Source organism: Nicotiana tabacum, chromosome 21, assembly GCF_000715075.1.
Source record: "Nicotiana tabacum cultivar K326 chromosome 21, ASM71507v2, whole genome shotgun sequence".
In the NCBI taxonomy this organism is placed as follows: Eukaryota; Viridiplantae; Streptophyta; class Magnoliopsida; order Solanales; family Solanaceae; genus Nicotiana; species Nicotiana tabacum.
This window is the reverse complement of record NC_134100.1, coordinates 56,123,300-56,267,478: the sequence shown is the minus strand read 5'-3', so window position 1 is coordinate 56,267,478 and position 144,179 is coordinate 56,123,300. Positions and strand designations below refer to the sequence as shown.

Here is a 144,179-nt window from a genome sequence, read left to right as displayed (position 1 = left end):
ATCTACTTTCTCACATGACTCTAGAACACTCCTCTCAACATTGGCATCCTCAAGAAAAATATGGTCTAATGCTTGGTATTCTCGTTTTATCTCCTCAATTTGGTCTAGAAGATTTTTTTCAGTTTCACACAACTCATCATTAAATTGTTGGGCGTTGAACGCATCAACCTTTGCACTCAAATCTGCATCCAAGTTGTGCAAAGTCAAGCCAAACTTGTCAATTTCTTGTGCAAGATCAACTCTCTCCTTCGACTAGTCATTCACCAACTTTGTTAGAAGATAACATCGTTTCTCATATTCCCTTAATTGTGAATATTCGTTCCAATACCAACTCTTACTCCCATATTCAAATTCAGACCTCCCAGAGTTCAGGTCATGACAAGCCCAAAAAGACGGGCCATAAAAGTCTTTCGTCAACCAAGCGTCTTCATCAATAGCCTTACCTCCGGATATTTCATCCCCTGATGTTATGTTAAGAGAACTATGAACACATTAAGAGAAAAATCAAATTGTTATAAAAATAAAAAAAATTACAAAAAGAAAAAAAGATAAACAAAACCTATAAAGATAAAAGTAAAAGTCTAATCTAAGAGCCGCCTCTCTGTTTTTGCTCTGTTCTCTCTCCTCTCTAGGGCGATATGGCGACTTAGTTGCTGCCATGGACGTGCAGCCCTCTCCCCAGCTTCAGGCTGTGGGAGAGATGAACCCTACCCATAAAACCAGTACTTATGCTTCATTAATCACGTCAAAATCACGACTAGTAACCAAAACTGTCCTAAAACCAATCCAGTACATTCATGGTGAACTTGCGATACAGTTTACGTTTAAAGAACTGGAGGAGTATGCTATTGAAGAAGGTCTTCATCAAGCTATGGTGATGAAGCTTTCATATGAAGCGCCAGATGTGCAAGAACTGCGGAATATGATTCCAGCACAGATTGGAATCAAAGGTCGCTGTTTAATTGGTGTGCTCGCCTTTAGACAGCTTCTGGTTCGTTGTGACGCGTATGAGGATTTTGTTACTGTCCTCTCAAAGCAGGTTGGATATTTGAAGTACAAAGGGCAACAACATCAATATCGTACATTCCCATGGACTCAAGATTACAACCCTAAGGTGGAAACGTCAAAAACAGTGGCATGGGTATCGTTTCCAGATTTGCCGACGAACCTGTTCGCCAAGAAACCTTTACTGTCAATCGCTTCAGCTGTTGGGAAACCTATTGCTATAGACAAAGCCACACAGGCTAGGACAAGACCTAGCACAGCTAGGGTTAAGGTAATACTTGATCTTCTTGACAAGCAGCCCAATAATATGAAGTTACAATTTATAGATGAACGATCTGGAAAAGTTATTGAACATGTACAAGAGTTTGTCTTTGATAATCTTCCATTATACTGCAAAATTTGCAAAAGACAAGGACATGCTGATGATGAGTGTCGTTCATTGATCAAAAGAACTAGAGGGAACGGCAATATGCAGCAGGAAGAAGAACTGGATGATGGCCAAACAATTGAGAAGTATCAAGGTGATTTGAGGAAGTTGTTGGATGAAAAGAAAAAGGCTGTTGATGTGTCATCTTCTTCTAATGGAGGTGATCGTGTGACTGAGCAACAAGGTGCAGGTGGAATGGGCTTGGACTTATCAGAAAATAATGGTGGAAAATCTCATGTTGATTGTCCACGATCAGATGCTGTTAAGGTCCAACTTACAGCAGGTGTTACTGGTGTTGTTGATGTTCCAGTTGCAGCAGCTAGGGTTGATCAGGAGCTAAAGGTTGCTAATCCTGTGGGTGATCGAGTTTCAGATGGAGATCCTAAAGGTTCAGATGTTAGGCAAACTAATGAAGCTGCCAATCTTCAGTATAGGGTGGATGACAGTTCAATAATTGGGATTGAACGAGCAACAACAGTTAAGAACCATGCAGCAGTAGCAGTGTTTGAAAAACCTGTTATACCGATTGCTGTAGGTTCGGAGTTGGAGCCTAATATTGCATAGACTGCAGCTGGTGATCGACCTACTGCTATGGTTGTCGAACCTACTGCTGTACCAATTAATTTAGGTGACAAACCAGCAATGAAAGATACTTATGATGTACCTGCAACAACAGCTTTGGGGAGGTTGTGTAAAGCTTTGAATTCACCTATACAAACTAATGTTGTGCAGCAACAAACTATGGATAATACAGGTGGTACAGATGCTAATCAATAAAGGGTGGCAGATGTAGGATTAGCTCATCAAGCAGGTGTACAATCTGATGCAATTGGTAAGATTGAAGCAGGCGCGCAAACAGATCGTTTGGATTCTCTTGGGGGTAATGAATCACGTTCTAAAGGAGTGAAAAATAATAAAGATGGGGACTGGACAGTAGTTAATCTTGCACAGCAGTCAACTAGCAACAAGAAGGCTCCAGTTAACAAAAATCAGAATAGTGAATCAAGAACTTTAGAGTTTCTAATTCCTTTGATGCATTGATGAATGAATATGAGGAGGATTCTGGGAAGAAGTGGCAGCAGGGTAGTCTTGAGGCAGAACAAAAATCTGGGCAATTACCAAGTGACGGAAAATAACAGCAATTACCCAAACACACAGGAGTTTCCGCATACGTCTCAAAGGACATTGTTCTTATGGATGATCAAAATGCAGCGCCAGCTACTGAAGCCACACCAACACTACATATCTCCAATCCGGAATTATCTAAAATGGTAAAGGATGCCCAGGCAGCCATGTTGATGAATACAACTCCAAAGATTAAGGCACCTCTTGTCACGCTGAATACTTTAGTCTTTGAGGTCCCCTCCCAATTGATGGCGTCTTTTGGTGAGCATGCAGATGATTTTGGACAGCAGCTACTGTCAACGGGCAACAACCAACAAGCAAACACAACTGTGCAAGCAGCTCGTTTAGATACTGCTGTTGTTATTGGATCAGGTGTTGAAGGTGTTGGCCAAACTTCTAATGGCCAAGGAAAAGCTAAATATCAACAGGTTACTCAAGTAGCTTCTAAACCTACTGCTGCTAACAGGGTAGGACAAGAAATTATCAAGGATGCCCATCTGATGCCAAAAACTAAAAGTACTTCGACTGAAAAACTAAAGAGCAAGCTTAATTTGGATGCTCCAGAGTTCATTCCTAGAAGTAAACGATAGGTGACTCCCAATGAGAGTTGCCAAACAAAAACAGGCAACCCCAACTACATCTACAAGGTCCAAACGTTCAATAAAAAAGTCATGAATTTTGAAGACATTCTGAAGAGGTTTGATGAAGATGATCAAGAACTACAAATTGAAGAAGTTACAAGTTTGGGCAACAAGAGACAAGAAACAAATTCCTACTACATCTTATTTTACCATTTTATTAGTATAGTCATTTGTAATATCATCACGGAGTATGTTATAAACTCTGTGATGATCATAGAATATTTAGTGCTATCTAGCTCTTTCTTTTTACATGCTTGTTAGTAGGCGGGGATATTTATGCCTCAATAGGATTAGTAAGGTAAGGTTAGGCCCAGTATGTGGTTGCTCATGTCCTATGCCTTTGGAAAGACATCCAATTGGCTATGAGATTATATGCCCTCGTGAGACTTTGTCGGCAGATCCATGATCCTCTACATGAGGCTGCCATCATAAGGTAATGTGAGGCGCAGATGAGTGATTATATAGCCAAAGCATACAGGCAACACTACTGGTGCTATTGTCCCCCTTATTTGTACTTTTCCTATGTGTTGCGCTTTTCTTTTCTATTATTAATAAAATAATTACTGGGCACGCCTAGTAGTATAATTTGCCAAAAAAAAGTCTAATCTAGAAAAATAACTAAATAGGAAAATTAAAAACTTGAACAGAAATTAATTAAAAGCTTAACTTAGATAAACAATCAATAACTAAGTCCCCGGCAACAATGCCAAAAACTTGTTGGTTCCCCAAGTATACGCAAGTATACGTGGTCGTCAAGTAATAAAGTGACTCAAAAGTCAGATGCCGAACCCACAGAGACTTAGATCAATTGTCAGCTAAGCAAACTAAAATCAACTTACTGTCCAAGATGATCAAAAGTTTAACTTTTCTATTATAACTACTATTGCGAAATTCAAACACGTAACCAAGGGAGATATAGATTCCAAGGTTGTGGTCGGTTTATCAATCCTATTGAGTTCGTAATTACACCTATTAATCCAAATTATCTATGATTGCTAGTTGACCAGATCGTTTATATAAATAGCATGTTCCCACAATACTATCTGTTTATCCATAATATATCAACCATATATTCCTATGGTCTTTAATCTATCATGAATAAATATAATACGGTATTCAACTAAGCAAGACTATTAGGTATATTCTTATCCTAACCGCGAAATCTTTTCCCGAGCCACGAGTTCAGAAACAAGCTCTCTCTAATTCTACTCTAATCTAAGCACGACTTTCCCAAGCATAGCATAGATAGTAAATAGAACTCAACTGCTGACCAAACAATTAAGCAATTATGCACAGAATTAGAGAAACAATCAAAGATGATAACTCGAATTAACGGTAATATAATTAATAAGCTTCAATATTCATGACAACCACAACCCTAAAACATGAAGTTTAGCTCCACATAGACATGGTAGCAAAATAACAAAACATCGAGAAAAAGTAAAGACTGCTCAGTTTGATGGAAGAAAGATGGAATCTGATGGATTTCAGCCTCCATGGTGGCTCCGTGCTCTCCCTAGGTCTAATCTCGGTCTCAAAGTCTATCTCCCTTAAAAATGATGTTTAATGACTATTTATATGTGTAGGGAAAAAGCCTAGACGAAATAACCAAGTCCAAAACCAAAAAGGAGACAAAATAGTCTTTAAAACTCGGAACACCCTCGCTACAGACCGTGCGGCGTGAGCTCTGTCGCGAGCAAAATCCCTTGCTTCGCCTGCTCTAACGCGAGCTTGTTAGCTCGCTTCGCCTGATGCTTCTCTGCTTCAATTCAATTTTGAGGTCTTTTGTTAGTGCTAGTTGCCTAACACTCTCATTTCTTTCCTTTGCTTTCCAATTTCATCTCACGTCAATTTGCACACATTATCCTTTAAAATTTTGTCTTCAATCATTATATAATCATGATATCATAATATTTTCCATCATCAAATAATCACAAGTCATTCTTATAGTGCATAAAATACACATAATATTTCTACTTTGCTCTCAATTTCGTCTTCAACGTACCTACACATAAAATAAACTCAATTAAGCATAAATATAGTATAGTTTAGTATTAAAGCCCCAAAATGTAAGGTAAGTAATGCACTAAAAATACATAATTATATCCAAATATCAATATCCCACAGGGGCCGATGTTGAAACGCATCAAAGTATCCATCACTATGGAGAAACGAATTCAGGACTATATACCGGAAGGAACTTTATCTTTCAACGATGAAGATGCGGAAGGGATCGTGCAACCCCACAATGATACACTGGTAATATCTGTACTCATAAATAAAATTCGAGTTAAACGTGTGTTAATTGATCCAGGTAGCTCGGCCAACATCATTCGATCAAGGGTCGTGGAACAGCTAGGTTTGCAAGACCAAGTCATGTCTGCAGTTCCAGTTCTAAACGGATTCAACATGGCTTGTGAGACCACTAAAGGCGAAATAACATTACCAGTAAACACCGCCAGGACCATCCAGGAGACCAAATTTTATGTGCGAAGGGGACATGAGATACCACGCTCTATTGGGAAGGCCATGGATCCACAACATGAGGGCGGTGCCTTCGACGCTGCACCAAGAATTAAAATTCCCAACACCTGACAGAGTTAAAACAGTCTACGGGGAACAACCGGCTGCAAAAGAAATGTTCGCGGTTGAAAAAGTGACACCGACATCTACAGTTTCAACATCGAAGGGCCCAAACCAAGTGGTCCAAAACGGGGAAAAATAGCAATCACAGATACCATCTTCAGCAGATTCGGACAAACAAGAGGAAGTCGAGGATGATGATTATGGGATTCCCAGATCTTTTATAGCCCCCGATGATTTCGACGCCACTAAATCTACGGTCGAGGAACTGCAACAAGTTATATTGCGAGAACACTTTCCCGATTGAAAGGTATACCTGGGCACGGAGCTAAGCTCCGTGCTCAGGGAAAAGCTCATTCAATTTTTATAACTAACGAAGACTATTTCGCTTGGTCCCACCTCGATATGAAAGGTATCCCACCGGAGATAACCACTCACAAGCTGAGCCTGGACCCGAAGTTTCATCCGGTCAAACAAAAGAGGAGACCTCAGTCAGAGATCAAACATGTTTTCATCAAGGATAAGGTATCTAAACTTCTTCAAAATAGGGTCTATTCGGGAGGTCAAATACCTGGATTGGTTAGTAAACGTAGTGGTAGTCCCTAGAAAGGGAATAAATTAAGAATGTGTAGACTATAAATTTTGAATAAAGCATGCCCCAAAGACTCTTTTCCTTTGCCCAACATCGACCGTATGATCGATGCCACAGCTGGCCACGAGACCCTTAGTTTTCTCGATGCCTATTCCGGGTACAACCAAATACGGATGAACCCGGGTGATCAGGAAAAAAACTTCCTTCATCACTAAGTATGGCACGTACTGTTATAACGTAATGCCGTTTGGATTAAAATATTCTGGTGCCACATACCAACGCTTAGTAAATTGGATGTTCAAGAAACAAATAGGAAAATCAATGGAGGTTTACATTGATGACATGTTAGTTAAGTCCCTACGAGCAGAGGACCATTTAAGACATTTGCAGGAAACATTCAGTATACTGAAGCAGTACAACATGAAGCTGAACCCAGAAAAATGTGCGTTTGGAGTAGGGTCGGGTAAGTTCCTCGGATTTATGGTATCCAATCGGGGAATCGAGATCAATCCTGATAAGATCAAGCCATCGAAGATATCACGGTCTTGGACAATGTAAAGTCCGTGCAAAGGTTAACCGGGCGAATAGCCGCCCTCGGGCGATTTATTTTGAGGACATCCGACAAAAGCCACCGATTCTTTGCACTGTTGAAAAAGAAGAACGACTTTTCGTGGACCCCAGAATGCCAGCAAACTTTGGAGGAACTCAAAAGGTATTTATCCAGCCCTCCCCAACTTCACACACCGAAGGCAGACGAACAATTGTACTTGTACTTGGCGGTCTCGGAGATAGCGGTAAGTGGAGTCCTAGTTCGGGAAGATCAAGGTACGCAATTTCTAATTTACTATGTTAGTAGAACCTTAGGTGAGGCCGAAACTAGATACCCTCACCTGAAAAAATTGGCGCTCGCTTTGTTAAGCGCCTCTAGGAAGCTAAAACCGTACTTCCAATGTCATCCCATATGTGTCGTAACTACTTACCCATTGAGGAACGTTATGCATAAGCCCGAACTCTCGGGCCGACTGGCCTAATTAGCCATAGAAATAAGTGGATACGATATTGAGTATCGACCTCAGACCGCAATTAAGTCTCAAATTTTGGCAGACTTTGTGGCCAACTTTACACCGGCCCTAATACCCGAGGTCGAAAGAGAGTTGTTGATTAACTCAGGAAATTCCTCGGGAATCTGGACCCTCTTCATGGATGGCGCCTCAAACACAAAAGGGTCCGGACTTGGCATCGTATTAAAGCCACCAACGGGTAATACAACTAGACAATCTATTAAAACTGTGAAATTGACTAACAACTAGGCCGAATATGAGGCCATGATTGCAGGCCTTGAACTAGCCAAGAGCTTGGGGGCAGAAGTGATTGAAGCCAAGTGCGACTCCCTCCTTGTGGTAAACCAAGTCAATGGAACATTCGAGGTCAGAGAAGAACTAATGCAAAGATACTTGGACAAATTACAGGTGACATTACATCGGTTCAAAGAATGGACTTTGCAACACGTACCTCGGGATCAAAATAGCGAGGTCGATTCCCTCGCTAACTTGGGGTCATCGGTCGAAGATGACGAGTTTAACTCGGGAGAAATCATACAACTTATGAGATCAGTAGTGGAAGAATCCCATGTCGAGTTCAATTCGACGAGCCTAACTTGGGACTGGAGGAATAAATACGTGGAATATCTCAGGATCTGGTAAACTGCCCTCGGAACCAAAAGAGTCGAGGGCCCTGCGTACAAAGGCGGCCGATTTAGCCTGTCCGAAGACGGAACCTTGTTCAGAAGAACATTTGATGGCCCACTTGCAATATGTATAGGGGCGGGCGATAATGAGTATGTTTTGAGGGAAATCCATGAAGGTACCTATGGAAATCATTCGGGCGCCGAATTGCTGGTTCGAAAAATAATCAGAGCCGGTTATTATTGGATCGACATGGAAAAAGACGCAAAGAAGTTTGTTCGAAAATTTGATAAATGCCAAAGACACGCTCCGATGATCCATCAACCCGGGGAGCTGCTCCACTCGGTTTTATCACCATGGTCGTTCATGAAGTGGGGAATGGACATTGTTGGCCCTCTTCCATGGGCACCCGGTAAGGCTCAATTTATACTATTTATGACTTACTATTTTTCTAAGTGGGTTGAAGCACAGGCGTACGAGAAGGTCAGGAAGAAAGAAGTCATCGACTTCATTTGGGACCACATCATATGTCGATTCGGAATGCCATTCGAAATCATATGTGACAACTGAAAACAATATTTCGGCAGCAAAGTGACCAAGTTTCTTGGGGATCACAAGATCAAATGGATCATGTCAACACCTTATCACCCTAGTGGTAACGGACAAGCTGAATCGACCAACAAAACCATACTCCAAAACCTCAAAAAGAGGTTAACCGACGCCAAAGGAAAGTGGAAGGAAATCCTACCCGAAGTCCTATGGGCATATCGTACGACCTCAAAGTCCAGTACCAGGGCCACCCCGTTCTCATTGATTTACAGCGCCGAAGCTCTAATACCGGTCAAAGTCGAAGAGCCAAGTATCAGATTCCGATATGCAACAAAGGAATCAAATGACGAGGCAATGAATATGAGCTTGGAACTGTTGGATGAAAGGCGCGAAGCCACCCTTGTTCGGTTGGTTACCCAAAAGCAACGGATCGAGAGATATTACAACAGAAGGGCCAACCTTCGATACTTCAACGTCGGGGACTTAGTGCTAAGAAAGGTCACACTGAACACCTGAAACCCGAGCGAGGGAAAGTTGGGACTGAACTGGAAAGGACCGTATCATATCATCGAAATCACCGGAAAAGGATCCTCCAAGCTAGGAACGATGAACGGTGAACAACTACCGAGCAATTGGAATATAACTCACCTAAAATGATATTACTGCTAAGGTACGACCCCATTCATTTTCTTTTATTTATATTTCGGACTAACACTTGCAGGTGACCGACAAGGAGTAGTACAAAGTTTTAGGTCTGAAAGCACGAGTTGCACTCTTTTTCCCTTAAACCGGTTTTGTCACAAATGGGTTTTCCGGCAAGGTTTTTAACGAGGCAACAGTGGATCATGCTAACTTAGAATCAAAGACCGATCACGAATCAGTGTCGAAAATCACATTAATAGTATCTGAAGCTTCTCTCTATGATCAACTTTGAATATTGGGGGGCATTACCCTCAGATATCGACTTTAGCAAGGAAATTACTTCGTGATGGAAGGGTCTCGATAGGTAGGATTTATTGTAAGGTCCAAACGGCCAAACGAACCATGCCCGCATAGATTGCTCGAGCCCTAGAATAAAGCATATACGCATGTATGACTGTTTTACACAAGAATAAAGAGAAGTTTCTTCCTTGCAATCATCTTGTCTTTTAAAAAATTTCTTATTTACATTTCTTAAGGAATTCCCTACTTCCGATCCCCTAAAGGTAACGAGCCCAAGGTCCATTTTAACCTGAGATCGAACAATCACTCTCTCATTCAGGGACCGCCGTCCAAAAACAAACTCGAACAGTCCAAGCTACTAGACCTCGAGGGCATAAGACCTATTAGGCAACCCCCAAATTTTAAAGGCCACGGCCATCCCCACTCGGGGACTGTTATATTAGGCAAGACCAGATAACTCGGGAAGTCAAGCCCACTGGGCGACACCCGAACTAAAAGGCTACGGTCATATTAACACGGCTCGGAGACGTCCGAGACCCATAATAAAAACAAGGCCTTCGAAAAGAAAATTTTTATAACCGGTTCTAAAGGCTACCCTCGGCAAACTATAATCTCAACTACTTACTTTGGGAGGAAGTTTCCTGTAACACCAAACCCCCAAAATGCCTTAAAATAGAATAATGTAAAGGCAAGGCTTGTTTGAATCTTCGAACATAACCAAATTATTTCGTGCTAAGGCATTTCGATCTTTGTGAATATAAATAATAAAGCAAAGGGAAAAATTCGAAAGCCGTGAAACGGAAAGAAAGCCTTATATATTTATACAAAATTATTTTTACAAGGACCATACAGCCCGATGAAAAAATTAACAAAGGCCGAACGGCCTCAACAAAAATGCAAAAAACAAAAAACAAAAACATCTAAAGGCCTAAGTGGCCTGGTCCTCATCGAGGGCAGCGTCTTTACCCTCGGGATCTTCCCCGCCTTTGGACTTGCTTAAACCCTCGGAGTCATTATCATCCTCAGGATAAGCCAACCTTTTAGCCTCAGCTTAGAGATCCTTGGCATTCTCGATCTCAGCTGATAGGTCGAAACCCCGAGCATGGATTTCCTCGAGGGCGTACCTTTGAGATTGCCATTTAGCATGCTCTGTGATTTTTTTTTATCGAACTTGAGCATCCTCGGCATCGGCCTTATAAATAGCCACCATCTCATCGGCATTGGTCTTAACTACTTTGGCCTCCGACTTGGCCATTTCGAGCTCCGTGGCTAGATTTTCTCGATCAGAGATAGCTGAATTCAACTAGGACTGGAGCTCCTCGATATTCTTGGCCTGCACCAAGGACTTCTCCTTTATACCTCGGAGCTGGACTTCAACCAAAGCCAGTTGGGCCCGGGCATTCTCCTTTTCTGAGGCCAGGTGGTCCACGTTCTTTTTCCATTCTTCAGCCTCAACCTTTACCGCATCTACCTCTTCTCGAAGCTTTCCGATCTTATCGATCTTCTGCTGGACCTGCGGGTTCAGACCGTTAGTCACCGTGACCGATTCGTCGTTACTATCTTCAAAATTCTTCTTACCTGCTCAGCCAGGTCGGAATGCTCTTTCCGAGCCACCTCTAACTCAGCCTGTTAGTCACCGTAACTGATTCATCGTCACTAACTTCAAAATTCTTCTTACATACTCAGCCAGGTCGGAATGCTCTTTCCGAGCCACCTCTAACTCAGCCCAGAGGCCCTCAACCCTTTTCTTTGCTCTCAGAGAAGTTTGTAAGCATATCGTTTCTCAGTAAGCCCTCGGATATCGACCCGTACTGGTTTAGTTCTTCCCGGTATCAGAGGAACGTTTCATGGTGGAGTACCGAAGCCTACAAACACAGAAGGAGGAGTTATGATCATCTACAAAATAACCTAAGTACACACTAGAAATTATTAGGAGGTATCTGAGGTTACCCGATTTAATGCATGTTGGGATTTGTTGAATAAACAAGGCACTTCCACCTCGTTTATCTTGGCCTGATCGTCCTCGGTCACCAAGCACCGAAGGTAACTAGCCACCCCCACGGGGGCAGAAAGAACTCGAGCATCCACCGGAATGGACATAATAATTGACCTCTTCCGGTCAGGATTCAAACTCGAGACTAGGAACCGGTTGACGAGTTTCGGGCTCGAGGCAGGTCCACTTGTCCCCGATGATGGACTCTTCTTCGGCACCGGTATATCACCCAACATGGTGATGTCCTCCATAGAAGTAGAGTCTACACCATCAAAGAAGTTTTGAAAGGAGTCTACCGCCCCCTGTGGCTCTTCGTTAGGTCATTCTTTCAGCGCCTGAGCATCGGCGATCATTGACTTGGTAAATAATGGCGAACCAACGAGGTCTATCACTCCAGGTATGCCCTTTAGAGCACTATCCGATGTCCGGGAAGAAGCTACTACGATCTCATTATCGGCCTCCCTATCTCGAGGCAAAGCAGCCTCGCCTCCTTCTGGGTCAGAAGCTTCGGATAAAGCTCCCTCATCGACCTCCCCGACTCGAGGTAATTCAGTTTCAGCTCTCATCGGTTCTGGGCGCCCCCGTACCCCTAGCCCTGACCACACATGGGCCACTAGTTTGGAGTTCTCTTATTCTTCTTTTGACTCATCCCAGAGCCGATGGAGTGAGTCCGAAGAGGGCGCCCGAGCACTGGTGCTACCTTTAGGTTTACGAACCAGACTTCTTTTTATTTTCTTCTTTTCCGAGCTCGGAGAACTCGAGGCCCTCTTCCTTTTCTTCTCATCACCCTGCCTCGGAGTAGGGGACTCGAGAGGCACATCCTCGTCAACAGATGGAGAACTCATAGCAACATCCTTGGGAAAACCTGCAAACGAAAATGGAACTAATAAGAACTCAACGGCACGAGGAAAAAATCAAATATTATTAAATGGGAAAAGGAAACTTACCATGGGAACGGGCCCCCCACCGACCCTTTGACAGTTTGCACCACGCACGCTAGGAATAGGGTTTCTGTGACACGAGGTCCTCGACCCACTCCTTAGGTCGAGGAACTGCATTCGGTATTTGAACAACAGCTGCACCACAAAACGTCGATAAGAAGGGAGGAAAAATAAAAAACAATAAATTAAATCTTTAAGGCAAAGTTATACTTATGTTTGATGTTCCATTTCTCGGTAAATGGCATGTCCTCGGCTGAGATTAAATTCGAGGTCTTCACCCGAACGAATCGGCCCAACCAACCTCGATCCTGATCCTCTTCTATACTCGAGAATGGAGCCTTACTGGCCCGGCGGGCAAGCTTTATTAATCCCCCTCGATAGAGTCGGGAACTGTACAGGCGCATGAGATGATCGAGAGTGAAGGGACACCCCTCGATTTTGTTTACGAAAAAATAGAGGAGAATTACTATCCTCTAGAAAGAGGGATGGATTTGACCAAGGGTCACCTCGTACCTCTTATAGAAGGCGATGATGATCGGGTCCAAGGGGCCCAACGTGAAGGGATAAGTGTAAGCACTTAAAAAACAATCCACATGGGTAGTAATCGCTTCCTCAGGCGTGGGCACCACCACGTGTTTATCAACCCAGTTGCAATCCTCTTTGACCTTGGAGAGGAGACCGTTGGCGATCGAGCATATATATCTCGAGATCGTCTCGCATCGACCCGGTACCTAGGAAGTCTTTTCAACATTGAAATCAGCATCGGTCGAGCACCCACCAGGAACAAACACTTCAGGGTGAGGTTCCGCTATTGTTTCCTCGCCGGCCAGCCGTGATGAAGAGGCGGTTTCTTTTTGTGGAACTGTCTTAGAAGTTTTCGCCATTTTTTCTGAATAGAGATGAAGAAGACAAAGTTAAAAGGTTACGCTAATGTTTTGGAATGAAGATAAGTGAAGATTCTTGCAAAAACCTCAAGAAATCCGGTACAAGTGTTAGAGAATGCAAAGATTTTTTAAGGAACAAAAGTAGAAGAGGTTTAACTGTAAAGTTTGAATGGATGAAGGATGGAGTATATATAGTATTCAAACGACGGTTCAAAGTCTGTAGAGGCCGACCAGTGACTGACGAACATTTAATGCCATTAAGATGTGACTGACGAGATGTTTTGTCTATTTTTGTCGTTTCTGAAGCGAAGTATCGAGATTAGGATCAGGGGCTCATACCGTTTCTCAGTGCTTACACTCCGAAAAATGAGGGGACTATCTGTATACAGTAGAAATCGAGCTCGCCTATTGCATGACAGACCGGGGGTGAAGCATAATGGGTTGAAGATCGACCCTGGATTCCATCGAACCTAGGTACGAGGTTAGAACATGCGCCTTCAAAGATTACCCAGTCCGTGACCCCTGAACTGACTCCGACTCCGACTCCGAATTAGCTCGAGAGAACATCATCGAACTAAAATAACGGAAGGTCGAAATATCCGTAACCGGTCGCGCATCACGGCAGGAATCTCGACACATATTAATGAAATCGCTTAACTAGCAAATCATGAGATTTTTTACCTTATATAGAGTTGCACCTAAAGTAGGACTCCCCTACTATATAAAAGGGGTCTGATTATTTGTAAAACACATGGTAACACGCATCCTAAAAGCATTATAATATTATTTTCTTTCTTCAAGTTACTGTTCTTCTGTATTTGACATTATTTAGATCATATTCAAATCGAGTGAGGTCTATTTCTCAAGGTTATAACTGTTCAAGTCACACGGTTTGAATTTAATTGTTTGCTTTACTTATAGTTCACTCTATCGCTTTGTGTCAAATTAATCCACGTATCCTTAAAACTACTTATAAATTCAATTGTTATCCGATTTTGAGGGTAAACAAATACATATAGGTATCCGACATGAATCCATAAACCTTCCTTATTTTTAGGACTTTGAAGGGTTTTTGTCTTTCTTCGTTAGGTAATTTAGGAAATTAAAAAGAAGTATATTATAAATTACAATTTCGTCCAACATGAAATGTATTTGTGAAGGCATATTTTAAGGCTATTTTAGGCTATTAATATTGTATTCCTGCTATTATAATAATATAAATTAGTGAAATAGTTGTTCATTTTGTATATATAGGATGAAAGTTGTTCGAACATGATGCTGTCTCCTGGGTGGAGGTAGTTCTTCCCCATTTCCCCCATAGTTCCCCAATGAATTTGTGAAACAAGATAATCAGTAAAATAAATTATTAAAAATAGCATAAATTTAGAAAAGGCAAATCAATCACAACATAATTTATTTTTATTAATGATAAGCACATTTAAATAATTATTACAAAAAATTAAAATGAGAGAAGCAAACGTAATATCGCAAACCGTAAGGTAGGTTAATTTTATGAAGCAAAGTTTATGTCACGACTAAAAATCTAATCAGTCGTGATGGCACCTAACCCAACCCGCTAGATAAACCATGTAACAGTCAACACAACTCAAATGAGAACAATAAGAGTAAATGAGTAAAATAACTGAATTTCTATACAAACTCCCAAGAATGGGTAGTACAAATCATAAGCTTCTAAGACTTAGAATTTACAAAGCTGGTACAAAATAAAAACATTGTTTGTTCAAAATATACATAAACAGATTTGCAAATCTAAAACTACCAAGGACAAATGTCAATTATATCCGGAAAGTAGGTACATCCTCAATGCCAGCTCACGCCATACACAACAACATCAGCATCAAGATCTGCATGCAAGGTGTAGAAGTATAATATGAATAAAACCGACCCCATGTACTCAATAAGTAGCAAATCTAACCTCAAGTTGAAAGCAGTGACGAGCTCGGAAGAAGGTCAGAGTATAATAATATAATGAAGATAGTAAAGGTAAATAACTTAAGAGATATATGCTCAACTCGTTCACAGTTACGGAAAAATTAGGCATGTTTTTCAAGTATAAAAGTCAAGTCCAAATCTTACCACTGAAAATCCACTAAAGATTAGTTTATCAAAAGAACTGTGTTTTCCAATTTTTCCAACATCAGATAAGAACTTTCGTTTACCAGTTTGCGTGAGGAAAGATATGTCTCTATGCTTACATGTCAATATACATGCCAAGTCATCAAATGTCATTTACTATCTAGCATGAGGAAAATACGTCTCAATGACTACATGTCAGATATACATGTCAAGTCATCAATTATCATTACCGTCTAGCATGAGGAATAAACATCTCAATTCCTATATGTCAAATATTCATGAGAAAAATGCATCTATGTGCCTACATGACAAATATCCATGTCAACTAAATATCATCTCAGTGAAACCATCAAGAATAACCACACTTAGCACGCTCACGATGTCTGGCACAAGGCCCGAACCAACACACAAATTAACACTTAGCATTGTACGGGTACCTAGCATAAATGCCCATCACAGAAGCATGTATATAAAACGTTGTGCCTACGCCCACTGCTGGCATGTCAGACCCCAGAGGGGCTGATCCTGCCCAAGCACTAATCGTAAGCCAATATGGCCTGGTGCATGCGTAGCCTCAAAATTAGTAATACTTAGCCCAATGTACAGTCTGGCGTACGTGTCGCCTCAATATCAATATAACCGTTACAGCGTGCAACCCGATCTAACATAACTCACAACACGGCTCTACAGCCCACAGTAGTCATCAATCCGCTCTAGTCTCCATATATCAATATAACATAGAAACACAATCTAATCATATAGCACGGAATACCACAATGTGCCTCAAATATAGCTCAGACTCGTGTCACGTACAAAGACACCAATAACATGTGAGATAGCATATCAAGAATGTACAGAGGCAGAGATATAACATGCGGAAATAACTATCGTGCCTGAAACAGTATTACTACGGCTAAAGCAATTAGCTCAACATGGAAAAATACTCTAACATGTCTCAAACAACTAAGCAGGTGGCCTAGATATGATTCATAGCATGAATAATAACCTATGTAGTCATATAAATAGAGAAAACATGATATTAAAGAAGAATGATAGCAAAACAAGAAACATAATATCCTAAGAACTATCCAAATCATGAATACCTCGGTGCACGCACACACGCCCGTCACCTAGCGTGTGCGTCACCCCCAACCCATCTTATATACCATAGTTCTTAGGTATAATTACCCTCAAATCCAAGTATAGATATGTTACTTATCTCGAATAAGCCAATTCAAATACCGAGCAAGACAAACAATACTCTAAAAATACCATCACATGCGAATCATCTTCTGAACGACTCGAAACTAGATAAAATCAACTCAAAAAAATCAAATAATGCCATAGGAAACAAACCCAAGCCATAAAGGTCGAATCTTTAATCAAATACTCAAAGTCAACCAAAACGTTAACACGGACCCGCACTTCGGAATTCTACAAAATCCACAAATTCTGACAACCCATTCAATTATGAGTCCAACCATACTAATTTCACTCAAATCCGACTCTGAATCGATGTTCAAAAGTCAATTAATCACTTTAGGAAAGTTTTAAAAAAAAACCCAAATTTCCTTTTTAAATTTATCAATCAAATGCCAAAATCGAAGATGGAATCATGTAATATAATCAAATCCGAGTAGAAAATACTTACCCCAATCCATGTGATGAAAATTCTCTCCAAAATCGAGCTCCAAATCTCATGTTGTTATAAAAATGAACCAAAACCTCGATATATAGCTTCTGTCTAGAGATTTCCGCATTTGCGGACGTCGCTTCTACGACAAATATCCTACTCCTGCAGAGACCACTAAAAACTCGACCTTTCACACCTGCGGACAAAGTTCCTCTTCTGTGACATTGCAGGTAAGAGGAATATCCGCTTCTGCGAAGTTCCTCCCCAGACTGCCTTCCCGCTCCTGCGCCAAAATACGCATATGTGATTTCGTATGTATGCTCTAGTTCTGCATTTGCGCCCATCGCACCAGTGCTAGATCTTCTGCATCTGCGGACAGACCTGACCTTCAACAATTGCGCTTCTGTGCTACCCTGCCTCTTTTACGGCTTGATAAGTTAGTATTTTACCAATCTCGTCTTGATACTTAGGCTTTTGTTTGATTTTATTGAGAAACTAAGGCATTTATTGAGGTTTATTGGCATATTTCAGGTATCAAGTGATTTAGAGAAGATACGAAATAAAACAAGTCAAAATGCGTTTAAAAGGGGAAACATTAACTGCTAGCAGTGAATGCTCTTTGCGATCGCGGAGAAATACATGCGATCGTGGAAGTTCAGAAAATCAAGCCTTCGTGAACGCAGTTGAAATCATCCAAACACGAAGAAGTAAGGTTGGTCAGCCATTGGTCAAACGTTCCACGCGAACGGGTCTCTTACTCGGCGATCGCGTAGCTTTGTAGAAATTGGTCGCCGCGATCACGCTTCATGGTTCGCAATCGCATAGAACATTATCTGGGCAGATTCTGGGCAGAAATGGAATTTAACATTTTGATCCCCAAGCCATTTAATAGACGACCTAGCTTATCTTTGGCAAATCTTTGGGCTTATTTTCAGTCTCCTTGACTAGAGAACACAATATTTTGAGCTAGGGTTCTTGCACACACACTTGGGTCTTGAAGATTTGAAGCTTTTGGTTGAGAATGTTTTACCCATTTATGTTCATTTCTTCATTTCCTTGCTTTGTTTTTAATATCTAAGTGTGAAGTTTTTTTTTCCAACACTTGAATCTTGTTTATGGAAATATTTATATTTAAAGTATGGATTAAATATCTTATTGTGCTTATGTATTGAATGATTTTTATTTATTATGAAGTGAGTTATTATTTCTTTAATTATTCTTGTTATTTAATATTTTCAAAGGGATTAGCTAACCCTAGGACTCGCCCATTAACTTTGAATTAATTTTGGAAAAGATAATTTGGGGTTGGGAAAGATTAATTAACAAGAACTTGAGGTGTTAACCCTCACTTTATAGAGTCTACCTAGGGATAGGATTGACCTACTTATAGCCATATTCGGGTGTCCTTAATCTCTTAATTATTTTAGAGATAATTCAATTAGGAAGTCTTGTTAGTCTTTGGAAGAAACTAATAAAGAATTATTACCCGAGGCTAATTAACATAAACTCGCTCATATTTGTAAAATCGTGAAATACATTGGATCGTTACTTGACTGTAATTCCCCATGTATACATGCTTGTAGCCATTGATCATTTTACTTGCTTTCTAGGTTAGTTTACATTTTCGCATTTAGACATAAATATTTTCTCAAAACCCTTTTCGTGTCCATTTACTTTTTAGTAGTGGACGTCACGAAAATTGGCGATGTTGCGAGGGAACAATTTAGCGTATTTAGGTTGTTTGAGAAATACGCGTACGTGATTTGGTCCAAACTTGTGAATATTTGTGTAATTATTTTTCTTATCTTTGGTTATTTTTCTTTTATGTTTCTTGTATATTTTCTTAGTTTTTGAAAAATGGCATCATGTAACGAAAATTGGTCGGATGGTAGTTGTTCATACTTTGATGACCCTTGTCCTTTTTGTGGAGGACCACACTCATGGCAAAATTGTTTAAATTCTCCCGGGGGCGGATTGTGCATACAATCTCAAAACCCTTTTAAGTGCTTGGCTTAGCATAATAAGTGATAATTCTCTTACACGCCTAATCGCCTATATATTTTTCTTTGTGGGTTTCGACACTGCATGTGCACACAATCTCAAACCCATGAGTGGAGTATATGTAATAAGTGTGGTGGTCAAAATGGCCATTAGGCTAATTGTGCTTATTTGTCCTTCCCTTTCTCGAACCCTCGCTATGATGATTCTACTTTTTGTGATGACAATTATAGGGATATGGAAGTGGAAGAAATTGAGCATGGTTAAAATGGAGAGTTCAAACTCATGATGGAATGCCTACTTGAAAGAGAAAACAAAGAGCAAAATGCTTTGGAGGAGCTTTTCCAAAATAGTCTCCAAAATAATTTGGCGCTTGAAAGGTTGAACTCACAAATAGGAGAAATGCTTAAAGCTTTAGAGGGGCAAAAAGCCTTGGAAGTGAATGATAGTCAAGAACCTTCCTTAGAGGTTGAAGCCAAAAATCCTTCTTTGGAACTTGATCAAAATCAAGAAGAACTCTCAAATGCTCAAAATGAGAGGATAATTCTCATGTTGGAGGCCATTCTTGAAAATGAGGAGAAGCAAAACTTGGCACTCGAGGACTTGAAACAAACACTAAATCGACATGATGAGATTATCTGCACTTTGGAATATCAAATGAAATCATTGCTTCAGGCTCATTATGCCCACCAACTTGAGAGTGTGGAAATAGTTCAAGAAAAGTCCAACTTCGAGGAACAAAGTGAGCTATATTTTGAGGACTCAAGAATTGAACATCCGCCAACCAACTCCATGCTTGTTGGTGATGCCAAGAAAAAAATGGAATTAGAGTCAATCGGTGTAGTTGAAAAGATGGTTGAATTTGACTCTAGTTCGGGGGACCAAGAGGATGTCAAAATCTAGAAAGAGTTGCAATTTGGAGGCTGGATGTCACATTCCAAGCATTTTTCAACATTGGAATTATGTGGTGATATGGGAATTAAACTACACGAGTCAATGAAGGATTGCGAAGAGGAGAGGCAAAGGTCATACATCTTACAATTTGAAGGTATAAGAAGGCAAAATAACATTCCTCACATGAAAGCTAAGAAATGCAAAATGAAGCAAATGGAATGTGGCTTGATCATCCACTTACTACCCCCTGTCGCTCGTGATCACAAACTTGATTTTAAGTTAGGTGCCCAATTCATATTTTTCAAGTGGCGAGAAAAGTGGTAAAGTTAATTCGTGTCGTGCCACGACGATAAATGCGGCGTTTGGTGGGGGGGCAACCCATCATTTTCAAATATTTTAGTCATTTTCCAAATTTTCCTTTTTAGAATAGTTGAGTATATTATTTTTGACTAATCTGTCAAGTTTCACAATATTTGGAGTTGATTTGAGCAGGTCGGGGTGACCGGACAGCCAAAAATAGTAGCTGAAGAAAACTGCAGAAAATTGTTGAACTTCACGATCGCATAAAATGCCCTGCATTCACGCAGATCAAAAAAATTTCCTGTTGCTACGCGATCGCGGAATGTAAAACACGGTCACGTCTGTTTGGTAAGTTTGTTCTACGCGATCACGGCTAACAGGTAAGTTTCTGAACTTTAAAACACTAAATATAAAAAAATATAAAAAAATAAAAAATAACCACTTCTGCCTACAATAGAAACGGCTCTTTCCTACTCCCCTAAACCTCAAATCATCTCAAAGCTTCCTCTCTCTTCAATTCTGTTTTTATATTCAAGGTTTAATCTCAAAGGTATGTGTCTCATTCACTCTTCTCCTTGAAATCATTTTTGCCTCTTCTTTGTGCTAGAATGGTGGAATGAAAAGCCATGGTTCTTCATGCTTAGGGCTGAAATTTTAGAGCTTTGATTTGAATATTGTGTGTGAATGTGTGCTTGCTTGCTGGGTGAGGTTCGTTGAGAGATTGAATGTTGTGTGTTGTGAAATATCTAGGCAAGATATTTGAGTCAATGTTGTGAAATTGCTATGAAAATCCACTTCCCTCTTTATGTATACTGAAATACCTGAGAGAACTGTTACTGGGAGAGGAATAAGACCCTCGCGGTCGCGATGTCCCATTCCGCGATCGCGTAGGTCTAATTCTGCTGAAGACTTAAATTGCCCTTCGCGATCGCATTGACTATTCCGCCATCCCAGTGCATTCAAACTGAAGAAAACAAAAATGCTCTTCGCGATCGCATGAATTATTCCGCAATCGCATTGGTTTAACCTCCAGGCAGCAAACTAGTAACTTTGCAGATTTGAATGCTGATGCTTTTTGGTCATTCTCTTTTGTCTAAATACATCATAATTCATTGTATTAAGTACCCACACAAGCATTCGAAATGTTGTCCACTTTTTTAGGCACTTTGTGTATAAAATGGCCTTGGGAGATGACGAAATTGTGCAATCTCATATTCCCCCAGTTGAAGAACAGGAATATTTTGATTGGGGCAGATTCATAGCTGTTGAATGTGAAAGAAACTATGACAAACTCATGTCAAAGAGCATCATCAAATAAAGGGGCATATATTTGGACAAACCTGAGGCTAAGATGCCGGATTATTTTCGAAGATTGAATGGCAGTAGATGGATTTGCACTCTATTCTCATGTACTTGTATTGTAAGCACGTGACTCGTAATTCGATAAGTTTCTTCCTTTCTTGTAGAGTGGGCCTAATGCCTCGGCATTATATTGAAATGCATCTCTGGTTCGTGCTGGTCGACCCTCGGCAGTGTACACACCACTCTGGATCGGGTTGTACGACCTCGGCATAATCGTGCGTTATACCGTTAGCAGTCCGAATATTCACGAGATTTTCCTTCCACTGAATGCCTGACATCTTATATGGTATTTCCTTATCTGTTTGATATTGTCACTTGATATATCTGAGTTGTTGAGATAGAATGTGAGATTGAGAAATTGATATCATTAAAAGAAGTTTTGGAAGATTGTTTTAATTACAGTTTTTCCCCATTATTATTGTTGTGCTTCGTATATGCTCATGATTTATCATACTGCTTTATTGGACCTCTAGTAAGTATCGATGTCCACCCCTCGTCACTACTTCTCTGGGGTTAGGCTATATAATTACTGGGTACGCGTTGAATTACTAGAATTACGTACCCATGCTACACTTCTGCACTAAATGTGCAGGATCTGACAGGTTCAATTGGTGGTCATCTTGGCGCGTAGGCGCAACTGCTGAGGAGACTTTATGGTGAGCTGCATTCCAGGCTACGTATCGCAGCCCACAGAGTCTCCATCATTATTGTACTCCTTAGTAAATTCTCATGCACTTGTGACACCGGGTTTTGGGATACTCTAGTGGTTGTTTATGGTTCGGCTTGATATTGTCATCTTTTATTTTATATCTTACTAATATTTTAAGTATTCATGATTTTAAATGCATTGAATCATTTACTTAATAAGACTTATGATTTTAAAAATAATAAAATAAATAATTGAATTGATAGTTCACTGTTGTCTTACCTAACAGCGACGTTGGGCGTCATCGCGGCCTATAGTGAGAAATTAAGTCGTGACATTATTGATCTATCTTTTTGCATCCTACCTCCCTAAGTACTTTGAAAGTGTAAACATAGGCTAAAGGCCTAAGTTTGGGAGTGAAGATTGAAAAAGTTGTGATGTGGAAGTTGCTTAAAAGGTGAAAGGTAATAAAAAGTATATATAAAAAAAATAGTGGAACCTTCCTTGAGTTCTGAAAAATAAAATGAGTAAGAAAAAAGAAAAAGGAAGAAAACATAAGAAGTTGTGAATAAAGGGAAGATTTGTTGCGGAATGAAAATTGAATAAAGGATGGAAAAGTTTTTGAAGGAAGGGTGCTTTAATTGTTGCAAATTGTAGTACTTAGGGAGGTTTTGAGTCACTCTTATCCAAATTATGTCATACCTTAACTAAAAATATACATTACAATCCTTTAAGTCCTACTTGATTTTGAACCAAGTGTGTCTACATTAGTGGAGAAATACATGAAGGGCAAGCCTATGGCACTACCTATGTTCATTTGAATATCTTTGTGAGAGAGAGAGAGAGAGAGAGAGAGAGAGAGAGAGAGAGAGAGAGAGAGAGAGAGAGAGTTAATTCTTCAAGCTGAATCAATGCCGCACGATAAGGAAAGAAAGATGGGAAGTTTATCCTAAATGCCCTGCAGCCTCTCGAAGATATATATGGACGTCATCATACCGATCCACAAGACTCTACTAGACACTTGCTCATGACTCGTAGAACCTATGAACCTAGAGCTCTCATACCAACTTGTCACGACCCAAAATTCAACTAGTCATGATGGCACCTAACCCAACCCGTCAGGTAAGCCAATTAACAACTATCCAATTTAATGAGATTTATTAAGAAAAGAAATGATAATACAACTGCTTTTATATAAGAATTTTCCAAGGACTCATAGTACAAATCATGAGCTTCTAAGATATAAAGTTTACAAAGCTGGTTTGAAATAAAATACACCGTATGTTTGAAATATACATGAACAGATCTAAACTACTAAAGCTACCAAGATCAAGAGGCAGCTATGACTGGAGCGCAGATACATCTTCAGATCCAGCTCCCGTCGTACGCAGCAACATCAGCATCCAACATCTGCACGTAAGGTGCAGAAGTGTAGTATGAGTACAACCGACCACATGTACTCAATAAGTAACAAATCTAACCTTAGGTTGAAAGTAGTGACGAGTTGGGACAAGGGTCAGAGTCCAACTCCAATAACCAACAATAGTTCATTATAGTATAATAAAGATGGTACAAGAAATAACTCAGCTCGTTCACAGTTACAGAAAAATAGACATGCTTTTAAAGTATAATACTAGATCCCAAATTTTTCACCGAAAAACCCCAAAGTAAGATGAGCAAATTTGAGAACTGTGATTTTTCCCAAAAACCTTTCAAAAATATTTCATTTTCAGATAGCATGAGGAAAATAAATCTTTATGCCTACATGTCGATATACATGTGAAATCATAAATGTCACCAAAAATCGGGTAGCAGAAGGAAATGCATCTTTATGCATGTATTTCAAGTACGCATGTCAAATGCAATGCATCTCAGTGATGAACTCATGTACTCACACTCTCAGAGTACTCAATCACTCAGTACTGTACGGGGCAGGTCCAGCCCAGGGAAGATCCATCCCTCAATATAAATAGCAACTGACAGTCAGTCACGCAGTACTGTATAGGGCCAATCCAGCCCAGGGAACTTCATCCCAAATATAAAAGTATAGGGAAACTCCATATCCAGGGAACTCCATCCCAAATATGAATATATAGGGCAACTCCATGCCCAGGGAACTCCATCCCAAATATAATATCCATTGCGCTCACTTTGCCTGTGCAGACTCCGGAGGGGCTCCTTCAGCCCAAGTTCTATAATAAGCCATATCCAGGCATAAATAAATAAAAACATGTTGCGGCGTGCAGCCCGATCCCTTAATTATCACTCACAATCAGGCCCTCGGCCTCACTCAGTCAATAATCTCTCCAGTCTCTCGGGCTCACAATGCTCATGCTACGCAACCCTAATACGGGATGTGACAATATATGATAATAGAGACTGAGACATGATATGAAATGATGAATGCGACTGAGTACATAATTGTAATTAAGCACATAACTCGACAGCAAAGATCGACCATTGTGGTTCCCAATCATACCAGCATATAGCCTAATCATGATTTATAGCATAAATTACAGCTCAAGTGCTCTAACACATAAAGAACAGTAAAAACGTTCAGATAAGATAGCTACAGAGTTCCACGAAATCGACTAAATCATAACTTACATGGTGCACCCCCACACGCCTGTTACCTAGCATGCGCGTCACCTCAACATCTATCACATAACCCATAATTCGGGATTTCATACCCTTAGCACCAAGTTTAGAAGTGTTACTTACCTGAACAAGCCAAATCCAATACAGAGCAGGCCAAGCGATGCTCCAAAAATGCCATCCCGCACGTACCGACCTCCGAACGGCTTGAAACTAGCCAAAAGCAACTCAAATACATCAAATAATGCCACGAAACAAACTCAATCGATAAAGGTCGAATATTTAATCAAAAGCCAAAAATCAACACAAAAGTCCAACCTGGGACCGCACCTCGGAACTCGACGAAACTTATAAAATCCGATAACACATTCAATTACGAGTCCAACCATACTAGTTCACCCAAATCCGACTCCGAATCGATGTTCAAAACTCAAAAACTCACCCCATAAAACTTTAGGCTAAAACCCCCAATTTCTTTTTAAAATTCATAGTCCAATTACCGAAAACGAAGATAGAATCACGAAATATAATCAAAACCAATTATAAAACACTTACCCCAATCCTTGTGATGAAATTCCTCTCCAAAGTCACCCAAAACCGAGCTCCAAGTCTCAAAATGAGAATAAAATGACCAACCCTCAAAAATATAGCTTCTGCCCAGCGATTTTCGCTTTTGCGAACAATGGGCCGCTTCTGCAGAAAATACTGGAGGTCTGCTCTTCCGCACCTGCGCAACAAGCACCTCTTCTATGCAAGCGCAGGTGCGAGACAAAACACGCTTTTGCGCACATGCCCGCTTCTGCAATCACAGCTTCCGCTTCTGCGTACACGCAGGTGCGTCTCTTCCTCCAAATTTGCAATGATCCCCAGCCAAGCCTTCCTTCGCTTCTGCAACCAACTGTCCGCATATGCGTCGAATTCTTCTGCAGATGCGGAAACACCAGAACCAACAGTCTTAGCCAAATGCAACATGCGACGAAATGGTCTAAACCTCGTCTGAAACTCACCCGAGCCCATCGGGACCCCATCCGAATATACCAACAAGTTCCATGACATAACACGCACCTACTCGAGGCCTCAAATTACGCATAACAACATCGAAAAGACGAATCGCACCTCAAATCAAAAGTAATGAAATTAGAATTTTCAACTTCCAAAACTCGCGCCGAAACATATCCAATCAACTCAGAATGAACTCAAATTTTGCACACAAGTCCCAAATGACATAACGAAGCTATTCCAATTCCAGGAACCACAATCTGAATCTGAAATCCATAAAGTCAACTCTCGGTCAAACCTATGAACTTTCAAATCCTTTAAATTTCCAATTAGTATCGAATCCTTCTAGAAATATCCAAATGCAAATCCAGGCATATGCCTGAGTCCAAAATCACCATCCGGACCTAACGGAACCATCAAAACTAAGTTCCGGGGTCAAATTCACAAAAGTCAAACTTAATAACATCTTCCAACTTAAAGCTTCAATCATGAAATTCATTTTTCCAAATAGATTCCGAAAAACCTAAAAACTAAAACCGACGATTCACACAAGTCATAATACATCATACGGAGGTACTCATGCCCTCACACTACCGAGCAAAGTTTAAATGCTCGAAACGACCAGTTGGGTCGTTACATCCTCCCCCACTTAAACATATGTTCGTCCTCGAACGTGCTAAGAGTCGTTCCAAAGCCATCAAATTACCGTGTAACCTTACCAAAGCACATACCCGGGGGTGATCCCACGTCACCCTATTCCATATAAGCCTGACAACGCAACTTAACTGAAGATCATTACTTCAACCTTAGCCTGTAAACCACAGAATCCAATTTCCAACATCCGAAATTTCCTATAAAATTTGAATCTCGCATCTACACACTATATAAGTCTAAACAAGCTGTATCAAGCCATAACCATAACCCAAGATGTAATCAACATGATTTACCGCATAACTCGCGTACTTGTATCAATAACTTCTGATCACAATAACTGCTCAAAATAAACCTGGTACCGGTAATAAACCTCATATCAAACAAAACCTCGTTCTAAAACCTTCGTATACTGCCAATGATGAAAGAAACACGCAGAAACTCATAACCATTTATCATATCAACAAATCATGGATCTCCTTCTCTTTCGACAAGAATTATAGCTAATTTCTAAGCCGATCAGTGACATTATCCTTCCAAATATACCGCAACAAATCTGATGGCACCCATTCTAGGTCCAATGACCTTGCTTTATCAATCCCAACTATCCTATTGACATGCCATACCAATACTACCTAGAATCATGACCTATGCAATCCGTGCACCAATAAGCAACAACTCAAATGTACCCAAAATGGAAAAAATGACTCAATTGAGAGAACCTCCCTGCAAACTCAACAAGTACCACTACAACCACAATGTTATGAGCCCATCATACATGGTAGAACCAAGACTCACGAATCTAACACAAAGGATCATACCCCAACTTAACTTCGCTGCAATGCGTGACCCCATCCAAACACTGGTCCACATGAAATACCTCAAGCCACAATGCTCAAAATCAACAACCACGCACAATCAACCATTCAACACCCTAATATCCATCTTGTTCGAATTTCGTTATAAGGCCCAAATAGGACCGCACCATGTGTGCCTATAACCAACGGATCCCAACCCCTCGTTGCATAGAAGGGTAACTCATAGAACATCTCAGAACACGAATAAGCTTAACTATAACCGAATAGAACATCCCTCAACAACAGCAGTACGGAGTCAACCAATCTGACCCGGTGTAGAATACACATCCTCATTGGGTCTGCCAATGGACCCCAAATCCATTTTGGTCACCCACAAATAGATACATAACCCTCCGAAAGTCCATAATGACTGAACCATAACACATACTATTATATGGCTAGCTTCGGCCACATCTTCACATTCCACAACCACGAAACAATCTATTTCTGAGAATTCCTGGTCTTCACATCCATAGAACACACAAATCACCATATCTGATCCCAACTCCACCGTCAGAATGTCTAACACATCTCTCATACATGATCATCCTACGAGAAATACTTCTAAAATTCTTTTGTTCCATATAGCAAAATCTGAATATCAGCAGTCAATCAACCAGGCGAGTACCGCAATGCCAATGAAGCATCCGTAAGTCAACACACAGTGCGCCTTCTGAAATGTGCACCCTTTTCAGGAATCACCAAGTAGTTATAACATCCATCTAAATATCTGAAATTGTCCATGCCGTCTAAGAATTTATGACCTTCCCTTCAGAACTAAACCATGACCTTGCACACGTAAATCTCAATCCCACACAACACACCGCATTTATCATGCCATTATTTGAAAAGTACGAGAATCTCATAATCAACTCTGAGTCCAGCAGAATACCTACCCGATCAGTCAGAAACCTTCCATTTGATACCATCCAGGAGAAAGTCATAATACACAACATGTTCCTCACGCCGCTAGGAAATATCCATCTCAAACCGTGGTAAAAACCATCGAGAACTCTTCGAAACCCATTTGCACATAACCAAGCCATCAGAACTGAATCCCTCTAACTCAGCCAAGCCACACAGGTAGCCAAAAACCTAAGATCATTGCCACAAAACACCTGTAGATACTCACCACATCATAAGTACCCCAAAGAACCAATCGTATCCATTGTCGTGCTGATCCAACCTACTACCAAGCTATCCCATTTCTCCGAGTTCCTTCCGAATTTCCCTCAAGCTGACACTTCTCCTTGTTAGAATACCACGATCATCACCCAAAGCTCACCACAAGAGATCCTAGCATAAAACCACACCGCCCTAAGGCCCATAAGTCGATGTATTCCCTCTTAAGCACCCCAAACGTACCGCAATCGAGATACCCACTCTGAAGAGACCTTCTATGAATCTGAAGTCGTTTCCTGCACCTATCTGATACCAAAATGTAAAATCCATAATGATATAGAAATACCGCGAGTCTCAACACCATCCAATGTAAATCTCAGATCCTAGCCATATACAAATCCGAAAAATTCACAATTGCTACATGAAAATCTTGAATCCATTAGAAATTTCTCAAGAGTCATCCACCCAGCTCAAATCTCAATTGCACCGACCAAACGGGCCAAACGCTTGTGCCCCATTAGCACAACAACACCCAAAGAAGTGACCACGTATTAGCACAATCGAGCAAATTTTTACGCCATGCGCACTACCTCTGTCACGAACAATAACTCAAATCATTCCATGATTTCCATATACCCATAAAGTGTAATATAACCCGTATTCAGAAAATTTCTTGCTAAAGTTATCCTCAAAACCATCCTCTGTAAGTCATAACTGATTCACAGTATACCTCAAACCGAAACCGACTCAACACATAACCATGTAAACCAAGCGTCGATAGTAGACTCCCCCACTTGGCTCGAAGCCATAGATCAAAACACTCGATAACTCACAATGCCCATACTCTATTACCGTCATAATCTCTCACCGAAATTCAACTCAATCCTTCATTAAATCATGTAACACAAACCATCTAATACCTCAAATCATCTACAAATCTCGCATCCATTTCGTGACGGTCAGGTCAACTATTACAACCAATCCAAACTCAAATCGCACGACTATAACCCATTGGTAGAAAAAAAAGCCTCCACACAACATCATAAGGATCACACATCCGTACATTACCCTGCAGGTTATAACCCACCTGCTTAGCCTAAAACTGACATCTCTCTATACCGTTTAACAGTCACAACTACTACACAATCACTTAATCTTCCTGAGTCTGAACTCATCAACAAGACATGAAAATCTACTTCGTTCCACAAATGAAATAACAGGAATGAATCCCTCAAAAACCTTCATAACTCAAGCCTGTATGAAACATCCACAAAAATCGAGCATCCAATAGTCCTTCTCACATCTCAAGCAAACTCTTCCCGTCACATTCAACCCATCTGAACACATCTCGCAGTCACATGATACACATCATATAGCCATCCAATCACTCATCGAGCTACAAATTCCACTCATAGGCACATTACCGGACATATGAGTCTAAAAACACGTGCTCACACAGCCGAAATCCCCGTGCTTAAGTTACAGTCAAAACCCAGCCTCAAGTCCTCCAGACTGGCCTATCATCAGCACACTGAAATCACAGCTCGTACCTCATCCATGGAATCACAAGCCATCGATACACATCTGATATCGAGCGCTCACATGTGCATGCGAAAGCGTGGAAGGAATTCAAAGAGTTACGCTTCAAGCTGAATCAATGTCGCACGATAAGGAAAGAAAGATGGGAAGTTTATCCTAAATGTCGTGTAGCCTCTCTAATGATGTTCAAATCCACTACAAAAAGTAAATGGACACGGTCGCATGCAATATAATATACCCAACTATGAGTCGGGGTCGAATCCTACAGAGAACAATATGTAGGCGATTAGGAATGTAAGAGAATTATCACTTGTTATGCAATGCCAAACACTTAAAAGGGTTTTGAGAAAATATTTATGTCTAAATGCGAAAATGTAGACTAACCTAGAAAGCAAGTAAAATGATCAATGGCTACAAGCATGGATGCATTGGGAATTACAATCAAGTAACGATCTAATGTGTTTCACAATTTTACAAATATGAGCGAGTTTATGTTAATTAACCTCGGGTAATAAATCTATAATAGCTTCTTTTGAAGACTAACAAGACTTTCTAATTGAATTATCCCTAAAACAATAAAGAGATTAAGCGCACCCGATTATGGCTACAAGTAGTTCAATCCTATCCCTAAGTAGAATCTATAAAATGAGGGTTAACGCCTCAAGTTCTTGTTAATTAATCTTTCCCAACCCCAAATTATCTTTTCCAAAATTAATTCAAAGTAAATGGGTGAGTCCTAGGGTTAGCTAATCCCTTTGGAAACATTAAAGAACAAGAATAATTAAAGAAATAATAACTCACTTCATAATAAATAAAAATCGTTCAATACAAAAGCACAACAAGATATTTAATCCATACTTTAAATATGAATATTCCCATAAACAAGATTCAAGTGTTGGAAAAAATACTACACACTTAGATATTCAATACAAAGCAAGGAAATGAAGAAATGAACATAAATGGGTAAGAAGTTCTCAACCAAAAGCTTCAAATCTTCAAGACCCAAGTGTGTGTGCAAGAACCCTAGCTCCAAACTTGTGTTCTCTAGTCAAGAGACTGAAAATAAGCCAAAAGATGTGTTTTCAATAAGCTAGGTCGTGTATTAAAGGGTTTGGGATGAAGAAAATGGGAAATGACAGAAGTGCCCAGAACTGAAGCGCAACATTCGCAATTGCGAATATTAGTTCGCAATTACGAACCTTGACATCACTGTTGAACATTGCATTTGCGATCTATATGTTCGCAATTGAGAACTAGGCACTGTGCACTTGGATTCGCATTTGCGTTGAAGGGATTCGCATTTGCGAAGGTTGATTGTCTGGTTTGACTTCGCATTTGCGACCCTCATTTCTCATTTGCAAACATTGCTTGACTTGGTTGACTTCGCTTTTGCCAAGTTGATGTCGCAATTGCGACATCTGAGGCTATTTTCCAGATTTCTTCTTTTTGTCTCGTTTTCACTTGGTTTCTTCATGATCATTTCTAAATCACATAGAACCTGTAAAATAGAAGTAAACGACATTAAACACATGATTTTATCAATCAAACATAGAAAAATCTAAGCTTAAAGATGAGATAAGTTGGTAAAATACCAACTTATCAAACCCCCAAACTTAAACTATTGCTTGTCCTCAAGCAATCAAAGCACAAAATCCCCTTCCAAGTATTTAACCCAATAGTGCATCAATATCATACCAAGTCAAAAGGTCTACATTAAGTACGAACACATGACTTTGATTGGTACCACCAATTAATCCAAAGCATATGAAACACTAAAAACTTCTCATAAATTTCATTACAATTCAAGTGATCAAACACTATGTTAATCAAAGTAGCAATCAAGTCATGACACTAAAGCTTCAAAATTTACCTCTTCATCATAAATAACTTTCCCTTGTTCATTCCTCCCAATTAAAAATGGGATTAAATTCACAACTCAAATCTCATGTGCCCTCACACTTGAGAGAGAATCCCACACTCATAAATTGAAATTCAAAACATATATGGGATATCAAATGGAAAGAATTAACTCTCTCTCACAAAGATGTTCAAATGCACACAAGTAGTATCATAGGCTTGCCCTTCATGTATTTCTCCACTAATGTAGACAAACTTGATTCAAAATCAATTAGGACTTAAAGGGTTGTAGTTTAGGCTTTTAGTTAAGGTAGGGCACAATTTTGGTTAGAGTGACTCAAAACCTCCCTAAGCACTACAAATTTTCAAATATCAAAGTATACTTTCTTCAAGAACTTTTCCACCCTTTCTTCATTTTTCATTTCATCACCTAGTCTTTCATTTATTCACAATTACTTATTTTTCCTTCCTTTCTCTTCTTTCTTACTCATTTTATTTTCAAAAATCAAGGAAGGTTCCACTATTTATTTTTAATTACCTTTCACCTTTTAAACAACTTTCACACCATAACTTTTCCAACCTTCACCCCCAAACTTAAGCTTTTAGCCTATGTTTACGCTTTCAAAGTACTTAGGGAGGTAGGATGCCAAAAGATAGATCAATAACGAACAAAGGGTTAAATCTTGTAACATGGTTGCCAAAGAAAAAGTTTAAAGGCTCAAAAGGGGTTGACTAGGGAAAATATGCAAGGATAGGAAATTTAAGGCATAATAACAGTCCAATGAAGGCTTAACATCATTTTTCAAACCAAGTTAGTCTAGAATTTTGCCTTAAAGCACATTTCAGGAAACTTCTAGACTATAAATAATGCAAAAGAACTCACAATAAATCTCACCACACATGGCACATGAAAACTCAAGCAGAATACAAATCCAAAATCCAATTGAAACCAATGAACTTAAAGAAGTCACATATAGCGTAAGAGACTATTTATGAATCAAAGAGCAAAAAATTGAGTCTAAAAGTCATGACAATAATCTTTACTTCAATCATTTTTCTTTTTCAAAGATAAAGAATTCATATGCCAAGATTTAAATCATGTTGGTACTAAGCAAGCCACAAATTGGTCAATGGGCACAAACCCCAACGCACTTATTCTTCCTAAATTAACAAAAATTATATCTAAACTACAAGACTAATTCCCTTAAGAAAGTCGCCTAGCTATCCATCATCGGGAAAAGTTGACACAATAATTTACCAAAATTTCCCGGTTCAAAAAGAAAATTGGCATCCTCGGAAAAAGAACCGTGGTACAAAGGAAACCAAGGATATTTCCAACAAAATAAAACATACTATTTATCAAACAAATATGTCAAGAAGCTAATAGAGTTCAAGTCAATAAAACATACTATATAAAAAACAAAAATTCAAGAAGCTAGTAAACATACTAATATAACACATCACATGAAAATAAAATATCAATCTACCATATCAACAGTTATACAAGAAGCCGCCCACAACTAGAATGTTGTAATGTCCTCAATGTAACTAAACAAAATAGAGTAAAATGGTGGAAAGTGCTCCCTGAATACTGCATCAAGTGCTCTCCTCGCTGTCGGACTCAGTCGCATCCTCCTCCTCTTCCTCAGACCAATGAACTAGAGCATCATCATCATCTTCTGGCTCGGTCGATGGCACTAACTCTTGAGGTTTTCGAACTTTCCATAGCCCCTTTATACCCTTCCACATGCGGGTGAAGAATTTATCTCTCTTTTTCTCCCTCTTCATTATCCTGGTGTGTGCATTTGCCAGCTTGGCATGAGAAGTACTCAAAGTACCGTGCGTCGTGGACAAATCAGTGTATGCTTTCTCCAGCTTCTTAAGGTGGTCCCTCTGCTTCTTCTTATGATCAAGATGCTTTTGAAATTCTTTCTTTAAAATGCATGCAGAGGGTCCCTCAGATGTTTCCCCAGGTCCCTGTGGAAGGCCAGCTAATAAGTCACGAATCTGTCGCATTTCTTTTGAAAGAATAGCAAATGGTCCTCCTGCAGAAGATGATGGTTGGCTACCCTGATCGGTCTAAGAAGAAGATCCCAACTTTCTCTTTTTACTTTTCACGGCGTCGCCCTCTCCTCTTTTCTTCAATGGCGCAATATGCTTTCCCAGATCTATCCAGTTGTCTTCCGGAGCCTCCTCAACCCCTGTAAGCTGGCACAACTCAATGATGAGAGATGGGAACATTAGTGATTGACCATCCAGCCTCTAATGATCCTTCAGCTCATTGATGAAAATCGCACCAACATTGAGCTGGATATCATCAAGAATGGAAGCGATCATTTGAGCTCTCATTATTGGTACATTCCATATATTCCTCACAGGGGAGATGCGACTACATATGATGGCCAGCCATATCTTTGCTTCGGTAGTGAATTCTTTGGATGTGATCCCTTTCTTTTCAGCTGCCCATGGAACATCCGCACCCGGGCACAATTTGGAGACCAACCACTCGCCTGAGGCACAATCTTTCTCACTGAATGGTGCCATGTCATGGTCCTGCAGGTGATAGATTCGATTTACAGCTTCAGCTCTGAAATTCACCATTTTGCCACGAATCTTAATGATTGGCTTTCTTAACTTGATGGCTGGAAGGTTAGCATAGAATTTCGTCACTCATTGCTCATTCGCTCTACAAGGTTGAAGGGCAAAACAGGTCCTTCCCATATCTACAAGCCTCTGACGGAACTCGGGAAGACGTTCTGGGAACTTTTCCAGCAATACACCACTTTCCAGGAGCAACTTCTTCATAATCAACTCGGCATAGTACCGTTCCTGGCATTCCAATGACAAGAACCAGTGTTGGTCATAGTTCTCCTCCACTTCCGAAGGGGTTGTCATTCGCGGATTCGTCGGAGTTAGAGCTCGTTTTCAGCTTATGGTACCTGTAAACAAAGTGTTGGAGTGAAAACGTGGTATGGCTATGAAATACATTCCAAATGAGTCAAATATGATAAAGAACTAACTGGACAGTCGAAATCCAGCCTTAGAATTTTTTTTCAGATTTTCAGTTCAGGAGGAGTCTGCTCTCTGATGTCGCAATTACGACATTTTCTTCGCAATTGCGAAGGCAACAGACTTTTCCAGTGTTCGCAATTGCGATCATATCTTCTACTAAAGCTAAGATATAGAGTTTACAAAGCTGGTCTGAAATAAAATACACCGTCTGTTTGAAATATACATGAAGAGATCTGAAATACTAAAGCTACCAAGATCAAGAGGAAGCTATGACTGGAGCGCAGGTACATCTTCAGATCTAACTCCCGTCGTACGCAGCAACATCAACATCCAACATCTACACGCAAGGTGCAGAAGTGTAGTATGAGTACAACCGACCCCATGTACTCAATAAGTAACAAACCTAACTTTAGGTTGAAAGTAGTGACGAGCTGGGACAAGGTTCATAGTCCAACTCCAATAACCAGCAACAGTTCATAACAATATAATAAAGATCGTACAAGAAATAACTCATCTCGTTCACAGTTACGGAAAAATAGACATGCTTTTCAAGTATAACACTAGATCCCAAATTTTTCACCGAAAAACCCTAAATATAGATAAGCAAATTTGAGAACTGTGATTTTTCCCAAAAACCTTTCAACAATAAATAAGATATTTCATTTTCAGATAGCATGAGTAAAATACATCTCTATACCTAGAAGTCAATATACAGGTGAAATCATAAATGTCACCAAAAATCGGGTAGCAGAAGGAAATGCATCCCTATGCATGTATTTCAAGTACGCATGTCAAATGTTATGCATCTCAATGATGAACTCATGTACTCACACTCTCAGAGTACTCAATCACTCAGTACTGTACGGGGCAGGTCCAGCCTAGGGAAGATCCATCCCTTAATATAAATAAAAACTGACCGTCAGTCACGCAGTACTGTATAGGGCCAATCCATCCTAGGGAACTCCATCTCAAATATAAAAGTATAGGGCAACTCCATGCCCATGGAACTCCATCCCAAATATGAATATATAGGGCAACTCCATGCCCAGGGAACTCCATCCCAAATATAATATCCATTGCACTCACTATGGGTGTGCAGACTCCGGAGGGGCTCCTTCAGCCCAAGCGCTATAATAAGCCAGATCCAGACATAAATAAATAAATAAATAAATAAAAACATGTTGCGGCGTGCAGCCCGATCCCTTAATTATCACTCACAATCAGGCCCTCGGCCTCACTCAGTCAATAATCTCTCCAGTCTCTCGGGCTCACAATGCTCATGCTATGCAGCCCTAATACGGGATGTGACAATATATGATAATAGAGACTGAGACATGATATGAAATGATAAATGTGACTGAGTACATAACTTCAATTAAGAAAAAAACTCAACAGCGAAGAACAACCACTGTGGGTCCCAATAGTGCCAGCATATAGCCTAAACATGATTTCTAGCATAAATTACAGCTCAAGTGCTCTAACACATAGAGTACAATAAAAATATTCAGATAAGATAGCTACACGATTCCACGGAATCGACTAAATCAAAACTCACACGGTGCACGCCCACATACCCGTCACCTAGCATAAACATCACCTCAACATCTAACAAATAACACGTAATTCGGGGTTTTACACCCTCAACACCAAGTTTATACGTGTTACTTACCTCGAACAAGCCAAATCCAATACCGAGCAGGCCAAGCGATGCTCCAAAAATGCCATCACGCACGTACCGACCTCTGAATGACTCGAAACTAGCCAAAAGCAACTCAAATACATCAAATAATACCACGAAACAAACTCAATCGATAAAGGTCGAATCTTTAATCAAAAGCCAAAAATCAACCCAAAAGTCCAACCCAGGCCTGCGCCTCGGAACTCGACGAAACTTATAAAATTCGATGACCCATTCAATTACAAGTCCAACCATACTAATTCACCCAAATCCGACTCCGAATCGATGTTCAAAAGTCAAAAACTCACCCCATAAAACTTTAGGCTAAACCCCCCAATTTCTCTTTAAAATTCATAGTCCAATTACCAAAACGGAGATAGAATCACGAAATATAATCAAAACTGAATATAAAACACTTACCCCAATCCTTGTGATGAAATTACTCCCCAAAGTCGCCCAAAACCGAGCTCCAAGTCTCAAAATGAGAATAAAACGACCAACCCTCGAAAATATAGCTTCTGCCCATCAATTTTAACTTTTGCGAACAATGGGCCGCTTCTGCGGCGTCACTTTTGCGACAACATTCCCGCTTCTGCAGAAAACACTGGAGGTCTGCTCTTCCACACTTGTGCAATAGGCACCGCTTCTGCACAAGCGCAGGTGTGAGACAAAACACGCTTCTGCGCACATACCCGCTTCTGCGATCACAGCTTCCGCTTCTGCGCACACGCAGGTGTGCCTCTTCCTTCGCATCTGCGATGATCCCCAGCCAAGCCTTCCTTCGCTTCTGCGACCACATGTTTGCATCTGCGGACTCGCATCTATGTCCCATTCCTCTGCAGAGGCGGAAACACCAGAACCAGCAGCCTTAGCCAAATGCAACATACGGTGAAATGGTCTAAACCTCGTCCGAAACTCACCCGAGCCCATCGGGATCCCGTCCGAATATACCAACAAGTTCCATGAAATAACACGCACCTATCGAGGCCTCAAATCATGCATAACAACATCAAAACAACGAATCGCACCTCAAATCAAAAGTAATGAATTAAGAACTTTCAACTTCCAAAACTCGCGCCGAAACATATCTAATCAACTCAGAATGAACTCAAATTTTGCACACAAGTCCCAAATGACATAACGAAGCTATTCTAATTCCCGAAACCACAATTTGAATCCGATATCCACAAAGTCAACTCTCGATCAAACTTATGAAATTTCCAATCCTTCAAATTTCTAAATTTCACCAATTAGTGTCGAATTCTTCTAGAAATATCCAAATGTAAATCCGGGCATACGCCTAAGTCCAAATCACCATCCGGACCTAACAGAACCATCAAAACTTCATTCCGGGGTCAAATTCACAAAAGTCAAACTTAATCACCTCTTCCAACTTAAAGCTTTAATCATAAAATTCATTCTTCCAAATCGATTCCGAATAACCTGAAAACCAAAACCGACGATTTACACAAGTCATAATACATCATACGGCCTCATGCCCTCAGACTACCGAGCGAAATGCAAATGCTCGAAATGACCGGTCGGGTCGTTACATTTAATGTTTCCAAAGGGATTATCTAACCCTAGAACTCACCCATTAACTTCGAATTAATTTTGAAAAAGATAATTTAGGGTTGGGAAAGATTAATTAACAAGAACTTGAGACGTTAACCCTCATTTTATAGATTCTACCTAGGTATAGGATTGAACTACTTGTAACCATATTCGGGTGTGCTTAATCTCTTAATTATTTTAGGGATAATGCAATTAGAAAGTCTTGTTAGTCTTTGGAAGAAGTTAATAAAGAATTATTACCCGAGGCTAATTAATATAAACTCGCTCATATTTGTAAAATCGTGAAATACATTGGATCATTAGTTGAGTGTAATCCCCATGTATCCTAGCTTGTAGCCATTGATCATTTTACTTGCTTTTTAGGTTAGTTTATATTTTCGCGTTTAGACATAAATATTTTATCAAAACCCTTTAAGTGCTTGGCTTAGTATAATAAGTGATAATTTTCTTACACGCCTAATCGCCTACATATTATTTTCTGTGGGATTCGACCCCGACTCATAGTTGGGTATATTATATTACATGCGACCGTGTCTATTTGCTTTTTAGTATTGGATTTGGACGTCACCACTTCTGCGCACCTGCGCCCACATAACCATTGGTGCGATCACACCAAACTTCTGCCAAACCAGCCTCAACTAACATGTTCCAAAAAGATCTGAACCACGTCCGAAACTCACCCGAGCCCCTCAAGACCCCGTCCGAACATACTAACAAGTCCCAAAATATAACACGAACCTACTCGATGCCTCAAATCACATATAACAACATCAAAACTATGAAACACTCCTCAAACCAAACTTAATGAACTTTTAAACTTTCGATTTCTAAAACTCGTGTCGAACTTTATCAAATCAACCCGGAATGACCTTAAATTTTGCACACAAATTTTAAATGACATCACGAACCTACTCCAACTCCTGGAGCAACAATCCAAACCCGATATTATCAAAGTCAACTCCTGGTCAAACTTATGAACTTTTCAAACTTTTAAATTGGCAACTTTCGCCAAATAGTGCCGAAATATTCTAGAAACATCTAAATGCAAATCCGGGCATACGCCCAAGTCCAAAATTACCATCCGGACCTATCGAAACCATCAGAAGTCCGATCCGAGGTAAAATACATAAAAGTCAAACTTGGTCAACTCTTCCAACTTAAAGCTTCTATAATGAAAATCATTCTTCCAAATAAATTCTGAATCATCTGAAAACCAAAACCGACGATATGCACAAGTCATAATACATCATACGAAGCTACTCATAAACTCAAACCACCGAATTGAGTGTAAATACTTAAAACGATCGATCGTGTCGTTACAATTTAATATTTAAAAATCAATCTCAGATATGCAAGCTAGAAAGCTGGATTGCTAATTCATATGTGTGCTAATTTTTATGTATCAAGTTTAGGTCGATGTTGAATTAAAGGTAGAAAATAGACGGTTTGGTTAAATTTTGTTGGGGGTAGGGGCAAAACGGGTCAAGTTATAAACTGGTCGTGACTTAGCTTTTGCTGGATGAAATGCAACATAGCCATTTTAGGATCCTATTTAAAGAGCAATAAAAATTTACATAATTTTTAAATTTTAGCCACCTTAGATTCAACTTCAAAAATATGAGTTTAAAGTTTAAAATAACACGTCTGAAGATATTCAAACAGTCGGATTTTAGAAGTTGTGGTATGCCAAAGCTTAACTTTAGACCCGAATGTTTGAAGTTTAAATATGCCAAAATTAGCTAAAATTTAAATAATTTTAGAAATTTAATATTTTTTATATAGAGGTGCCTCAAGCGGCTACCTTGTGTCAATCTTAACACTTTTGCTTAAGTAAAAAATAGGTAGGATAAAAATGAGTCATGCTATAACCAGCTCATTCTACATAATCTAACTTTTCCTTTTTTATTGAATTTTTTTTTGAAAGATAATGTATTTTGAAGTTATTAGCCTATGTTCTTCAATTTACATTATTTACTATAGACAAATTTAATATTGTATATTTAAATTTGAGCTGCATTTTGACTCGTTTTGTCATATTATTTAACTCAAAAGTTTGATGAGTCATTTTGGACTTAACCAATTAGGATAACTCAACCCTTTAACTTTAGATAGGTTCAATATATTACTGAAAAATGTCGAAATAACATCAAGTAGCCGCTTCTAGATATGCTATTTAAGTTATGATAAGTTTTTACAAACTATTTATAATTCAGCCAGAATTGTCAAACTCCATACCCTTCTTATCAAGTCTATTTCATTCATTTTTTAAAACTTCCCAAGCCTAACTTCATATTAAAGTTTGAACGTTAAAAATCAAGCTTCAGGTCTTCGTTATGAAGTTAGGCTCTACTAGAGCTCACTTCCACTTGAGATTTGAAGTGTGACTTTGATAATTTAATATTTTAAAGTTTTAAATTTAAAGTCCACGATTGAATTTTCAGACCCGAGATTTAAAACTTTTACTCCTAATCGGCTAAATTATTAATATTTATTAAATTTTACAAAAATTAGATGGGTTAGTCACTTTTTGACCAATTATTTGAGTTTAGTCAACTTTTTAAATGCATTGTGAAAGTAGCTATTAGTCAGACTAACTTGACATTTTTGCCTCAACAAAAAATATGAAATGCAACTCTAGCAATCGTTACAAGAGTTCAAAACTTTGGCAAGTGCAACCCCAGTAAACTGTGCTAAATTCAATAATTTACTGAATTTTTCAAACCCAATGAACAATTCCTGATTTTTGAATTCACGTTGTTGTTTAACCCAAAAATAGATTTTTTAAAAAAATTAAATTTATATTTTAAGGCCTCTAGCAATTAGATCGATCCAAAGCGTATACAATGAAATAATATTAGAAAATATAAACAAGATAAACTAGCAATAGAGGTAAAGAAGATCTTATTGAATGTAGGCCTCAAGGAGCTGCAATGATTGAACGAGATACAATCCTGAAGGTAATAAGGCAATGTTACTAATGAATAAAGAATCAACTCAATGAAAATACTAGAGAATATTAATTGCTTTCAGATGATCTTTACAAATAATATCAGTAGAGTATTTATTGTCGAAATAGAGCTTGGTTATTTTGTGCTTTAAGCCAGCACGTTAGGGATTCGGTAAGTGGGAGAACAAGATCACTGCTAATAACAACCGCTTTAGCGTAATGGTCAATGTCCATGATCCCTGGTAGGATCTAGGTGTTGTTGGTTACGCCTTCGAGTATATTTGACCTGCTTTGGGCGCTCGTTCCATCGGTTGCTTCTGCTTCGGAATAAAGGGGTCGCTTCGGCCATAGCTCCCCTACGGCCTTTTCCTGACTTCAGAACTTTACCCTCCAGGTGTCATCATTTTAATGTGCCATCTTGCCAATACAGATAGTCCCCCACTTGTCGAGTAATTCCCCTAAAAGTAACCAATAAGTGGTAATCTTTGACATGAATCATTCTCGCTCAAAACTGTTTCTTAACACGAAAAGAATTTCAGTAAGAGTGACAAGACTTGTATGCAGTCAGCATTTATTATTTGAGACACATGGCGACTATTTATTAGTTCTCTCATCTATTATAGTCCGCAAGGCCATGAGGAATTTTTATTATAGAAGTCTTTCCCGAGTTCGACGGTTATGAAAAGATGGACTTTTCACCTATATATAAGTAGACCCCCTCATTTGCCAAATGCTCATCTCGTAATTATTTCCCCTAGTTTTTCTCAACCTTTCTGCTAAACCCTTTTTCGTTCTTCTACTTCTCTTTGCGTTGTCCCTATGAATTCTCAAAATTTTAATCTCCCAACAGAAACCAAGCGTCCTCTATCATCCTTAACAGGTGATACTTTTAATCATTTGCCAAAAAAATTCCTTATTTTGTTCCTATGGAAAAAACTCGTTTTGCAAGGATTTTCTCTATTGCTCCTGCAGAGGAGAAGAAAAGAGCTCTGAAGCCTCACAAAGGTACGAAGGGAAATCAAAATCTGATCCCCTAGTATCTGACATTCTCCTTAAACACTTGGATTTTGAGGCGGATGATGAATCGTGGAACAAAGCATCAAAGCGATTTGTGGGCTCTAATATGAATATCATTGATTCTCTCATTCGTGAAGACCGTGTTCCCTTAATCCAGCGTGACTGTCATTGGAGTGTCATGTTTGTATTTATGTCCCCCATGAAAACGAGAGGATTACCTATCGTCGGACTGGCTTTTCCTTAGTATACACTTACCCATCCACTCTTGGATTTATACGTCCAATAGATCCCATAATTCTAAACTTTTGTCATCACTTTAACATCTTCCTGGCCAAGTTGGGCCTAGTGTTTGGAGGTTGGTGGCGTACTTTTGATTCCTGGTCAATTTGGCCAATGTAGATTTGTCTTTTTTGCATCTTCTTTATCTTTGTGAACTAAAGCCATTTAGAGGCAACATCGTCGCCGCCATTAGCCGTGGCACATGAGCTCTCGTGAACACGGAAGATGATCATGATAGAGGTGGTTTGGGCGATGCTTTGTAATCCCTACCCATGAACTGGTTTCTCCTGATGACGGGCCCCTCCTAGAAGAATAGAATGACAAATGTAAGAGTGTTGCTTCTAATTCCGATCGATGTTTAACGTTCATTTTCTGACTTTGTTATTTTATATCACAATGACTTTAGTGGCTCATGAAGTAGTGCCAGGCATCGAGGAATGGATTGTGAAGATCATATTTTCTGCTATGATATCTGAGATGTCCTGAAGACATATTTCGGAGGTCTCGGGATGGAAAACCAAGTACCATGGTAAACTTTTACTCCAATCCCCCCTACTTTAACACTTCATATTTTCACGCCCTTTTCTCTTTTCGTAGGCATTACTTTGAGGAAGTCTACCCCCAGGTGTTCATTAGTCTTCCTACTTCCCTCAACTCCATTCAAGAGAGGATAAGACAATTGTCTGCTTTGAAGAGGAAAGTGAATTCATCAGCCCCTGCTTCGGCAGGCTGCTCCTCAAACCTTTCGAGGAAAAGGACTCGGTCCAATTTCTAGATAGGGCCTGATGGTGTTGGGGCCAATCCCTTGAGTGAACCTCCAAACTGCATATCTTTAAGATAGCGTGCCCATAGTAATCGAGGATGAGGAGGCGGAGTCCCCGGGTGCAGAGCTTGTGAAAGGCGGAACTCCTTCGTTGGATCGGGGGAAATGAGTTGTTTGAGACGATCCTACTAGAGCATTTGCTCATGTGATTTCCCAGCTCATTTCAGCATTCCCCTCGAGACGCTCAACCATAGATCTTCCCTCTGTTGGTACTTCGTCGGGTGTTGGTGCTCGACAAGTTGTGATTAAGGTGCCAGAAGGGATGAATCTCTTGGACCATTGGAGGAGGATGCGATGTGGTTAAAGGTCTTCATTGTTTCCTTAGAGAAGAAAAGGATGGATAGTTAGAGCGACACTGACCTTGCGAATGATGTTCTTCACTGCACCCTCCGGGTAAGTTTCGGAGCATTTCACCTTCTCTAAAAAACTTTATCTTACCATAGCTTTGTGAACGAGAATATGTTGTGTCTTTGTCACATGCAAACTTGGTTTCGATCCAAATCAAGAAAAGATTTTCGCTTTAGGAGTAAATAGTGGCTGAGCTAAGGGGGAGCATCATGGCCTGGGAGACCCGGTTTGAGGAAGCGCTTGCGGATAAGAAAACTCACGGATCTTGGATAGATTGGCCAAGGATGAGCTAAAGGGAGTGAATGAGGAACTCAAGAATATAGGTGCGACGCACTCGGAGATGATCGAACATCTAGAAATGTCATTTGCTTAGAAGGATGCACATACAAATCAATTGGCTGATGAGAATGCAATGTTTACCTATGAGCTTGCTCTGTCCGAAGTACATGGAAAATTCCTTGAGCAGGCCCTCGAGAATTATAAAGAGTCTACTGGAGCACAGTAGGCCGAAGTAAATAAGTTGTGGAATGAAAGGGACAAGGCAATCCAAGAGCTCAACAACTTAAAGATACAATTGGAGCTAGCGCTTAATGTCATCTTCCTCGTGTCCAAGATGTCTACACTTGAAGGTATCCATGAAGGTATCCCTAACTTGGAAGGAGATTTTGTGAGATGAAGCAGGTGGTGGAAGAGGCTCGATAAGCTTTGAATTCATCCTCCCCCAAAGAAAGAGTCCCCAAGGGCGGACAAATTCTAGACTTCATGGAAAAGGATATCGAAGAGGGGCCTACTAAGTCGCATCCTGGCCCTTCGATCCCTCAGTTTGATCCATCTCCCTCCGACCTGGTATCCTAAGATCCACAATCTCCTTTTCTTTCATCGAAGGATCAGTGAAGACCTTGTAGTGACCAGAATCTGGTTTTTGTCAGAAGTTTTTATTCTTGCATCAACATATACTTTCTCTTTTTATATTTTTTTTGTGGGTAGTTGTGGGTGATCGAGGCTATTACTCGCTTTGTAACTTATAAGTTACAAGTCAAAATGAAATGAAATGCATTTTGTCTCTTACTTTTAGTTTTTCTTGTACACCTTGCGTAGATGTTTGCAAATTCTTGAATGTTTCTGATGCGTTGAAAGTACCATCGACTTGTTGAGAACACCCTATTTCGGAGAGTTCTACCACAGTCCCCGAAAAAGTTAATTTTGAATGACAAGCACTATGCTCAAATGCCCCGAGATCGCCTCTCTTCGGAACTATGACTTTATTTGGTACATTCACGTTGTGTATGGTCGGACCGTATTTTTCTTAAACGGTTCTGAAGTAACTTGGGAATGGTGAAGTCCTTTAAGCGGGAAAACATGCATCACTTCTATCATATGTACTTTCAAGTTCCTGACACTTGTTATCGCGTCTATTTAATGCGTACAACATGTGGATAGGGATCGATTGTGATCAGTGCTTTCAAACGTGGCTAAGGCAATGACGACTTCTCCTTATAAAAAGAAGAGTCCTCGTCTCTTTCCTTACTTTAATTCTTCTTAACTTCTCTATGTCGCAATAAAAGACTTCTCCCTCCTTAGTTTGCAAGAAAGTTCTATGTACTCCTTCTAAAAAACTTCTTCTCTTTTCTCTAATGGATCCCAAAGTCTACGTCCTTTAGAAAACAACTCTCCTTTGTTCCTTCTTCCAGCGCTTGGGAGAATGTTCCTATTACAGTTAATATAGAAAGGACGGTGGTTTGCACGGCTTCCCCTTTCAACGAAAAAGAGGAGGACCTCAAGAAGGTGGACCTAGCGGCCCAGCCTGAGCGGATGGTCTCTAACATTATGCCAAAAGAAACAAAGAAGGGCAACGACTTCAATGTCAAAGAAAATTCTAATAAGCAGTTGGGGGATCAAAATGCCCTTGTGTTTATTTATCCTTCCCCTATTGCCAGTAATTCTTCAACGATTTCGGAAGGAGTGTGGGTGGACTAATAGAACGGATCTCGTCCTCGGGCTTTCCCGAGAAGGCAAAAGGCTTTCCAACTACCACCGATTACTCTTTTATTCCTACACAACCTTTCACCATGGGATCCATACTCCTCTTGGATGATGTCATCAACGAGCTTTGCATCTGGTACAAATTGTGCCTCGCTCAAAATGATTCTCAAAGCAGGAGGTTAGTTTTGTGCCTTCGCCATCTAGCGGAGAAGGATGGTGTCCATTTGACTTTTAGACACCTTCTTCATCTTTATTCCTCCAAGGTTTACCGCGGGGTAATCAATATGATTAATTGGGTTTTGATGGACCTACTATGATATTATGGTGATGACTTCGATCCGAGGTGGTTCGATAGGTACTTGGTGGTGGAAACTAAGTTTCTTTATTCAAACGACAAGGTCCAGTTCCCCGAGAAGTGGGATCTCAATTGTAAGCACTTCTACCATTTCATCTTAAAGTATTTTGAGGGTCGCACCTAACTTCTTGTTTTTGCAGCTATTGCATTGGCTCTTGAGGGAGAATTTGACATTGAAGAGTGGGTGTCCAAGGTCCTACATATTTCCACGAATTGCTCGAGGACCTGGAAGGCTATCGCCGACGATTTGGGGGCATCCGAGCACTGTATCATGGTAATCTTTTCAATACCTCAAGTATTCCTCCCTTTATTTCATTTTTTTCATTTCTTCTAATAAGGATAAATCCTTAAAGGCGTGGGCCTTGACAAAAGACCTTTGTTTAGAGTTTAAGTTCATGCAAGCCTTCCGTTTGTGGTAAATGCTTCCTGGATAATCCGGGAACTTCTTGTCGAAGCACCACGGGAGGGTGCCGTCGAGTTCCCAATAGTACCACCTTCTTTAGGAGATCCCAAGAGATCGGACTTCCCGAAAGAAAACTGCGCACCCTAGGGATGATAGAAATTCTTCCCAAGGCAATCCCTAGGCTACTCAAGATGGTGCTATTGAGGGGTTGGTGTATCCTGACCCTATTACAGTTGACTCTGATGAAGAAAGTCCCAACCCAGTAGTTGTAATCGCGGAGGAAGTGATAGGAATGATCCCGAAAAAAAGATTGGTTCTTGGGTAGTGCACCCAGTCTAGGGGGAAGCTGTAATGCTTCTCCAAGATCCAGAGGTTCAAATATCTCGAGTTCGGCCATTTGCTGAAGAAAGAATCCCATCATGGGATATTGGCGGAGTAGCCGTTCAAGCTTTGGAAAGCTCTACTAGTCATGTTGTAAATGAACAACAGGTTGTTAGTTTCTAGATGCCTAGCGGGGTTGATGTTTTCAAGGATCTCATGCCTATATCTATCCAACTCCCCAAATTGGTGAATCCACAAGAATAGGCTCAAATGAAGCCTATGAGCGCATGAGTGTTGGTGACTCAAATAGCCCACACAACTATTAAATTAAGTTTCATTGATATATTTTTCTTTCATTTGCTTAGTTTATTGTCGTACCAATTCATCCTACCTTCTTGTTTTTGTTAGCTTGCTGCACTTTTCTCGGGGGCCTTGAAGAGAGTCTAATGGGACATGGCTTTGGCCAAGGAGGTAGTAAGGTATGATCGAGTGTTAAAGACTGAAAATGATAACCTTTAAAAGGAGATTAAGAGCCTCAATTCCAAGAAGGAATCGATCTTATTGCTGACTAAAGCAGTAAAAATGAGTGTTGAACAGAAGATGCATGAGTTTCTCACTAGTGAGACAACTCTTAGAGTTAACTGGAACAGATGGCTCTTCAAGAAGAGTTGGCCTCGAAAACAAGCATAGAGGTATGGTTGAAGGAAGATTTCTCTCAGTTAAAGGCCGAAATTCAGGGGGCTAAGATCCAAGTTGGGGTGACTGCTCAAGAGGCCTTTGAAGCTTTACAGAGGAGTATGGTGTTGGACCGAGCATGACAATTTTGGAAACCCGCCTCATTGTCTCCACAAAGCACATATTAGCGAATTGAACATACCCCGCAAAATTTTCCAACTTAAAGCAAAGGCAAGGGCACTTCGGGGCGGCTCTATCTTCCTTCTCCCGATAGGCAAGGACTCATCACCGACATAGATGAGGATTACCTCGAGAATGAGGACGAGGATGAAGAAGAGGTTGCTTCTCTCCCCGAATCTTTGGCTCCTCATACTACGATTGATGTTGACCTGGATGCTCCTTCAACTTCTGCCCCTCAAGGCCCGTCCTTAGACCTTAATCCTGGACCCAAATCACTCTTTAATATTTCCTAATTTCTTCCCCTTTCGATATGTGAATTAATTATTTTTTGTGAACCTCGTTATGTCTTTTATACTCTCATAGAAGTTTTTGATTTTGGTCTTTGTAGACTTAGAAATTCTAAGAGTTGTTGCTTTGGAAATAGTCATTTCCAGTCATAACATAGAATATTTTTCATAAAAGTTGCCACTATTTTATGTTTGTTAGCAGGTGAAGTTGACGTCTCACCTTCACTTAGGCGCAAAAGAGTGGGAGAGCTTGTCTTAAATTAAAGTGCTACAAATATGTTCATAAGTTAGGAATGAGATATAAGTTCCGGAAAGAAATGAAATTTTATTCATTCCAATGAGGTAAGGAACCTGAATACATTTGTCATATCAGATGAAATGAATATGTTTGTCATATCAGAGGAAATCTGAGTACATAGTTTGGATGGACTCTATAGGACTGAATGTACAATTATGTCTTTCTTTGGGGTGGCTTTATCTAAAGATCTTATGAGTTTTTCGAAATCTTTCGATCTTCCAATTTGCACTCTGACCTTCCAGTTACTTTTGTATTTTGTAGATCTAATTGGTGTCAGTCCCCTAGTATTCGAGTTTGAAGAATGAAGACTCGAGCACTAGTATTGAACCTTTTTAGCACATGGTCAAGCACTCAATCCTGTCATGACTTGCTCTCCAATGGTCATTTTTCCTGTAAGGAAAGTAAAGTGGCAGGGAAGGATTTTTAGATGAAGACTGTACCGGAGCTCTTTTAGTCAAACATTTCGACCTTGGCTATAAACTATAGTGGTTCTTGAATTTTGATAAGGGTTGGTGTAGTCATCACTCAAATCGAGTTAGCTTAATGCATATCATCTAAAAATGTTAGTAAAAATAAAATAAAATAAATTCATAATGCATGCATAGGGAAGGAAGTAGAATAATTTTTTTCCTCAGAAGTAGAAGCTTTTGAGGTGTGCCACATACCAGTTCGCCTTCGCGGTTTGCCATCCATTTCTTTAAGCTTATATGACCCCTTGCCTGTTATCTTGATAATCCAGTAGGGCCTTCTCCAATTAGGCCCCAGTTTTCCCATATTCGATTCTTGGGATGCTGAGAATACATTCTACAGCACATGGTCCCTGCTTTGAAACATCAAAGATTTGACTTCTTATTGTAGTACTTCTTGATTTTTTGCTTCTATGCCACCATTCGAATCATGGCTAATTCTCTTCGCCCTTCTAGTAGATACAAGGCGTCGACTACATTTTTGCTATTTGACTCTTCAGAGGCATGGAAAAACCTTAAGTTTGGTTCTCCTATTTCAACCGGATAAAGGCCTCGGACCCATACACTAGGGAGAAATGGGTTTCCCCTGTTCTCGAAATTATCGTTGTATCATAAGCCCACAAGACTCCAGGCAACTCTTCTGGCCATTTCTCATTGGTTGCTTCAAGCCTCTTCTTTAAGTTGTTGAGTAAGACCTTATTTGAGGATTCAACTTGTCCATTTTCCCTTGGGTGACATCGAATAGAAGTGATTCTTCTGATATGCCATTCTTCAAGGAATTTAGTTTTTTAGCCTCAATAAATTGTGGTCCATTATTGCATGCGGTTTCTCGTACGACATTGAATCTACATATGATGTTTCTCCAAATAAAATCTATGACTTCCTTTTCCCGAACTTGTGAGAATGCACCTGCTTCTACCCACTTGGAAAAGTAGTCAGTTAAAATAAGTAGGAACTTTACCTGTCCCAGGGCCTGTAGTAGTAAACCTACTATATCCATTTCCTATTTCATGAAGGGCACATGGTGAGCACTGGGTGAAGTGGTTCAGCTAGTTGATGCAATCAATGAGCAAATAGTTAACACTTGTCGCATCTCCTGATGAACCTAGTTGTGTCTATTTTCCATTCTAGGCCAATAGTACCCGACTCTTTTTAGTTTCTAGACAAGTGATCTATCTACAGAATGGTTGTCACAATGCGCTTCATGGAATTTCAACATTACATAGTCTGTGTCTGCAGGACCTAGGCACTTAGCCAGCGAAACACCGAACATCCTTCGGTACATGCTTCCATTGATTAGGCAATATCTCACTACTCAAATTCGGAGTTGTCGAGCAGCCTTCTTGTCTTCGGTTAAGGCTCTGTTCTGCAAGTAATTAATGAATTTATTATGCCAACCCAAATCATGTTGGTTGTGTTTACCTCATTTTTGACTTGATTGATGGAGGAATGGAATAAATATACGACAGAGTTGGTTTTGGACCCGATGATGTCGGCAGTAGATCCAAAGCATATACATGAATTAAATGTTAAATATGAATAAGATAAAATAACATAGAGGTAAAGAAGATCTTATTGATCGTAAGCCTCAAGGGGCTGCAATAATTGAATGAGATAAAATCCTGAAGATAATAAGGCCATATTGCTAATGAATACAAAAACAAATCAATGAAAATACTAGAAAATGTTAATTGCTTTCGGATGATCTTTACAAATGATATCAGTAGAGTATTTATAGTCGAATGGAGCATGGGTGTTCTGAGTTTTAAGCTAGCATGTTAGGGGTTCAATTAGTGGGAGAACAATATCTTTGCCAATTGGAACTGCTTTGGCGTAACGATCGGTAGCCACGATCTCTAGTGGGATCCGGGTGTGGTTGACTGTGCCTTTGAGTACGTTTGACCTACTTCGGGCGCTCGTTCCTTCGGTTACTTCTGCTTTAGAATAAAGGGTGACTTCGACCATAGCTCCCATGCGTCCTTATCCTAACTTCGGAACTTCATCCTCCATATGTCTTCATTTTAACGTGCCATATGGTGGGGCCGAATTTCACCAATACAACTGTAGTTCAACAATTGAGTGCTCTTACTTCAGGTGAGTGCTTCTGCCGTCATTTTCGTACCAAAAAAGTTTGATTGAGTGTGTGCATCTCACAATGTCAGAGATTCCCGTAGGTTAAAAAATGTACTAAAGTTCGAAAAGCAAATTAGAGAACACACTGGATTTCTTTGCAATGAAAGAAGAATAAGCAAGGAGTCATCGCTAACACAAGCAACAAGCAATGATGTCATAACTTCCTTCGTCAATGCTGGAGTTTTCTTCATGCTTTACTTGAAAATCTAGCTACTGTAAATTGTATTCATTCGTCAAAGAACTTTCCTGTTGTTCAATACAAGAAAGATCATCGGTCATACATTTAACATTATGAAGAAAGTCAATTCAGTTTTAAAGTCAAAACTCCAATATATTTTTTCACCTGTTAAGAGTCATGAGCTCCATTATAATATGCAACAATTTAACATGTAATTTTTTTTTGAATTCTAGTATAGTCTACCGGAGTTTCATTTGTCTAATAGTTATTCTATGTTTCTGTTGGGGCTAGTTTTGTTCAAAATTTTTTTCGTGGGAAAAAATGGCTAAATACTAATAGCTTTTTAAATAGTGACTATTTTTTAATTTATCGCCCAAATTCATACAAACGACACATTTGCAATTTGCGCCTAAAAAATAAATTAATTTTGACACGTCCGAGCTGAACGGCTGAACCTACAAATTGGTCCAGGCCTGTAAATAAAGATAAAGAGAGTAAAAAACACGGTAGTATCTGTTTTCACCTTTTTTTGTCATTTAAAACAGATCCGGAGCCGGAGGTGGTGGAACGATCTGCAGTCTGAACCCCCTTCCCAGTCTTTCTTCCATTTTCAGATCTCTCTGGGTTTTCCGACGAGATCTCAACAATTCCTCTTTTGCTGTCCTAAGGTTAAAAAAAGAAGAACACTTTCATCGTTGATATTCAGATCGAGTGCCACAGGATCGCATTGATGCTTTCAAATCGATCCAGTTGATTAAAGATCTCTGTAGGTCAGGCGAAAATCAATAAAAAAAAGAAGAGAAAATGGCTGGTGGAGCTGCGGGAGGTTTCATAACTCGAGCATTGGAATCAATGCTCAAGGAGTGTTCCAATAAGAAGTTTTCTGCTCTCCAAACAGCTATTCAATCCTATATTGGTATTGTATCTTCCTTTTCTTTTACTTGTTTTTATTCATGTTTGATTTTTTCAACCTATTGCATTTGAATTTGGAGGTAGCTTCACGCCTTTTCTGTTTTACTGCCCTTACTTATGAGTGATTAGATGGAAAATGGAAGCTAACCTTATGTGGCTTAATTGCAATTACATTTCGATGATGTTTAATTTGACTAAGTGGATTAATATTGTCATTATCGTACTCTTGATCCCGAGGTAAGTTAACTTAATTGCAATTTGACGTTATAAGTACTAATGCCCCATTTTGATAATATTTGATTGAAGTTGATAAAGCGAGTATTAGAAGTTAAGTTAAAAAAGAGTATTTTGAAGTTGAAATTGTGTTCAAGCATGAATTTTCACTTAAAGATAAGTGAAGTTCTGTGAGTGAAAACCATTACTCATCAAACTAGTTTTTTCAACTTCAAATTCTCTATTTTAAGTTGAAGATTAAATATTTAGCAAAATTGAAATATTATTTGCAAAATCCAAATGCCTATCATTTGTGTGGTGATTCTTGTATTATTGTTAAACTTATGTTTCACTTTAAACAAGTATGCACTTAACCTTTTCCTTATTCGCTTAAACCCAATAGGCCTTGTCGCTTTTTGCTCTTTTTGCTTTTACACCATTGTGAATGAATAACAATGAACAATTACATGGAAGGGACATTCCATAGCACCTGTTGGATGTAGTTCAGGGTCGGATCTGATCAGGTGCTTGCATCAGTAATAAGTGAAGAGTGGTGTGGAATTGATGTAGTAGAGGTTTTTTTAAAGAGTACTAGGAGTTATTTTATCTTTCTTAGGGATTATGTTTTAAAAGCATATGTTTCCATAAAAAAGGAGAAAGGAAATATGTAGGTAGATGCATAAATAAAATGGTTTGTAGAACCTAATGTTGGATGGTTGAGGAAGTCATGTGAATATGTGTTTCCTCTCAGCCACCTTAATTTTGAGGTGTACGGAAAAGATGTCTGATGGATCATGCCATGAGAGTTCGTAAATTGAGGAAGTTGAACAGAAATATTCTTATGCATTATGATCACGCCAAACTCTAATCTTAAAAAGGATAAGCGGTCTCTGCAAATATAATTCGGTCTAAGAGTCCAGAGTCGAATCCCACAGAGAACTAAGGCTTAGCTACAAATGCACCTGGAATAAAATAATTAGTGAAACTAACAACATAGTGAAAACTAAAATGGAATTAACTTGATTAAGATTCCAAACATCATAATGAACTGAAGAAATGAGACTTTGGCTACCATCGGATTGTGCGAGAAGTGGAATGAACATGTTAACCAAGTTGATAGAACACTTAATTTATGATAGAGAAGTTTGATAAAACAGACACTATATTCTGAAGATCGGATAAATTAGGATTCCCCTCCGTGAAGCAATATCTCCTGAAATTTGAGAATTGAACAACTTGGGGATGATTCTGAAAGATTTGAGGTTGTTATGTCTATGTGACTTGCGCTCATTTCTAATCACTCATCCTACATAGCGATGTAGTACCACAACAAAGTTATTAAAAAAGAATTTCGAGCAATTAAGTGTTTGAGACAAATGACTAACTAAAATGAGATTAAAAGAAAAATTAGGAACATGAAGGACAAGTATAAAATCAAGATTGGAAGATGGGAGCTCGATCTACTATTGTTATGTTATCATCACGATCTATTGGCAAATATGATTTTCGAAAGATATTGAGAATAAAAAATAATAGGACAAAGAGATTTATTATCGTTGATGTGATTAGAAGTTCCTGAGTCAATAACCTAAGGTCCGAGAGTGGAGTATTGATAAACACAAGGAACATGATTATGAGTTTGGTGAGCAACAGAAACTATTTATGAAATGACTACTTAAGTGCCTTTTACTAAGAGTACTCATCATCATCTATCTAGGATAGGAAGTCTTACAACCAATCAAATTGCAATTTTTTTTGTTTTTGGAACCAAATAATTGCCAAATTCAATCAACATGTTTACAAATATTTTTGTTCTTTGATGATGGGCTTGCAAGTGCTACCACTATCCAAACACTTGGAGAGGCTTTTTCTCAGTTCGACGAAATACTCGACTCGAAGATCAACAATGACTGGGATACAAATAGATCTAGAGGATTTGGCTTTGTTACCTTTAAGGGTGAGCACTCCATTAGGGATGCTATTCGAGGAATGAATAGAGTGCTCTTCCTTTCAAGCCTTCTGAGTTCTGCCTTACAGTCTATAGACCTTATCTCACTAATCTTTTATTTTCTCTCAGGATTTAGTTTGAGTTGCTTTCTTTGTATGTTTAGTTCCATCTCCTTGAATTTCAATTGGAAACAGAACCTCTACAGTCATAACGAAAGTGGTGGCGGCTGTTGATCAACACAACCTACCTCAAACGGAAAAGTACTTTCTCTTCAAACATGACAACTTCTATTCACACCTTTTCAATATATCAGCCCAAATTGCTGTGGCTTTTGCCTTCGCACCCACTGGAATGACCAAATATTTAACTGGAAAAGAGCCAATGTTGCAACCCAAGTTTCCAGTGCCTGAACTGTAGATTGGGGATATCATTCATGGGGTAAAGAACACTCTTTGCAAAAGTTTATATTGATCTAGACACTGCTTAAAGAAACAAGAATATTAGTAATTACTCTGAGATAAGGAGCTGTTCCCTATTAGGTTCACAAAAATTAAAGAGTCATATGCATAACGAAGATGAGTGAGGTGTAAATCCGCCTGGTTCCTCAAATTGGAATTGAAATCCTGAATTCACCCCTTAAGCCTTGCTGTAGTTAATATCTTGCTCAAACTTTCCTTAACCAATTTGATTAATACGAACTCTATTACATAACCACCTATTCTAACAGCTCCTTTGGTTGGATGAAGGAGGCTATTTGGAGTACTAGGGAAGCAATTGAACTTCTTTCTGCCTTAAAATGACACTTACAACTTGGATTTGGTTTTCTATGAAGAGAAACGATTGCAATTTTGTAAGACATGCTGCTTCTTTGGCTCGACAATGGTCAAAAGGGTATATATAGCTAGAAAGAACTCTAAAACTTCAAGACTAGTATATGCCGGTAGACTTGGCTTGTAGAAAGTAGTCTTCCTGTTTTTTTTTCTTTGTGGTTTGACAATAATGGTATTTTGGGAGTGTACCACTGTTAGATGTGCAATGAAACCGGAGGAAATTGTAGAACATAAATTGTTGCTAGTCTTATGTTTTTTGTATTACCATTGGAGGATATCTTCTCCTCCTCACCTATTTCTTCTGATATTCTTTTAGCATATATCTTCTTTTCTAGTTCAAACATAAGCTGAATATTTACACAGACACTTAAACTTGTCTGAATTTTTCATATAGCCATCTTAATTAAGCTTGTGGCAATTGAACACCTGATCTATGCATGATGAGTGCCTACATGGCACATAGTGTGGATATCACATTTATTGAGCGCATGAACATGGTAAAAATAAGCTGACATGGATTTTCTTCTTCCTCATCTAACTTTCCTTATCTCTCATCTCTCTCAACAAAAATAAGGCCCATCTTCCATTTTGTTCTTCATGATGATCATAACACGCGCAAAACACACATCTTCCTTCCTCTGATTGTCTTGTTCCTTTTTGGGGCTTTTGTATTAATGGAAAAAATTCTGCAGTAAAAGAAACAAAAAATCTCCAATCTCTGTCATTTCTTCCTTCTGCTACACGATTTCACTCGGTGGATTTGCAATTATGATTTCTGCTGGTTTTCTTGCTCTAACTAATGATTTTTATTCCTGCAATTATTTTGGTTTTTGGTATTGCTTAGATTACTCGATTTTTAGAGTTGGAGTTCAGTTCTCTTCTGATCGAGATCATTCTCGAAGAAGAGGAGAAATTACTCTGAACATGGTCTATAACTTCAACTCCATCAGAACTATTTAGCTTCACTTCTCAATCTTGACACGGATTGTGCAAAACCCTAAGACCTGATCACATCTTCTTCTTTATCATTTGGTCAGACTTCTGGTGTTTCTTTCCCTTACGTGGTGGTGGTATATCTTAGAGACCGAAAATTGAAAGTTCATAGATTGATATATTTTGAAGACGTTAAAGGCTGGTTATAGGCATTATCTCAATTGGTGAGTGTTTTTTTGTTAGCTTGTTGGTGGATCTTGTTTGAATGGTGAAAAAGACGAGCATACGTTGTTCTAGGGAAGATGAAGAATAATCTGGTAGGGGAGTTGAAAAAGATCATTTTCTCTTCTTCTTTTTTTTTGGCTCGAAAATAATGTTTCTTTTTTTCCTTTGGATAAAAGCCAAGTATCTTTCCTTCATTGGCTTTCTTGCCACGTTAGTGGCGAGTGAACTATACATATCATATTCTCTTATCAATTTCTATGTTTTGTGTCTAATAGACACAATTTAAGCATAAATCAGGTGTTCACTGCTAAATGAAAAATTTGGAGAAGTTTAAGTGTATGTCTATTTATTTGGCCGTAAAAATATACTCATCATCAAGTACTCCTGCTTTTCTTCTTTTATCTTGGATCATAAAGCTCCACAACCCTGCGTGAACGCGGGATGCTTCGTGCATCAGACTGTCCTTTTTCATAGAGCTCCACGACAAGATTGACCTAATAAGATTATTGAGTATTTTAGTGCCTTCATCAGCCTTCTCAAAGCTCTTGCATAAGCCGTACTGTTGTTGACCAATCCGGACCTTTAGGAATTGAATTGGGCCACCAAGCCGTACTTGGGTAATCTTGTCTCCTAGTGCTGGAGTGGTAACACTTGGAGCCCGTTTGGATTGGCTTAAAAAAGTGGCTTTTCTGCAGTAATAGCTTTTAAGCCAAAAAGCAATAAGTTGGAGTTGCCCAGCTTATTGCTTTTGGCTTGTTTTAAGCAGTTTTAAACTTATTTTACGCACCTTTTGACTTTGCCAAACACTGAAAACAGCTAAAAAGAGCTTAAAAGCTGATTTGGCCAACTTAAAAGCCAATCCAAACATCCTCTTGGTCCATTTCATTTAGAAGAGATTGTTTTGAATGGAAAATCTCCAGAATCTAAGTTACTCGGACTCGAGTACGGGTATCCGACACGGGTACGGATCCAAAGGTCGTATCCTTCATGATCTAAATTTTAGGATTCGAGCATATGGACCTAGGTACGGGTACAAGTGCGGGGATTCGGCGAAAAATAAATTAAAAATCTAGAAATATAGTTATAAATTGGATGAAGAAAAAAATTTGATTTTTTTTGGCTTTAGTCACAGAAAGTCGAGATGAAGCAGAGAGAGAGAAAGAATGGCTTCTTTGTCCATTTTCTTGGTCTTTTGGAGGGAAAGTAGGTAGAGAAAAGATAGGAAGGATGTATTTTGCTGTCAAGAAAGGTCACTCTGTACCCCACTTTTTAGACAAAAAAGTTCACTACCCCACTTTTTTGATAAGAAAGTTCACTCTGTTCTCCACTCTTTTGACAAGAAAGCCACTTTTCAAGGGATAGTACAATAAAAAATATAAAGAGATTTGTACCATTTCCTTTATTTACGGAAAGTTTCCTTAAAATTTTGGTCAACACACCCGATCTCGTCTGACCGGATCCGACACAGATCCTACACCCTTATCCATGTCAGTGTCATGTCGACACGGGTACGGTGCCCAAATTGCCGAGTCCGAGTAACTTAGTCCAGAATTGCTCTCCTATTGAAAGATTTAGAGATGGTATCCCTCAATGATCAAGTGGAGGGTTGTTTGGTATGGAATGGACAACAGAATGGCAGATTTACCGTGAAAGCATGCTACAAGACCCTCAATAGTGGGGGAGTTAGCTCTAGCAATTGGCCGTGTAAGCAACTCTAGAAATCTAAATACTAAAGCCCCATATGAAGTTAAATGTTTCATGTGGTTGGTGGCTCATGATGCATGCCTTACTCATAACAATCTATGGAGAAGAGGAGTGTTGTTATGCAACAAGTGTTTCATGTGTAATAGAGAAATGAAAAGTGGCAGCCATCTAGTTTTGCTTTGCTTAGTGGCTGGTCAGATTTGGACATTATTCTTCCATCTTTTCAAGATTACAACAGCTCTACCTTATACGGTCAAAGATTTAGTAAGCTGCTGGAATGCCAGGGGCATTAGTAAACCATTAAAGAAGATTTGGAACACAATCCCTGCATGTATATACTGGAGTATATGGAAGGAAAGAAATGTGAGATGCTTTGAAGGCAAGAAAGTTAGTGTACAGCTACTTAAATACAACTGTTTATGGCTTTTGGCTTATTGGTGTAATCTTTAGGATGTAAAGGATGAAAATAGTATGTTAGATTTCACAGACTCTTTACAAGATTAGGACCTTTTTGTGTGCAGATATCCTTCTTTTTTGCAATTGTACAGAAGGGTAACTGTCTCTTGTACTGTCTTAGCACCAACTTGGCACTAAGTTGTTGCATTTTCAATACACAATCCACTTACCTTCTCAAAAAATTTAAAAAGTTTGCCGAGATGGCTAATGAACATCGGACACAAGGCTGCTGTTAGTATCAACAATCATTTGCAACTACAACAACATTTGATTCTTGGCTTCTTCCACATCTATTACTATATTGTACCCCCTATGTCCATTTCTTCGTTGTACGATGCTGGCAGTAACAGGGGACTTTTGGGACTGGATGAGGTATCCATTGCCATGAAAGTATCGACACACTCGATGTGAAATGCGTGTTTCATAATAACTTGGGAATTTCACTGAGTTCATTTTTGTCCAGGCAAACGGGCGACTATGGAGGACCCCACTGGAGGATTTCTGCAAAATTTTTGTTTAGCCTTTTCTTGGGATTTGTTAGATTTAAAAGCCACATGGCTTTGTTTCATACACTATTTTGCCACGTTGGAGTGAAACTCACGTTCTTTATTTTTCACTAGTTAGAGTGAAGAGTTTAATTGGCACATTTTGGACATATGTTAGGTGTCTAATGGGAAACAACCTTAGTTTAGGTGTGTAAATGGAAAAAACGTTGCAACTGCTTTACAGTCTGTTTGGCCTATTAAAAATCAGCATTGTTGAATTATGTAGATTTTGTTGCATTTGTCTTCTGTATTCTTGTGCTTGTCTGTATCTGGTCATTTGCATGTCTTTATGCTAAATTTGTTATTCAACTGCTTGTTTTGGAACACTTTTCTGCTTCTGGCCCTTGTTAAAATGAAGTGATTCTTCTGATTTTAATGCGTATTGCAACTCCATCTGCTTTACAGACAATTCAAAAGCATTTAAGCAGCAAAGCTTACCCACTGAGGGTGATGCATCATCGTCAGCTGTAGATCAGAGGTGAGTGATATCACATCATTTCCTCTTATATACTTTATCTTCCAACTGTTAACTGCAAGTTCTTCAGTTTCCTTCTATTATTAGTTCAGCTCATATATTGTTTTCAATGTCATGCCATTGAAAAATTACCTTAGCTTATCAGATTTAATTGGCTAGTCTGTGAGCAATGGGTAATCTACTGTTCAGAATGCTACATGATTTTGTGTTTGGTAGAAATGAGATCACAGTGAAGTATTTCATTTTTGGATACTGTTTCTAATCCATTAGTTGACTGGGCCAAGCCTCTAGTTCTATTATTCTTTTCTTCAATTTTTCTAACTCCGTATGTCTTATTAATTAATGCTCGTGGAATCACCTGTCTTGCAGTTCTGCTACTGATACAGAAGCTCCGAAAAATGAATCAGTGTCAGTTAACTCAACTATTGCTTCACCTAGTGGTGAGGGTACAGAACAGGTCAGTAGGCCAGCAAGCGAAAGTGGTACGATAGTGACAGCTTTAGCTCAGGCTGGCAATACTTTAAGTGAAGCACAGGCAGAACTCGTGCTAAATCCACTCCGGCTTGCTTTTGAGACGAAGAATGGAAAAATCATGGAGCTTGCTTTGGATTGTCTTCATGTAGGTCCTTGATGCTATCGTTTAGTGTTCTTTTGGGCCCTGGCACTTGGAAATTTATTTTTCGTTATTATTTAGGCTAAGCATCTTTAATTTGCTAAGCATCTTTAATTTTTTTCATTTTGTTGAAATTTCTTGTCATCATCCAGATTACAAACTTGGGTAGATGCACTGGAGCTTAAAGAGGGGGAGGGGACTGATTACTATTGAACTGCAGCTATTTAATTTGATTTAAACATCTGTCAAGTACCTCATTTTGCTCTTTATTTGTTTCCCTCCTCATGGTTGAGTCATTTGTACCAGTCTTTCTAGTATCTCTCTTATATAAATGCCTGATTGAACATGAATAACTTAATCATATATTCCAATCATTGCATATTGAAACAACAGACGTCTTTGTATTTTCTTACGTTGAAGATTTAAGAACGTTGTTGCGGGTGCTCAAAGATCCTCATAAAGTTTATCCAAATTTCACGGAATAAATCTCTGTTGATATCTGCAGAAACTCATTGCATACGATCATTTAGAGGGAGATCTTGGTTTGGATGGTGGGAAAAATGTGACACTGTTTACAGACATCCTGAACAGGGTCTGCGGTTGTGTGGATAATGTATCACCCGATAGGTAGAAACCTCTTCTATTTAGATCTTTTCTTGAGTATATTTCCTTTATGTTAAGTTATGAGGAAACTGTATCCACCTGTTAGCTATATGCCTCTTTTATTTGATATATTTATTCGATGTATATGGAGTGATAAACTTTTGAGGAATTCTATGCAGTACGACTCTTCAGGTTTTGAAGGTACTTCTTACTGCTGTAGCATCCACCAAGTTTAGAGGTATGCAACTTTGAAAGAGAGATTCCTTTCTTCTCTTTTTTTTCTTAATTACTCTCCAGTCTAGTCCCAGCTTACTTGACCCCCATCCATCTTAAGTTCGTCCCCAATTTCCTTGACTGGTTTCCTAAATGTGAAAGTTTTATATCGGTAGAAATCCAACTCTGCATAAGTTACTACTTCGCTTGTCCCATCTATCTTTCAATTTTGCAATGTCCCAAAATTTTGACACCATTAATTTTCATGACCTTCGATAGTCAAATTTCTTTTTGTAGTTAAAATCTGAACTTTTATGTTACATCGCTATTCAATTATTAGTTTAAAATTTTCTTCTACTACTATTAACAAAATATATTAGTTAAATTAATATCTTAAACTCCATGTCAAATCAAAATCCATATAAAATGAGATAGAGTTGTCATATAAGAGGAGATGGAGTAGTATTCTTCTCAAAAAAAGATGAGATTGAGTAGTATTATATTACACTCCATTATCTCCTTTTATCTACCACTATTACCATCTTGATGAGTCATCTACTTTGGCCTAGGCTTCGATTTTTTATAATAAAAAGTTGTAACTTGTAGTCCTTTTTTGTTTCCAACAACAAAAATAACAACTATTCCTAAACTCCAACCTAGTTGGAGTCTGTTTTATGAATCCTCACTACCTATTCATTCCATGTGGACCTCTTTCAATATTCAATAATTTAGAGTTTCTATGTCTTTTTACAAAGATACAAACTTCTAAGCAAACTAAAAAGACTCCTGGCAAATATTGGGCCTAATGTAAGTGTGTCGACATGACCATGCCTTAATCTGGCATGACCATGCCTTGTAATAAATCTTTACTTCCGTTATGTTTTATTTTTCTTTAAGTCTGCATCGATTCCAAAGATTTTAGGTCTTTAAGACAACTTCCTTCCATGTATCAATCATCATGTTCTTGCACCTATCAACCAGTGCATTTGGAGGTATACATAGGACATGACAAAACAATCTCTAGCGAGCTTCTCTCATTTAATCCTCTATATGTGCTACTTGTAACTTCTGTTAGATGTGATAATTTCTCATCTTGTCTAATTGTTTATGATCGCACATCCATCTAAACATTCATTTCGAAGACACTCATCTTGTGGATATTATTGGGACTTGGGGGCCCAATATTCTATCACATATGACATTATTGATCTTACAATCGTTCTATAAAACTTGTCTTTCACTTTGGTAAGTATCCTCTTACCGTAGAACACTCTCGCAGCACTCCTCTACTTCAACTATCCTATTTTAGTTCTAAATGATACATCTGATCTATGCGAATTTCCAATCTTGTCTAATCTGCTATGATCACACATCTATCCTTTTCTACGATACTTGTCTTGTGGATATGTTGGACCTTGAAGATCCAACATTAACACTATTGAACTTACAATTGTTTTATAGAATTTGCCTTTCACTTTGGTAGATATTCTCTTATCACAAAATACTCTCATAAAACTGCTCCTTAACCATCCTATTTTAATTCTATATGATACATTTCATCTACTATACCATTTTCCTGGAACATTAAGACTAGGTATTGGAATTGTCAACAATTAGGCACCACAATTCTATCTAATCTCCCCTCACTTCACTTATCTTAAGTTAACTAAACTTGCAGGGAACATATGTCTTCTATTTATTCTAGAATTCTTATGCTCTAAACTTCAATTATCCATGCAAAATCTTTGCTAATATGAGCTAATACTACCTTTTTCCCCCATCTTTTTCTGATGTCTTTTAGAAATATACTCTATCTATGGTGTAAAAGATTGTTTTAGTTTTTTGGTTCTGTCATAAAATGGTGCCAATTTCCTTAAAATGAAAGCTCTATTACCTTTCATATCATACAAAAAGTTAATGCTTTTCTCAACTATGTTGCACAAATGTTCCCTGTTAACTTTTTTTAAATTTATATTTAAAATGATAAATTTTGACTTGCATGTACACACCTTTATCTAAATTTAATACAATTGGATATTGTTTGAACCTTAAAAATAAGTAATTAAATTAAGTAGTTGGATGTTTGATGTTTGCTTTCTTTCTAGATTTCTCAATAATTTTCTAATTATGAGATCTCATACTACATAGCATTCTCTGTTAACTGTTCTTAAATTTACATTTAAAATGATAAAGTTTTACTTGCATGTACGCACCTTTATCTAAATCTAATATAATTGGATATTGTTTGAACCGTAAAAGATAAATAATTAAATGAAGTTAGTTTGATGTTTGCTTTCTAGTAAAATTTTCTAATTATGAGATCTCATATTACATAGCATTCTTTTCTTTTTTTCTATTGGTATTTACGTTCTGAAGCAATTTCGAAAATGAGGTCTTATGTATCGAAGAGTAGTCAAACCACTGGTTGGCTGTTTTTTCTCTAATATATTTCCAAAATTAGGTGTTAAAAGCCTCAAATCTTCTTCTAACTAAACTAAAGATTTCAGCTGTTTTCTTATCCTCCGTGCTAGGTCAAACTGGGATTGTTATCTGGGACAAAGGCAGCATAATTTTTAAGTGTATTACTAACTTTTACTCAGATAATCCATTTACTGATAAATTTTTTATAGCATACATGGTCTGTTCAATGCAATATGCAAATAACATAGAAAAGCCTAAGGGGCCTGCTTGTACTTTAATCACAAAGCGTGACTGAAATGAACGCTTTACTGAACATAAGTGCATCCCAGAAAAATTAAGTACTATGTAATGCAACAAAAACATAACAATGTACACTAACAGCACTATTATAGACTAAAGAATTGAAGAAAACTATGAGAACAACAACAACAACAACCCAGTATAATCCCACTAGTGGGGTCTGGGGAGGGTAGTGTGTACGCAGACCTTACCCCTATCCTGGGATAGAGAGGCTGTTTCCGATAGACCCTCGGCTCCCTCCCTCCAAGAACTCCCCACCTTGCTCTTGGAGACTCAAATTCAGCCATTTTATGTTTCTCATTCAAATGTGAAAATGCTGTTTTAAGAGTGGTGATTAGTTTTCTTTTGGGAAAAGGGTCAAAACTGTCCTTGTACTATTCAATATAGAATAATTATATCCTCCATTAAAAGTTGGTATCAGACTGCCGTGACCAATTTGGCTTGCTTATACCCTTTTTGACTCACATACTTTTTTTGGATATTTTTTAAAATTTAAATGTTTTTTTACTCTAATAAAAATGCCACTCGTCCAAATTAACCCCTTTTTTTTTTTACCAGAGCCCCTTCCCCTCCCTCACTTTTACATATGAACCCAGGCCCCTTATTTTGTTTTACTTTTTTATTTTTTTCTTCTCTTTTATTGTCTTACTCTTTCCTTTTTATTTCTTTGCAACCTCCATCAGTGGCAAACTCCATTAACACCACCCCTCAACCACTATAGCACCATGCTCCACCACCCTTTTCTTTACTACTCCTCTCTCCCTACCTAATTTTCTGCTAAAATACTTCCTTTAATCCCAAACCACCATTGCCCGTCTTTCCTTTAGCTCTCTCTCCCTCTCTAGATTTTTACCCTCATCTTTATCTTCTTCAACTTCTCCAACTTTAGCCATAGACGTTGTTCCATCTTTTTCATCCCTCATTATTGTCGGAACACCGCCATATCTCCTCCAATACTGCCTCTCCACCGCCACCCTTTCTTCATTGTTCCACCACCCAAAAGCTCCCTCACCTCCAAAAAATCAACCGCCATAGTTCACTACCAATTGAGATCATTGGTCCGTAGTAGAAACTATTGAAATACTGTTATACTTCCAACCCACTACTTCCAAGGTTGAGATCCGACTGGAAAAAAATTTCCAAAGAGAACACCCAATCATTTGCCATTGATGAGATTGAAAAGAGAGGAAGAAGAAAGAAAAGAGAATGAAAGAGAAGAAAAAAAGAAATTAAAAAAAAACAATTTGGTTCAAAGATGCTGAACTATGTGAGGAAGAAGAAGAGAAGAAAAATAAAATTTAAATAGGGGCTAGGGGTTGGGTGTAACAACTAGGGAGGGGAGGGGATCTCTTAAAAAAGAGAGGGGGCAGGTTACTAATTGGGACATGTGGCATTTTTAAAATTTAAAATTACAAAAACTCAGTCTGTTAGTCGAAAAGGGTATAAGTGAGCCAAATTGGTCACGGCAGGGGTAGTTTTGATATCAACTTTTAATGGAGGGTATAATTGTTCTATATCAAATAGTACAAGGACAGTTTTCATCCTTTTCCAGTTTTTTCCCCCTCTGAAAGACAGTCTGAGCATTGAGTTGCACATGTAAGTGCCTTGGTGCTTGTACTAAAGTTTTGCCTACGCGAGCGAGACATAGCTCTCAACCTGCACTATGTTTTGTCTAAGCGAGCGACAGCTCTCAACCTGCACTATGCATAGTTTCATGACTTAAGTGTCCTCAAGCGGGCATTTAGCAACATTTATTCAATGTAACTGAGAGAGTACTACATTTCGGGATACCTTAGTTTGTCCCCCTTCGTAAAGCTATTGCCTAGAACATTGATCATTTATTGCTTTTATGCACTAAAAATTGGTAGGAGTAGGATCTTTCTGTAATTGGCAGGCAGGAGACTTTACACATGTTTTCTATGTATGCTTTGTCATAAATTGCAGTTCACGGGGAATCGTTGCTCGGAGTTATTAGGGTGTGTTACAATATTGCTCTTAACAGGTATTGGCTTAATACTTTATCTGAAGGTGATTAAGCTTTAATTTCAATTGAAGCTAATAAGTCTGGTTTGGCTGTTTAGCAAAAGTCCGATAAACCAAGCAACATCAAAAGCCATGCTAACTCAGATGCTTAGTATTGTATTCAGACGGATGGAAAATGATCTGGTATGTGAATGAATCGTGAACTGAGCCAGTTTTTTTGTTTCTTCTTTGAGATGCCTTTTTTTTGGGGGGGGGGGGAGGATGGGGAACCATGAATTTACTTTATAGACCCTTAATAACTTCTTGCAATTCAGGTTTCTAGTTCATCTGGATCTGTTGCTCACCAAGAAACTACCGACACTAATGGGTCAAACGTAAAGGTTGAGGAAGTGTCATGTAATGATCCGGAAAATGAAGAAATAACACAAGGGGAAGATGCACCTAACGTTATTCAGGCTAAAGATACATCTGTTGCATCAGTTGATGAACTTCAAAGTTTCGTTGGTGGTGCTGATATTAAGGTGTTTTGCATATTATCTGAAACTTCATTCTTACTAACGCCATTACAGTATTGTCATGTAAAAGCTTATGATAAGTAGGTTATAATTTCTCATTGGAATATAGGGTTTAGAGGCTGCTCTTGAGAAAGCCGTGCAGCTTGAAGATGGTGAAAAGGTCACAAGGTATGTATTCGGGGTTGAGGACATGATTCTTGTAAAGCAAACATATTTTGATGTGATGTTTAACTACATTTTACAAATTGTGTGACAATTTATAACTTAACCAGAGGAATTGAGCTCGAAAGCATGAGTCCTGGACAGCACGACGCCTTACTTCTTTTCCGAACCCTTTGCAAGGTTTGCACGACTGGTCATTGATGCAAGGTAATTAGGAAATCTGTGGACTTTGTATTGATAGAAACGAGTTTGCAGATGGGCATAAAGGAAGACAATGATGAAGTTACTGTTAAGACACGCATTTTGTCCTTGGAGCTACTTCAAGTAAGCATTCTTTTACGGCCTGTTTGATTGTTGTTTCCTATCGTTTCCCAATGTATCGCTTGATATTGTATTTTATTGTGGTGTTTGAAATGATGTTTGGATAAGTTGTATTGTTTATCGTTGTTAATAACATTTTTCTTGCTTGGATTGACTGTATTGCACTGCAAAACCAGGTGGTTGCTCCATATAAGTTTCTTCCTCAAGATCACCGTGGAGAAAAACATTCTTAATGTCTAACTGATAAAGAGGCGAATGATGAACAACCATGGACAAAAAGAAGTGAATAGATGCTACTTTAGCCACGGGAGAGAAAGTGTCACTATAATCAAGCCCAAATATCTGGGTGTATCCTTTTGGAACAAGACGAGCCTTAACCTGATCAACTTGGCCATCCGGGCCAACTTTGACTGCATAAACCCAGCGACAACCAACAATAGACTTACCTGAAAGAAGAGGAACAAGCTCCCAAGTGCCACTTGCATGTAAAACAGACATCTCGTCAACCATAGCATGTCGCCATCCTGGATGAGATAGTGCCTCACCTGTAGACTTAGGGATGGAAACAATGGACAAAGATGATATAAAAGCATAATAAGGTGATGACATGCGATGGTAACTTAAACTGACATAAAGAGGATTAGGATTAAGTATGGATCGTACACCTTTTCGGAGTGCAATTGGTGGACTAGGATAAGACAAGTCCGTAGTAGGTGTAGAATTTGATGCAGGACGTGAATCATCTGGGTCTGATGCTGGACGTGGACGACGATGATAAGTCAAGAGGGATGGCCTTGTGGCTAGGGATGTAGGAGGAGATTGTGAATACACAATATTCGACAAAAGTGATTTATTACCAGAGATATGATCAGAAGTTCCTGAGTCCATGACCCACGGTCCAAGAGTACTAGACTGAGAAACACAAGCAAAAGAATTACCAACAGTATCTCTGAGCAATCGAGGCTACTTGTGGATATGTCGGCTTACTTGCTCGATACTGAAGGAACTCATTATATTCCCCTTTAGATAAGGACTAGCCAAAATTTGGTCTCTCACCGAGTCAAGGTCATTAGGTAGTCCAGCAAGTGTAAGAACTAGAAACATTTCTGTGGTTGCTCTTGTTTTTCAACACTAGCAGTGACTGACATCAACTTCTCAAATTCCTCCATAACTGCTTGCATCTGTCCCAAGTAGGTAGACATATCCAATTTCTGTTTCTTTAAGTTTGTCATCTGAGATATCACATCATAAAAACGAGATATGTCATTCGTGTATAAAGTACGTGCCTTCTCCCAAACTGAATAACATGCCTGGAATGAACAAAACAAACGCATTATCTTGGAATTAATCGATCGCCAAACTACATAATTGAGCATCAACTTTCTCCCAGAGTGTTTTGGCCTTTTCATCCCCATCACTAGTCTTCTTGGCTAGGTGATCTTGAACACCTTGACCCTTGCACCACAACTCAACAGAATAAGCCCAGTCTAAGTAGTTTGAACATCCCATTAAGGGTTCGTAAGTAATCATCAAACTTGAATTTCCAGAACCCGTGCTTTTAGAACCAAAAACATCAAGTCCCAAAGACATTGTTGGACCAAATAGCACAGACAATCAAAAACAGTAAAAAGCTCACAGGAACAGTGAAGAAAAACACGGTCTCTCGCCGGAAACTGAACCGTCGCCGGAATCTACAAAGTCGCCGGACAATACAAAAAGTTGTCGGGATTTGGTGTAGCTTGGACTGGTAGGCTCGGGATCACCTCGCGAGCCAACTGTCCCAAAGGAGTTTCCCAAAATATTGGCCGGAAAAGGGTTCACGTGCCGGCGCGTGTGACATACGCGTTGCCAGCGCCAGAGGTTCAGGCCTCGCATGACGGCGCGTGACAGGTCTTTTGCCGGAATGGTTTCTTGGGCTTTGGTCACCGGAGCCTTCCGAGTATGTTGGTGGTGTTGGTTTTAGTACAACACTCACCAAAAAGGAAGTGACGCGATCAGATCTGGAAAAAGTCGCCGGAAGTTGATGCACAACGATTGTCCGACCTTTCCGGAGTTTCTCACGTGAAGAGTAACACTGAAAAGTTTTATTAATTACGTCTAAAGTGTTGTACAATGCCCTATTTATATACAATGATTACATAATAATAGGTATCTACTTCCCAATGTGGGACGCTATACATTACTAACTATTAAACACTTCCCTATAGCTCATTTCAGTCTCGATGGGCATATCATGATTTTCGATCACATTTCATGTGGGGTATACTAGCCGGCCGGCGTGGCCATGGAAGCTTTCACGCAAAAAATCGCCTCAGAATCGCCTATGCTGTCGCCAGAGCTTCTCTCTCCTCACGCGTGGATTTTGGCAGGTTTAGGGTTTGGAAAGTTATGTGTAATTATAATTACATATGGTAGTAAGTACACACCACAGTGATTATATAGTGTAGTAATTACAATAATTCGTTTGTTTGTCAGAACTTAATTACACTGATTACTAGGTTTAAGTTAACGTGCAATTTTCTTCTCAAAAAAAGTTAACGTGCAATTTTGTTATGAAAAATTGAGTTTGCAAACTCATTTTTTGAAATCGTCAGAACAGACATTGCCTAAAAACATGTAAAAACAGCGTTTGCAATCTAAAGCTCACTGGAGATAGACCAGAAATAACTAGTCAACTTACTGTAGTTATGTCACCACTAACACTAGAAACATTAAGAAAATATTAATTCTTTAACGCAACCGGTTGTTGGAATGTTAAAGTTGATTCAGTCTCTCTTTTGTGTTTCTATTATTAGCTACAGAAAACCAAAGCTAGAGTGATAGATTGGGTTTTCCATTTTCCATAACCAATTCAAGGCTAGCAAATCCAAGTCCGTAAAAGAAAATCAGAAAAGCTGCAGTTGCCCATTCTGAAGCGAACCAGAGCAGTAAGGCGATGAACTCCAAACTGCACAACATGAGAAGTGAAGGCTTGAAGCTGTAAAGTGAAAGTGGCTTAACACAATTGCTATCTTGTTTGAAGCTGGGAATATGTTAGTTCGTAGTCCAAAATATAAAAAGGAAACTAGGAGTTGGTGGTTGACTTATCTGAAAAAATTTCAGAGAATATAACTAGGATTTGCTGTAAATTCGCCAAAAGTATTTGCTTTTCCATTTTTAGAATCAAGTATCACTGGAAAGGCTGTCGAATTGGTTTAATTTGGTTCTGATGGTATTGGCGACCTTCAAAATGCTTTTCTAGCCCTAAGTACGTTTTTACTGGATATCTTTTTAAAGCGTTTTTATTGTATAAATGTTGGCATCTTCTGTTCCATCTTGTTGTCTATTTCCTCATCACCGGGATTTGTTCCAGTGTAAATCTTAACATCATACCCTTGACCTCTTAGGTGCAATTGACAGGAATCCTCGTCTTCTACTAAATATTTTTGCATAATCTAATTTGCAGGGTCTTTTGGAGGGAGTTAGTGACTCTTTCACAAAAAACTTTCAGTTTATGGACTCCGTCAAGGCTTATCTTTCATATGTTTTACTAAGAGCATCAGTTTCACAATCACCTACCATATTCCAGGTTAGCAATTTTGCTTTCTGAAACTATGCGCCCATGCTTTTGATGTCTTTTTTCTTTTGAAACTCTTCGATGTTTAAATCACTAATAGTTGTGCACATAATTTGACAGTATGCTACAGGAATTTTCTCGGTCCTTTTGTTGCGATTCAGGGAATGTCTCAAGGTATGCTGTGTATGCACTTCCTATTGAAGATTGAGGTATATATTTCAAAATTTTGAGAGGTTTGCAAATTATAAAATTTATTTTCAGGGTGAAATTGGTATTTTCTTTCCCTTAGTTGTCCTACGTCCACTGGATGGCACAGATCTGAATGCGAAAATGAGTGTTCCACGGTATGATTTTTGTTTAAAAGAGAATAGTTTCTATACATATACATATACCAGTGTAGATGAGCTGATATGTTTATATGGATAAACTGAATTCTGATTGTTTGGTAATAAATTAATTTCTGATTGTCTGATTATCATCTTTATCAGGGAATCTATTATCTTTTGCTATTGATAAGCTTATTAAAATATTATATGTCTACTAAGAAACATCACATGATCTAAAATCTTCAATTAAGCAGAAAATATGGAAATGATATCTTGTGGTGCAGTAGATAATGGAGAAGATTCTTAATGGCAAAGAAGGAAGGATAAATACCAAAAGCATTATATTTCCGAAGGAAGGATAAATAACAAAGCATTATATTTCCCATGTAAATCAACACAGCGTGGGGAACTGAATCTACAAAAGGTTGTCTCGTTTCGTCTGAGCCATGAGGCATAACGTAACTAGAGAAAACTCTTTAGAGACCTATACTTGCAAATATAATTGAACTTCCTCAAATATTTTGAGTTAAAAATATGGGAAAATTTCACATAAGAACAACTCGGTTCCCTACTTTTCAATTTTATAGCCCATATTTCAATTTACAATCAACTAGCCCAAAAATAATAGGCTAAGATTCAACATTCAACTCCAATAGGTTCTCGAAATTACTATTTAATTTTTAAAAAAGATTGCTCAAGCTTTTAAGTTATTTTTCAAATTAGTAATTGTGACTCAAATATTAGTTCAACAAACCAAATCCATTTGGGTGGTGAAAATTAGATTTTTAACAAGCTTAAATATGTGGGTTTAAATTTCGAATTTGATTTTGTGAGAAATTTGGAGTGGGTGTTATTTAGACTTGTTAGAAATAGTATAAGGAGGTTGTATATAAAATTTGAAGTCATTTAATGGAGATTTGGACTGGTTTTGAACAAGAATTGCAACTAAAAATCGTGGAAGAAGTTCGTCTACAGACGATTGTATAAAGGTGTATAAAAGTGTATAATAGTGTATAAGATGTGTTTATACACTATTATACAAGATTATACATAATTATACAAAAAACTGACTTTCGTCTTCTTCCTTTCGTTTTTTTTGAAATTTAACTCAAATCTTGCTCAAATCTACTCTAAATCACTTCAAATTTAAATTTTGAACTACCTTTTGATATTTTCAATCAATTGGAACAACACCCAATCCAAACAACTAACAAATTCAAAAAATCCTATTTTCGAAAGCAAAACTTTGAATGGCCTTCAATGTTGGACTTCTACTTTTCAATTTTCTTACATTGCAACCAGATGATACAGGGGGAGAAGCAGTAATGGCGGACGGCCCCTTAAAGCATATGTAGAAGATGTGAGAAGAAGATAGAATGAAACCAATGGTTGTGAGAACACAGATTTAACTCCATAGCTTTTAGAAGCAATGGTTGTAAGAATACAGATTTTGAATTTGCTAGTGCTTTCTAAATATGTACAATATGGGCTAGGTCGGGTAAAACTTAAAAACATGGGCCATTTTTTGTTATGGTGTGAAGTCAACTGTATTTTCTTGTAATTCTTTCTAAAAATATTGCTAAATTTACACTTTTGACTTGTCAATTTTTTTTAAAAAGAAAACTTAAGTGCTAACTCTAAACACTGTAGTATGACCTATAACTGCTTAATTGCTCACTTCAACTTATCAAAAAAGGGAAAAAACCTAATCCCTAACTCAAAACAATAATAAAACATATAAACGATAAAAAACAATATAAAACCTTGAAATCCCAACCTAAATATACAGGTTGAATCAGACCTCTGAATTTCTACTTCTATACCGCAAACCTAACGTAGCCCGCTTATATGATGTGTCTTTTTTTTTCTTTTACTTGTTTGAATGGAAAGTGTACACATTATCTTGGATAAGATATCTTTCACAGGCCAGTGTATTCACAAATCTCGAATATTAACTTTTTTGTACAAGTATGGCATTCGGGGTGTAATCATGATTATAAAAGTTATATATTTGATGGCACCACACTAGCATTAGATTGTTAAAAGCTATTCAAATTAATGTCTTTTGTTTAGCACCCAGGAAAAAAGTCTCGTGCTATTATTAAACAAAGTAGATAGATGTATTACCTTGTTCTTGTGATAATAACCACATGCATGCAAACTAGTACAACAACATTACAGTCTTTGTCGTAACTGTTTTTACAGGATGCTAGAGAAAGTTTGCAAGAATCCTCAGATGCTTGTTGACCTTTATGTGAACTATGATTGTGATCTCCAAGCACCTAATTTGTTTGAACGGATGGTCTCTCTCTCTCTCTCTCTCTCTGAAAGAGGTTGGCTTTTCTATATCTTGGTTTTGTAACAACTGTATGACCTAAATATCCTCCCTCTATGTGTTTCTGTTAAAGGTTACCACATTATCTAAAATTGCACAAGGGACACAAAATACTGAGCCAAGTTCAGTTGCTACATCCCAGATAGCATCAATCAAAGCATCTTCTCTTCAGGCATCTCTTTAGAATACCTTCTTCTTGAGTTATCGGTGAAATTTCAATATTATACTTCACCCTTACACTTTCGTTTCTGCTGATCTTGTCCTTTACAGTGTCTTGTAAATGTGCTAAAATCTCTTGTCGACTGGGAGAAGTGTTGGACAGAGTCAGAAAGGCTGCACAACAGGAATCAGTCTTCTGAAGAAGAAACTTCAAAAGGAGACCCTGATAAGATGAGAGACATGGATGATTTACCTAGTAACTTTGAGAAATTGAAGGCCCACAAATCTACTGTTGAAGCAGCTATATCTGAAGTATGTCTTTTTGGCCAATTCTCACAGAAAATTATCACCCTTTGAGGCTGCTGTTTTACTATCTATTTGGATAAAGTATCTATTTTGCTGCGTTTTGCATGCTGGTATGTGCTTGAGCTGGACTATTAGTGTTTGGTTTCTTCTAAATAATGCAGTTCAATCGAAAACCCACTAAGGGAATCGATCATCTAAAATCAAATGGGCTGGTTGAAAACTCACCTACTTCAGTTGCTCAATTTCTCAGAAGTACTCCTAGCTTGGACAAGGTAAAGTACCATCTATGTCCTTTGTGTTCCCGTTTTGCCTTTTAATTGACTTGAATAGAAATTCTAACTATACTGGAGTTTCAGGCTATGATTGGTGACTACTTGGGCCAGCATGAGGAGTTTCCTGTTGCTGTCATGCATGCTTATGTTGACTCAATGAATTTTTCTTGGAATGAAATTTGATTTGGCAATTCGTGAGTTTCTTAAAGGGTTTCGGCTTCCAGGGGAAGCTCAGAAGATAGATCGCATTATGGAAAAGTTTGCAGAGCGGTAAGGCATTTATTTGAAATTCCCAATATCATTGAGATGTTGTCCTTTTGTGAATACATTATGCACATGTTTGCCGAGCAGTGGGAATTTGTCCCTGTTTTTCACTGTGATATTGTCCTTCTGTGATATACTTTTGAAAGATGAGCAACCACTAATCAGATAGGACTGCAGAGGATAAACAAAAAAAAAAAACTAATTGAGCGTCTTTGAACACGATTGATCTCTTCGCCAGCTCATACTTTTTGTCTTGAGAAATAGTGGATCTCCTTCTGCATCATGTCTGAGTCCTCAAATAAACTGATTTATGGAGTTATACCTAGTGCAGTAAACAAGTAACAAAGCTTGTCATTTATCAAAAGAAAAAACTTTTCTAGAAACGTTGATGTTGAGGTTGTCCTTTGTGGCATAAGGGCTAGTGATTAGAACTATTTTTGTGGACAAACATGTATCTGAATTTATGTCATGTTGAGTAGCAAAAAATTGGAGAAAAATAAGTGCAAATGATCAAAGCAGTTCAATCTAGATGAGGATTTGAAACTGGTATATACTTAGCCACTTGGTTTCTGTAAGAGGTGTTTCTGAAACACGTGATGGTTAAGTTACTTGCTCTGGTAATCTATATCTATCACTCATGACGATGTCCATTGACAGTTACTGTGCAGACAATCCTGATCTATTCAAGAATGCAGACACGGCATATGTTCTAGCATATGCAGTTATAATGCTGAATACTGATGCTCACAACCCGATGGTCTGGCCAAAAATGTCAAAGGATGATTTTGTACGTATGAATGCCACTGATGAAGCAGAAGATTGTGCTCCAAAGGAACTTTTGGAGGAGATCTATGATTCAATTGTTAAAGAGGAGATAAAGATGAAAGATGATCCTACTGGCCTCGCGAAAAGTAGCAAGCAGAAGCCTGAATCTGAGGAGAGAGGACGCCTTGTCAATATTCTCAATCTTGCACTGCCTAGAAGCAGATCTTCAACTGACCCAAAATCCGAAAGCGAGGCTATCATCAAGCAAACACAGGCTATTTTCCGAAATCATGCAGGAAAAAGAGGAGTCTTTTATACTTCACATAATATCAAACTTGTACGTCCAATGATTGAAGCTCTAGGGTGGCCGCTGCTTGCCACTTTAGCTGTTCTTATGGAGGAAGGAGATAATAAAGCACGTGTTGGTGTTTGCATGGAAGGATTTAAAGCCGGAATACACATCACACATGTTCTTGGAATGGACACCATGCGATATGCATTTTTGACGACTCTTCTTAGGTAATCTTTGGCCGTGTCTGTTAATTTCACTCTTTCAGTGTAATAAAGAGTTATAATCAAGGCTGCTAGGACCAAGTTAGTATTTAATTCCCAAAGTTAGCTTTTTTGTCTTCTAGATTCTGGGCAGGGTCAGGTGGAGTGGATTTGGTGCTGGAGGAGGATAAAATTTATGCTTTCCAGATTAGATATTGAAACAGCTTTTGCACTTTCATTGCAGACTTAATCTTTTACATGTACCAAGGGATATGAAAAGTAAAAATGTGGAAGCACTACGAACTCTGTTGGCTATATGTGATTCGGATGCTGAAGCTTTGCAAGATACATGGATTGCGGTGCTTGAGTGCATTTCCCGGCTTGAGTTTATAGTAACTAATCCTTCAATGGCAGCAACAGTTATGCAAGGATCTAACCAAATTTCCAGAGATGCTCTGCTTCAATCTCTTAGAGAGTTGACTGGAAAACCTACTGAGCAAGTGTTTGTGAATAGTGTTAAACTGCCCAGTGAATCAGTGGTTGAATTTTTCAGTGGTTTGTGTAAAGTCTCAGCTGAGGAATTAAGACAATATCCTGCACGTGTTTTCAGCTTGCAAAAACTTGTTGAGATCAGCTATTACAACATGGCTCGCATACGAATGGTAATAGCTCCATCCATTTAAGTGCTACTAGTGTTGGGTAAATTTTTGACATTGATCTGACAGGTGATTTGGTTGTACTATTTATCCATCTCTTTACCTCTTGTTGCCTAGTGCTACACAACGCTAGTGACAAATAATGCTTAGTTCAGTTCTAGATTGTGGCTCAAGGGATGATTATATTAAAACTTAAATGTATTAGAAATATGTAATTTATTGTGCTTGTGGAATTATTCTCTTTGCCCTTGATTTACTTAGGGGACACTAACAAAATCAACAATTTATTATACTCATCAATGTAGAGTTCTAATATATTCTTTTCATGTCTTCTTATTTCAAATGAATATATATTTGAATTTTATGACGATTGTATGTGTCTTTGGTTGTTTTATTCTGCAGGAGTGTAATATATTTGTGTTACTTATCAGAAAAAGAGTGCAATATATTTATATTATTGCCAAAGTGGAGCTCACTCGAACGTAGGGCCATCAATGCATTTCAATCTTTTTTTAACATGTTAGAAAGTGAAAATTGGACCAATTTTACTCTTCTGCTATGCACTTCTTTATATATTTTGCAGAGACAACAGGAACTTGAAACCAACTAGGGATCCACTTGAAATGGAAGCAATTATTTTGATAAAAGGAATAATGTTGTAAACTAAAAATGATGGACGGAAACATTTTTTATAAGCATTAATTTTTTTGAATAGAAAGTTTATATCTTTTGATAGCAATGGTGTCCACACCGACTTGCTTGCACTTCGACTATTCCATATGGTACTTGCTACCTCCCACCAGCAAAGCTATTGGGTATACATTTGCTTTTCTCAATATTAGTTGATTTATTTGATTGCGTAAAGAACCTTATGAGTTATGAGCAAAAGTGGGTGTGTTTCCACCTCTAATAGCTAATTGGATGACTAGTATTAATAATTCTTTGAAGTTCATTTAGCTATGGAGCTGCATCTCTTGTGTGGCACAATAGGAATCAGCTTAAATCTTGATAAGTAGGTGGTGCATATTTTTGTAAATGCCAGCGAATTAATTCATTGATGATAACCGCCTCACATTTCCCTAATATGTTGTCTATAATGACTTTCCAGGTTTGGGCAAGAATATGGTCTGTTCTGGCTACTCATTTTATTTTTGCTGGGAGCCATCCTGAAGAAAAAGTTGCTATGTATGCCATAGATTCTCTTCGGCAACTTGGTATGAAGTATTTGGAGCGCGCTGAACTTGCCAATTTTACCTTCCAGAATGATATTTTAAAACCGTTTGTCGTTCTTATGAGAAGCAGTCGAAGTGAAACTATAAGGAGACTTATTGTGGATTGCATTGTGCAAGTATGTGTGCATCATTTCTTTTTCCTTAGTTTCTTGGCTTACTTTTGTTTAAAAATATACTAATTTCTACTTGGTAGCAGATGATAAAGTCAAAGGTAGGAAGTATTAAGTCTGGTTGGCGAAGTGTGTTCATGATATTCACAGCTTCTGCAGATGATGATCTAGAGCCAATTGTTGAAAGTGCTTTTGAGAATGTTGAGCAGGGTATGGATCGGTTCGTTCTATTTTAAAATTTCTTCTGTATGTTTCTCACTTTTCAGATTCCTTTATGGAAGATTTATTTGTAGTCTGAACATTGAAATAATCTTGCAGTTATATTGGAGCACTTTGATCAAGTAGTTGGAGATTGCTTCATGGACTGTGTCAATTGCTTGATCAGATTTGCAAATAACAAGACCTCTCACAGAATCAGCTTGAAAGCAATTGCACTACTTCGCATTTGCGAGGATCGTCTTGCAGAGGTTTGTCACCCGGACTTCCACCTACTTGTCAATTCCATTTTCTTCGTTATTTTGTCTTCAATTTATCGTTATAAGTATGTAAATATGGTTTATGACAACTGATTTTCCGCGTAACGGGACCCAAGATAATTGTGAAAATTAACCTTAAATTTGAAAATGTTGTAAGAATCACTATAATGGAGTATCTCAGAAAGACTAGCTATTTTAAAATCAATAAAATATATCTAATTATGATAAATGGATACATGCGATATTTTTGATAACTCTTTTCAGGTGTAATATGTAGATATCTTCTCTTATTTTAGATAACCATCCACATGCTTGCGATTTAACGCTCAGTTGAGTTTTCAACGCTCTGTTATTCCCTATAGAAGTTGCATAAGTTTATGCTGATCTTACTCGGTGTGGAAATGGATTTCAGGGCCTTATACCCGGTGGTGCTGTGAAGCCCGTTGACACCAGTGAAGATGTGACTTGTGATGTCACAGAGCATTTTTGGTTCCCAATGCTGGCTGGTCTATCTGATCTGACCTCTGATCCTAGACCAGAGGTTAGAAACTGTGCACTTGAGGTTCTATTCGATTTGCTTAACGAGAGAGGTGGCAAATTTTCATCCACGTTTTGGGAGAACATTTTCCACCGCGTGCTATTTCCCATTTTTGATCATGTAAGACAGGCTGGAAAAGAAAATCTGAGCTCTACTGTTGAATGGCCGCGTGAAAGTAGCATTCATTCACTCCAACTGCTGTGCAACCTGTTCAACACTTTTTACAAGGTATGATAATTGGTTGCTAAGGAATGGGTATATTACTATCATGTTTATTAGCTGCAACTTCTGAAGGCCTATGTTGCGCGGACTCTCCAAAATGCTGCCGCACGCTGCCGCACCCGTGTCTGATCCTCCAAAAATGCACTACTTTTGGAGTCTCCGTCACGCACCCGGCGACATTTTCGGAGAGTCCGAGAAACATAGCAGAAGGCTAGATTATCCTAAATTGTTACATACAAAGTGGTCACGTCCAATATCTGACCGTCTGAATGAGTAATTATTTGCGAAATGACTTGGGTATGTGTTACTGAAATGTATGATTGGCATCTTCTAACTCGTTTCTTATCTCCCAGATCGTACTATGCGGGGGTGTTTCCCCTGTTATGTCTGTGTTGTCTCTTCCAAGTATGTATGCTTTAGCATGATATCTAATACCTTTCGACTATTGTAACCATGCACTTGCATCATATCCTTTGTCCAGCATTCTCCTATTTAGATGTTTGCTTCATTGTGTAATCAAGTATTTGTATCACTTGATAAGCATGTTACCCGATTAACCAACATCTAGCTTAGTTACATTTGCAACTTTACTAGGCTTTACAGGTGTGCCAATTGATCTATAAAACAAAACTAATGTGTCAATCCAAGTACTTTGTACCCATTTGGTGGACCTCAACCTTTGCAAACATAGATTGCTTGTAAACTCGGCCTTCTTACGCCCCTTTCCCGAGGAAATGTTGTCTTTAATTTTGTGCGCCATATGTAGCTTACCTTTAGTTGCTTACTTATTGAAGTGTTGGTTGAAGATGCTTAAGTTTCTGATCAAAGGAAACAACATAATTTAATTTTGTACATCTGCGACAATTTCCTGCCATCCAAATAGAATATCATGGATTGCTTTGGAATAGTATTAGGAGAACTGTTGAAGATGAATTTGAACAAGAAAAGGTTAAGCTTTTCTCTTTTGTTGACCACGATAAATAGTGCCATGAGCTGTAACTTGGAAAGGAGTGCTGCTTGCGCAATGACTACTAATGAAATATTCATGCTACTACAGCCAAATTCACCTTCTCTCAAGATCAAGGTTGTGCTAGCAGCATGTTCCATTTGTGATGCTTTTGCTTAACTCCAAAAGCTACTAATTCGCTTTTAATCATTTTAGTTTCTTCAAGCTTACTTCGCTCTTGTTGTTACCTTCTCAAAAAAAAAAAACAAGGCTTACTTCTCTCTCGTAATTGCTTTAGAAAGTTAGAATGTCTAGGGACATACATGTTCCTATTTGACTTGGGCAAATTTGCGGTCTCACTTCTTACGGGAATTCACCTTCAATTATAAATGGCATGTGCATAGTTGGACTTTAATGGAGGAGGTTCCACTTCGCTGGTTTTTACGGTTTATAAAGAATCATTTGCTTTTTATCAAAAACAAGTTTCTATTGCACGTCCCGTCAAACTCAAGGTGGTCTAACAACTTCAGTTTGCAAATAAAAAATAGAAATTCAAGTTGAGTATGTTGGAAAAAATTACTGTTGAAGGAACAGTAATTTGGATAGTATTATTGAAATAGTATTGCCAGAACAAAATTGACTTGGTGTTGCCAGAAGACTAAGTCGTGGCGCTACCATAAAATCATGAGATATGACCAAACTTGAAGACATGTATGATGATATGACGCTAGCTTGGCCATGATAGTTTCTTTTCTGCACAAGGACATGACACTAATGGGGATGAAGTGGTTGTTGACTCAAAAGGTCAGCTGACGTGGGCTTCTAACTGGAACAATGTAGACTACTGACTTGACCTGTCAACTGACTTATATTGCTAATGTGATATGTTGGCTGACATAGTTTCATAACTAGACAAATGTGTAGTATTGACTTGTGGGTCAAATGAGGTGGGAGGGTAACATTAGCCCTTGACAATTCATGTTGCATGAGGCACGTAGAATAAACCACGGAAAAAGATGTTGGAAAACATGGTAGGAAATGGACCAGAATAGTAATGTTATATAAAGAGAGAAAAAACTTTGGTTGGGCGACGATGTAAAGCCTCCTCCAGTAAGCGAACGTTAATTGGGTCTCTACAAAGATCATTGAAACTTAGATACCATGTGAAAAGCAAAGAGAGGAGAGAAAATCTCTGCATGCAAGAGAGCTCCTTATACAGAAGTTGAGTTACATGAATAAGGAAAGTTTCCTAGTTTGTTGGAAATTTCACTTATTAGACATGATCATTAGGAACATTCGACAAAATATTGTAGTGGTTCTGTTGAATTCCAATAACACGCAAATTGGACCTCTTTGGGAAAAAAAGAAACACACAGAAATTAGCAGTAAAAACAACTCAGAATAAGTGATTTTTGAAAAGATTTTGTCTACAAATGTTTTCAAAGTACAGGTAAGTGGGATTTACTTTTCTAATGAACTGTAAGATGCTCTATCTTGAAGGCAAATGTAACATAACTTCAATATTTTCTCTAAAAGCATCACATCTCATATTCAACAACAATCCCAAGCAAGTTGGGGTCGGCTATAATCCTTACTACTGATGTTTCTCCATTTACATTCATCTAAGTCCTTAAAAAAATAAAAAAAAATGTACTAGAAGTTCTCTATAATTTTTACTAGCATATAAATGTCTGACGGGACTAGAACAGTGTTATCAAAAACAAAAAGCGCAAAAAAAATCTAAGGTCTGTTGGGGCTTTAAGCGCAAAGTGCAAATAAATTGTGGGCTTTAATGAAGAAAGGCGCAAATGGAGAGAAACTACAAATATGTATGTGTAGTCCAAGGCTAATATCTATAAGCATGAATACCAAATATATGGACAAAGAAATTGAAGAAATTTTACAATAAAGTGAAATATCAATTGTTTAGTATTGCCTCTTTAGGATTACGCTCATTGGCAAGGAAAAATATGCCTTAGAGCCTTGATGACAGTATTGAAGCGCCCGCTAAGCGAGATGAAGCGCTCAACATGTTTTGAGCCTCGCTTCAGGGCTTAAGCGCGCCTTTGATAACACTGGACTAGAAGGCTCCTTGAAAACATTGGACCTAGAGTGATGTACTCTAAAATTTAATCCAACTAATTGGTATCACCTATATGAATTTTTTCTCCCTTTGTGCTCCATTTTACGTCTGTATTTTTCAAGAGATTGTTGGTTTTTTGAGACAAATTTCCTTCCATGTATTTTTAGATCTATCTCGTCACCTTCAATAACCATAATTTGGCGGGACTGTATGGAGGTCAACTTAGGACATGATATATGTTATGGACTCATTTGTGGTACGTGTCTATGCTAGGCGCAATAAGTGAATTCAGTACTTCAATAGACTCAAGGTGGGACGTGTCTATGCTAGGCGCAATAAGTGAATTCAGTACTTCAATAGACTCAAGTCTCTTATTTTAGTTGTTATTTATTTTCTGTTTAATTATCTTCTAGAATAGGCTTCTCTACGTATTTCTGCTTTTAAGAAGCCTAAATTATAGGTTTCCTAATCTTGTACTAAGTCTAGTCCTATTTAACGGAAACAAAAAGAATAAAACCCTAAGCCACCTTTTATCAGAAAAACTACGAGGATTAGAGTTCCCCTAACGAGCTCTAAGGTTTCAAACTCCCTTCCACTAGTTTGATTGTTTATTCACAATAGGTAGATCAAGGAATCGAAATAAGGAAAAGGGAAAATCATTGAATTGAATTTTCCAGTTAATCGCCCTATGACATGATCTATACAGTTACAGCGGGACCTTAACAAATTGGTACCAGAACCAAACACGATGGGCGATTCTAGCAAGAACGAAGAATTGAAATCTTTACTACAAGAGGCACAAGTTGTGAATGACACTAGGGTTGCGGAAGTGGAGAGAAGGTTGGGTAGCCAGATGCAACAACTATCGCTTCAATTGGAGGAGTTGATTTCTGGACTGAATCGTAGCACTAATAAGGACGTTGATGGAACTGCTAGCAACCACAATTCATTGGGACAAACTCAACTGAAGCAAACTAATTTTCAGCCACTTACCAGAATGGGGTGGTTCCCAGATATACCAAACTGGATTTTCCTTCTTCTGATGGTTCTACAGATTCATTAATTTGGCTGCATCGATGCGAGAAGTTTTTCTCTAATAAGCATACACATGAGGAAGACAAGATGGCATTAGCTACATTCCATATGCTAGGTAAGGCACAATTATGGTACCATCAGCTAGAGATTGAGAATCCTTCCATGATTTTGGTATAATTGAAGGATTGTTGCACTCTCCGTTTCGGACCACCCGCCCGAAGCAATCCCCTGGGAGAGCTGGTCAACTTGAAACAAACAGACTCAGTTGATGAATACTGATGACTGTTCCAGGAACGCTTGGCACGAGCAAGCAAGGATGTTCGCATTGATCAACAAGTAAGCTTGTTCACTGTTGGGTTGGCTGATTACGTCCGGCAAGATGTGGAACTACAGGACCCACCAGATTTGCCTCATGCTATGAATTTAGCTAGGGCATTTGAAAAGAAACAAATAATGTTGAAGGAAGTAACGACACGAAAAGGGGCTTGGCAGAGCAATAAGAACAATTTTTCTCCCAACATGGCAACTTCTGCACCTCCACTTTCGACGGCAGCATTGCATTAGGGGGAAATAAAGAAGCAAAATCAGTAAGTTCATCAACCCCTTTCATAAAAAATTATCCAGAGCAAAATGACAGAACGAAGGGCAAAGGGCTTATGCTATAATTGTGACGACCCTTACACGGTTGGGCATCAATATAAGAAACTTTTTTGGCTGGAGTTGGCGGATTCCGGAAACTACCGCTGAAGTTAAGTCCGAACCTGCTATTTCTTTGCATGCCATTATAGGTAAAAAAAAGTGCAAACACCATACAGGTAAGGGCCGTTATACGAAAGCAATCACCGGTGGGTTTGGTAGATTCTGGAAGTGCACTTAACTTTATCAGTTTAACAACTACCCAACGCTTAAACATACATCCTCAATTTCAGTCAAGTGTTACTGTTTCAGTTGCTAATGATGATAAGGTTCAAAGCAAAGGAATGTGCCAAACAATATCATTTTCCATTAATAATACTGTTTTTATTGCTGACTTCACTATTATTCCTTTGCCTGACTTTGATATGGTGCTAGGTGTTAAATGGTTACGAACCTTGGGGCCAATCCTTTGGGACTTCGCTACACTCACCATGAGTTTTGTTTTAAATGACGATCAAATTGTCTTGCGAGGTCACCAACCTTGCACCATTTATCAACTCCATTTACTTCAAGATTCAGACGAGTTTTGCTGCAAATTGGAGGAATTGTTCGCTGAATTTGCTGATTTATTTCACGAACCTTCAGGGCTGCCCCCTTTATGAAATTGTGATCGCTGAATTTCTTTGGAACCTGGAACTGGACCAGTGGTTGTGCGACCCTATAGTTATCCACATTTCCAGAAGGATGAGATTGAAAGACAATGCAATAAACAACAAGGGATCGTTTGGCCTAGTAGATCACTGTTTTCATCACCAGTTTTACTGGTCAAGAAGCATGATGGTACTTGGCGATTTTGTGTCGATTATCAGGAGCTTAATGCCAAAACTATCAAGGACAAGTTCCCTATTCCTGTGGTGGAGGAACTATTAGAGGAATTGTATGGATCCAAGTACTTCGTAAAGCTGGATCTAAAATCTGGTTATCATCAAGTTCGTATGAATCCACCAGATATTGATAAATCAGCTTTTCGCACACATCATGAGCATTTTGAATTTCTTGTCTTGTCTCTTGGATTGTCCAATGCTCCTTCAAGGTTCCAAGCACTCATGAACTGTTGAACGATGTCTTCACCTATGCAAGTTTGTGTTGGTTTTCTTCGACGATATTTTAATCTATAGCAAGACATGAGAGGATCATTTGTATCATTTGCGTGTGGTTTTGACTTAATGCGTGCCCATCATCTCTATCTGAAACAATCAAAGTGCTCCTTTGGTGAAACCCAAGTAGCATATCTTGGTCATGTGATTTCTGCAACAGGTGTGTCAGTAGATGTAAGCAAAATACAAGCAATTACAGACTGGCCTCAACCACAATCAATTACTTCTTTGAGGGGATTTTGGGTTTAACTGGATACTACCGCCGATTTATAAGGGATTATGTGTTATTGGCAGCACAATTGACATGCATGCTTAAATGGAACTCTTTCCACCGGAGTGACGAGGCACTGACTCCTTGTACTGAATTAAAAAAAGCACTTGTTGCTACCCCTGTATTGCAATTGCCGAATTTTGAGGAAAACTTTATTGTGGAGTGCGATGCTTCTGGTGGGGGTATTGGGGTTGTTCTTCAACAAAACAACCATCCAATTGCTTTTTTCAACCGACAGTTGGTGGAGCGCCACCACAAATTTAGTGGCCTACGAGCGAGAATTGATTGGGTTAGCCACGACTGTACAACATTGGCATCCATACCTCTGGGGGAGAGCCTTTCTTATACATATTGACCACTATATTCTAAAGTATTTGCTTGAACAACAGATTAACACTTCCTCCCAACAACACTGGATTACGAAACTTATGGGATTTGATTTTGTGTGGAATACCGTGCTGGCCATTTGAACAAGGCTGTTGATGTCTTGTGTAGGCGCTCAGCTGAAAGGGAGGTTTTGTATGCCATCAGCCAACCTCGCTCCTTGTTATTAGATGTTATTTGCGAAGAAGTTCAAAAATAATGAATCATTACAAAGAGATGGACAATGTTTGGTTTGTTCATGATGCTCTCATTCTTTATTAAGGTCGACTTTATTTGCTACCTTCTTCTCCCTTAATTGCAATGATCTTGTCTGGTTATCATGATTGTGCACATGAAAGGGTTCAGAAGACTTCAGAACGAGTGCACAATGTTTTTTATTGGAAAGCTTTGAAGTCCAACATTGCTGAATATGTGGCAGCTTGTCCGATTTGGCAATGCCACAAGAGTGAAAATCTAAGTCTAACTGGGTTGCTTCAGCCCTTGACACTTCCTTCGCAGATTTGGGCTGATATCTCCATGGACTTCATTGATGGGCGACCTAAGGTTTGGGGGAAAACGATTTTGTTTGTGGTGGTGGATCGGTTTTCAAAATTTGCCCATTTCATCCCTATGGCACATCCTTGTAAGTGGCACATTCTTTTTAAAAAAAATATTGTGCATTTACATGGGTTGCCAGAATCTATTACTAGTGATAGGGATGTAGTTTTCACCCGTCACTTTTGGAGGAAACTTTTTCGTTTGTGCGGGACTAAGCTTGCATTCTCTTCATCCTATCATCCTCAATCGGATGGCCAAACGAAGGTTGTCAACCACACTATTGAAATGTACTTGCGGTGTCTTGTGGGTGATCGTCCTCAACATTGGGTTGATTGCAGTGTTATCAAAAGCGAAAGCGCAAAAAAGTTCTAAGGTTTGTTGGGCTTTAAGCACAAAGCGTAAATAAAGCATGGGCTTTAATGAAGAAAGGCGCAAATAGAGAAAAACTACAAATTTGTATGTGTAGCCCAAGACTAATATCTATAAGCATGAATACCAAATATATGGACAAAGAAATTGAAGAAAATTTATGATAAAGTGAAATATCAATTGTTTAGTGTCACCTCTTCAGGATTACGCTCATTGGCGAGGAAAAGTATGCCTTAGAGCCTTGATGACAACACTGAAGCGCCCACTAAGTGAAGCGAAGCGCTCAACATGTTTTGAGCCTCGCTTCAGGATTTAAGCACGCTTTAAGCGCGCCTTTGATAACACTCCTTGATTGGATTCTTTGGGCAGAATATTGCTGCAATACTTCTTTTCATACAACTCTTCAAATTTCGCCATTCAAGGTCATCTATGGCCTCGAACCGCCAAGATTATTGTCTTATGTACCTAGTAGCCTCAGTTGCATCCAAACCAGCCCACTGAACCGAAACTTCCCATGTTCCACGGTTAAGGCTAGCACGCAAAACAAAACCTGGGGTTGGCACAACCCGACCATCAGTTGTAGGAGGTAATGCTGGTGTAGACACATGTGCTGCATCTTTCAAAGGCTTAAAAAGAGAAACATGAAAAACATTATGAAGCTTAGAATCTGCGAGCAACTTTAACTCATAAGCAACAATCCCAATGCGTTTCAAAATTGGAAATGGCCCATAAAACTTTGGAGAAAGTTTGTGGTGAAGCTGACCAGCAAGAGAACGTTATCTATAAGGCTACAAACGAAGCCAAACCAATGCTCCCGGTGCATATTTCACCTCTCGGTGCCCTTTATCATAATACTCTTTCATTCGAGATTGAGCCTGCTGTAATCGGGTCTTAATTTCTGCCAAAACCACATCTCGGTCAAGCAAGGCTTGATCAAGTGCCTCTACTCAAGCAGACCTAGGGAATGTGTAGCCCGGTTTCGGCAAGTTTATCCTGAATTTGCGCTTGAGGACATGCTCTTTCTTCCACTGGAGGGTGATATTATGGACTCATTTGTGAGACGTGTCTATGCTAGACACAATAAGTAAATTCAATATTTCAATAGGCTTAGGTCTCTTATTTTAGTTATTTATTTTTTGTTTAATTATTTTCTAGAATAGGTATCTCTACGTACTTCTGTTTTTAAGAAGTATAAATTATAAGTTTCCTACTCTTGTAATAAGTTATAAGTCTAGTCCTATTTAACAGAAATGAAAGGAATAAAACCCTAAGCCACCTTTTGTCAAGAAACTACAAAGGATTGGAGTTCTCCCGAACGAGCTCTAAGGTTTCAAACTCCCTTCGACGAGTTTGATTGTTTATTCACAATAGGTAGATTAAGGAATCGAAATAAGGAAAAAAGGCCAGTTAATCTCCCTATGACACGATCTATATCGCGGGACCTTAACATTATACCAACTCAAGCAACATTTGTCATTATTTCCTCAATGTGTGCTACTTGCGCCTTCTGCCGAATGTGGTCATTTTTAATCTTGTCAAATCTTGTATGACCACACATCTACCTTAGCATTCGCATCTCCGACAGTTCATCTTGTGGATATGTTGGACTTTAGAGGCCCAACGTTCACTCCTGTATAACATTGCTGGTTTTATAACTTTTCTATAGAACTTGCCGTTCAGTTTAGTGGAGCTCTCAATTGTTGCCTTTGACTCTGCTGTATGTTGCAGTTCATACCAACTATTGGAATTTGATTGGGTGTCTCATGTTGAAAGTATACTGTGACGTGTATTGTGCATACAAATCCTCTGTTATTTATGTTGCAGTTCATTCCCTATAGTGAAATTTGTTTAGGAGTCTCACGTTTAGGTGTACTGCTGTGTGTTGTGTATACAGATCATCTGTAATTTATTTATATTCTGTGGTCTTATTTTAAGATATACAACAATGTAACTAACATTTCGATTTACTAGAAGCCTACAACAGCAGATTATGTTTCATGTTAGGCAGCAGACTGGTTTTTGGTTCTTTTTCCACAATTCAATGTATGATATAAATTTTTTAAGCCCTTTTCTTTTATGAGGAAGAGCTGTGGAATTGATCATGTGATTTTCTTTACTAAAGCATGCTATCTCTATTTTCTGACTTTTGAAATTTGAGCGTTTTCTTGTAGAATGTGTGTTTCATGCTTCCCCCACTGCTGGGTTTGCTGTTAGATTGTGCCCAAAAAAGTGATCAGTCTGTAGTTGCCATCTCTCTTGGTGCATTAGTGCATCTTATTGAAGTTGGTGGACACCAATTTAGTTACAATGATTGGGATACCTTGCTGGAAAGCATCAGGTGCAATTCCACTTTTATTAAGTTGTCTGATCTTTCTTTATTCTTTCTGGTTGGCTATTTTGTGCTTATGATATAGTTGGTCTATTGTATGTACCAGAAATGCTTCATATGCAACGCAACCCCTTGAACTTCTCAATGATTTGGGTTTTGAGAACTCAAAGCATCATACAGTGTTGGTAAGAAATCTATAGATCATAACTGCTGATAATGAATCCCCAACTTTTGCTAATATTGAGTCATTGGATAATATCAGCATAACATTGCTGAAAATGGAAATGGTGGTGGCCATTCATCAGACTTGCTGGACGACAATCATGGAACGGACTGCCCTGCTGATTTGAATGAAACAGGAGGTTGCCACTGAGAAAATTATCCATTTTTATTGTTTCCTAATGGAATTATATTGCAAATTAAAGAGAAATGTTTTTATAGGTATGCCCTCACCTTCTGGGAGATTAGAGAAACCTACTGTTCCAGAAGGTCTTGAGCGTAGTCAAACAATAGGACAGAAAATTATGGGAAATATGATGGACAACCGCTTCATCAGAAGTTTCACCTCTAAACCAAAGATTCAGGTGTCTGATAATTTACCACCTTCACCATCAAAGGTATTGCGTCATTTTGGGCTAATTTGCTGTCCTCACTGTTGTATGTAAATTGGAAATGTTTAAGAAAAAAGTTTATTTGTCAAAATCCAGTGAACAATGGAGCCCACGAGGTTTTTCTTAATAAAATTCTCAAATTAGAAATCCCTTTCTTATGAACTTAACAACATATTAAGTACATAATTCAGGTTTTCGTTGGTCACTATGTTAATGCACATGTATGCAGACCTGTCTCTGTTAACACGAAGCTCACATGCGATACCAATATGATGTGTTATGTGATGGTTAATAGTGAGATTTTCTGTAAATCTGCAAATAAGTTGTCATTTACTCACTAATATACTCTTATAATACAAAGGGCTATTGTTCCGTTTACTGCATTAATCAAGATTTTTTTCTCTAGTCAAACTACGATATTCAGTTAGGAGAGTTCTTAACAGTATATGTTATATTGATATCCTTTCTTATCAAAAAGAGGATGATTCTAATGTTTCAAGAAGTATCCTGCCAAAGGTGTTTTGTTTTTCTTTTCTCACATTTTCTAAAGGGAATACTTCCAATGGATGTCTTATTTGATATCCTTTCTTGTATCTTCAACATTCCAAGAAAGTATTGTAAAGGGTGAATATGTTTGTTACATTTGTTATTGCAATGCAATAGTAACTTTTTTGCTTACCTATTTTACACTTCGATTGGGTATATCATTTTCTGTTATTTTGATTTGTTTCTGCTGTTTGCTACTCTATCTGATGTATAGTTATTACCTGATGATACGGAGCCTGAGGCAAGAGATGAGGATGAAAGTTCAATGTTGGCTACTATTAGGAGCAAATGCATCACACAGTTGCTACTTCTCAGCGCTATTGATAGCATTCAGGTATTGCTCATGCTAGTATAGATTGTCTTTCCAGTGCTAGTATAGAAATCATTGGAGCTGTTGCAAATTGCAATATCTTCTGGTATTGATAAAATATATGTTTTGATGCTTAGTTGACAACAATCTGGTAAAACAATCCTCTCTTTACCAGTCATCGACTACCCTTATTTTGTTCCCTGTCAGATTACAATTATATGGCTCAGAGAACTTCAAGTGCCATTTCTGTATTATAGTCTTATAGAGGTGATAAAGGTCTTGCTTGATTCAAATTTGTAGTTTCCACGTTCGTTGTCAAACATTGCAGTTTCCATATTTAAATTTACCCTCAATGTGTAATGGTACCTCATTTGTAAGACAGCTCTTTCAGGTATTTTTATGAGCACATACATATTGATTTGCTGTTTTACTATTTTTTTGTTGGAAATCTCACCACTTTTGAGGATAAAATTTTCGGGAAATCAATAAAGCTAAGGGGTGGAATTTCTTTTTGAAGTATAATCATTCAATGTTTTCTAATTCCCCCCAAAATGAAAAAATGTGCCAAATATTGCATCGAATATGGTTTTTCTTCTTTCCCAATATATGGCACCATAGAGGGTTGTGTGCAATAGAAACTATTGAAGAAAATGAGAGAAGAAATCATCTCTGAATCGAATGATCCTTAAATCTTGATGAGTGAAAAATGGCAATACCTAAATGGAAATGATCTTATACTATTTACATGGACCCTTCACTTGGCTTGAAATGCCTTCATTGAATGGGTGCGGGCACTGATTCTTCAGAATTGGCTATTATTTAGCAAAAAGCTGCACCTGTAGATTTATAATACATAAATAAAACTTTTAGATTTCTATTTTTTCATTTAGAAAATAACCAAACTCGTATAGAACAGCTAAATTTCCGTCGTGTATTATATTCGGGGATTGACATTTGGAATGATGAAAGAGCATTGGTTCAACTTTAAATTATATTATAGATACAAAAGTTGTGCAATATTTCAGTCCGTCCAGCTGGCTTGTCCTAACCTTGCCCCATTTTGCATGGCAATAGCTGATTGTATATGGGATTTAAAGGCTTTCTAATTATATTAGTTTTTGGATTTTGCCCTTATTTTCCCCTGAAGAATGATTAAATTACAATTCCCTATTATTAGGGTGAAATTGGAATTAGTTATTTGTATATGAAAAGTTGTTATAGTTTGTTAATCACTCACTAGGACTTTGATTTATCTTCTGATTGCAATGTATCATTTAAGTCATTAACTGAATAAACTGATTCAGACAAGACATTTTATATTTAAAAAATCTGGTAAGTCATAATTTTTGAATTTTTAATTACAAGTTAGGTGCAACACGTCTTTTGGTAGCAATCAATTTAGATAATGGAAGGAACAAGAAACTTAAAAGCATTCACAACTTAAAAGAGTTTTGAACAGATTGACTACTTAAGAGTTTTGACAGACATGCATAGGAAGACCGCTTGTAAACCTGCTATGATCTTGCCTATTATATGATGTGAGAACTGTGTGAATATACTGCATTCTGAACATGATGGAGTGTCTTCTTGGCAGCTGTAGCTATTACCTATAGTTTGTTTTCGAGTGGCAGTCTTTTTTTTTCATCGGAGTGGGACTCTCTGGATTTCAGATTTCAGTTCCATGAGCCACTTTGACCATAAAGCAAACTTTGTAGTGCATTTGTGAAAATATTTTTGTGCTCTTATTTCTCCTATTTGATGTGTTTCAAACATGCAGAAGAAATACTGGAACAAGTTGAAGCCATTACACAAGATAGCTATAATGGACATTTTGTTCTCTGTGTTAGAGTTTGCTGCATCATATAATTCTTATTCCAATCTCAGATTGCGGATGCGCCAAATACCTGCTGAAAGGTTGGCATCAGTTCCTATGTTATTTCCACAAATTCTTGTTCTCCTCCCGTTAAACCTATATTTCTCAAATTGCTAGCATCTTGTGTGTTGATTTAGCTAATTGTTGGACAGGCCACCATTTAATCTTCTCCGGCAGGAATTAGCAGGGACTTCCATCTATCTTGATATCTTACAAAAGACAACAGATGGGATTAATTCTATAAGGGAAGAATCAACTGAGACCACAGTTGCTCAGAAGGGAAATAGTTTCATGAATAATGATGCAGCTCCTAACGATAAGTTTCAACAGTCGGGATCAATTGAAGAAGATAAGTTTCAACAAATTGCAGAAGAGAAACTGGTGTCATTTTGTGGACAGGTTCTGAGGGAGGCATCTGACTTCCAGTCCTGCACGGCGGAGAGTGCTAATATGGATGTTCATCGAGTTCTGGAATTGCGTTCTCCGATCATTGTTAAGGTAGGGAGTGCACGATTTCTTGAAGTTTCTAGTTTTGTCTTTATTGTCAATTAACTGCTTTCAATAAATTTTTGCAGTAATATTTAGTAGCTCACTTATAGTAAACCACTTTTTTTCCCTTTGTAAGTTGTAAAGATACATAACTATTGATACATAATTGAACAAATGGAAGTGTCCTTTATAGTATTTTAAGCTTTTAGATGAGGTGGTCACACAATTTAACGTGGTAGCAGAGCAGAGAGGTTTTAGGTTCAAGTCCTATTGCCACCACCATTAACAAAGAGTATTTCTGCACGCTTGGTCGAATAAAAAGAATTAGGCTTTCACATGAGGGCGTGTGTTAAGAAATAAGTGGAAGTGTCCCCGCTCTAATAGTTTACGCTTTTGGATGATGAAGTCAAGTCACACGATTCAACAAGAAACGCGTTTTATGATTTTGCAATATATGGTTACGTTGGTAGTGCCACAACCGAGATAGAGGTTTAGAATTATTTCTCAGCCAACACGCTCTAATTTATGATGTACAACTCTGAGATCCTTGCTAGGGTATCTACTCATCAATTAATCCAAACTTGGAAGATGCTGCTTCTCATACCAAAGTTGAATGTTTTGCTCACATTACCAATTATGTTAACCCAATTGACCATCAGTCTTTGTCAGCGTCATTTCCTTTATTGTTAAGATATTATAACCTTGAAATAATTGTGGTTTCTAATGGTACTTGTTTCCTTTTGGACATATTTCTCATTTTTTAACAGAAAAATGTTGTGTTGGAAAAATAGAGCCCTGTTCCTCACTTCCTATCAAAATCATTGAAACTCTCATTTTGAAGATTTTATTTCATTCTGAATTTCTTTTCTCCTTCTGACGTAATTATTGTTTTAAAATCATGAGGTACTGATGCATTGATGGTACTTCTTGGTTTGTGCTGGATTGTCACTCTTCTGAGTTCCGCCATACATTAAATTTATGTTTGCTTCTCTGGAGTTTTGGAATTCATACAATTGGATTCTGATTTCAGTAGTGGTTTCTTGATTTCTCATGCATCATCTTATTCTAATTGTCTTTCAGGTGCTGAAGGGTATGTGCTTTATGAACAGCCAAATATTCAGGAGTCACCTTAGAGAGTTCTATCCTTTGATTACTAAACTTGTATGCTGTGATCAGGTAATCTCATCCCTAAAATGTTAATATACAAAAGAAGTAAATTAATTTCTAAATATTAGCTCTGACTTAAGAAGTGCATTCTGCAATGGCACACATTGATTGTAATGTAACCCTTTGTGCTTTAGTTTATTGCAAAGGATCAACCTACTCCTGTTCAAGTTAAATTTTATCATATAGAAATAGAACTTGTAGCAATGAATTTATTACTCCCCATCGCAAGTAATGTGACTCTTTCTGTTTTGGTTTATTGGAGAAGATCCACCTCCTGCTTCTGAAGATAAATTGGATTATATAGAACTAAAACTTATAGCAATGAATTTCTTTGTTTTCAACCATGATTTCCATTGAACATCATACCTTTTTCTGTAACGCCTTAGACAAAAGACAAGAGAGATGCTGCGTATATAAGGAAGCAAAGCCTTAGACCCTAGTTTCACGTTTTAAAGCCATGCAAGCCTAGGCTATATATATATATCTATATATATGTCCTATTAACTCAAACATAATAGCCAGTTAGAGGTTTCTTTCTTGGCTCTGCATACTTCAACGTCTCACCTGCATTTATTTATTCAATCTTTAATTTAGGCTTGACAGGGTATGATCCTTTGTTTATTCAATCTCTAACTAAGGATTGACTAAGTAGGAACCTTAGTCTCTAGGATCATTTGCATCCTTCTTAAGGCTACCTATCAATGTTAGTTTTCATGATACACCGACTTCATGGTTTTGGCTGAAAAAGTAGGCTGTCAGAGGAACATTATTACATGTTTAAAAGTTTAATGATGTAAATGCAGCAAACTGTAGTTGTGGAGGGGGGGGGGGGAGGGGATGCTGTTTCTTTAACATTAAGGACTTGTTGCAGTTTATTTTATTTATTAATTCATCCTAGATAAGAATGCAAAAAAAGGGCTTCCAGCATGACTTTTCATGACTAGTACTACATGAATACTAGAAATTACTGCTAACTCAATGGTTGTGCCATCATAGAGTGCTATCATATTTCCTTTTTCTCCTTTCTTTTGGTGATGAAGTACATTACAGTACTACTGTAACTTTTATGAACATTACTCGTCAAACATGACAATATTAATTCATAGGCTTTAATTTTCTTTCTTTTGGGATCCTTTACCTCATTACAGTTCAACACTGACTTTTATAGGGTGCTTGTTAGAAGATATTTGGTTGGAGATCAAGCAAAAGTAAACTTACTGCTAATAAAATATTAATAAATGTATGGATTCTGATTCTCTAACTAAATTTAAATTAAAGGAAAAACAAACTGCTAACACAGATGATTTTTGTTGCCCTCTTTAAATATGTTATCATTCTTAGTAATTGAAGGAAGAAAGGGGGTCTTAGTAATTGACGAAGGGCAAAAAGTTAAAAGGTCTGGCACAAACTTCTATCCACTCTTCAGATTCTTCTTTTGGCCACAAGAAGAGTTAAATGTTGCCCTCTATTTTTTGCTTCTCCTAAGTGTGATTGGCTTACACTCACTCCCTCCCGTTCCATGCTTTAACCTTTAAGTTCAGTTTCCTGTTAATACTCACTTTCCTTTTTCTGCTTGCATGCTATTAAAGGTAATAGTTTATGTGGATGGTTGAGAGATCTAATAAATTGAATGGTTATGGCACAAGTATAATTTTCAAATTTTGATGTTAACCGTCGATTTCTGCAATTCCTATTGCTAACGGTCTTATTCTACTTCAGATGGATGTACGTGGATCCCTTGCAGATCTTTTTAACATGCAGTTGAACCCGCTGTTGGTTTAAGATGTATGGAGAGCCAAGTGAGACGGGATCTTCTTTGAAGAGCTTGGGAGGTTGGAGTAATAATTGGTGTACTGCTGTAATACTTTTCTCTACTGCTTTTCTCAGCATCTCATATTTTAGTAGTTTCTTCAGGTTAGATTTAAAGGCTTATAGAACAATCTCCCTCCTGTAACAGTTGGAATATGATCTCGTGCACACTTTATGGATGTACATCATTATTAAAATGACAATTTTGTAGGACTTGCAGAATTTAACTGCCTGGATTGCGCAAATTAGGCATGAATTTTATCAGGCTTAGTTGCTAGCGTGTGTCTGAGTTGCAGTCTTATGTATGTAAGAGGCCTAAGCATATTATAAAGTAACATTCCTATAGTGAGTCATTTATAGTGTATTATTTGAGTTCACTCTAATGTACAGGGTCTTGTCCCTATTCTTTTTTATCGGGTTAATAATGATATTGTGACTTTTTTGGATTCTTTCTCTCATCTTTCTATTGTTATATCTTAAAATATCTAAGGATGAGGTTACTTTTATCTTTTCCTTGTATCAAAAGACAGTTAAAGCTCTTCTAATTATTTTTGTAAGGTTTGGGACCCTTGCTCAACATAGAGTTCTAAAATCTGATGAACCCTCTTGCATCAGTAGGCGCTCTTTCAATATTTTTGGCCCTGAGTCATTGACCGTCATTTGACCTCACAGGGGAAGCCGGCACGATGATCTAGCCCCAAAAGCCCAAGAAATGGTGTGGTATAGCCACTTTTTAAAGTGGTATTTACTTTTTAGCCAGTGTTTTTAATATTGAGCAAAAATAGCCACTAATTTATTAAAATCGATACAAAGTCATTTTTACCTTTTCTTCATGAGTGATGTGTAAATATTAAGGACATGGTGTCCTTAATTTCATGAGTGTTGTGTAAATATTAAGGACAAACCATGTCTTAATATTTTACACATCACTCATGAAGTTAAGGACACTATGTCCTTAATATTTTACACATCACTCGTGAAGTTAAGGACACGTGTCCTTAATATTTACACAATACTCATAAAGTCAAGGACACTATGTCCTTAACATTTACAATGCACACATGAAGTTAAGGACACCATGTCCTTAACATTTATACTGCACATATGAAGTTAAGGACACGATGTCCTTAAGTTTAACAACAGAAGGTGCAAATGCAAGTTAAGGACATTATGTTTTTAACATTTACATTGCACACATGAAGTTAAGGACACTATGTCCTTAACATTTACGCTGCACATATGAAGTTAAGGACATGATGTCCTAAAGTTTAGTTGGAAATACAAGTTAAGGACATTAAGTCCTTGATATTTACATTGCACACATGAAGTTAAGGACACCACGTCCTTAACATTTATACTGTACATATGAAGTTAAGGACATGATGTCCTAAAGTTTAAATCCAAGTTAAGGACATTATGTCCTTAACATTTACATTGCACACATGAAGTTAAGGATACTATGTCCTTAACATTTACGCTGCACATATGAAGTTAAGGACATGATGTCCTAAAGTTTAAGAACAGAAGTTGCAAATACAAGTTAAGGACATTATGTCCTTAACATTTACATTGCACACATGAAGTTAAGGACACCACGTCCTTAATATTTACACTGCACATATGAAGTTAAGGACATGATGTCCTAAAGTTTAACAGCAGAAGGTGCAAGTACACGACACTTTGTCCTTAATATTTACACAACACTCATGAAGTTAAGGACACTATGTCCTTAATATTTACACAGCACCCATGGACACCACGTCCTTAACATTTACCTTGCACATATGAAGTTGAGGACATGATGTCCTAAAGTTTAACAGCAGAAGGTGCAAATACAAGACACTTTGTCCTTAATATTTACACAACACTCATGAAGTTAATGACATCATGTCCTTAATATTTTCACAATACCCATGTCTAGCACAAGGGTATTTTTGTCAGGGCGGGTAAAAATTTATTAAGTACTAGCTAAAGAGTAAATACATTTAAAATAATGGCTAAAAAGTAAAGACATCTCTAATTAGTGGCTATCTGTGCACTTCCCTCTACATGTGATGTTCATAAAATGTAAAAGGCTATTATCTCTTTTAGCCCTAGCCAGAAACTATTTACATTCGATAGCCGAAACAGTGTATAAAATTTATATAATTTTTTATATATAACATACAAAATGTATATATATATATATATATATATATATATATATATATATATATATATATATATATATATACATACATACATACATACATACATACATACATACATTATTATTTTGAGAGCACCTATATAATGTCATTTTCTCAAAATGATGGTAAACATGTAAGGGGTCGTTTGGTATGAGGTATAAGAAGGTATAGTGCTGATATAAAAATTTAATACCACCTTAATACTTTGTTTGGTTAGCAAACCTGGTATAAGTTATCCCGAGATTAAAATTAGTACCGGGATAACTTATACCTTGTAGAGGGTGGGGTAATTAGTACCAGGATAACTTATACTTCTTCTTAGAAATTATGCAGTTTTCATTTTTAATACAACATACCAAACAATGGATAAAAAATAATACCAGGATAACTAATCTCAGCATAACTAATCCCACCATAACTTATCCCGGCATAATTCAAACCAAACGACCCCTAATAGTAAATTAGAGCCCATTGTGGGGTGCAACCAATGTTATTATCTTTTTTATTGTATACAGCTTCGTGCAGCTTCCTTATTTGGCATCCCATAACTCAACTTGGATCCTCTGTTTTAGTGCATATTGGACCTGTAGCAGTTCTTGTATGTATTCAACAGTGGTAGTTTGAGCTATAAGTAGAATAACGGGTATGAAATGAATTTTAACCCGACCAAATAAAGCGAACCAATCACACTAAATCTTGTTTGAACCAATTATTAGTTTTTGGTAAAAACGTAAAGACTTTGTGGTAAGCCTATAGCCTTTTCGAATAATCAGGCAGGATTGTGTTTTTGATTTGTACAACATACTGAAATAATGTGGGATTCAACCTAATTGCATTATGTTTAAAAATTGTCACATTAAGTTTGTAAACATAAACAGTTTGCAGCTGCTCAAGAAGCCATTGGAGAAGGCACATGGTAGTGGACTTGTGGTAGCTGATTTGCTTTTGGCCTACTCCATGCTTGAGCCACAGTGGAAAACTCGATTTGAAAGAAAGTATGGGTTAAGCAATGATAATAGTTTATTAAAAAGATAAAACAAATTATACAAGCTTCCAAGCGATAGACAGTAATGTAATTAAACAGTTATTGAAGAAGTAAATAAATAAGCAATTGGCATTATTTTCATCTGTCTTGCTCTCAACCAACTATAGACTTTTCGGTTTTCAAGAGGGTAATGCTAAACATAATCATGAACAAAATTATACATCGCTTCTTCTATACTTAATTATGGTTATGTGACTTGTCAGGGAGGTTTCAGAGTGAATTGAGACACTTAGTCCCAAGGTTGAAGCCTTAAGTTGAAAGAGTTGACCAAAGTTTGACTTTTGTGTAGACGACTCTGGAACGAAATTTTGATGGTTCCAATAACTTCGTATGGCGATTTTGGACTTGGACGTATGTCCGAATATTGATTTGGAGGTCCATAGGTTATTTTGGCTTGAACTGACGAACAATGGAACATTGAAGGTTTGGAAGGTTGAGAGGTTTGACCGAGAGTTGACTTTGTTGTTATTAGATTCGGATTTCGGTTCCGGGAGTTGGAGTAGGTCCGTTGTGTCATTTATGACTTGTATGCAAAATTTGAGGTTAATCGGAGTTGGTTTGGTATGATTCGACATTAGTTTTAGAAGTTGGAAGTTCATTAGGCATGAATTGGGATGCGATTTGTGATTTCGATATTGTTTGATGTGATTTGAGGCTTCGACTAAGTCCGTATTGTATTTCAGGACTTGTTGGTATGTTCAGACGGGGTCCCGAGGACCTCAGGTGTGATTCAGATCAAGTTCGAGTTTTTTTTGGACTTTGTTGGACTGTTGATTTTCTGGTATCATGTTTTCTTATACGTGATCGCGAGGGAAGGGGCGCGATCGCTAAGAGTTATTGATGGCAGCTGGAATTTATTCACCGCGTTCGCGATACTGGGCACACGTTCGCGAAGCTTTGAGGTCTCAGGCCATCGCGGACGCGAGAAAGTTCACACGTTCGCGACTATGGCTTCGCGATCGCGACTATGGCTGGTAGCCATCGCGTTTGCGATCGTGTAGTGTATTTTGGAGGGCAGTGATTTTTGTTCTTCGCGATCGTGAAGGACTTTCCGCGATCGCGAAGGGTAATGCCAGTGCAAGAGATTTAAAAACCCAAATCGAGAGTTAGAGTTACTATTTCATATTTTGAGTTGTAGAGCTCCGTTTTGGATGATTTTAGAGGGAGTTATCACGTCTTGGATCGGGGATTTTTGACTTGGATTTATTATTATTTCATGATTCCATCTTCGTTTTTAGAATTTAATTAGTGAATTAAAGTGAAGAAATGGGAAATTTTGTGAAATCTTTTTAAAAATAAAAAATAGAGGTTTGAAAGTCGATTTGAGGTCGGAATTGGATAATTTTGATATGGTTGGACTCGTAATGAAATGGGTGTCTGAAATTTATGAATTTTTTCAGGTTCCGAGGTGCGGGCCCAGGGTTGACTTTTTGATTTTGATAAAGATCGAAACTTTATTATTTGAAGTTGTTTCCTATGACACTATTTGTTGATATTGAGTTGTTTATGACTAGATTCGAGTCGTTTGGAGGCCGATACGCGTGGAAAGGGCTTGTTGGAGTTGTGATTTGTGCGTTTTGAGGTAAGTAACACATCTAAACTTGGATTTGAGGGTATTCAACCTTGAGAATTACGTTGTATGAAAGATATTGGGATGATGTACGCGCTAGGTGATGGGCGTGTGTGCGTGCACCAATGTGTTCATGGTTGGGGAGGCCTTTAGGCTATTACCGGGATTGTTTTGCTATCATATCATCTTACTCCCACGTTCCCTCTACTTGTTTGATTATTTGAACTGTGAATCATGTTAGACATCATATCTAGGCTATGTGCTAACTGTTTGAGACTTGATAGGGCTATTGTTGTTGTTTCTGAGTTATATTCCTTATTTGCACATATGTTCTTAGTCGTGATACTATATCCGTGTATGATATCTCTGTCTCAGTACTTCTTATTTGATTCCTCATATGTTGTTGATACCGCTTAAGGGTAAAACTATTAAACTGAGTATTTGAGATGTGTTTTACTAAGACTTGAACAGTAAATGACTGAGTTGGGGCCTTAGAGCTGGTTTGGTACTGATTTTAAGGTGACATGTACGCCAAGACCATATTGGACTGAGTGTTATTGTATTGGGGCGCCGCGTGCACTAGGCCTTATTATTGGGCTAAATAATTATAATTAGCGCTTGGGCATGATCCGCCCCTCTCGATCTGACATGCCAGCAGTGGCACATACACAATATTCCACATATGTGCTTGATGATGGGCAGTTATGCCAGGAACCCGTACAAGGCTAAGTGTAAATATTCTTGATGGATCCACTGTGATACTGTTGATTGACATGTATAACTGACATGTAGGCATAGAGATATACTTTACTCATGCTCCCTGATAATTGATCTGCTTTATCTCTATTGGGCTGTAACTGTTATGCTTGAAAGCATGCCTAAATTACTAAAATGTGAACAAGCTGAACTTGATATTATTGAGCTACTGTTTCTACGATTTATCCTTTATATTATGAATTGTTATTAGTTATTGGTATTGACATTGGATTGTTGTTCTGAGCTCGTCACTACTTTCAACCTAAGGTTAGTGTTGTTACTTATTGAGTACATTGGGTCGATTATACTCATACTACACTCGGCACTTTTTGTGCAGATCCAGGTACATCTGGTCGAGGTGATTTTCAGGTTTGAGTTGTGCCAGTTTTGCGAGACTACGAGGTAGATGCCATATCGTCTGCAGTCCTTGAAGTTATCTTCCTGTTATCTTTATCTTTACTGTTCCTATATTCAAACAGTTGCATTAGAGGATTTTGCTTGTACCTTGTTATTCAATAGTGCTTGTGTGCTCGTTGACACTAGATTTCGGGGTTGTGTTTAGTAGTATTTTGACTTTATTCTCAGATATTTTTATGGTATTCTTCCGTTGTTGAGTTACTAGACCATGTTATTTCATTTTCATTGATGTCATGTGACTGTTAGCTTACCTAGTGGGTTGGGTTAGGTGCCATCACGACTTGTGAATTTGGGTCGTGACAAGTTGGTATAAGAGCACTAGGTTGCTTAGGTCTCACGAGTCACAAGCAAGTTTAGTAGAGTCTTGCGGATCAGTATGGAGACATCTGTACTTATATTTGAGAGGCTATGGAACTATTAGGAAACTTCACTTTCTTGCATTCTTATCGTGCGGATTTGTTAATTTCGAAGATGAAGCTTGACTCTTATATTCAATCACAGATAGTGAGGACGCGTGCGACCGAATCAGGCGGATGGCCACCAGTACCACCAACTAGAGCCGCGAGAGGCCGGGACCGCGGTAGAGGTCGAGGTACGGCTCGTACTACAGCTAGAGCAACACCTGTGAAGCCTCCAATTGCTCCAGCTGTGTGCACGAGCCTGACTCAGGCAGTTCAGTCCCAGCTGCACCAGCCACTTCACAAGCCGGGAGAGGTGCTCAGACTCCCGCCGCCCGTACTCTAGAGCAGGTAGCTCAGGGACTCCGGACATCGGGGGTACTACCAGCCCAACCGGTTACTGCTGCTGCTCGAGCCGAGGTTGGCCCACCTATAAGTGATAAGGAGCAGAAGAGATTGGAGTGGTTAGGGAGGCTTAAGCCTACAGAGTTCAGCGGGGAGGAGTCAGAGAATGCTCAGGATTTCCTAGACCGGTGTCAGCAGATTCTTCACACAATAGGTATATTGGAGACTGGTGGAGTTGTATTTACAACCTTTCAGCTGACTGGGGTAGCCTACAGATGGTGGCAAGCCTATAAGTTGAGCAGACCAGTTGGCACAATGCCACTTTCATTGCATGAGTTCTCTATTCTCTTTTTAGAGAAGTTTGTCCCATAGACTCGCAGAGAGGAGTTGAGTAGATATTTTGAGCACCTACGCCAGAGAGATATGACTGTGACCTAATATGAGATGAGATTCATAGATTTGGCCTATCATGCTCTATGGTTGGTGCCACACAGAGAGAGAAAGAGAGAGAGAGAGAGAGAGAGAGAGAGAGAGAGAGAGAGAGAGAGAGAGAGAGAGGATCAGGAGGTTCATTAATGGCCTCAACTATGGCCTATGTTAAAGTTTGGCCCGATTGGCCGAGTCGGACGCTAGGTTTGACCAGGTGATCGAGATTGCTAGGCGCTTGTAGTCAGTTCGCAGTCTTGAGCACGAGGAGCGGGAGGTCAAGAGGCCCCGTGGATTTGGTGGTTTTAGTGGTACCTTATCTGGAGGTAAGTCATATCACAACAAAGGTCATTCTTACCGGCCCGCTAAGATGGCTCGTCCGGCTCATGGGGTACATCAGCAAGTCATGGTTTATACAGTACTTTCCCAGGGCAGTCATCTTTCAATGCACTACCATCTTAGAGCTCGTATCGTGATCCATCAGTTCAGGGTTCATCAGCACCGGGTTCTTCTAGCAGCTATTCTAGTTCACGAGGTCCGACGCAGGCCCCACCGTCATTCCCAGCTCAAGGTTGTTATATTTGCGGAGAGTTGGGGCATGTGAGGAAGTATTGTCCCCATCACTACAGAGGTCCAATGCAGTAGGGAGGCCAATCTATGACCCCTGGACCAGTTGCTAAACCACCCGCTTATCTAGCTCGGGGTGGAGGTCGTACGGTTTGAGGTCTCCCTAGAGGGGGAGGTCAGATAGGTGGTGGTCTGGCTTGATGCTATGCTTTTCCCGCCAGGCCAGAGGCAGTTGCTTCTAACGCGGTGATCACATGTATTGTTTCAGTGTGCCACAGGGATGCTTCCATATTAGCTTAACCCAGTTCCACTTATTCATATATATCATCGTACTTTGCTCGTTATTTGAATATGCCCTGTGATTCCTTAGTTACACCTGTTCATGTATCCACACCGGTTGGTGATTCTATTATTGTGGACCATGTATATTGGTCGTGTGTGGTGACTATTGGGGGATTAGAGATGAGAGTTGATCTTTTACTACTTAGCATGGTTGATTTTGACGTGATTTTAGGCATGGATTGGTTGTCACCATGTCACCCTATTCCGGATTATCACGCTAAGACTGTGACGTTGGAAATGCCGGGATTGCCTAGGGTTGAGTGGATAGGTTATCTGGACTATGTTCCTAGTAGAGTGATTTCATATTTGAAGGCCCAACGGATGGTTGTGAAGGGATGTCTATCATATTTGGCCTTTGTGAGGGATGTTAGTGCTGATACTCCTACCATTGAGTCCGTTCCGGTAGTGAGAGACTTTCCGGATTTGTTTCTTGCAGACCTGCCAGGCATGCCACCCGACAAGGTCATTGACTTTGGTATTGACTTTGTGCCGGGCACTCAGCCCATCTCTATTTCTCCGTATCGTATCGCAACCGCAGAGTTGAAAGAATTGAAAGAACAACTTCAGGAGCTACTTGATAAGAGATTAATTAGGCCTAGTGTGTCGCCTTGGGGTGCACCGGTTCTGTTTGTGAAGAAGAAGGATGGTACTATGCAGATGTGCATTGATTAGAGGCAGTTTAACCAAGTTACAATTAAGAAAAAGTACACACTACCGCATATTCATGACTTATTTGACCAGCTTCAGGGTGCTAGAGTGTTCTCTAAGATTGAATTTAGGTCTTGGTATCACCAGTTGAAGATTGGGGATTCTGATATTCTGATGACAGCATTCAGGACCCGGTATGGTCACTACGAGTTCCTTGTAATGTCTTTTGGGCTGACCAATGTCCCAGCTACATTTATGCATATAATAAATAGTGTATTCCAGCCACATCTTGATTCTTTTGTCATAGTATTCATTAATGATATACTGGTGTACTCACGCAACCAGGTGGATCATGAGCAGCATATGAGGATTGTACTCCAGACATTGTTGGAGAAGAGGCTATATGCCAAATTCTCCAAGTGTGAGTTTTGTCTTGATTCTGTGGCGTTCTTGGGGAATGTGGTGTCCAGTGAGGGGATCAAGGTAGATCCGATAAAGATTGAAGCAGTTCAGAGTTGGCTCGGACCATCTTCAGCTACTGAGATTTAGAGTTTTCTTGGTTTGGCCAGGTTTTATCGCCGTTTTGTGGAGGGTTTCTCGTCCATTGCTTCACCTTTGACTAGATTGATCCAGAAGGGTGCCCCATTCAGGTGGTCTGATGAGTGTGAGGAGAGCTTATCAAAAGCTCAAGACTGCCTTGACCACAGTTCCGGTTCTAGTTTTTCTTTCAACATCGAGTTCATATATGGTCTATTATGATGCTTTTCAGATTGGTATTGGGTATGTTTTGATGTAGGAGGGTAGGGAGATTGCTTATGCTTCGCGCCAGTTGAATCCCCATAAGACAAACTACCCCGTTCATGATCTTGAGTTGGCAGCTATTGTCCACGCATTGAAGATTTGGAGGCACGATCTCTACGTCATGTATTGTGAGTTATTTACAGATCATTGGAGTCTACAACACTTGTTTAAACAAAAGGATCTAAATTTGAGTAAGCCCAGGTGGTTAGAGCTATTAAAAGACTATGATATCACCATTTTGTATCATCCCGGGAAGGCCAATATGGTGGCTAATGCCTTGAGTAGAAAGGCTGTGAGTATGGGTAGCTTTGCATATATCCTAGTTGGTGAGAGACCGCTAGCATCAGATGTTCAGGCTTTGGCTAATCAGTTCGTGAGATTAGATGTATCAGAGCCTAGTCGGGTTCTTGATTGCATGGTTTCTCAGTCTTCTTTGTATGAGCACATCAGAGAACGTACGTATGATGACCCTCATTTGCTCATCCTTAAGGACACGGTGTAGCACGATGATGCCAAGGAGGTTTCTATTAGAGATGATGGGGTGTTGCGGATGCAAGGTCGGATTTGTGTGCCCAATGTGGATGGGTTGCATGAGTTCATTCTTGAAGAAGCCCACAGTTTGCGACATTCCATTCATTCAGGTGTCGCCAAGATATATCACAACTTGAGGCAAGTAGAGAAGAATGAAGAAAGATATAGTGGGGTATGTGGCTCGATGTTTGAACTGTCAGCAGGTGAAGTACGAGCAACATAGGCTGGGCGATTTGCTTCAAAGACTTGATTCCCGAGTGGAAATGGGAGCGTGTTACCGTGGATTTCGTTGTTGGGCTCCCACAGACTTTGAAAAATTTTGATGCAGTTTGGGTGATTGTGGATTGGTTGACTAAGTCCGCACATTTCATTCCGGTTGTGAATAACTATTCTTCAAAGCGACTGGTAGAGATCCATATCCGCGAGATTATTTGTCTCACGGTGTGCCGGTGTCCATTAATTCTGACCGGGGCACGCAGTTCACATCGTTGTTTTGGTGATTAGTGCAGCGAGAGTTGGGTATGCGGGTTGAGTTGAGTACAACATTCCACCCCCACACAGATGTACAGTCCGAGCGTATCATTCAGATCTTGGAGGATATGCTACGTGCTTGTGTTATGAATTTTGGGGGTTCTTGGGATTAGTTTCTATCGCTTGTTGATTTTGCCTACAACAATAACTACCAATCGAGTATTCTGATGGTTCCTTATGAGGCCTTATATGGGAGGTGATGTCATTCTCTATTGGTTGGTTTGAGCCGGGAGAGGCTAGGTTGTTGGGCACTGATTTGGTTCAGGACTTCTTAGAGAAAGTCAAGTTGATTCAGGATCGACTTCGTACAACACAATCTAGGCAGAAAAGTTACGCTAATCGGAAGGTTCGTGATGTTGCATCTATGGTGGGAGAGAAGGTGTTGCTCAGAATTTCACCCATGAAGGGTGTGATGATGTTCAGGAAGAAGGGCAAGTTGAGCCCTCAATATATTGGTCCTTTTGAGGTTCTTGAGTGGATCGGAGAGGTGGACTACAAGCTTGCATTGCCACCTAGTTTATCGGGTGTTCATCCAGTGTTTAATGTTTCTATGATCCGGAAGTGTTATGGTGATTCGTCTCATGTTTTGGATTTTAGCACGGTTCAGTTAGATGGGGATTTGACTTATGATGTGGATCCAGTGGCCATTTTGTATCGGCAGGTTCGAAAGTACAGATCAAAGAATATAGTTTTGGTGAAGGTTCAGTGGAGAGTCCATCCAGACGATAAGGCTACTTGGGAGACCGAGCGGGAGATGTGGAGCATATATACTTGCCTATTTGAGACTCCAGGTATGATTCTAGACCTATTCGAGGACGAACGTTTGTTAAAGATAGGGAGAATGTTATGACCCAGCCAGTCATTTTGTGTATTCTAGACCCTTTCTCCCATTTATCGCCTCTTCTATGCTTAATTATGGCTATGCGACTTTTCGGTGTTGTTGGATTGGTTCCGGGGAGGTTTCAGAGTGAATTGGGACACTTAGTCTTAATGTTGAAGGCTTAAGTTGAAAGAGTTGACTTGAGTTTGAATTTTATGTAGACGACTCTGAAGTGGAGTTTTGATGGTTCCCATGGCTTCGTATGGTGATTTTGGACTTGGGAGTATGTCCAGATATTGATTTGGAGGTCCGTAGGTCATTTTGGCTTGAATTGGCGAAAATTGGAAGGTTGAAGGTTTGGAAGATTGAGAGGTTTGACTGAGAGTTGACTTTATTGTTATCGGGTTTGGATTTCGATTATGGGAGTTGGAGTAGGTGCGTTGTGTCATTTATGACTTGTGTGCAATATTTGAGGCCAATCACAGTTGGGTTGGTATGATTCAACATTAGTTTTTGATGTTGGAAGTTCAGTAGTTCATTAGGCTTGAATTAGGGTGCGATTCGTGATTTCAATGTTGTTTGATGTGATTTGAGGCTTCGACTAAGTTCGTATTGTATTTATGGACTTGTTAGTTTGTTCGGACGGGGTCCCGGGGGCCTCAGATGTAATTCAGATCAAGTTTGACTTCATTTTTGACTTTGTTGGACTGATAATTTTCTGGTATCTGGTTTCCTTGTACGCGATCGCGAGGGAAGGGGCGCGATCGCGAAGAGTTATTGTTGGCAGTTGAAATTTAATCACCGCATTCGAGATTCTGGGAACACATTCACAAAGCTTTGTGGTCAGGTCATCGCGGACGCGAGAAGGTTTACGCGTTCGAGAAGAGGAATGGTCAATTAGAGCATCAGGCTTCAAGTCTACGCTATCGCGGTATTTTTCACGCGTTCGCGAAGAGTTAGGTCTGGTAGGCATCGAGTTCGCGACTGTGGCTTCACGTTCGTGTAGTGTATTTTGGAGGGCAGAGATTTTTGTTCTTCGCAATCACTAGGGACTTTCCGCGACCGCGAAGAGTAATGCTTGGGCAGCAGATTTAAAAACCCAAATAGAGGGTTAGAGTTATTATTTAATATTTTGAATTAAAGAGCTCTGTTTTGGGCGATTTTGGAGGGGATTTTCAAGTCTTGGATCGGGATAAGTATTTTTGACTTGGATTTGTTATTATTTCATGATTCCATCTTCGTTTTTAGCATTTAATTATTGAATTAAAGTGAAAAAATGGGGAATTTTTTGGAAACTTTTCAAAAATGAAAAATGGAGGTTTGAAGGTCGATTTAAGGTCAGAATTGGATGATTTTGGTATGGTTGGACTCGTAATCAAATGGGTGTATGGAATTTATGAATTTTGTCGGGTTCCGAGGTTTGGGATCGGAGTTGAATTTTTGGGTTGACTTTTTGATTTTGATAAAGATCGAAACATTATTGTTTGAAGTTGTTTCCTACGACACTTATTATTGATATTGAGTTATTTCTGACTAGATTCGAGTCGTTTGGAGGCCGATACGCATGGGAAGGGCTTGTTGGAGTTGTTATTTGCGCGTTTTGTGGTAAGTAACACATCTAAACTTGGATTTGAGGGTATTCAACCTTGAAAGTTACGTTGTATGAAAGATATTGGGGTGACATATGCGCTAGGTGACTGGCGTGTGTGCGTTCACCGATGTGTTCATGGTTGTGGAGGCCTTTAGGCTATTACCGAGCTTGTTTTGCTATCACATCATGTTACTCCAACGTTCCCTCTACTTGTTTGATTATTTGAATTATGAATCATGTTAGACATCATGTCTAGGCTATGTGCTAACTGTTTGAGACTTGATAGGGCTATTCTTGTTCTTTTTGAGTTATATACCTTATTTGAACATATTCTCTCTGTCATGATACTATATCCGTGTATGATATCTCCATCTCAACACTTTTTATTTGATTCCTCATATGTTGTTGATACCGCATATGGGTAAAACTTCTAAACTGAGTATTTGAGTTGTGTTTATCTGTGACTTGAATGGTAAATGACTGAGTTTGGGCCTTAGAGCTGATTTGGTACTGATTTTGAGGTGACGCATACGCCAGGCCCATATTGGACTGACTGTTATTGTTTTGGGGCGCCGCGTGCACCAAGCCTCATTATTGGGCTAAATGGTTATAGTTAGTACTTTAACAGGTTGCAGTCTGACATGCTAGCAGTGGGCGCAGATACAAGTTTCCACATATGTGCTTGATGATGGGCACTTATGCCAGACACCCGTACAGTGCTAAGTGTAAATATTCTTGATGGATCCACTGTGATACTGTTGATTGACATGTATACCTAACATGTAGGCATAAAGATTTACTTTCCTCATGCTACCTTATAATTGATCTTCTTTATCTGTGTTGGGCTTTAACTGTTATACTAAATGTTAACAAGCTAAACTTGATATTAGTGAGCTACTGTTTCTATGGTTTATCCTTTATATTCTGAACTGTTATCAGTTATTGGTATTGGCATTGGATTGTTGTTCTGAGCTCGTCACTACTTTTGACCCAAGGTTAGTGTTTTGACTTATTGAGTACATTAGGTTAGTTGTACTCATACTACACTCTGCACTTCTTGTGCAGATCCAGGTACATCCGGTCGAGGTGATTTTCAGGCTAGAGTTGTGCCAGCTTTTGGGAGACTATGAGGTAGCTGCCATATCATTCGCCGTCCTTGAAGTTCTCTTCGTGTTATCTTTATCTTTACTGTTCCTATATTCAGATAGTTGTATTAGAGGATTTTGCTTGTACCTTGTTATTCACTATTGCTCGTGTACTCGTTGACACTAAATTTGGGGGTTCGTTGTAGTGGCATTTTGATTTTATTCTCAGATATTTTATGGTATTCTTTAGTCTTTGAGTTATTAGACCATGTTATTTCATTTATTGATATAATATGAGTATTGGATTACCAAGCGGGTTGGGTTAGGTGCCATCACGACTTGTGGATTTTGGGCCGTGATAAGTTGGTATCTGAGCACTAGGTTGCTTAGTTTTCACGAGTCATGAGCAAGTTTAGTAGAGTCTTGTAGATCGGTATGGAGATGTCTGTACTTATCTTCGAGAGACTACCGAACTATTAGGAAACTTCACTTTCTTGCATTCTTATCGTACGAATTTGTTAATTCCGAAGTAGAAACTTGACTCTTCTATTCTGTCACAAATGGTGAGGATACGTGTTTCGGGATCAGACGGACCCACCAGTACCACCAGCTAGGGCCACGAGAGACCGGGGCCGTGGTAGAGGCCGAGGTGCGGCTCGTACTACAGCTAGAGCAACACATAAGGAGCCCCCGGTTGCTCCAGCTGAGGGACAAATTCCAGATGTTATTGAGCCAGTGGGACCATCTAAGGCACCAGCAGTGGCCATTGTGATCCCAGGCCTTCCGGAGGCCTTAGCCCAGATTTTTACTGTGTGCACGAGCCTGGCTCAGGAAGTCTCAGTCCCAGCTGCACCAGCCACTTCACAGGCCAGGGGAGGTGCTCAGACTCCCGCCGCCCGTACTCCAGAGCAGGTAGCTCAGGGACTCGAGACACTTGGGGTACTACCAGCTATACCTGTTAATCGGGCCGGGCTGACCTATTTATAACCCGGTTCAGCCCGGGTCAGCTCGGTACTGTAGCATTGGGGGCATGCTGGGACGGGTTGGGCAGGGAGCGGGTTACAATCGAATAGTTTTTTCATACCGGTGCACTGAAATCCGCTAAGCCCGCTAACCCGTTAACGGGTTTTTAACGAGCTATAACCCGGTTCAACCCGGTATCAAGGAGATAATAGAAGTGCTAGATTAAATGCATTTAAAAATAAATGTGTACACTATGGACTAAAACCAAGACTCATCCTTGAAGAAATAGTTACTAGGTGGAATTATACTTATTTATTCTTAAAATATTGTTATAAATATAGAATGCCTATAACTGAAGTTGCTAAATCTCATTGTACCGATCCTAGCTGTTTGTTAACATCTAGAACTTGGGATGTCATTGAAGATGTTGTAAAGTTTTTACAAAAATTTTATGTGGCTACACTTGAGTTTTCTGGAGCTTATTATCCTACTATTGCAAATGGTTTAGTTCATATTGCTGAAATTTCTCTTTTACTACATAATTTGAAGAAGAAAGAAGGATATACTTCTGTTGTTGAATCTATGCTAGATAAGTTTAAAAAATATTTCTACCCAATTCTCCCTATTTACCTAATTGGTGCTATTTTAAACCCTTCTATCAAAATGGCCACTTGTCTCCAATTAATCAGTGCTTTATATTCTTATATGGATATTGGACCAACTGAAACTTCTCATATTGACACTTGTATTTCTGATCTACACAAACATTTAGAAATAATATATAATTATTATGCTAACATTGTTGATGCTTCTTCTGCTGTAGATGAAAATATTCCTTCAAGTTCAGTTTCTGATGTACTATTTCTTATTTTTTATAATTGTTGTAAACTTTTAATTTGCAAGTTCAAAAATAAAAAAATCAAAAAAGAACTTGCAACTTAATTTGAAGTATTATATATTATTCAATAAAAATATCAAATGAAAGCCTTCGGAGCTTGATCCTTACATATTGCCTATTGGTCTTATTAAATAATTTTTTGTAGCCACTTACTTTCAAATTTCAAATTTAAAATTTTAAAATTCAAATTTCAAATTTAAAACTTTAAACTTCAAAGTTTAATTCTAAGCCTTAAAAATTTGCAAACACTTAAGTATTAATAACATTGAATAAGAAAAACAAAATTTACTTTAAAAAAAAAAAATAGCCCGGCCCAGTCCAACCCGCTAAGCCGGAACCCGGACGGACCAAAAAAAACCCAAAAAAGTACAACCCGCTAATTCAGCCCACTAACAGCCCGAAACGTTAAACGGACGGGCTGGTTTTTTTTGTGTACAGCCCGTCCCAGCTCGCCCGTTAAACACCTCTACTACCAGCCCAGTGGGTTACTGCTACGGTTCGGGCCGAGGTTAGACCACCTATGAGTGATGAGGAGCATAAGAGATTGGAGCAGTTCGGGAGGCTTAAGCCTCCAGAGTTCAGCGGGGAGGAGTCAAAGAATGCTCAGGATTTCCTAGACCGGTGTCAACGGATTCTTCACACATTAGGTATATTGGAGACCAGTGGAGTTGCATTTACAACCTTTCAACTGACTAGGGCAGCCTATAAATAGTGGCAGGCCTATGAGTTGAGCAGGCCAGTTGGTGCAGCGCCACTTTCGTGGCATGAGTTCTCTATTCTCGTTTTAGAGAAGTTTGTTCCACAGACTCGTAGGGAGGAGCTATGTAGAGATTTTGAATAGCTACGCCAGGGAGATATGACTTTGAACCCGTATAAGATGAGATTCACATATTTGTCCCATCATGCTATGTGGTTGGTTCCATAGAGAGAGAGAGAGAGAGAGAGAGAGAGAGAGAGAGAGAGAGAGAGAGAGAGAGAGGTTCATTGATGGCCTCAACTATAGCCTACGTTACAGTTTGGCCCGAGAGTCCAAGACAGATGCTAGGTTTGACCAGGTGGTTGAGATTTCTTGGCGCTTGGAGTCAGTTCACAGTCTTGAGCATGAGGAGCGGGAGGGAAAGAGGCCCTGTGGATTTGACGGTTTCAGTGATACCTCATCTGGAGGTCAGTCACATCACATCAGAGGTCATCCTTCAGGCCCGCTTAGATGGCTCGTCCGACTCATCGGGGTGTATCAACTGTCATAATTCATACAGTACTCGCATAGGGCAGTCATCATTCAGTGCACTACCATCTCAGAGCTCATATCGTGCTCCATCAGTTCAGGGTTCATCAACACCAAGTTCTTCTAGTGGCTATTCTAGTTCCCGGGTCCGATGCAGGCCCTGCCATTATTCCCGGCTCGAGTTTGTTATGATTGTGGAGAGTTGGGGCATGTGAGGAAGTATTATCCCCGTCACTATAGAGGTCTAGTGAAGCAGAGAGGCCAGTTTATGACCTCTGCACAACTTACTACACCACCCGCTCAGCCAGCTCGGGGCGGAGGTTGTACGGGTTGAGGTCACCCCGGAGGGGATGGTCAGATAGGTGGTGGTCAAGCTCGATGCTATACTTTTCCTACTAGGCCAGAGGCATTTACTTCAGAAGCGGTGATCACAGGTATTGTTTCAGTATGCCACAGGGATGCTTCAGTATTATTTGATCCTGGTTCCACTTAATCATATGTATCATCGTACTTTGCTCATTATTTGGATATGCGCCGTGATTTTTTAGTTATGCATGTTCATGTATCTACACCAATAAGTGATTCTATTATTGTGGACCGTGTGTATATTCTTCGTCTGTGGTGATTATTGGGGGATTAGACATGAGAGTTGATCTTTTACTACTTAGCATGGTTGATTTTGACGTGATTTTAAGCATGGATTGGTTGTCACTATTTCACACAATTCTGGATTGTCACGTTAAGACCATGGCATTGACAATGCCGGGATTGTCTAGGGTTAAGTGGAGAGGTTCTCTGGACTATGTTCGCAGTAGGGTGATTTCATATTTGAAGACCCAACGGATAGTTGGGAAGGGATGTTTGGCATATTTGGCCTTTGTGAGGGATGCTAGTGCTGATACTCCTACCATTGAGTCCGTTCCGATAGTGAGAGACTTTTCAGATATGTTTCCTACAGACCTGCTGGGCATGACACCCGACAGGGACATTAACGTTGGCATTGACTTAGTGCCGGGCACTCAGCCCTTCTCTATTCCTCCGTATCATATGGCAACTATAAAGGTGAAAGAATTGAAAGAACAACTTCAGTAGCTACTTGATAAGAGATTCATTAGGCCTAGTGTGTCACCTTGGGGTTCACCGATTCTGTTTGTAAAGAAGAAGGATGGTACTATGTAGATGTGCATTGATTACAAGAAGTTGAACAAATTTACAATTAAGAACAAGTACCCACTACCGCGCATTATTGACTTATTTGACTAGATTCAGGGAGCTAGAGTGTTCTCTAAGATTGATTTGAGGTCTGGGTATCACCAATTAAATATTCGGGATTGTGATATCCTGATGACGACATTCAGGACCCGCTATGGCCACTACGAGTTCCTTGTGATGTCTTTTGGGCAGACCAATGTCCCATCAATATTTATGCATCTGATGAACAGTGTATTGCAGCAATATCTTGATTCTTTTGTCATAGTATTCATTGACGATATATTGGTGTACTCATACAGCCAGGCGGATCATAAGAAGCATCTGAGGATTGTACTCCAGACGTGGAGGGAGAAGAATCTATATGCTAAATTCTCCAAGTGTAAGTTTTGGCTTGACGTTCTTGGGGTGGTGTCCTGTGAGGGGATAAAGGTTGATCCGATGAATATTGAAGCAGCTCATAGTCATCCTAGACCGTTTTCAGCTACTGAGATTTGGAGGTTTCTTGGTTTGGCCGGGTATTATCGCCATTTTGTGGAGGGTTTCTCGTCCATTGCTGCACCTTTGGCTAGATTGACCCAGAAGTGTGCCCCATTCAGGTGAGCTTTCAGAATCTGAATACTGCCTTGACCACAACTCCAGTTCTAGTTTTGCCTTCAGCACCTTCAGCATCAGGTTGTACTATGATGCTTCTTGGATTGGTATTGGGTGTGTCTTGATGTAGGAGGGTAGGGTGATTGCTTATGCTTCACGTTAGTTGAAGCCTCATGAGAAGAATTACCTCGTTCATGGTATAAAGTTGGCAACCATCATTCATGCATTAAAGATTTAGAGGCACTATCTCTACGACGTGTCGTGTGAGGTATTTACAGATCATTGGAGTCTACAACACTTGTTTAAACAGAAGGATATAAATTTGAGGAAGCGGAGGTAGTTAGAGCTGTTGAAAGACTATGATATCACCATTTTGTATCATCCCGGGAAGGCCAATATGGTGGCCGATGCCTTGGGTAGAAAGTGTAAGGTCCCGTAAAACTTTACTTAAAAACCCGGGGTTTCGTGATGCTAAGATAGACTTATGTGTCGATGATTGTAGAGATTCTTGGGCTTAGCTTGATATTACAAGAAGTTTGTGGAGGGGTTCTCTACCCTTGCCTCTCCGTTGACTAAATTAACATAGAAGGCAGTTAAGTTCCAATAGTCAGATGCTTGTGAAAGGAGCTTTCAGGAGTTGAAATATAGATTGACTACAACACCAGTGTTGACTCTACCAGACAATACAAATGGGTTTGTGAAATATTGCAATGCTTCAAGAATCTGACTTGGGTGTGTATTAATGCAACATGTCAAGATGATAACTTATGCTTCTAGGCAACTCAAGAATCATGAAAAGAACTATCCAACACATGACTTAGAGTTTGCAGCGGTGGTCTTTGTGTTGAAGATTTGGCGTAATTATTTCTATAGGGTCCATGTGCATATTTTCACGGACCATAAGAGCCTTTAATATATTTTCAAACATAAGGAATTGAATCTGAGGCAAAGAAGATGGATTCAGTTACTCAAGAATTATGACATCGATATCCTATATCATTCGAGGAAGGCTAATGTTATGGAGGATGCTCTTAGCCGGAAATCTATGGGTAGTTTGGCTCACTTGGAGGCATATCAAAGGCCGTTGGCCAAGGAGGTTTATCGGTTGACTAGTTTGGGAGTTCATCTTGCGGACTTTAGTGAAGGATGGGTGATTGTGCAAAATAGGGCTGAGTCGTCGCTTGTGGTGGAAGTCAAGGAGAAGAAGTACAACGATCCATTGTTGGTACAATTGAAGGAGGGGATTCATAAACATAACACCATGGCCTTTTCTCTTGGCGTGGATGATGGTACACTAAGGTACCAAGGGCGACTATGTGTTCCAAATGTGGATGGTCTCCGGGAAAGAAACATGACCGAGGCTCACACTTCTAGGTATTCTGGGCTCCTGGGCTCTACAAAGATGTATCATGATCTTAGGGAAGTCTACTAGTGGAATGATATGAAGATGAATGTAGCGGACTTTGTGGAAAGATGTCCACATTGTCAGCAAGTGAAGGCCGAACACCAAAGGCCCAGTGGGTTGGCACATAACATAGAAATTCCAATGTGGAAGTGGGAGAGGATCAATATGGACTTTGTGGTGGGACTACCATGCACGCCTCACAAGTTTGACTCTATTTGGGTAATTATGGATCGACTCACAAAATCAGCACACTTCTTACCTGTTAAGGCTACCGACACAGCAGAACAGTATGCTCAGTTGTATATAAAGGAAATAGTCAAGTTGCATGGCACTCTAGTTTCTATTATCTCAGATTGAGGGGAACAATTCACAGCTAATTTTTGGAAGATAGTTCAGCAAGGTTTGGGCACCCAGGTGAATCTTAGTATAGCTTTTCACCCGCAGACTGATGGGCAAGCAGAGCGAACTATTCAGACACTTGAGGATATGTTGCACGCTTGTGTTCTTGACTTCAAGGGTAGTTGGGATGATCATTTGCTGCTGATAGAGTTTGCCTACAACAACATTTATCATGCTAGCATTCAGATGGCACCGTTTGAGGCTTTATATGGTAGGAGATGTAGATCTCCCATTGGGTGGTTTGAGATTAGGGAAGCAGATTTGATAGGGCCATACCTCGTGCATCAGGCTATAGAAAAGGTTAAGATCATTAAGGAGCAGTTGAAAACTACTTAGAGTTGTCAGAAGTCCTAATCAGATGTTTGTCATAGGGATTTGGAGTTCAAATAAGATGATTGGGTATTTTTGAAGGTTTCCCCTATGAAGGGTATAATGGGGTTCGGTAAGAAAGGAAAATTGAGTTCGAGGTATCTCGGACCGTGTAGAATCATTAAGAGGATTGGTCAGGTGGTTTAAAGGATATAACTACCTCCAGAAAAATCTTTAGTGCACCTGGTGTTTCATTTATCCATGTTGAATAAGGTGGTTGGAGATCCGTCGCTTATTGTTCCAGTTGAGACTATTGAGGTTAATGAAGAATTGACCTATGAAGTAATTCTAGTTGCCATTCTTGATAGGCAAGTTTGAAAGTTGAGGAACACAGAGATTGCCTCCATAAAAGTACTATGGAGGAACCAACAGGTTGAAGAGGCCACCTGGGAGGCCGAGGAAGAAATGAAGAAGAAATACCCTCATTTGGTTTCTAATGACGGATTTTGGCACACATTCGAGGACGAAGGATCTTAAGCGGGGGAGGATGTAAGGTCCCGTAAAATTATACTTAAAAACCAGGGGTTTCGTGATGCCAAGATAGACTTATGTGTCGATGATTGTAGAGATTCTTCGTGGCTCGCAAGCTCGCCGCTGTATGAACCTTTTGGATTAAACAACGCCTTAGGGAGTTGAAATTTCCTTTTGGCAGAGTGAGGCATTTTTACGATTAGTTCTGCGGTCGCAGAACTGATCTATGGACCACAGATCTGTCGCAGCGTGAAGCAGGGAACTGGGCAAATTTGGGATGATATTTTGCGGTCAATTATGCGGCCGCATAATCATTTCGCGGGCCGCACAATCCATCGCAGATCCAACACAAAACTTTTCAGAGGAAATTTCTGCGGTGCATTATGTGACCACAGAATAGGTCTGCGGACTGCAGACCGGTTGCACAGTGAGGCAGGAGTGCCTAATTCCGGAGGGCCATTATGCGGTCCATTTTCGGACTGCAGAAGTGTTATGCGGTCGCATATGCGGCCGCAGATCTGCATCGGGGCTTCATTTTTCTGGTTTTATAAAACCGACCCCATTCTTATAAAACAATCTTAGGAATTATTTTAAAAGGTTCAAACTTATATTTTAGAGAGAGGAAGGTGGTCTAGAGTGAGAAAAGGAATTTTTAAGTCATTTGTTCATCAATCTTTGCTCAAGCCTTGAAGATTTCAAAAGGGTAACTCACAAGGTCTTCATCCTAGAGGTAAGATTCTACTCCCTAGCCCTCAATTTCGTGATTTTACTGAAAATAGGTAATGAGAAAAGCAAATCTTAGGTGTGGGAGTTGTCCATTATGCATGTATGTACTATCAAGGGTTAAGGAAAAATATTGAGCTAAATTGGGTAGACTTTGGGTAGTGGGATGGAGGAATCCACCATAGGAGGACCTTGAAATCATAATACCCACCTAGTGTTTGATAAAGTGCTCAAATGATCTGGAACCATAAAATCTGTCCTAATTTATGTTTAATTTTGCTATATTTCTAAATGGATCGAAGTGGCTAAGAATTTCGAAACATTGTAGTAATTTAAAAGGCTCGAGGCGGGGTATGTTGGCTAAACTCATCTCTTAGAATTGAACCCCACAATATCCTTGTAAGTCCCGAGTTGTTCATTATGAATTGATTATTCTGAATAAGCCTTGTGTCGAAAGATATATGTTCAATATGTATTCCAATGTTCCTGTTATGTTATATTCTATTTGAAAATGTGCTCAAAACATGGATTGCATATTCAAATGCTATATCTTTAAGTTGTGATTCAAATGAAGGCTATTATGTCAAATTGTGTAAGAAATCTCAATGTGTTTAACATTCTTATTTGCTCAATATGTGGACTTAAAGTTTTGAATAGAAATGCTCTGTTGTTGATGATATAAATGTATCTTCTCTTTGTTCATGGGAGAGTGGGATAGAAGGTATTGTTAAGTCTTGCTTGACTGGGGTATCTCGGTTGAGCGCCGGTCGTGCTCCCCAAGGTCGGGACGTGACAAACTTTGTATCAGAGCCTAAGATTTTAAAGTGTCCTAGGATGTCTTGGAGCCGTGTTTAGTAGAGTCCTTCTTATTGGTGTGTTGTCGACCACATCTATAATTAGGAGGCTACTTAGGCATTTAGGAATAATACCCTTCTTTAATGTTCTAGATCGTGCGATAAAGCTGATTGTAAGATTGTTCCTCCTTTAACTCGTGCATTGCTCTAATTTTAAGTATATGGCGCCTAAGAATAAAGCAAGAATTGGCCAAGGAGCCAATGCCACCCAAGAAGTGGCAGTTGATCCTTTACTTGATGATGCGGGTGAGCACCCGAGGGGTGAGAATATTCCCCCGACTACTACACTTCCTGATTCTACTACACCTGATCAGACTCCGCCAGTTTCTGCACATACTGAGGGTGCAACGATCCCTCCAACTGATATTCCAGTTCCACCTCCAACACCCAGCTTACGATCCTGATGTTTCTGAGGGGGATCTTAGGGGAGCCATACAGATGTTGGCTCAGATAGTGACTTCTCAGGCCTAGAGATAAAATGTTGAGCCTACTTCTTCCAGTCATCCAGGGGAATCTGCTAGTTCCAGGGTGAACAAGTTTCTTCAGTTAGATCCTCCAGTGTTCACGGGTACTAATCCCGAGGAGGACCCCCAAGACTTTATTGATGAGATGCACAAGACTCTTTGAGTTATGCGTGCTACTAAGATAGAAGCAGTGGAGTTAGCTTCCTATCACCTGAAAGAGGTGGCATATTCTTGGTTTGAATTGTGGGAGGAGTCCCGTGAGGAGGGCAGCTCTTCGGCGAGGTGGAATGAGTTCACCGATGCTTTCATTGATCATTTCTTGCCTGCCGAGACTAAGGCAGCCCATGCTGTTGAGTTTGAAAGCTTAAGGCAAGGTAGCCTGATTGTGTGGGAGTACCATATGAGATTCGCGCGCCTGTCCAAGTATGCTGTATACATGCTGCCCACTATGGAGGCGAGAGTGCACCGGTTTGTTCAGGGCCTTAGACCCTTGGTTATTAATGAGGCCGCTATAGCTGCCTTGAATTCTGATATGAACTATGGGAAGATTATGGCATTTGCTCAAGCTACAGAGAGCCGTAAATTGAAGAACAGGATGGAGCGAGAGAGTAGCACCAAGGACCGATCCGCGGGCAATCTTGGAGGTTCTTTGGGTGGCGGTGATGGTAGGCCAACATTCAGGGGAGGGTCATTAGGGCCATCCAGTCTTTTGCTCAGTCTTCAGTCAGTGCACCGCTGTCAAGGCCTAGTCAGTAGCAACAGAGTCATTTTAGGCCCAATCAGGGCAACATGGGATCCTACTAGAAGGGTCGGCCTGGTGGGAGATTTCAGCGCGACCGGTGCTCAATTGAGATAACCCGGTTGAGCAAGCCTACTTGATGCCTTCTATCCAATCTTACCCATGAACAATATAAAATCAATATCAAGAGATATACATGAGGAGAGTGTAATGTTTCTCATTCTTTTCCCATTTCTCAAAAGAAATTCATTTACGATTTTCAAAATATTACAAGTTTATAGATAAAATGAAAAACATATTTTCCAAATACCAACACTTCTAGATAAATTCCCAACATCAAACACCACCCACAACCTGTCTACGGAGCCTCTAAGTAAGACAAAAGAGTAGTTAGGAAGTGCCAAAAATAAGGCCCCGACTATACCTCAAAACACAATGTACAACATCAAATGACATCAGGCCCGGAATAGAGTAGGGATCACCAAAACCTGGTGAAAAGGGAGTAGCTGCAAACGAGGACCAAAGCTACCCGTTGATGAACCACCTACATCCATTGAAGATGTAGCACCCCTGACAAAATGGACGTTAGTACATATGGAATAGTACTAGTATGTAAAGCTAACTGTCCTGTTTCAAAATAGAATGCCAATGTAAGAGAGGTAAAATCTTGGAAACAACAATCAACAATCAATGATATCCAAATTCCAAGTTAAAACATAATAATTTCCAAAATACAAAGATAATATTATTTTTGGTTGGGAGATCCCTTGTAACAACCTATACACAAAGCAGCCCCGCCGCCTTACCCCATTGTTTGCGGGTGGGGGTGTAATTTCAATACCACATTCTTTACACAAAGCAACCCTGCCGCCTCACCCCAATGTGTGCGAGTGGAGGTGTAATTTCAATACCACATTCTCTACACAAAGAGGCCCTGCTGCCTCACCCCAATGTGTGCGGGTGGAGGTGTATTCACAATCACAATCCTTACACAAAGCATCCCTACCGCCTCACCCCAATGTATGCGGGTGGAGGTGTATTCACAATCACAATCCCTACACAAAGCGGCCATGCTGCCTCACCCCAATATGTGCGGGTGGAGGTGTATTCACAATCACAATCTCTACACAAAGCGGCCCTGCCGCCTCATCCCAATGTATGCGGGTGGAGGTGTATTCACAATCACAATCTCTACACAAAGCGGCCCTGCCGCCTTACCCTCCAATGTATGTGGGTGGACATCACATTCCGCTAGCAATCATCTCATCCCAAATAAGGGGAATAATCTCATCACATCAATCTCATCCCAAATAAGAGGAATAATCACAATGCACTCCTACACCGGTACGTGTAGTTTCAGGGTTAGGTTATTTCAACCTACCCTTCCTCAGTGACTATCAATACTCCCAAAAACATTTTTTATTTTCATACAAGGGAAACAGAAATACAATTGCATTTACCTCATAACTTTCACACCATTTATAGCCTCATTGGTACTTTCAACTACTTACAACCTCATTATTTCATTGGCTCTCTTGGCCATACATATGATTCTTCATTCATGGAACAATGGCCGTATTTCATATTCCACAGTTTTATTTCTTTCCTTTCATGGATCATCATCATAAATATGAACAAATAGAATATTTCGAAAATCACAACTTTAGGTTCATTAGTAATGAAGACTTTAAACACAATGGATTTCTTTCCAAGATATGGAGTGAAATGATTGGCAATCGAAGCATAAGTTAAAATCATAAACGAGTAACACATCATTTATTTTTGAAATACTTTTCCCGAAAAGGGCAATACACAATTTCAACTCATGAATATATATGAGCTCAAAACACATTGGAAACACTTACAAAGCATAGCATTAGTTGAAACAACCACATTTGGGCATGACTTGAGTACATAAGCTTTTAGGTAAATCTATTTTCGAAGTCAATTTGGAACATTGAATCAAGGCTCATTTCATAACCTTTCTCACATCATTTCATTTCCTTGGCACTATTGGCCACAAGTATAACTTTCATTCTTGGCACGGTGGCCATGCTTTACATCCCCAACCCACTTCTTTCACTTTCAAGTATCCTTATATATTATCAGCAACAAGGCATTTAAAATCAAGACTTTAGGTACACATATGAGCAATAGGAGTTTTAGACGCATGGAGTATTCTTTCCAAGTTAAGCATAATGGACTCTCATTTGAAACACAACTCAAAGCCATGACATTTTAATACACATATCATTCTTGAACACATTCCCGAAGGATAACATAATGTGATAGGAACATTCAGAACACATCTTGAATACATAAATCTTAACACCTTGCTTACTCGGGACAATTGAATTTCTTGGGAATAACTCAGAACATAGGAATAAGGAACTTGAGCCAACCATACTTGAAACTTACGGGAACATCATGGAATTCAATTCTAAGAGAGTAGTTTAGCCAACATACCTGAAAGTTTTCCCTTAATAATACTACAATGGTCCACTACACTAAAAACTTCAATCTATAATAACAACATTCAATGGGACCAATATTAGTAGCAAATTTCATAATTTAGGCCACTTAGACACTTTATCAAACACTTAGTAGGCATAAATCTCTACATCTCTTAACCATAGAATTAGTTCATCCAACTACCACCATTTACCAACAATTTATCCCACCATCATTCTTAAACAATTTATAACTTCCAACATCACATCATGACCATCCATCCACACCCAACCAACAAAATTCCATAAAATAATCACCTTTCAATCTCTACAGTGGCTTAGTTTTTTAAATTGGGAAATTATGGCTTCCAATCACTATCCCATAAGTTCCAATACTTTATTATTACTCATATTCCCATAACAAACCCATGCATATAAGTCTAAGGGTGTAGGATTTCCTTTTGGAAGAAATTTAGCGAAACCCTCCTTTGAGTTCTTGGAGGAATTTCATGAAAATCTAAGGATTTCATAGTGGATTGAGTTAGTTCTAGTGTGGAAATGATGGGATTCACACCAAGATAAAGGGGTATTTCTTACCTTGAAGATGGGAAGATTTAGAGGTCTTGAGAGAGTGGAGGAAAGCTCCAAAATTCATCCAAATAAAATGGAGAAAATGAGCCGACGAAATGACTTTAAAGAACCTAAAGCTGGGGCACGCCCAGTCTGGCGAAGTGAGCCTCACTTCGCTGTCCACATCATATAACGGAAGACAGGATCCGCGCCCGGTCTGGCGAAGCGAGCCTTGCTACGCTGTCTGCCAAATAACTGGGTGATCTAACTTTGGTAATTTGATCATAATTGTTAGTAGGAATGTCCAAATGACGAACGACTTGATGCGTTAGAAACTAAACTCAAAGGGCTATACTCCAAGTCAAAATTCATTGGAAATATATTTTTATTACGAGATTTATACCCATTCAAAGTGAAGTGTTGTGCAAATTTGGACATCTATTCCACTTAACATTTCCAACTCGTTCCAAACAATTTCTTCCCACTTACAAACCTCCTTAATATGTTCCAAAACACTCTCCATATGTATTTTCAAGTCAAAATAATATGGTTCTATCCCATAGATCTCTTTTAATACTCGAATACGTTATTCACAAATACCGTTGGCGCACTTTAAATTTTTTAAATCATTAGAAAATTTTAATGGGGCCTTACATTCTCCCCCACTTAGGATCATTCATCCTCAAATAAGGGTTAGAGTCCGCCAGAGACACCTAATGTGACTTAAATCTTTATCCACACACCAAAAGCTCCAAAATTTGGCTAACTCCCCAAATTTCCAGAAATTTTGACAGAGTTTCTCCTGTATTTGGGCCTATCCAGCTATCAGAGAGTCCCAAAAACCACTCTTAACAACACATCCACAACTCAACAAAGCATCACAATATATTTCAATAACACCAATCTCAACATTAAAAGCATTGTATTAACAGAAGTGGTATTTTGACATGAATTATATATATTTAAATTATAACACATAGAAAGTACCCATCGAACCGCAACTATTTGGCTATACAAATAAGTGGGAATATTTTCTTTCCACAACATCCTCGGCCTTTGAGGTAACCTCCTCGACTCACAGACTTCGCTGTAGCACTTTAATGAAGGAAATCCCAACTTCCAGACTTATCTAACAAGGATGAAAATTAGATACCCCCTCATAAGCCAATTACCCATTAACTTCACCTTCCATAGTTTCCACCGGAGCGACTGACAAAGGATTTCCAACTACCTTCTTAGACATAGATACTTGAAACACCGGGTACATGGAGGACAATAATGGGGAAACATCATACTCTTAGTTTGATCTATTTCCTTCAAGATCCCATAAGGCCTAATGTGACTACACATACTTTAATCTCCTTCACAATTCACCTAATATCTTCATGGAGAAAATCTAGAGAATATCCCGTTTACTTCCTTCAACTCTAAATCTCTACGTCGAACACCCAAACTAAACCTTTGGTGACCTTCAACAAGTATTCTAAGATGTGCTAGCCTGAATATGATCAAAAGTTTCCTACCCAATATGTTTGATCATGGGATGATGCTTATTCTTTGACATGTTTCCAATCATAATAACTCTCAAACTGCAATACCAGGCCACATCATGGGCAATTATAATACTAGAAACAAAGTGGGTTACTCATTGAGGCATGATATTGGTGGACATGAAAGTTATACTGCATTGGACGAACAAAAGATCTTGGGACAAATTCGTGGAAACCTTAAATTTCCTAGAAATTTTATGCAGACAAGTGACCATTTCAATTGATATGTTCACATATGATAGGTGCTGAGATATGCTCTCATGTTACTAGATAGTGAAAAGGTTTCATGATAATATTCACAAAGGAGTAAAGTAACTGTTCCAACCATATGAGCCACATACACCGGTGAGGGAAAGAGTGGCTCAAGAAGGATCTCAACACTAGGCTGCTTTAAATTAGATTTCATACCACATAGGTAAATATTATGATGGTGCGTGCATAGGCACAAGTGAAAAAATGTTATCCATTCGAATCAAAAGGTTCTGTAAGCAATTCATCATGTATAATCCCTTATTGAGAATTTAGGGAAGCAAGTGGGAAGTATTAGCCTAGGGTTATAACTCAATTAAAGGAAATACTTATAGAGCTCAATTCTACAGGATGTTGTAAATAAAAGAATTTGTGATAGAGTGGCTTTACGAATAATGCGTCTCGTTCAGAAAGTAAGTACATGCAATATTTTGTGATTCAGCGTCTTGTTAAGACCATATTTATGTAGGCCCCTTCAATATGGATGCACATATACAACAAGGAAAATAATGCGGTGTTCATAATGATATACTAAGGAATGACTCACTTGGTGATTTTAGATTGACAAGGCAGTACCTTAATTGATGCCCCTCGACTCAACATCCATAACATACATTGGTACCATAGTGACATACCCCCGAATGATATCTCCTACACTTTTCACAACGAGGATACCTGATATTTACCCTTTTTGAATACATAAAAAACATTCCCCCTATCCATCTTCCAAGACTTCATGGCGGGAGAAACAATCTCTATATCGGCTTGCTGTGTGGGCCTTTGGAATTTTCCAAGCCGGCCACCCCTAACACACTCCTGAGCATACTCACAACACGACGCAAAATGTTCCTGCCCGCATATCGGGCAGACTGGCTAGGTGTACCCAACCTAGGGCATTTTTTCTTATGCTCCCTCTTTCCATAACCATAACATATTTCAAGAGTCATCAAACACATCCCTAAGTGGCGCTTCATACAAATTAAACATTCTGGCTTATTGGTACAAACAACCCTCTTTCGTTTCTTAGGTGCTCTCACCACATGATCTGGTGGCGTGGTGATATTAATAGGAACAAGGAAACTTACCCTAGCAACTGGTTCTTTCATTCCCTCCTCGCTGCCTCGAACCGTGGGTTACTCATCTAGACAATGAGATATGACGAGGAAAGTAGCTCCCTCTCTTGAGTTCTATCGCCCGATCCGGAGTATCAAAGAAGGGTGACGTTCCTTGTTACATCCCGCATTTCATACGTTAAAGTTTCGTCATAAGTTAATCGACATAGACTCGGGAATGAGATTATTTTGAGATCATAAACATTTATGCTATTTGTAACAAATGATAAGTAAGTTAGAGGATTAACAAATCAAAGAAATTGAGTATCACCGAAGTTTGTTAATTTGGAATAAAATACGGTCCGAGCTATAATACACGATATTTATGGACTAATACCATACAAGGTACCATATGACCGTGATAATACGATGTATAAAGTGTATTAAGATAAGTAGAATTTTAAGTAATTTGAGATAATTCTTAATTATGTGGGTAATTGGTTAATTATCGGGTAACGAGATATTACCTAATTAATTAATTAGTTATAAGATAAGGTTAAACCCCCACCCCCACGTGGCAGCAAGCCACAACTAAGACATATGACTCTTAGTCATATTGGCTTAGGTGTCTATCTAAAGTAATAAGACATTAACGTGGAAGACATTCAAGTTTGGTTTCATTTATAAAAGTTTGGTTTCATTTGGACATAGAATAATAAAGTGAGGAATCATATACCTTTCTTCCTAATTCAAAGCAATTCAAAAACAATCACTAAAACTCAATCCAACAAGCTTCCAACAAAATTTCTTGCGACCTAATTAATTCCAACGAGAATTATTAGCACCTTAGCAACGTAAAATTTTGCGGTTCCAAAGGAGTACGGTGCAACCTTTTCCAATAATATCATACGGATTTTCCCTACTCCAGGTATGTTAAGGCTAATCCTTCTTTTTTTTTTTGGCGTGATCCAAGTAACGATACGTAAACGTAATGCTATTCCATAAGTGGTTCTACTCTTAGCAGTTAAGGATGTCTATGTTATTCATTCATGTAAAATGATATTCAAGCATGTCTAAGTATGTATCTAGTTCCCTATTGAGGTGTTTAATAAAAACGTTAATATCATAATGGTATTATATGTATTATACATCTACCACCGAGCTACAGCTGGTCGGTAGTTACCACCGGTTGGGCAGTTATGTATTATTATTATTTACCACCGATTGAGCAGTTATGCATTTACCACCAAGCTATGACCGGTCGGGCAGTTACCATTGACCTATTAGGCAGTTAACATCATGAAAATAAGGTAACTAGAACTATTATATTGTAGTTTTATTTATATATACGAGATGGGTTTTATTCTATATGTTACGGCCCTCATCGGCAAGTCAGAAGTTATAAGTTGACCCTTATCTCTCCCCGAGATAATATCTTATTATTATTACGTTTCATTGCTGCCTTACATATTCGGTACATTCTTCGTACTGACGCCCCTTTTTCTGGGGCACTGTGTTTCATGCCACGCAGGTGTAGATAGGCGAGGTGAGGACCATCCACTGTAGGCTGCCTCCAGATATCAGCTTTTGGTTGGTGAGCTCCACATCTTCCTAGAGTATTGCCGAGTCACGTTCTATATATGTTACTTTGTTTTAGGAGGATGTCGGGGACCCTGTCCCGACTTATATGTTATGGTCATGATTTCTTAGAGGTTTTGCAGACATTGTCCTGTGTATATCTTTAGGTATGACATGTTAACGGCCTTGTCGGCCCCTATGTATCTATATAAATATTTTTAAATTAGTTATGTGAGTTAAGTCTAATATTATTAATGTTTTTGGATTAGTTATGTGAGTTAAGTTCTAATATTGTCAATTATATATATAGATGTGGCCTATCATGGCCCGTGATGAGTCTTATAGAAAAAAGGTACATGGCGCTCGGTTGAGTAGGCACCGGTGTGCCAGTTGTGGCCCTCTGATTTGGGTCATGACAAAGTGGTATCAGAGTAGTTCTGTCCTAGGGTTGTCTGCAAGCCGTGTCTAGTATAGTCTTGTTTATAAATGTGTTGTGCACCACGTTGTATAAACAAGAAACTACAGGGCATTTAGGGACCGATTACTCTTCCTTCTTGATATTAGATCGTGCAATAGAGCAGAGTCATAGGGAATAAAGGCCTTGACCTTTGACTTATTTTATATATGCAGCAATGCCAATGACCAGGAAAGCTACGGCTAGTCAGAAGGGTAAAGTAGTGGCAGATGAGGGCATGCGTAGAGTACCAATGTCTAGTGAGGGCTAGAGTGAGGCCCCGAGGGGTAATACAACACCCTCGCATAGTTCTCCGATGAACCCAGTACCTCCACCTATTATTCAGGATGAGGATATGGTTATACGGAGTGCAATACGATTGTTGACTAGATTGGTAGCCGCTCAGGATCAGCGCCAGGTAGGTACAGGTGTTGGTCACGTTAACAGGGTTATTAGCGTGAGAGTTTGAGACTTTATCAACCTGGACCCTCCAGTGTTTACCGAATCCAACAAGGATGAGGACTCGCAAAACTTTATTGATAGGATGCAAAGGATTTTGAGGGTGATGCATGCATCAGACACTGAGTCAGTAAAGTTGGCCTCTTACCGATTGTGGGATGTTGTGGTTCAGTGGTATGAAACTTGGGAATTTTCTAGATGGACAAATGCATCTCCAGCGGTATGGGAAGAGTTCTCAGGGGCTTTCTTGCGTCATTACTTGTCGGCAGAGATTCGTCAGGCAAGGGTAGACAGGTTCTTGTCTCTTAAACAAGGGAATATGAGTGTGCGGATAGTATAGCCTCCAGTTTGATTCCTTGGCGAGGTATGCCCCCTCAATTGTGGCTGAAATAAGTGACCGAGTGCATCGATTTGTGGTAGGACTTGGGCCGCACCTGATTAATGAATGCTTCACGGCCGCTCTGCTCGATGGTATGGATATTTCCCGCATCCAGGCTTGTGCTCAGAATTTGGAGGATCGGAAATGATAGCAATACGAGAATCGTGATGAGGGTCAGTGTAAGAAGGCTAGGTCTTCTAGGCGACCTGAGGATTTTTCGGGGGATCCTATATCACCATACCCTGTTAAAAGTGTCCGACAGTTGCAGAAGCCGTATTATGAAGGATCTGTCTATTCTGAGTCAGGTCTGGGCTCAAGAATTTCGGGTTTTCAGAATCGGAGGGATTCAACGCAGATGAGGGCGCCCCCTCCGCGGTGCAGTCAATACGTTAGAGCTCATTCTGGACAATGTCATCAGGGATCTAATGTATGCTATAACTGTGGAGACCCTAGTCATTACATGAGGGATTGTCCTATAAATGACAGGAGCTGGATGGTTTAGCCCACCAGATCTATAACAGCCTCCTCCTCTTCAGTACGCTCTCAAGAGCGAGGTCCTCAGGCATTAGCTAGTAGAGGTAGAGGCAGGGGTGGAGCATCTAGCTCCAGCGGTAGTCAGAACCGCATATATGCTTTGGCAGGTCATTAGTACCCAGAGGCTACACCAGATGCTATGTGTCAGGTACTGTAACTATGGGTAATGTTCGATCTTATTAACTCAAATTGTACAATTAATATGATTAATATAAGATTGAGTTGGCATTACGTCTGAAGGGTTAAGGGAAAACAAGGCTAGCTTGAAAGCAAAGTATGAACCCGATTATTAAGATTACAACGAGTAGGTGTCGGCGCCTAGAAGATAGATTAACAGAATCGTAGGTGACGAATGGATTAGGAAGTAGTTTTAGGGAGGGACGACGTCCTGACCCCGTGAGAGCCTCGAACCGTGGATTACTCATCTAGACAATGAGACATGACGAGGAAAGTAGCTCCCTCTCTTGAGCTCTATCTCCCGATCCGGAGTATCAAAGAAGGGTGACGTTCCTTGTTACATCCCGCATTTCGTACGTTAAAGTTTCATCATAAGTTAATCGACGTAGACTCGGGAATGAGATTATTTTGAGATCATAAGCATTTATGCTATTTGTAACAAATGATAAGTAAGTCCGAGGATTAACAAATCAAAGAAATTGAGTATCACCGAAGTTTGTTAATTTGGAATAAAATACGGTCCGAGTTATAATATACGATATTTATGGACTAATACCATACAAGGTACCATATGACCATGATAATACGATTTATAAAGTGTATTAAGATAAGTAAAATTTTAAGTAATTTGAGATAATTCTTAATTATGTGGGTAATTGGTTAATTATCGGGTAGCGGGATATTACCTAATTAATTAATTGGTTATAAGATAAGGTTAAAACCCCCCACCCTCACGTGGCAGCAAGCCACAACTAAGACATATGACTCTTAGTCATATTGCCTTAGGTGGCTATCTAAAGTAATAAGACATTAACGTGGAAGACATTCAAGTTTGGTTTCATTTATGCAAGTTTGGTTTCATTTATACAAGTTTTGTTTTATTTGGACATAGAATAATAAAGTGAGGAATCATATACCTTTCTTCCTAATTCAAAGCATTTCAAAAATAGTCGCTAAAACGCAATCCAACAAGTTTCCAACAAAATTTCTTGCGACCAAATTAATTCCAGTGAGAATTATTAGCACCTTAGCAACATAAACTTTTGCGGTTCCAAAGGAGTATGGTGCAACCTTTTCAAAGAATATCATACGGATATTTTTCTACTCCAGGTATGTTAAGGCTAATCCTTCTTTCTTTTGTCATGATCCAGGTAACGATAAGTAAACGTAATGCTATTCCATAAGTGGTTCTACTCTTAGCAGTTAAGGATGTCTATGTTATTCATTCATGTAAAATGATATTCAAGCATGTCTAAGTAGTATCTAGTTCCCTATTGAGGTGTTTAATAAAAACGTTATTATCATAATGGTATGCATCTTCATGCATTTACCACTGTGCTATGGCCGGTCGGGCAGTTAGCACAGGTTGGGCAGTTATGTATTATTATTTACCACCGGTTGGGCAGTTATGCATTTACCACCAAGCTACGGTCGGTCGGGCAGTTACCACTTATCAGTTAGGCAGACATGCATCTTTATTTACCACCGAGCTACGGCCGGTCGGACAGTGTAGTTTTATTTATATATACGAGATGGGTTTTATTCTATATGTTACGGCCCTCATCGGCAAGTCAGAAGTTATAAGTTGACCCTTATCTCTCCCCGAGATAATATCTTATTATTATTACGTTTCATTGCTGCCTTACATATTCGGTACATTCTTCGTACTGACGCCCCTTTTTCTGGGGCACTGTGTTTCATGCCACGCAGGTGTAGATAGGCGAGGTGAGGACCATCCATTGTAGGCTACCTCCAGATATCAGTTTTTGGTTGGTGAGCTCTACATCTTCCTGGAGTATTGCCGAGTCACGTTCTATATATTTTACTTTGTTTTAGGAGGATGTCGGGGACCCTGTCTCGACTTATATGTTATGGTCATGATTTCTTAGAGGTTTTGCAGACATTGTCCTATGTATAGCTTTAGGTATGACATGTCAACGGCCTTGTCGGCCCCTATGTATCTATATAAATCTTTTTGAATTAGTTATGTGAGTTAAGTTCTAATATTGTTAATTATATATATATAGATGTGGCATATCCATGACGAATCTTATAGTAAAGAAGGACAACGTACATGGTGCTCGGTTGAGTAGGCATTGGGTGCCAGTCGTGGCCCTCCAATTTGGGTCGTAACACATACAACGCTTCATAAGGAGCCTCTTGATTATAGATGTGGTCGACAACACACCAATAAGAAGGACTCTACTAGACACGGCTCTGAGACATCCTAGGAAGCTTTGAAACCTTAGGTTCTGATACCAAGTTTGTCATGCCCCGACTTTGGGGAGCGCGACTGGCGCTCTACCGAGATAACCCGGTCGAGCAAGCCTACTTGATGCCTTCTATCCAATCTTACCCATGATCAATATAAAATCAATATCAAGAGATATACATGAGGAGAGTGTAATGTTCCCCATTTTTATCCCATTTCTTAAAAGAAATTCCTTTACGATTTCCAAAATATTACAAGTTTATAGATATAATGAAAAACATGTTTGCCAAATATCACCACTTCTAGATTAATTTCCAACATCAAAACCACCCACAACCTGTCTACGGAGCCTCTATGTTCAACAAAAAAGTAGTATGGAAGTGCCGGCAACAAGGCCCCGGCTATACCTCAAAACACAATGTACAACATCAAATGACGTCAGGCTCGAAATAGAGTAGGGCTCACCAAAACCTAGTGAAAAGGGAGTAGTTGCTAATGAGGACCAAAACTGCTCGCAGATGAACCACCTGCATCCATTGAAGATGCAACACCCCTGAAAAAAGGGACGTTAGTACATATAGAATAGTACAAGTATTTAAAGTTAACTATCCTCTTTCAAAATAGAATGCCAACGTAAGAAAGGAAAACCTTGGAAACAATAATAAAAAATAAATGATATCCAAATTCCAAGTTAAAACATAATAATTTTTAAAATACAAAGATAATATTATTTTAGGTTGGGAGATCCCTTGTAACAACCTATACACAAAGCGGCCCCTCCGCCTCATCCCAATGTGTGCGGGTGGAGGTGTAATTTCAATATCACATTCTTTACACAAAGTGGCCCTGCCGCCTTACCCTAATGTGTGTGGTGGAGGAGTAATTTCAATACCACAATCTCTACACAAAGCGGCCCTGTCGCCTTACTCCAATGTGTGCGGGTGGAGGTGTATTCACAATCACAATTCCTACATAAACCAGCCCTGCCGCCTCACCCCAATGTATCCGGGTGGAGGTGTATTCACAATCACAATCCCTCCACAAAGAGGCCATGCCGCCTCACCCCAATATATGTGGGTGGAGGTGTATTCACAATCAATATCTCTACACAAAGCGGCCCTGCCGCCTCACCCCAATGTATGCTGGTGGAGGTGTATTCACAATCACAATCTCTACATAAAGCGGGCCTGCCGCCTTACCCCCAATGTATGCAAGTGGACATCACATTCCGCTAGCAATCATCTCATACCAAATAAGGGGAATAATCTCATCACATCAATCTCATCCCAAATAAGGGAAATAATCACAATGCACTCCTACACCGACATTGTAGTTTCGGGGTTAGGTTATTTCAACCAACCCTTTCTCAGTGACTATCGATACTCCCAAAACATTTTTGATTTTCATACAAGGGAAACAGAAATACAATTGCATTTACCTCATAACTTTCACACCATTTATAGCCTCATTGGTACTTTCAACCACTTACAACCTCAATATTTCATTGGCTCTCTTGGCCATACATATGATTCTTCATCCATGGCACAATGGCCGTATTTCATATTCCACAGTTTCATTTTTTTCCTTACATGGATCATCATCATAAATATGAACAAATAGAATATTCCAAAAATCACAACTTTAGGTTCATTAGTAATGAAGACTTTAAACACAATGGATTTCTTTCTAAGATATGGAGTAAAATGATTAGCAATCGAAGCAGAAGTTAAAATCATAAACGAGTAACACATCATTTATTCTTGAAATACGTTTCCCGAAAAGGGCAATACACAATTTCAACTCATGAATATATAAGAGCTCAAAATACATTAGAAATACTTACAAAGCATAGCATTAGTTGAAACAACCACATTTGGGCATGACTTGAGTACATAAGCTTTTAGGTAAATCTATTTTCGAAGTCAATTTGGAACAGTTCAATCAAAGCTCATTTCATAACCTTTCTCACATCATATCATTTCCTTGGCAATATTGGCCACAAGTATAACTTTCATTATTGGCACAGTGGCCACACTTTACATCTTTAACCCACTTCTTCCACTTTCAAGTATCCTTATAGATTATCAACAACAAGGCATTTAAAATCAAGACTTTAGGTATACATATGAGCAATAAAAGTTTTAGACGCATGGAGTATTCTTTCCAAGTTAAGCATAATGGACTCTCATTTGAAACATAACTCAAAGCCATAACATTTTAATACACATATCGTTCTTGAACATATTCCCGAAGTATAACATAATGTGATAGAAACATTCGGAACACATCTTGAATACATAAATCTCAACACCTTGCTTACTCGGGACAATTGAATTTCTTGGAAATAACTCAGAACATGGGAATAAGGAACTTGAGCCAACCATACTAGAAACTTACGGGAACATCATGGAATTCAATTCTAAGATAGTAGTTTAGCCAACATACCTGAAAGTTTTCCCTTAATGATACTACAATGGTCCACTACACTAAGAAACTTCAATCTACAATAACAACATTCAATGGGACCAATATTAGTAACAAATTCCATAATTTAGGCCGTTTAGACACTTTATCAAACACCTAGTAGGCATAAATCTCTACATCTCTTTACCATAGAATTAGTTCATCCAACTACCACCACTTACCAATAATTTATCCCACCATCATTCTTAAACAATTTATAACTTCCAACATCACATCATGACCATCCATCCATACCCAACCAACAAAATTCCATAAAATAATCACCTTTCAATCTCTATAATGGCTTAGTTTTTTAAATTGGGAACTTATGGCTTCTAATCACCATCCCATAAGTTCCAATACTTAATTCTTACTCATATTACCATAATAAACCCATGCATGTAAGTCTAAGGGTGTAGGATTACCTTTTGGAAGAAATCTAGCAAAACCCTCCTTTGATTTTTTTGAAGGAATTTCATGAGAATCTAAGGATTTCATGGTGGATTGAGTTAGTTCTAGTGTGGAAACGATAGGATTCACGCCAAGATAAAGGGAGATTTCTTACCTTGATGATGGGAGGAGTTGGGGGTCTTGAGAGAGTGGAGGAAAGCTCCAAAATTCGTCCAAATGAATGGGGAAAATGAGCCTACGAAATGACTTAAAAGAACCTAAAGCTGGGGCGCGCCCAGTCTGGCGAAGTGAGCCTCATTTTGCTGTCTACAACATACAAGGGAAGATAGGATCCATGCCCGGTCTGGCGAAGCGAGCCTTGCTTCGCTGTCTGCCAAAATAACTGGGTGATCTAACTTTGGTAATTGGATCATAACCTTTAGTAGGAATGTCCAAATGACGAACGGCTTGATGCGTTAGAAACTAGACTCAAAGGGATACACTCCAGTGGCAAAATTCATTGAAAATATATTTATATTACGAGAGTTATACTCATTCAAAGTCAAATATTGTGCAAATTTGGACATCTATTCCACTTAACATTTCCAACTCGTTCCAAACAACTTCTTCCCACTTACAAACCTCCTTAATATGTTCCAAAACACTCTCCATATGTTTTTTCAAGTCAAAATAATATGGTTCTATCCCATAGGTCTCCTTTAATACTCCAATATGTTATTCCCAAATACCGTTGGCGCACTTTAAAAATCTTAAATTATTAGGAAATTTTAATGGGGACTTACAGTCTCGCTAGGGTGCGGGCAGGGGTGCGACATGTCACGTCAAGTCAGTTCTTCAGCTACTACCTTTGCAACACCTCCTCCAGCTCGAGGCTCTCCAACACTCGTAGGGCATGGTTCAGCTTGGGGTGGTACACAGAGTTCGGGAGGACCCAACCTTTCTATGCTATGCAGGGTCGCTAGAGTTCAGAGGCCTCTCCTGATATTGTCACAGGTATATTGACTGTCCAATCTCATGATGTGTATGCTCTTATTGATCCCGGTTCCACTTTATCCTATGTCACTCCTTATGTTGCTATGGAGTTTAGGATAGAACCAGAACAACTTCATGAGCCGTTCTCTGTATCTGCTCCGTTTGGTGAGTCTTTTGTGGCCGCGCGAGTTTATAGGGATTGTGTTGTCACAGTGCATGGTCGGGACACCATGGCCGATCTCATTCAATTGGGGATGGTTGATTTTTATGTAATAATGGGGATAGATTGGCTTTATTCATGTTTTGCGAAGCTTGACTGTCGAACCAGAACCGTTAGGTTTGAATTTCCAAATGAGTCAGCGATTGAATGGAAGGGGGATGATGTGGTGCCGAAGTGTAGGTTTATTTCTTACCTTAAGGCCACAAAGATGATTAACAAGGGGTGTATTTACCATTTGGTCCGAGTTACAGACACCAATGTTGGGGCACCTACACTTGAGTCCGTGCCGGTTGTGAATGAATTTCCAGATGTCTTTCCAGACAAGCTCCCTGGGATCCTACCAGACATGGAGATTAATTTTGGGATTGATTTGATGCCAGGCACACATCCTATATCTATTCCACCCTACAGAATGGCACCGACAGAATTGAAGGAGTTAAAGGAACAATTGAAGGATTTGTTAGAGAAAGGTTTCATTCGACCGAGTGTGTCGCCTTGGGGTGCACCGATCCTATTTGTAAGAAAGAAGGATGGGTCGCTAAGAATGTGTATTGACTATCGGCAGCTCAACAATATTACAATCAAAAATAAGTACCCACTGCCAAGGATAGATGACTTGTTTGATCAATTGCAGGGTGCTAAGTACTTCTCCAAGATTGATTTAAGATCCGGATATCACCAATTGAAGATCAGGGAGCAGGATATTCCGAAAACAGCTTTCAGGACCCGGTATGGGCACTTTGAATTTTTGGTAATATCTTTTGGGCTAACAAATGCCCCTGTATTTTTCATATGAATCGAGTCTTCAAGCCTTTTATTGACTCATTCGTGATAGTGTTTATTGACGATATCCTTGTATATTCACGAAGTCGAGAGGACCATGTCGATCATCTCAGGGCGGGTTTGCAGACCCTATATCAACACTAGTTACATGCGAAGTTTTCAAAATGTGAATTTTGGCTTGAATCTATCACGTTCTTAGGTCATGTTATCTCTAGAGAAGGAATTAAGGTTGATCCTTGGATGATTGCAGCTGTGAAGAATTGGACTAGACCTACTACCCCAACTGAGATTCGTAGTTTCTTGGGCTTAGCTGGATATTATAGAAAGTTTGTGGAGGGGTTCTCTACCCTTGCCTCGCCGTTGACTAAATTGACGCAGAAGGCAGTTAAGTTCCAATGGTCAGATGCTTGTGAAAGGAGCTTCCAGGAGTTGAAATCGAGATTGACTACGGCACCAGTCTTGACTCTACCAGATAGTACATATGGGTTTGTGGTATATTGCGATGCTTCAAGAATCGGACTTGGGTGTGTATTAATGCAACATGTCAAGGTGATAACTTATGCTTCTAGGCAACTCAAGAATTATGAAAAGAACTATCCAACACATGTCTTAGACCTTGCAGCGGCGGTCTTTGCATTAATGATTTGGCGTCATTATTTGTATGGGGTCCATGTGGATATATTTACGGACCATAAAAGCGTTCAATATATTTTCAAATAGAAGGAATTGAATATGAGGCAGATAAGATGGGTTGAGTTACTCAAGGATTATGACATCGACATCCTATATCATGAGGGGAAGGCTAATATTGTGGAGGATGCTCTTAGTCGGATATCTATTGGTAGTTTGGGTCACTTGGAGGAATATCAAAGGCCGTTGGTCAAGGAGGTTCATAGGTTGGCTAGTTTGGGAGTTCATCTTGCGGACTCTAGTGAAAGAGGGGTTATTGTGCAAAATAGGGCTGAATCATCGCTTGTGGTGGATGTCAAGGAGAAGCAGTACAACGACCCATTGTTAGTACAATTGAAAGAGGGGATTCATAAACATATGACCATAGACTTTACTCTTGGCATGGATGATGGTACACTAAGGTACCAAGGGCGACTATGTGTTCCAAATGTAGATGGTCTCCAGGAAAGAATCATGACCGAGTCTCACACTTCTAGGTATTCTGTGCACCCGGGCACTACAAAGATGTATCATGATCTTAGGGAAGTCTACTGGAGGAATGATATGAAGAGGAATGTAGCGGACTTTGTCGCAAGTGAAGGCCTAGTACCAAAGGCCCGATGGGTTGGCACAGAACATAGAAATTCCAATGTGGAAGTGGGAGAGGATCAATATGTACTTTGTGGTGGGACTACCTCGCACGCCTGGCAAGTTCGACTCGATTAAGGTAATTGTGGATCGACTCACAAAATCAGTACGCTTCTTACCTGTTAAGGTTACCGAGACAATAGAACATTATGCTTAGTTGTATATCAAGGAAATAGTGAGGTTTCATGGAACTCCAGTTTGTATTATCTCAGATCGATGGGCACAATTCACGGCTAAGTTTTGGAAGAAATTTCATCAAGGTTTGGGCACCCAGGTGAATCTTAGTGTAGCCATTCACCCGCAAACTGATGGGAAGGCAGAGCGGACTATTTAGACACTTGAGGATATGTTGCGCGCTTGTGTTCTTGACTTCAAGAGTAGTTGGGATGATAATTTGCCGCTTATAGAGTTTGCCTACAACAACAGTTATCATGATAGCATTCAGATGGAACAGTTCGAGGCTTTATATAGTAGGAGATAAGCGGAGTTGATAGGGCCATACCTCATGCATCAGGCTATGAAAAAGGTTAAGATCATTAAGAAGCGGTTGAAAACTGCTCAGAGTCATCAGAAGTCCTATTCAGACGTTCGTCGTAGGGATTTGGAGTTCAAAGCAGATGATTGAGCCTATGAAGGCTATAATGTGGTTTGGTAAGAAAAGGAAATTGAGTCCGAGGTATGTCGGACCGTGCAAAATCATTCAGAGGATTGGTCAGGTGGCTTACAGGATAGAACTACCTCCAGAGATGTCTTTAGTGCACCCGGTATTTCATGTATCCATGTTGAAGAGGGTGGTTGGAGATCCGTCGCTTATTGTTCCGGTTGAGACTATTGAGGTTAATGAAGAATTGACCTATGAAGAAATTCCAGTTGCCATTCTTAATAGGCAAGTTCTAAAGTTAAGGAACAAAGAGATTGCCTCCGTGAAAGTACTATGGCAGAAAAAGCAGGTTGAAGAGGCCACCTGGGAGGCCGAGGAAGAAATGAAGAAGAAATACCCTCATTTGTTTGAATAGCCATGTACTTATAAAGTGTTGTTCTATGAAAATGCTAAGAGCTTACCTTCTATGAATTATGTATCATTTGTACAGTTGATGTTAAGGGTGTTCCTTTTTGGTGATATACTGCTCGTGAAGCCACGGTTGGCGTTGTTTTTATGTTATGTCACGTTGTTGGTTCATGTATATGTTGTTAGGGTTGGTTTATGGGATTCTCTGACAGGTGGATAGGCCCAGTTACAGGGGAAACTCTGGCAAAAAATTTTAAAAATTTGGGGAGTTAGTCAAAAGTTTGGAACTGTTGGTGTGTGTTATAGCAGCTGAGTCACATTGGTTTCTAATGACGGATTTTGGCCCTCATTTGAGGACGAATGATCTTAAGCAGGGGAGGAGGTAAGGCCCCGTAAAATTTTACTTAAAAACCCGGGGTTTCGTGATGCCAAGATAGCTTTATGTGTCGATGATTGTAGAAATTCTTCGTGGCTCGCAAGCTTGTCGTGGTACGGACTTTTTGGATTGAACAACGCGTTGGGGAGTTGATTTTTTCTTTTTGGCAGTGTGGGGCATTTCTACGGTATGTTCTGCAGTCGCAGAACTGATCTGTGGACCGCAGATCCACCGCAGCGTGAAGCAGTGAACTGGGAAAATTTAGGACGATATTTTGCAATCAATTATGCGGCCGCATAATCATTTCGCGGGCCGCATAATCCATCGCAGATCCAACACAAAAAATTCCGGAGAGAAGTTCTGCGATGCATTATGCGATTGCAGATTAGGTATGCGGACCGCAGACCGGTCGCATAGTGAGGTAAGAGTGCCCAGTTCCGGAGGGCCATTATGCGGACCGCAGAAGCGTTATGCGGTCGGATATGCGACCGTAGATCTGCATCGGGGCTTCATTTCTGGTTTTATAAACCAGACCCCATTCTTATAAAATAATCTTAGGGATTATTTTAAAAGGTTCAAACTTATATTTTAGAGAGAGAAAGGTGGTCTAGAGTGAGAAAAGGAATTTCTAAGTCATTTGTTCATCAATCTTTGCTCAAGCCTTGAAGATTTCACAAGGGTAACTCACAAGGTCTTCATCCTAGAGGTAAGATTCTACTCCATAGCCCTCAATTTCATGATTTTACAGAAAATAGGTAATGAGAAAAGCAATTCTTGGGTGTGGGAGTTGTCAGTTATGCATGCATGTACTATCAAGGGTTGGGGAAAGAATGTTGAGCTAAATTGGGTAGACTTTGGGTAGTGGGATGGAGGAATCCACCATAGGAGGACCTTGAAATCATAATACCCGCTTAGTGTTTGATAAAATGCTCAAATGAGCTGGAACCATAAACTCTCTCCTAATTTATGTTCAATTTTGCTATATTTCTAAATAGATCGAAGTGGCTAAGAATTCCAGAACATTGTAGTAATTTAAAAGGCTCGAGGCGAGGTATGTTGGCTAAACTCATTTCTTAGAATTGAACCCCGCAATATCCTTGTAAGTCCTGAGTTATTCATTATGAATTGATTATTCCGAATAAGCCTTGTGTCAAAAGATATATGTTCAATATGTATTCCAATGTTCTTGTTATGTTATATTCTATTTGAAAATATGCTTGAAGCATGGGTTGCATATCCAAATGCTATATCTTTAAGTCGTGATTCAAATGAAGGCTATTATGTCAAATTGTGTAAGAAATTTCAATGTGTTTAACATCCTTATTTGCTTAATATATGGACTTAAAGTATTGAATAGAAATGCTCTGTTGTTGATGATCCGTGATAAGGTTTGAAAGTAAAAGAGATGAATATGAAGTATGAAATATGGCCAACGTGCCAAGAGTGACATTGTGTTATGGCCATTGGTGCCAATGAACTAAATGATATATAAAAGATAATGAAATGAGTTGTCAACCCTTTTAAATAAATAAACACCCTGGGAGTATCGTTGGTCACCGAGAAAGGGTAGGTTGAAATAACCTAACCCCAAAACAACACGTGCCGGTGTAGGAGTGAATTGTGATTGTACCCCTTTATTGGGATGGGATTGTTGTAAAGAGAATATTCCCCTTTATTGGGATGAGACGATTGCTAGAAAAGGGTGATGTTGATCCACATGGCATTGTGGTGAGACGGCTTAGCTGGTCGGGTCGTGATCGGATGCCATGCTGCACACATGGTGGTGATTGTGCTTGAAATTATTATTGAGATATTGATTGAAAACGTGATAATGATTGTGATTGTGGTCGATGTCTTTGGATGAGACGACCTAGCCGATCGGGCCGTGATCGTACTCCGTGCTAAAAATTACGGTGGTATATCGGTGCTAAGATCTCTCAACCTAAAATAAAGGAAGTTTACTTGACACTTATCTTGCTCCTAATTTGATGTTTTAGTATTGCCTGAGGCTTCCATTGATTTATGACTGTCCTTCCTTGTGCTATCATTCGTTATAACGAGAGGGTGTTTAGTCTTACATACTAGTACTATTCCATATGTACTAACGTCCCTTTTGCCGGGGGGCGCTGCATCTTTAATGGATGCAGGTGTTCCGCAGCAGGTGGCATTGATCATTGATAGCAGTACACCCTCCTCTTAGAAGATTTGGTGAGCCCCACTTCATTCGGGGTTGTGTATCTCTTGTCCCATGTGTATTATATTTTGAGGTATAGCCGGGGCCTTGTTGTCGGCGTTATTATAGTATTTTATATTAGTAGAGGCTCCGTAGACACAGTGTGGGCTGCATATGGGTGTTGGGAAAGTCAAACTAGCCTTGTTATATCTGAATCACTTCTTGCACTTTAACTATGATTGTGTATGTATTTTGAGACTATAAGATGAAGTGACTAATGTTAATGGAGTTGGCATTGTTCATGGAATCCACTCAATGTTTAATTAAAGATATAAATGTATCTTCTCTTTATTCATGGGCGAGTGGGTTAGAATGTATTGTAAAGGCTTGCTTGACTGGGGTATCTCGGTTGAGCGCCAGTCGCACTCCCCAAGGTTGGGGCATGACAGAAAGGCTGTGAGTATGGGTAGCCTTGCATATATCCCAGTTGGTTAAAGACTGCTAGCATAAGATGTTCAGGCTTTGGCCAATCAGTTCGTGAGGTTAGATGTGTCGGAGCCTAGCCGGGTTCTTGCTTGCGTGGTTTCTCAGTCTTCTTTGTATGAGCGCATCGGAGAGCGTCAATATGATGACCCCCATTTGCTCGTCCTTAAGGACATAGTGCAGCACGGTGATTCCAAGGAGGTTTCTATTGGAGATCTGGGGTGTTGCAGATGCAGGGTTAGATTTGTGTGCCCGATGTGGATGAGTTACGTGAATTGATTCTTGAAGAAGCCCACAATTTGCGGTATTCCATTTATCCAGGTGCTGACAAGATGCATCAGGATTTGAGTCAACACTATTGGTGGAGAAGTATGAAGAAAGATATAGTGGGGTATGTGGCTCAATGTTTGAACTGTCAGCAGATGAAGTACGCGCATCAGAGGTCGGGCAGTTCACTTTAGAGACTTGAGATTCCCGACTGGAAATGGGAGTGTTTTACTATGGACTTTGTTGTTGAGCTCCCACGGACTTTGAAGAAATTTGATGCAGTTTGGGTGATTATGGATCAGTTGACTAAGTCCGCACATTTCATTCCGGTTGTGACTACCTATTCTTTAAAGCGGATGGTTGAAATCTATATTCGCGAGATTGTTCATCTTCACGGTGTGCCGGTGTCCATTATTTCTAATCGGGGATCGCAATTCACATCACAGTGTTGGAGAGTAGTGCAACAAGAGTTAGGCACGCGGGTTGAGTTGAGTACAACATTCCACCCCCAGACGGACGAAAATTCTGAGCACACCATTAAGATCTTAGAGGATATGCTACGCATTTGTGTTATAGATTTCGGGGGTTCTTGGGATCAATTTCTACCACATGCTAAGTTTGCCTACAACAACAACTAGCAATCGAGTATTCAGATGGCTCCTTATGAGGCCTTATAAGGGAGGTAATATTGTTCTCCATTTGGTTTGTTTGAGTTTGGAGAGGCAAGACTGTTAGGCACTTATTTGATTTGGGATGCCTTGGATAAAGTCAAGTTGATTCAGGATCAAGGTCGTACAACACAGTCTAGGTAGAAGAGTTACACTGATCGAAAGGTTCGTGATGTTGCATATATAATAGGAGAGAAGGTGTTGCTCAGAGTTTCACCCATGAAGGGTGTGATGAGGTTCGGGAAGAAGGGCAAGTTTAGCCCTCGATATATTGGTCCTTGTGAGGTTCTTGAGAGGATTGGAGAGGTGGCCTACAAGCTTGAATTGCCACCTAGTTTATCGGGTGTTCACCTAGTATATCATGTTTTTATGCTCCAGAAGTATTATGGTGATCTGCCTCATGTTTTGGATTTTAGCACGGTTTAGTTAGATGGGGAGCTAGTGGACATTTTGGATAGGCAAGTTTGAAAGTTGATAGATCAAAGAATATAACTTCGGTGAAGGTTCAGCGGAGAGGCCAGCCAGTCGAGTAGGATACTTGGGAGACCATGCGGAGCAGATATCCACGCCTATTTGAGACTCCAAGTATGATTCTAGTCTCGTTCGAGGACGAACATTTGTTAAAGAGGGGGAGAATGTAATGACCCGGCCGGTCGTTTTGTGTATTGTAGCCCCGTTCCCCCATTTATCGCTTCTTCTATGCTTAATTACGGTTATGTAACTTTCCGAGGTTGTTGGATTGGTTACGCGGAGGTTTTATGTAACACTGGTATTGTGAACATTGGTATTGTGAACATTGGTATTGTGAACAATGGTATATCAGTGCTAATGATCTCCCAACCAAAAATTGTATATGAAGTTCGTATTTTGAAAATTATTATGTTTTAACTGGACATTTGGATATTGTGGATTTTGACTTGTTGTTTCTATGTGTTGCCTTTTCTTATATGGGAATTCTATTTTGAAAAAGGATTTTTAGCTATACATACTAGTGCTATTCGACAGTACTAACGTCCCTTTTACCGGGGGAGCTGCATCTTTAATGGATGTAGGTGGTTCTAGAGCAGGTGTCATTGATCAGTGATAGTAGTACACTCTTTTCAGCTGATTTGGTGAGCCCCACTTCATTTCGGGGTCATGTATTTGTTTCTCATGTACTTTGTTTTGAGGTATAGCCGGGGCCTTGTTGCTGGCATTTCCATATTACTCTTCTATTGTACTTAAAGGCTCCATAGACAGGTTGTGGGTTGTGGTTGATGTTGGGAACTGAACTAGATATGTTGGTATTTGGAAATTATATTTTTCATTAATTCTATAAAATCGTAATATTTTTGAAATTATGAAGGAAGCTGCTATTGGGAATGAAAAATGAAGTTGTTAATGAAATCTTTTCAGTGTTTGATTAATAGAGTACATCTCCTATTATTTTATGAATGAGTTTGGGTAGAATGAAATCTAACTGGCTTGCTCAGCCGGGTTTACTCGGTTGAGCGCCGGTTATGCTCCCCGAGTTTAGGGCATGACACATATGTTCTCAGTCATAATACAATATCCGTGTATGATATCTCTGTCTCAGTACTTCTTATTTGATTCCTCACATGTTGTTGATACCGCTTAAGGGTAAAACTGTTAAACTGAGTATTTGAGATGTGTTTATCTGAGACTTGAACTGTAAATGACTGAGTTTAGGCCTTAGAGCCGGTTTAGTACTGATTTTGAGATGACACGTACGCCAGCCCATATTGGGTTTAGTGTTATTATTTCGGAGCGCCGCGTGCATCAGGCCTCATTATTGGGCTAAATGATTATAATTAGCACTTGGGAACTATCCGCCCCCCGGAGTCTGACATGCCAGCAGTGGGCGCATGCACAATATTCCACATATGTGCTTGATGATGGGCAGTTATGCTAGGCACCCGTACAATGCTAAGTGTTAATATTCTTGATGGATCCACTGCGATACTGTTGATTGACATGTATACTTGACATGTAGGCATAAAGATGTACTTTCCTCATGCTATCTGATAATTGATCTGCTTTATATGTGTTGGGCTTCAACTGTTATACTTGAAAGCATTCATAAATTACTAAAATGTGAACAAGATGAACTTGATATTATTGAGATACTATTTCTACGGTTTATCCTTTATATTCTGAACAGTTATTAGTTATTAGTATTGGCGTTAGATTGTTGCTCTGCGCTCGTCATACTTTCAACCCAAGGTTAGTGTTGTTACTTATTGAGTACATTGGGTTGGTTGTACTCATACTACACTCTACACTTCGTGTGCAGATCCAAGTACATCCGGTCGAGGTGATTTTCAGGCTTGAGTTGTGCCATCTTTTGGGAGACTACGAGGTAGCTGCAATATCGTCTGCAATACTTGAAGTTATCTTCCTGTTATCTTTATCTTTACTGTTCCTACATTCAGATAGTTGTATTAGAGGATTTTGCTTGTACCTTGTTATTCAGTAGTGCTCATGTACTC

The 144,179-nt window shown here is 39.3% G+C and overlaps 1 protein-coding gene across 1 annotated transcript; it reads left to right on the top strand.

Annotated features, from left to right (window-relative positions):
- The first annotated feature begins 51,320 nt into the window (after positions 1-51,320).
- LOC107761455 (brefeldin A-inhibited guanine nucleotide-exchange protein 5) lies at positions 51,321-94,952 on the top strand. Its single transcript, XM_075242100.1, is given in 35 exon segments — positions 51,321-51,792; positions 59,048-59,120; positions 59,487-59,736; positions 60,236-60,357; positions 60,513-60,571; positions 65,212-65,269; positions 65,349-65,433; positions 65,565-65,771; positions 65,875-65,933; positions 66,038-66,107; positions 66,183-66,251; positions 69,694-69,816; positions 69,925-69,978; positions 70,066-70,148; positions 72,336-72,432; positions 72,539-72,637; positions 72,736-72,936; positions 73,092-73,202; positions 73,287-73,370; positions 73,372-73,472; positions 74,124-74,750; positions 74,968-75,385; positions 76,488-76,727; positions 76,808-76,931; positions 77,040-77,188; positions 77,610-77,963; positions 87,547-87,713; positions 87,811-87,889; positions 87,967-88,066; positions 88,146-88,321; positions 89,076-89,195; positions 90,949-91,085; positions 91,197-91,542; positions 92,614-92,709; positions 94,420-94,952. Coding segments are annotated over 35 exon segments (5,313 nt in total). The 5' UTR covers positions 51,321-51,680; the 3' UTR covers positions 94,483-94,952.
- The last annotated feature ends 49,227 nt before the right edge of the window (positions 94,953-144,179 follow it).